This window comes from Pteropus medius, unplaced genomic scaffold (assembly GCF_902729225.1).
Source record: "Pteropus medius unplaced genomic scaffold, Ma_sr-lr_union100, whole genome shotgun sequence".
In the NCBI taxonomy this organism is placed as follows: Eukaryota; Metazoa; Chordata; class Mammalia; order Chiroptera; family Pteropodidae; genus Pteropus; species Pteropus medius.
In genome coordinates this window covers 3,704,817-3,825,200 of record NW_024349796.1, presented here as the reverse complement: position 1 = coordinate 3,825,200, position 120,384 = coordinate 3,704,817, and the positions used below count along the sequence as shown (strand labels likewise).

Genomic DNA, 120,384 nt, shown 5'->3' with positions numbered 1-120,384 from the left:
CGGCGGCGGCGCGGTCCTCGCCCAGGCCGGCCCGGGGACCACGACCCGGGGGCTGCGGCCTGAGGGCCGGGGCGAGGGGCCGGAGGCCGGGCCCCCGCGACCGGGAACGAGGGCGCCATTACGGCCCCGGCCTGCCCTGGTCAGGCCGCAACCACCGGCCCGGCGCATCTGTGAATTATGTAGCCGACCTGAAGACAGAGGGAGAATTGCCGGACGGCGGCCGTGGGGAGGCCGCGGAGCGAGGCGGTCTCGCTAAACTCTGTGGCGAGCGCGCCTGGGTGACGCGCCTCGCCTGGAGCGCCAGCCTGTCGGCGGACCCTCCATCTGCGGGAGCCTGTCGCCTCCGTCGCTTCGGGAGATGCCTCTGTTTCAGCACTCCAGGGTGGCGTCTGGCAAGTCTCCAGCCTTGCGGCGGAGCCGTCTTGAGGCTCCTGCGGCTCTGAATCCTGAGGGAGGCGGCTCTGGGTGCGCGCGCCTTTTCCCTCCTCTCTTGCGACTTTTTGCGACTTGCGCTGCTCCTGGCTCCCTTGGCGCCTTGTTCTGAGTACTTTGATTCCAAACGATGTTGCCACATTTCACTCCTGTTTCTTCCCTGCCTCAATACCAATGATTTCTAATTTTTTCCTGTTGTTGGAGATCACTCCCAGATGCCTGCTCCTGATAGAACTCCACTGCAGTCCTTGCACCTTGCCTGTGTCAGTGGATTGGTTCCCCTAACTCCCCTAAGTTCCTCTGCTCTCCGGCCTCGCCGCCGCCGCCAGCGGATGAGAGCCGCCCACGCGGGCCGGGGCCAGACAATAGCCCACAGGCGAGCAAACACAAACGCAGCGCATCGCGTCGGGCCGCAACGTCCGATTGCCAGGCCAGGCGTTCTCCGGCAGCGTAAACGTGCCGCCCCTGCGTTTATTATAAAGACACGTTAATATTAAAACCTTATTTTTAGAAACTGACGACCTGCCACGCATTTCCGGAGTTACTATGGATAAGTTCTACATCCCGTTTTTCTGAAACTGCAGCTGGACCATGATGTTAAATTTAGGTCTCATTTTAAGGATAAATTTACAAGGATATTTTCAAAATGATTTTTGAATAATTATGTAATGGTGAGGGTCAAACGAATATGTATTTTTAAAAACTAATCTTGGATGATTTTTAAGTGCATGTGTTCTAACTTAAATGGCATGTAAAACAGTTTATAAACAACTAAATTTTAAGAAGCCTTCAAAATACAAAGTATCAGTATTTAATGATTTTATTAAGTGTTTATGCTCCTTTTATTAATTCAGGTTCTATAACCTCTCAATAGACCCTAAAGCAAACTATTCTTAAAATAAGTATTTTCTATTGAAGATATTCATGTGGTGCTGTCATCTCTTTGAAACTAAATATAAACTATGGCATCATCACAAAATGGCTCATATTAGAAGGTACTTATGTAAAATGATTACTATTGTGTACAATAAATTCTTAACACTCAAAAATGTGGAAAGTAATCATTAGCATTTATTTGTTTAAATTTCATAGTCATTACAGTCTAGTTATTTGTTTTTAAAGACTCCCTCTTGCTAAATAGTATGAAGGGCTTTGAAATAAACGTGGAAAACCTCAACTTTGGTCAACTTAGGTTTATTACCTACTCACTGTGCCATTTCATATGCCGTTTGCATTTCCCTTCTGGAATGTCTTTCCCGTCTCTCTTCCTGCCCCAACGTCTATCCTCCCACAGACATATTTGTTCCCTCCAGGTTGTGACCTCCTTTGAAGCTTTCCCTGTCATCCTCTTCCTCTGTGGTCTTGTATTCATAACTATAGAGCCTCTCACGTTCATTTGCAATGACTTTATTTTGTTAAAAAAAAAAATCAACCAATTTAAAGATCTAATTTGCTTTATGAAGCGTTTCTTGAACGAGGCAGCACCCCATCTAGCAACTAGAAGGGAGCTCCGAGTAGCACAAAATGGAAGGTTTTATAATAAGGCAGAAAGAAGGTGGGACTAAGAAGAGTGGATTATTTCAGATAACACCATCCCTAGGGGAAGGCAGGGAGTCTTATCATGCATGTCATCTGACTACTGTTCGTCAGAAAAATTCCAGACTGATGGGTTTAAATTTTCACTACTGGGAAAGGCTGAAACTTCAGTTAAGTTAGTTGTTAAGTCTTGGTTTGGTTACATAGCTTAACAAAAGTGATTCCATTTAGGTCTGTTGTGCTTGTTCGTTTGCTTAATAGATTATTAATTTGTTTCCTTCTACCAAACTAAGATCTTGAGGACAGGAAGTGCTTTATTTGTCCATATATCCTCAGTGCCTAGAATAACTTCTCAATTTTTATGTGTGAAATAATACATACTTTAAAAATTAAAACAGGAGTTAGTCTTGCCAATGATTTGAGATTATTATTATTTAGATGATCCCAAACCACATTAATCTCTACTTCTTTGAACTCCAACAGCATATTTAAGACAATACTGTGTCAAAGTTTGAATGAGTGAAAAAAATACTTAACTTATGTTCATTAACTCCTCACCCCCGATTAGGTTTAAAGACAAGAGCCTAACCTTATGCACTTTTTATATACCCACAGTACCTAGCCTAATTTAGGGCACATATTAGGAGCTTAATTTATACTTTTCAATTGATTAATTAACTAATTTGACATAAAAGTAATTATTCTGGAAAACTTTCCACAAAGTGAAAAAAAAAACGGTCATCCGAATGACAAAATGAAGGCCCACGATGCCAAAGAGTAATTGTCTGCATTATGATATTTGACTCGACTTTCCACTTTTCATTGGTTGTAGAAACCTGACCTCAGTTATATTACACTTTCACCTCTTTTTAAATTTTATTAGCTTGCCTAGGACAATGGCGAACTAACTCCAACCATTTTCTTAAAATATATTTTGTTTCTGAACTATAGATTGACTTTATAATATCATATACTGCTAAAGGATTCTTTCACTTAAGAATCTCAGTGATTTTGTCAAAAACTCACAATTGGAAAAGTATTTTTGATCTCATTCGTAGATACTATATCACCTTAGGGCTAAATCAGAAAAGCAAGGGCATAGTTTTAGACAATGACGCTTATTTGATTGATTATTCAGAGGGGCCAGATGGATGTGAGCAAGTTATGTTCTTTTGTATGTTTGACTATATTGTGAGTTAAATCTCTTCACATAGGTGTCAGATCCATGCCCATGAGAGACACAGAACTTGTTTCTTCCGAATACAACTGATCGAGTTACCTGAGATATGGGTGAAGTAGAAAGGGTAAGTGGTGTGAATAATAATGCAAAATGATAGTCAAAAAAGTCTTGTTTACTTTCCTAGTATGGAAATCATTGAAATCTCCTTGGACCAGAAATAAATGAAAAACTGGATTTTCCTCATTCATTGTCATGTACTGACCTCGTGACCCTAGGCAAGTCATTTCATCTCTTTAAAACTTAGTTAACTCAAAAAAAAAAAAAAGTAGACATAGCAATGTCCAAACCACCAAACTTAGAGTTTGTCCAATGTCCAAACTTAGAATTTTCATGAGACTCAACAGATTGGAAAGTTTAAAGAACCCACAAGGAAATCCACTCTCCTTAAGTGAAATAAACCCCCACTTCCACATAGGAAGGAGTACACCCCAATTTCTTTCCTGAGAAACAGATTCCACGTGGAGAGTTTGCTTTTCCAATGCTTCAGCTACACAGTGGTCTGAGTCCAGGCTTCCCACTTCACTGCTAGAATCTGCTGCCTGCATGATGCAATCCAGTTTACACACAGAGCTCACCATCTTCAGTTTGTGTCCCCTTCCTGGTTTCTACCTCGCCATTTTTAAACCTAACCAAGCAGGAGACCTTAAGCAAATCTAGATTTCTTCAGCTCAAGACCCAGTAAAATAATAAGGAGGAAATTATATTTTTGGTCTAGCTCCAGTTTCCTAACTAAAGGTACATCCGGGGTACATCCACGATAATTAACATCAAGACTGTCCAGCCCTTGAAGGAAGACACTATGCCTACCCTGTGATCTCTAAAGGAAAACCTTATCAGAACACAACAGAAAACAACGGTTCGATTTCATTACAGTTATAGTAATAAAAGTAACCCTTCTTAGTTCTTTGTATACGTTACCTCTTTGAATTCTTAGAAGGCCGATACTAGTAACCGCTTTTAATGCTGTCTCTTCTTTGTAAATGTAAGATAACATTGTTCTATCCTATTGAGTGAACTGAATATTGCTAGAAGAATGTTAAGGACAAAAAATTCTGGGCAGAATTAGTCACCTTCCCCAGCTAATTTGTTTACCTCTTCAAAACAACTGGCAGAGAGACTCTCAGGGACTTTAAGGGAACAAGATAATGGCAAACACGTTGTCCTTGTCTGACCAGAGTTAGAAGCCTGGCTTTTGGAGGGCACGAGAGGAGGCAAAACTCGCTCGTCTACCAGGCCCAGTGGTCTGCTCACCTTCTTCTTTTTCCTTCCCACCTTCCTGCACTTTGAGGCTCAGGCCTCTCGTAATAGGGGGCAGTCGTGTTAAGTTCTTGGCCCGGACGAGAGCATTGTCAGGGCCAGAGCTTCTCTGGGCTTTTCCGGGAGACCCAGAGCAGGAAGCTAGAACTGCAGCATTGTGGGCAGCTTGCAAGTAAATCTTACGTGAAACCACAAGTCTTAAAAGCATTTGGAAAAATCACACTCCTGGCCCTATTTCTCTCGAAAACACGTTTCTGTTTCCCTTAAAAACACATATCGCCGCGGCAAAGTCACTGTTTAGTTCATTACTTAAACATGTCTTGTTCTAAGGAGCACTTTTCAGGGACACTCATTGCTAAGCAGCTTTTGGTGAGTCTGTTCTTTATTCACTGAAAAGGTGAAAGGTGGAGGCTGACCCAGACAGTCAAAGAATGTTTATGATTCCTTGTGTAACCTCTTCCTCCTTAAGTAAGGAAAAAGAGGAAAAAGTGTAGAATTATGCCGGCAATTGGCTTTGGAATGATTTTTTAGTTCCAGCTCTGAAAAGAAAGTTAAGTGTCATTTATGTTAACATTTACATAAGGAGATAATGCCGTATAGACGAATCCAACAAATAGTCTTAGGCGATAAAGGGACCCAGGATTGAACCTTGGTCCACTGCTCATTAGCAATATGACTTTGGACATGTTATTGCTTCCCTGTAACCTCAGTTTCCCCATCCGAAGTTCCATGGAGTTAAAGAGATGATTGGCCAGTTGGGACATGGAAGCAACCTGTACTTGTCCCTTCCGGCCTGATTTAATTTCTTTGGACTATGGCTGTGTGACTCTCTAACAGCTCTAGCACCAACAGTGATACTATTCGGAGCATTTCCCATGTTCTAGGAACGATGCCCAGCGTTTCACATGGACTAGCTTACTTCATCATCTAGAATCCTAGAAAAAGGATACGGTATGATGCCCATATTGAAGATGAAGAAACCAAGAGTTAGCATCCTCAAAATTCTTCTCTGAGAGGAAAGATGGCTTTTCTCTTTTTAGCCCTAAAGCCTCTCCTGAAGTTCTGCCTCAGAATCTTATTCTGGATTTTCCATTTCCTCTCTGTATCAAGCCCCAGGGGCTTGGCAGGCCCTCCTCACTCTGGAGGGAGGCCTTGTGCATCCGGTGGGCAGAGGAAGGAGACCGTGAAGGGGGCTGGAACATCACAGACTCTGGCTCCACCTTCCTTTCTACCCTTGAATGCAACCATGTGGGCATTTAATAAACTTTAAGGGTTTCACCGCCGACTTAAAGGAGAAGAAAATTAACAAATGGAGATGTTATAAACACCTCGGAATCTTAGAAAATTTTTACAGATGTTGTTCCTGATTCATAAAGTTCTTGACTCTCTCTAAGATGGTAAGAGAACGTGCCTGGCACATGTGGCTCTTCCTTCACCCTACTGTTCCAATACTGCTAGTACTACCAATAATTTTCCTTCCCAGAGTTTACACAGATTAATGATGGTCCATGTGGCTCTTACGGGGCAAAAGAAAAATCACCTCGGGGTTAAATAAATAGTTACGGGTATGTTATATATGGATTTTTAAATTGCTATCTATAATCACCAGATACTGAAAAGTAAATTTGTGTTATAGACAATTCCAACACCATTTGCAGCTTTGGAATTGAGCGGAAAATGACTCGGTGTTCTCCTCACCTTGACATTGTTGGCCTGACTCGTGATCATGTCCATTTACACTTAATAAAATGCCTGTGAATAACAGTAAGCTGAGACTAAATATTCATGTGACTTGGAAGCTAGCTCCTTGATATTAAGAAACTTCCACATTACCCAGTAACTGCCCAGTAACAGGGATCTGTAACTCCTCCCCCAACAGAGACCGTCACCAAGCAAACAACACAAACATACAGAGATAAAAATCTTCGCAGGTTTTGCTGGGGGTTTTGTTATATATATATTTTTTCAGGTCAGCTATATTTTCAAGGGAAGGGAAGGTGTGAGACTGGGAGTGAATAGCGGTGACAGGGAAGAGAGGTTAGAAAGGAAGTTATTTTTAGGAAGGCTTGGATGGGAAGGGAGAGTCAGTCATGCACGGGGAATGGGGGTGCGGTGCGGGAGGCGAGGCCAAGCTGGCTAACTGGGGAAGAGTTTCACTAATTCTCTAGTCTCTCTCATTTCTTCTTACGTATTCAGAATTGTTCCTCACCAATGCAAAAAAACGAAGGTAGCTGCAGACCCCTGGGGGGCTCTGGGGGAGGGGTCTCGTTCCTTGTAGCCTCCTTCTCCATCCTTGGAGGAAGAACATTCACTCAGTATTCAGAAAATATTGATGAAGTATGTATGAAGTATGTATGAAGGACAGCCTGTTAGGCACAACAGGGAGTCCGCACACATGATAGCTGATAACTGTTCTCTATTTGCTAAGATATTTTTAGAGCTGGTAGTTTAAAGCCAGCACGTTTTTTTTGTTTTTGTTTTGTTGTTGTCGTTGTTCCAAAGTTTACTAAATTATTGACCCACAAAAATGAAAAAAACTCACCCATCAAAGCTACTTTCTCCTTCAAATGGTGTCTGCGTACTATACCCTCACCAGAGCCACAGCACGCCCAACAATGCTTTGTGTCTACAATATATGATGGATTATCAGTTATCCAGAACACCAGAGAAGTATGTCATTAGAGCAGAGAGTATCCTTCTCCAGCAGGTAAGTGGGGGGTTCTACTTGTCTGTAAGGAACAAGGGATTGCATATTTCAATATTTTACCTAAATCTATTCACTAAGTGTTTTTTTATTTTTTTGATGCCTCGAGTAGGCCTCAAAGCCTTTTAAGACCTTCAAGCAGACTATGAACTAGAAATTTAGTGCTCATTATAGCTAATCTCTTAGGGGAGAGGGCCATGTTGTATTTGTCCTAACAATACAACAGTGTTTCTCATGGGGAGGGAAAAAAAAAAGGTATATCCAAGAATTGAATGATTACTTTTTAAATTAATGCCCACAGACACCATACCCCTCAATGATCTTCAATAACTATGCCTAGACAGAATGAAAGCTTATGTGTATCTTCTTTTGAATTCCCTTCTCTTAAAAATGTGAGTGCTCCAAAGATTGTGACCCTGTGTTTCTTTATATTATTTTTAAAAGAATGATCTATTTAACAATGAACAGCATGATAGGAGAGCCAGGGCCCTGGAATCCTGAATTTTATTTCTATTTTTGCTTGGATGTTATCTAGAAATATCTATTGCCAGAATTTATTAGATCGATATGTCTCCATTTCTTTAAAATGGGTGAAACATTTTTACTACTTGATAATGTTTACACTTTGAAATCTTAGAATGATAATTATGATCTTTTCCATTAAGTATGATCTTTTCCACTTACCTAGTAATAATAGAAATTGAATTTGAGGATCGAACATGTTAAATAGGATCATTATCTTTGTAATGTTAAAGGCAAGTTTCATATCCAATCCATGGTCTGTACATCTACACACCACCCAAGTTTATTGTACTCTCGTCTCCATCCAGCTTTGTGCTATCCTGACAAGTGACGCTTCTTCATAATCCATAGCCAAACGCTGCTATTAAAACAAGATATCTGCCAGATGGAATCCAAGTTTTAAACAGGACTATGTCTCAATAGCATTTTTATTTTTATTAATAGACTATTTTTAGAGCAGTTCGATATTTACAGAAAAATTAAGCAAAAATTATTCCCATAAACCTCTTTCCAGCTCCCCCCAACGCACAGCTTCCCCTGTTATTGACATCTTACATTAGTGTAATCCTATTCTTTTTATTTTATTATATTTAAATAATTGGAGACAGCTTTTGCTTTCGCAAGTAAGAAAATAAATATTCTAGTGATCTTAAGCAGTTGGCTCTATTAGCTACTGACAGAAAGACTTAGGCACCATTGACAACCAGACAAAAATTCTTTTATTTGGTAGGAATTCTCATATTTAAATAGCTCTTCCACTGTCAGGGGCATATTTTGCAACCAAACATGGTAAAGAAAACACTCAACTATAGACCAAGGTTGTACCCCTAACTCTTACCCGCTGTGGAATTCTGGGTTGGATTAGAAAAAAGAAGCCTTTCAAATCCAAAATTTCACTGATTTATTAACCCCTTGTTCCCAAAGTGAGCAAGAAACTATTTTAGGGGGGGTCATGATTTTTCTTTTTTATTTAGAGAGTTCTGTTTTTAATTTTATTTTAATATGTATTTTTTAAAAATTAGTAACTCAAATCTATGACTTCACAAATATCATTGCTTAAGATGAGATTAATTTCTAAAAATAAGTTGATTTATGTCAAATTAGGGAAAATATTAAGTATCTAATTGTGCAAGTCACACGGATATGACAAAAACCAGAAGTAAAGGGTAACTGGATAAAGTTTGGAAAACACTGCATTAATTAATGTACTAATCCATTCAAGAAATTGCGCCAAACAACTGTCTCCCAGAGCTCTTCTTTTTAATCTATATTTTCTAAGTAACTTGGCTCAATTAATGAACAGGTATACCCTAGAATTTACAGGGAGAAGACAGTACAATAAGACAAATATTATATTTGAGGCATGCCCAGAGGTTAGGGTGCACAGAACAAGAACAATTAAATATAATTCCCAAATACCTTCAATTTATGAGTAAAGAGAAAGGATGATTAAACTCACCTTAAAGTCTTCCAGGCTATAACAATTTCCTCATATTACACGGCATGGAACTTGACATCTTATCCTAGTGTTTGAGTTAATTCAAAACTCTTTCTCAAGTAAAATGCTGTCATGATTGTGCTGGCAAGCAACCCCATTCCCCATGGGACCAAGTGACCTGGCCTTCCATTTGGGAGGAGAGGTGACATTTGACTCTCATTTTTACATAAGATTTCCTTCCCTCACGTCAAGTATCTAACACATGTGCCTCTTTCTTTAATCCACATGTGTAACATACAAGGTCAAAAAGAATAATGCATCTTATTCGTTTTTGTTTCCATATACCTTTGCCCAACGCCTGAAACAGTGTTGAACCAAAAACTGAGGTAAGTTAGTTATGAATAAACCATGATCCAGTTCTGCTACAAATGAGGTTTCTTCCAAAGGCACCTCACTTGAACAATTATTTCTGCAGCGTGCAAAGCTGCCATTGAAGATACCTGCTATTCCACACAATGTCCTGTGTTCATAGGTTCATTTAATAAACTCCTATTTAAGTTTGGATAGTCTTTATTGATGGTTTATTGTTTCTTTGCCAGAAAGTAAAACCATTTTTTTCTTTGTTCTCGGGAAAACATCAGTTCTCGATGATAGTAATCTGCTTATCCCAGGTACTTAGTGATATCTATTGCCTCTGTTACTTTTATAAAATGATAATAGCTAATATTTAGAATCTTGCAGTGCTAGGCCCATAGCTAGCATCTGTGACTTTAACACAATGATTCTATGAGATTTGCTGTGATTATTCCCACTTGACGTTTTAGGAAACTGTGACCTGGAGAAGTAGAATCCCTTGTCCACAGTTAAAATCGACCAGACTGAATTATGAACTTGGGTAGCCTCTCCTATGTCTTTTTGTCCCTAATTCTTCTATTTTGCTCATGTTTTACAATTAAACCTCTTTCAAACTTTATTTTAAGGTGAAAGGTTGTTGCTCCTCAATTTATAAATCGATTTTATGGTGAGTCCTTCTGTAAGTTTTTTAAAAATCTTTTATATGTTACCCCCAAAAGTTATTCTTCAAATGTATTTGTTTTTACGTTTGTATTTTTACAGAAAATTTCACTTGATGTGATGAGCCATTACTTCAAGTTATAATACGACCCATCTGTCATTCTCTTCTTCGTGTTCATGGAATAAGATTATGTGATTTAAGGACACAGATTTCATGGCCACCTCCCTAAGTAATTATGCCCACAGCTGGAGCATCTTAGCAACTGAGAGAAAACTAAGTCTGTGCTGTAGACAACATTTTTAAAGTAGGGAACTAAAGAAGCAGCCAATCTCCATCCCTTCCCCCTGAACGCCACCGTAGTTCTGGGGACTGAGTTCTTGGCACAGTGATGGAAGTTTTTATCTGGCGTACCAGCTCCCAGGGTTTCAAATGACAGAAGGACAGAGTGTTAACCCAACTTTCTAAGTCTGCCACTGTAAATTTAGCACACGCATTGGGAATAGTTATGAATGTAGCTTCTGTTCCCTACCCTTTCTAGTTATCTACCATCTAGCCATGTGTGTATCAGCACCCCAAACATTTTAAACATCATTCTCTCTCCTCCGCCTAAAGATTTGAAGGAAATGCATATTGTTGTAGTATATCTAGTATGTGTTAATAAGTACTGAAGCCTCAAAATCAATACGTTTCTAAATGGTGCATTGCAGACAAATAAATAAAACAATGTCATTCTACATTATTTATTTGCATGTGTATATATGCATGTATATATGTGTTTTCTGCTGCAGGGAAGGGATAGGCAGAATCTGAAATGGAGGTGAAGGATTTTATACAAATGCCTAAACAGTTTATGCATGCTCTTCTTTTTCTGTTGCAAGCCCTGTCATTGCTTTCCATGACTTGGTATCTTAGATTGAATTTCTGCCCTTGCTATGTTTAGAATCTATTTTTGATTTGGCCAACTGACTTACTATGAAACCATGTAGAGTGTTGCTATTTTTAAAAATATAATAGTTGTCCCCATTTAGTCCTATAGAAGGTCTTTGTGTGCCTATCCCGTGCCCCTGCATGTGTTCCAGGATGTTAGGTAATAATTTTTAAAAAATAAATAAATACACATGTACTGAGTTCCTACCGTATGTCAGGCATCAGGCCGTATGCTTTTGCATGCTTCCTCATTCAATACTCAAAAAAAATTCTGTGTCACTAGAGACTTCTTGCCTTACCGAGCACATTGTAACTCCATATATAATTAGCGAGCTGAGTGCGGAGTGGAATGAGCGCAGGTATTATGCTCTATGAACTTGGGCAAATTACCAAACCTCCCTGAGCCTCAGCTTTTCCATCTACAAAATAGGAACAATACTTCCTTGCAAGGCTTTGTGAAGGAATACTGTCTGGGTGCAGTATATTAGTCACTTCTACAACATCTGGCACAAAGCAGCAGCACAGGACAATGTAGTTATTGTTATTTTTCTGTGTTCTGAGTTTCTTCATGTCCTGGAAAAGAAAAGACCAAAGAGCTTGGAAGAAACATATTAGTTAAAGGATCTCTGCTCTGCTCCTAGAACTCTTTGACCTGGGTGATTTCAATTTGAGTAGCTGGACAGTGCTACAATACCTCATGTGGCATTTGAACAACCCTTTTCCGTTGGGGCCTTTTGCCCCAGAAACTCTCAGATGTCAGCCGGAACCTCATGGGTGAGTCCTAGTAATTGTTTAACAGAGTATTAGCTTTGGGAGGGTGTGCCTTGGCCTGCTTGGTCTCTGCAAAGCTTATGAAGAAGTAGCAATGGAGGCACACACCTACAGGGGAACTCTGGGCTCTCAGGCCTGCATCCAACGAGTCTGGGTTAAAACCACCTGGTAAAGATTTCAGAATCCCGGTCATGTTCTCTCAGAAACCAACTAGACGTTTTCTGGATCAAGGGACAGTGGAGCTTTTCTGAGTGGTCTGAGGTTACACCTTGTGACTGACTTTTCCCTGAAAGCCAACAGAGATAAGAGGTTCGATCCCCTTACTTGTGCTCTAGCGGCTCCTTAAGTAAGGTCTTCACAACTATCTGCTATTGGACTGTCCTGTTAGGAGATGTTAATACACAGTCGTTTCTTTTGTTTGGGGCCGGAGTTAAGAGACCTGGGCTGCAGAGGTTGGAGAGGAGGGAGGTAAGAGGTCTTATGATTACCGAGTACTGATTATTGTGCCGGGAATTTCACAAGGGAGATAATACACTCATTGCACAGGGGAAATTAGAAGGAAGATTCCACGCCCCCCACTATGTGTGTTTACCATTAAATTTCATATACAGTTTTTTTAAAACTGTTTTATACAATTATCACAAGAATCAAATCATTTCCTTCTGGTTATCTGAGCAAATTGAAAAAAAAATTATGAGTCACCTTGTAGTGGATGCAGAAGACTGGATTATCAGTGGATTATCAGTGGATATTCCATAATATTCCACGTCTTCCGCTATACAATATACTTATAAGAAATATTTGCAGAATGTAATTTTGATCATCTGATTCTGGTGTTTTGTAGATTCTTATGGAGTTTCTCAAGCAGTTGTTGTATCCTCGAGGATTTATTCAATCTTCAAGCACAAGGATTTTGGCTTTCATTTTCCTGGTATTTCCCAAATTACCTAATACAGATTTCTGCTTCATAGCAGTTGCTGGGGCAATGAAAATTTCAATGATGCTATCTAATAATACCTCAAGACTTAAACATTTTCTCAACAACTGTTTTTGCATGAAATTTTATAGACTGAAAGATCCTCATCTTGTATCGTAAAAGTGAATGATCTAAGTGGTCCATGGAGATGGTTGATATTTATATTTTTAATATATCTCTCTTGTGTACAATCTTATTTGGAAAACTGTTGCTTTATTTGTCTTAAACAGGCAGTCAGGACTTATGCAAATTGTTGATTGTTCACATGATACAATTTCGGCAGCAAAAATCAAATACATAACCACAAAAAATGTTTTATATGTGGAAGTTATACAGTTGCCCAACATATTTTGAAAAAAAAAAGCGGTTTGATGTTTTAACATCTAAATCGAGCTTACTATCCTACATATTGTATTTTTAAAATGTCCCTGTTTAAAAATTCGGTGTTCTCAGTAAAGTTTTTGCGATGGATCACACACATCTTTGTAGAAACAATTTAGTGTTCATTTGGATGCCCAGCAGGGAGAGTTTAGAAGTTGTTATAAAGTAAATCTATTTTAACGTGGTCCATCGAAGTGGTTTAACTCATATACGTTATCAAACCTGAATGGGACTTTTCAAGGAATTTATTTGGCTTCTTTGTTATCAAAGCTTTGAAATTTTATAAAAAGAAGCTCTCAGTGAAAAGGATAATGTTATTTAAAATTCTTTTTACACTACTTAAAAAGGATTAACTGTTTTTTGAATCAGTAATATATGCGTATGGTACAAAATTCAAAAGGTACAAAGGCTGTCTAGTGAAAAGGCAGAATTTCTCCTTCCTTCTCTGCTCTCCACCCACTTACATTTCTCTCTTGATACAATTATCAGCTCTTTTTTTTTGTTTTTCTCTACTTAAAAAAAAAAGCAGATGCAAATATGTATATCCTTTGATTAATATCTCGTTACCTTCCTCTTAGACAAACCAGATAAATGTCATAGCCCATAAGCCTTTCAGAATCTTATACGAATTCCTTATTTTACATATGAAGTCCTGATGAAATAAAATTTGCTTATTTTCTCAGAGCCTTGGGAAAATCTTCAGTTGCGTATTACTACAATAAGGACCGTAAAGTAAATTCTGCTACAGGTTATGAAGGACGTAACCAAAATGACCACATTGTGGATTTTAACTAAGTAGAAAGTTAGTTTCATTGAAGTTAAAGATGATAATTAAATATTTTAAATTATTTGATAACCATTTTTGTATATACTGCTTAGCAGATCCCTGAATCAAATCTTTTCATAAATTTCCATAGGACTTGAAAAAAATCTAATTTCCTGTCATTGGAAATCTTTCTCTTCCTATTTTTTTCATATGCCACATTCGAAAAATAATATGTTCTGGACATTTTAAGTATATCGTGTCTAATTCTCACAACGACCTTCCAAGATTGGGTTTGTTGCCCTCTTTGGAGATGAGGAAAATGAAGCTCTAGGACCTGAAGTGACTTGCCACAGGCTCACAGTAGTAAGTGCGAAGCAGGGATGTGCACCTCACTCTAATTATTCGAGTCATGGCCCACAATGTTGGTTGAAACACAGAATTTCCTAGTCTAGAAAAGGGTGGAATACTTGACAGTGTGGATCTCATTTCATCAAGGCATATGCCAGAAGTCTGAAGACACATTTGTGAACAAAATATAATTAGAGAAACTAGGTGAAAATAGATTTAGGTGGAGTGATAATGGATAAAATAACCATATCCATCAAAGTGTTGATTAGCAGCCAATGTATTCTTGGGAGTAGATGTAATAGGGATCTGTCCTTGGCCCTGTTCTGATCAACATTTTATTTATACTTAGGACCAGAGCAATGACTATAATATAGTAAGACATGTAAATAGCTATTGAAGAAATGAATGAATGAATAAGAATATTTGTATCGTGCTGATTATATCTTTACCCGTTACGAAGTTTCAAGTCAGTATCAAACAAGAAATTTAAGATGAAAATATCGTTAACAGGCAAATGTGATAGATCAAGGCTAAATCGATGAAATTGAACAAGGATAAATGTTAAATCCTAAACTCAGGCTTCCAAAGTCAATTTTACAATAAGAACATACAGACATTAAAGATTGAAGTATGAAAGAAAAGAAGAAAGAGAAGAAAAAGACAAAAGGGTGGAAAGCAAGGAGGAAGGAATAAAAGGTTTATACTTTCATGGATAAGAACCTCAAAATGAGGCTACGAATATGACAATAGAAAATATTGAACGAAACTTGATGGTGACAACAAGCGAACAAAAATTGGCGAAGTTGGCTCAGGTGTGTGTGTGCGTGTGTGTGTGTGTGTGTGTGTGTGTGTGTTTGCCCTACAATGGTCAGACTCTATCTAGAATAGGTTTCAAACTCTGAGTCCCTCATGTAAATAAGAACAATAGTAATCTGTTAATAGAAGTGATAACAATCGAAAGCAATGTGAAGAGTAGGGTGATGAGCATTAAGTCTGTGACACGTGAAGGATGGTGATGGTGCTAGGGATTTTAGTCTAGAGAAACATAATTTAAGGAAGCATTATAGCTATTTTTGAGTACTTGAATGGTATATGGAAAAGAAATTATATTTACAGGAAATTACTGGATTATAGATTCACAGCATTTGAAGACTCCTTATTTCAGCCATCTATTCATCTGCAACTCGAATCACATGTAATAAATTTTACACATATCTCAACAAGAACATAACCTAGAGCTGTTGATCTAGAACCTAAATTAGTGGTTCCTAGAGTATAAACCCAAGACCATCAACACCAGAAATATCTGCGCTCTTGTCAGAAATATAAAATTCTTGGACCATGAGAACCATTAAAGGTCATCAGATGTAGACGGTTAGCCTACAATCTTCATTACAAGTATGTTTGAAAATCTACCTTCTCCTCAGTAATTCCTATTCACCTATTCTTCTAAGAGGTCCACCCATTACTCTAATTCATCCTATGCAATAGATATTTGTCAGCTTTTTGATTACACAGCTTCCAAACCCGCTTCCTATTAGGAATGATCTCCCATTTTGTGAGTCCTTTTTTTTTTTTTTAGTATAAACTTGATTGACCTCACGGATCGCAAGGACCTTGTCAGCTTACAATCCCTTATTTTTTATTTTTTACACTTACAGCACCTGCTCTTCCTAGGTGGTCTCTCATCCAAGTACTAACCAGGTCCAACCCTGCTTAGCTTCCGAGATCAGACGGGATCAGGCTTGCCATTTTGTGAGTCTTAAACAGAGACCAAGTGTCTCACTATGTATACCAAAGTGTCCAGATATTCTCTTTTCTGGCCCTCTGGGAGCAGGGAGTGGACAACACAAGCCAGGCTGGTAAATTAGTTGCTCCTGCCTGGACATCTGAACCTCCAGCAAGTGACACAAAGAGACGGTTTAGAATTCATTCACTGAGCAGGGTTTGGGGCAGCAGCCTGCAGGAGTGTCCGATGCTGGTGATGGAAGCAGAGAAGCAGCTTCCCACCCAGTAAGTTCCTGTGGGGTGGCCTTGGTTTGGGGTGTTTCTGCCTAGCTTCCTGAGATTTCTGTTCCTTTTCTGAACCTGGTTTTCCAGCCTACCTACAGATTCTATAATCCATCCTATATCTTTTTAGTACAGTGCTTTCATTTAGTTAGGCAGAGTTTGTTTCTCTTGCTTGCAACCAAGAACCTGAAGGATAGATATCTACTCGTACTTTACTGCACATTCCGTATTCAGTTAGGCCTTGGATTATTATCTCTGCTTTACCAAATGGCAAAAAATAGATGGTAAATGCTGGACAACATTAACAAAAAGCAGAAAAAATGGTTGAGGCTAGTGGCTGGACTTTGGGCCTATTTTTATGCCCTGTTACCTCGAATCTTTAAGAGATCTTGAATGCTTCCTGAAATAATCCAACGTTGCTCGATTTTGTAGGAATTTATATTCAGTTACCAATAGCTATACCACCATTAAAATAATTTCACTAAAGAAATTAAATTTGAATCTAATCATGCTTCTAGAGCTACGTTTCACTTACAGGTGGAGTGTGAGGGAGATAATGCAAGAATGAGTGAAAAACTCCAGGAGGAAGCAAACAGGCAAATCCAAAATATGAAACATCATATAAGACACCTAACCAGTATCTTCCTTAAGTCAATGGCATTAAAAAATCAGTAGGAAGTAAATTTACAAGTCACGATATAAAAAAATTTCTCCAAAATCTAATATTTGCAGAGCGTCATAAAGCACACCTTTGATTTTCCATCAATGTTAAGTAAAAAGATGATAATTTGCACGTAATAGTAATAAAAAGATACTCTGTGGGATAAAACACCTAATAGTTTAAGACTTACGAGATCTAATTATGATTATTCCTCTGTGACCCCGAACAAATTACATAATACACTCAGCTATAAAATGGGAAGAACTTAATGAAATGGTTATTTAGAGTACCTAATAAAAGCTATGGTGAAGAATATGGTAAATATCGCGCTGTGGAGCTATAACTTTAAGGTAACAGTCCAATAGTGTGTCACACAGCCTCTAAAATGGCCCTCCGTGATCTCTTCCTCCTGTTTTCACGCCCCGTGGAATCCCTTCCCTTGGAGTGTGATGTCGCTTCAGAGATTAAGTTACAAAGAAGACACCAGTTGTATAATAAATAATAAAAAGAAGGCATCAACCTGTCTTCTTACCTATAAATAGATTTTTCCTTAAGAATTTCGGATCATGATTATGAATCGATGCTTCTGTGTAGCTCCACTGCTTGAATAGAAGATAATGTTGCTCATGGCAAATGTATGTCTTAATGAACCACAGGTGCATGAAGAAAGGAAAAGAGCCAGACTGCATCCCTTAAAAAAAAAAAAAGAAAATAACCATTTTTAAGTATGCAGTTCAATAGTATTAAGAATATTCGCATCGTTGTGAAACAGATCTCCAGAACTTCATCTTGCAGAACCGAAGCTCTCTGCCCATCACACAACAGCTTCTCTTTTCGTCCCTCCCCCAGCCCCTGGCAATCATCATTCTACTTGTTGTCTCTATAAATTTAACTACTTTAGATACCTCATATAAGTGGAGTCATATAATATTTGTCTTTCTATGACTGGCTCATTTCACTTAGCATAATGTCCTCAAGCTCTATCCCTGTTATACTATGTGACCGGATTTCCTACCTTTTTAAAGCTGAATAATATTCCATTGTATGTACATACTATGTTTTGTTTATCCGTCCATCTGTCAATAGACATTGGGGCTGCTTCCACTTTTTGGCTATTGTGAATAATGCTGCTATGAATATGAGTGTGCAATTGTTTGGGGTATATACTCGGAAGTGGGATTACTGGATCATGTGGTACTTCTCTTTGTAATTTTTCCATAGTGATTGTAACCAGTTTAGACACTGCACAGGGATCCAACTTCTCCACGTCCCCGCCAACCTTACAATTTTCTGGGATTTTGTTGCCGTAGCCATCATAGTGGGTGTGAGGTGTCATCTCATTCTGGTTTTGATTTCCTTTTCTCCGTTGATTAGGGCTGTTGACAATCTTTTCATATGCCTGTTGGCCATTTGTGTATCATCTTCGGAGAAAATGCCTGTTCAAGCCCTTTGCTTATTTTTTAATTGAGTTATTTAATTTTTTGTCGTTGATTTGTAGGAGTTATTTATATATTTTGGATATTAGCTCCTTATCTGGTATATTATTTGCAAATGTTTTCTCCCATTGTGTAGGTTGCCTTTTTACTTTGTTGATTGTATCCTTTAATGCACAAAAGTTTTTAAGTTTGATGTCATCCAAATTGTCTAATTTTGCTTTTGTTGCCTACGCTTTTGCCATATTCAAGAAATCATTGTTAAATCCAATGTCATGAAGTTTTCCTTTATGTTTTCTTTGAAGAGCTTTGTTTTGGATCTTTAACCCACTTTGAGCTAGTTTTTTTAATGTGATATAAGGCAAGGTTCCAAGTTCATTCTTTTGCAGTTGGATATCCAGTTTTCCCAACACTATTTGTTCAAGAGACCATCGTTGGTATTGGCACCCTTACTGAATATTTGACCTTATACATGAGGGTTTATTTCTGGGCTTTCGGTGCTATTCCATTTGTCTATATGTTTGTCTTTGTGACAGTACCACACTGTTTTGATTTGTAATATGTAGATGTGTAATACATTTTTTTAAATCAGAAAGTGTGAGCCTTTTAATTTTGTTCTTTTTTCAAAATTATTTTGGCTACCCAGAATCCCTTGAGATTCTATATGAATTTTAGGATTTTTCTTCTTTTTTTGGGAAAAATGCCATTGGGATTTTCATAGGGATTGCAGTGAATCTGTAGATTACTTGGGTAGTATTGACATCTTAGCAATATTAAGTCTTCCAATCCATGAACACAAGATCTCTTTCCATTTATTTGTGTCTTCTTTAATTTCTTTCAGAAGTGTTTTGTAGTTTTTAGTATATAAGTCCTTAGGTTTATTCCTAAGTATTTTAATCTTTTTGACACCATTATAAATGGAATCATCTTAATTTCCTTTTCTGATTATTTACCATTAGCATATAGAAACATCCCATTTTAAAAACACCAACAACAGGAATATACTATTTCTATTCAAGTATTTTCATATTCCTGCAATTTTGCTCTTTACCGATACTATAGAGGAATTGTTTTAAGGGCTTGACACACATTTGGAATGAGTAAAGAATACTGTGGAAATCAGAATGTTTGTAATGTACACATTTGTTTAAAAGACCATTTGCGAGTACCTACTTACCGACAATTAGAGAAATTCATAGGATAATTGACAGTCGGATAGTAACTTGTTAGCACAGCACCAGGAGCAGAGGGGTTTTGATGGGGACCTTTGTGGTTATGCAGCCCCAGATCCCCAAAAGGAAACATCAGGCCCTTCTATCAGTTAGGACTCTTTTAGTTGTGCTTGACAGAGAACCCTTCATGAGCTGATTCAAGTAGAAAAGACACACATAACTGAACTGTTCACAGATAGAAGTGGGTTTTGGCTTTGCCTGGTCTAGGAGTTGAAATCATATTGCTGAGCTCCAGGACCACTGTTGGACCAGAGCAAGAGGGTCCCATCCCGAACCCTGTGCTGAAGGGCCTGGATGTCACAGATTGGGAAATGCAAGGACATTTTCCCACCTTTTAGTCATTTAAGAAAGTTTTCAGAATTTGGTAAATACCGAGCAGAGGGGAATTATGGGAGAGGGATGCAGTGCTGTGCTCAGGACAAAGGATGTGCGTGTGTTGCTCCCCCGTCCCCGCTACCCTTAATCTCAACCCCCACCCCCGCCACCACGCAGAATGAGGTGTAGGGTAGGGAAGAGAAACTCCAGCCTCTGCCCTGGGAAGCCAGAAGGAGAGATTTCTGGTTGTTTCACTCGGCTGCCCCAAGTGCAGGTGTCTCACCTGTGCACGTCCACTCATGGCTACTGAACACTTAAGACATAGCTATTCCAAATGTTGGTGTTTGTATAAAATACACACTGGAATATGAAGACTAGTATAAAAGCACTAAGTAAAATCCCTTATTAATAAAGGTTTATATTAGTTACATAATATGTTAAAAGAATGCTATTTTCAACTTTTTCTTTTAACTTCTTGTTACATGGCTGCTAAATTTGTTTAATGACATGCAGCTGTCCTACATTTCTATTGGACAGCTCGGGCTAGGCAGACCGAGTTCCCCGGAAAACGCCATGCCCTCTGCCCCCTCTGCTCTGGTAGCTTCCGGAATCCCTTAGAGCTACTTGGAAAACTGAGTTGTGGGGGAAGAGAAACTGCCTGCCCCCACTCCCTCAGGTGCTGACAGGTCAGTCCCCTGCCTGGGAGTCTGCCAGGCACTACCCAGAGTCCCGGTCCCACCAGCTCCCACCCAGCCCAGCTAGTACCCTTCTCCTGTTGATGCATGGCCCATTTCTGATGGGGCATCCCTACGACCTTGGCTAAGATCTTGGGGGCAATCCCAGGGTGAGAACATGGTCAGGGTGACACAGACTGACACTATCTCACCGCCCCGTGGGGTCAGATGGTGGAGGAAGGACTCTCTAGTTCAATGAAGGACCAGCTGTGGCTCCTGGCGGGGTGGAATAGAGTTTAATGAGTAGAATCACAGGGCTGTGAAGATTACACTCCCTAATTCACAGAGTCTTGGTGAGATTTTCTTTTCCTTTCCTTTGGCCACAGACCTTGAGGTAGTTGTGGGAATCTGTGTCAGCTCCAGTCCACTGCTGCAGCCGCCCACCTGGTATGTCCAGTGCTTGCAAGCCGCTCAGGCTCGTCCGGCTTAGGTGGATAGAGTGTACACTGCAGCCACACACGGCAGATACAGCTGCTTTCCACACTCAGTTTGCACGGCCTTGTTCATTTTTTCATCTGATTATTCGAAATGCTATTTAAAGTACTTTTCCAAGTGTTCCTTTTCTGACCTCCTGGCTGACCAAGGAGCTCACCTTCTTCTTTAGTTCTTTAATATCTTTCTAGTGTTCTGGGCGCTCAATTACTCTATCAGTGAGATTTCGTCTTCCCAGACTCTTCTGGAAATTGAGGTCCTTGCCACCAGTGTAGGCCACTCCGCTCCACAACTTTCACATCACCTAATAACCACAAGCTCACCATGATGACCACTACAGCTAGCTTGTGAAAGACAGAAGGCAGTATATAATCATGATTAAAGCATCGCTTGATACATCAGATTAAGAACAAAACAAAACAAGCAAACGAACAAAAGACAATGTCTATGGGACGTCATGGTGAACAAGCCCAATTTGCCTGGGGTGCACGGATCCTGAAGCCTGCACTGGCTGCTTGGCTGGCCCTCTGATATCATGCAGACATTCCTCCGATGAGCTCTTAAGTCAGGCATCCTTGTCTTCATGTGAGTTGGCTTGGATCTCCATCCAAAATGCCCATCAATCTGACCATCAACTCTTTATCCTCTGCCGCATCCCAGGTTCGGGCCTCTGTTGTCTGGCCCACACTAAAAAGTCAGCCCCCTAATTGCCTTCCTCGCTTTTAGTCACACTCCACTTGAATCCATCTTCCCCACTGCTGCCTGTCATCATCTCTCTAAATGACAGATATGAGTGAGTCACTTCCCAGCTCAAAAATACTTAGCTGTTCTCTGTAGCTTATACAGAAAAAGTCCACAATCTAAAATGGTCTACAATGCACTCTATAATTGCACATCAATATGACTTTCTAGCTTCCTGCCTGGTGATGCTTTAGCCTCCATCCTGCCCTGTCTCAACCCTTTCTCTCCCCAAAATCCTTAGCCCAAAGGAATTCCTGAATGTTTTAAAATCTTGTGACTTTTGCTCATACTGTCCCCTTATCCTGAAAATCCCTCTTCCTTGCATTAAACAATAACCAACATTTGTGCCATATGTTGTGGTCCACAAAGAGAGAATTTCTGCTAAATACTCATCTGAGAGCTTCATGTCATTGTTTGAAGGCTGTACCAAGCAGCTTTTTTTGAGTCATAATTATTTACTATGTCATCGTGGGCAATTTATTTAACCTCTTACAGGTTCCTCATCTTTAAAAAGGAGGTAATAATAGTATCTTAGGCTTGTTTTGAACATTAAGTGAGTGTATACATGTAAAACCTTTAGAACATTGCTGGACACACCGCTTACTAAATGAGGCTTAGCTGCTAATTTTTGTGCTCACAGCACTCCCACTGCTAAGCAACAAACAGCCTAAAGTCTCTAAAGTTAAGACTTAGCTCTTCTGACTCTGAAGTTTATAGTCAGTGGATTTTGCCATAGCACATTGCTTTTCCACCTAGCAAAAATCCTGCTTCTTCCTTAGAGACCCAGCTCAAGAATCTCTTCTCTCGTCTCTATGTAACCCTAAGATACAACCAATGTACTTCATTGATGATGCCATTGATTTTAAGATGCACCATTATTTTCTATGTCGTTAAAAACAAAGCCTGCCAATAGAATTGTGAGACACCAACAATTATAAGCCATATCTTGATTTCGGAGGTGTTAATGTGCGCCTTAGAGTCAGTGAAATAAGATAAACTTTCCTTTAACTGGGTTTAAGTGGCGGCCTGTGTGTATCTCTAGCAAAATCGCATCGCCGTGCATCACAGTTGATTGTTAGCAGGGCTGCTTTCCCTACCAGACGTGAGTAACTTCCGAGTAGGAAATACATCTTACTTACTTTGGCATCCTAGTGCCTAACACTGGGCTTGGCACAAGGTAGATGTTCAATACCCATGTGCCTAATATAAATTGAAATCCTCGTACTGTGAGGAGTACACCAAAAATGAAACTTATGTGACAGACGTAACAAACTTCATCGACCCAACGGTTCAACCAGATATACTTTGACACATTTGTCTTCCTGCTTTGAAGCATAGAAAAATTAATGGTGTTATAGGTTGCCTTTCTTATTGTCACTACCTTTCACAGGAAATAGGAGCCTCGACTTGTTTGAAAGTTTTGTAGTTACACGTACATCTTGTATAGGTTTCAAAGACAGATGACCCTTCCTGGTGGCCTGAAGATGTCTACTTTTAAATTAAATATGATAAAGGAAGTGTTCGTCCCTACGGTCTTTGGGGACATGCCCATTTTTTGCTTTCTTTCCTTTATGCTGAAGGGTTTGAATGAATGACCTTCCTTTTAAGGTTTAAATATAAGTGCCCAGACTGGGCTTTGAAATATTTTAAGAATACAGCATTCCAGGGATCTCAATTTCTATAAAAATTTTACCTGCATCTTCATCTCTACAAACACTGATTTTTGTCCTGCTTTCGAAAACAATGACACTGATTTTTTTCTTATCTTTTATCAATCAATTGATCTTTGCACGAAAAGATAACTTTGAGTAGTACAAAAAGGTTGCTTCTGGAATCTACTCTGTTGATCTTGAGCATGTACAGTGAAATCTGGAGGTTGAGGGAATACAGACAGACCCACCTGGAAAACACAATGAAGAGAACTTCTTCTTCAGTGACAAGGACATCTTTAAAAAGGATTCTTGGCTGGCTTTCTTAATGAATAACAACAACTGTTAGTTGACTATTGACTGTGCTCAACCTCTCTCTCTTTAGTTGTATAAAACCAAAGAGAGAGTATAGAGGGAGGTCCATGAAATGCTACATGTATGTCTTGCCTATATTCTTCTTCTAAGATGTGGGCGTTCCTTGTGCACGTTACCTTGCTTCATGTCATATAACCCTGTAACCTTGGCCACAAGCGAGTACACTGTAAAACAGCTCTAGCCAAAGCCAGTGAACAATAAAGGGAGAATATAGGCCCATGAGGTGGCCTGACATAAGGACCCTACACAATAGGAGTAATCCAGATTGAATAGTGATTCACCAGCTTAACCAGATCCTTCATCTTGGTGAATTTTGAATATGAACAAGAGAAGACATTAGAAATTGAATCTGAGAAAATGAGTTAGTAGTACGAACAGGTCACTAAAGCAAGGTGCAGAGGCTTCTGCTTCAGAGAAGAAAATAAGACCCGGGCATTAGACTTGCCATTATTTCCTACGAGGCATGGCTTGGAATTGCTGTTTTCTAAGAAGCCTGAATTTTCTGCTACTGAGACATTTTCTTGTTTCTTTACTTTCTCGGTATTCTTATATATTTAAAAATCCCTTTTAAAATTATAAATATGAAATATATTGAACGAACTTCAAACAACAAAAAACTTATGTTGATATAAATGAAAGCCCATGCGCCCCCCTGTTTTAATATCCCAAAGATAACCGCTGTAAAAGTCTTGGCATGATATATTTGTTTTAATAGAGTAGCCTTAGATGACCTCACCTGATAGAGAGGCAGTTTGGCAAATCTATTAACACTTTAAGTGCATGTTCCCTTTGACCCTCCAAATTCTACTTTCAGGAACCTATTTTATAGGAATATTGACATAAATACATAAACATGTGTGACCTTTGTATTTGTATTGTTAGTTGTTATTTTGAAAATCTAAAATAGCCTCAATAGCCATTGGTATCAGATTGGTTAAGTAACAGATGGTATATCCATACAAAGGAATACAATGCAGCTGTTGGAAAGAATAAGAGTAGATAGATGATGATGATGATGATGATGATGATGATGATGATGATGATAGATAGGTAGATAGACAGATAGATAGACAGATAGATGATAGATTGATTGATATATGATAGATGATAGACAAATAGGTGATAGATGATAGATGGACAAATGGATAGATATAAATAGATAGATAGATAGATAGATAGATAGATAGATATAGATAGATATAAATTTTTTAATTGGAAACATACCCATAATTTATTACCAAATGAAGAAAACAAGTTATAGTACACCCTATATTTTATAGTTGTGTGAAACAAGTATTTAAGCCTAAAAAAAGATGAATATTTTATACCAAACTGCACCAAGCAGATTTTATGTATGGAGGCATAAAATTAGAAGCCATGCTTGAACTGTGCTATTTAGAAGGGACATGTCCATTGATATTCAAATAGATAAAGCGAAAATTGAATTAAGAAGGCTGAACATATCCTTCTAAAATGTTGCCAACTAAAGTGGCAACAGAGAAGAAAGATGTGGGCTAAACTTAAAGTCTTCTTCATTCAATAACTTTTACTGAGATCCTATAAGGCCCTTCCACGTGCTAGGGCTCAGAAACAGTTGAGGGCATGGTTCTCTACCTCAAGAATATTGCAGATCCATGGAAGTGTGAAAGAGGATGGGGCAACTAACCAGGCTTGAAGAACATGGGATGGATTTTACAGACTTGAAAGGAGTGAATGGAGACTTGAGAGATAAGCAGGCATTTTTCAGACGAAAAAGAAGGGGAAAAGCACTTCAGGCAAAAGAATAGCAGATGTAAAAGACCTGGCAAGTCTAGAAAACGTAGGAAATGGTGATAAATTTAGTACTTTGCAAGACACTGACAATGCGGGTCTTGTCAGAAGTGTTCCATCTGATGAGCATCTTTTATGAACCATGTGTCTCAAATCAGATCCTTTCTTTCTGCCCAACATGGAGGCCATTGGCCACATGTGGCTATAGAGCACTCGAAATAACCACTGTAAAAGTGAGTGTGATCAAGGAACTAAATTTTTAGTTTCATTTAATTTTAACTAGCTTAAATTTAAAAACAGATACTCAATTCAGCTGTTGGAAAAATTGTTAAGTATATCTGGGATAACTTGGATATGTGAATGCACTTTTTCAGCTATAAATTTTGTGGAATCCAAATATAGACCAAATATTTCTCATGAAAATTTAGTGTCTAAATTGAGACATGCTGTAAGTGCAAAATATACACTAGATTTCAAAGGCTTAGTATTAAAAACAAAAAAAAAAAGTAAAATATCTTACTGATCATTTTTATATCGATTACATATTCAAGTGACAATATTTTAGGCAGACTGGATAGTGAAATTGACTATGAAATTCAGTTTCATCTGTTTCTTTTTCAACGTAGCTACTATGAAATATACAATTACACGTATAGCTTGCATCATATTTTTATCGATATTGCTGGTCCGGATTCTCATCACTTCATACCTGGATCTCTGCATTGGCTCCCTACTTCTTCGTTCTACCTTTCCAATGTTTAACCTATTCTCCACATTATTACTAGATTAACCCTCTCAAAACACACATTTCATCAGCTCAAAATGCCAAATCCTAATCACTCCTCACGTCCCCTGACATGAGTTCTCTCTTTTCTCGTCAGTCCAGGCTTCGTGGGCCTCCTCCGTTTCCTCTGGCTCTCCCTTCCAATCCGCCTGAAACTTCTCTTCTCCTTGGCCCCAAACTCAGCTCCATCTTCTGATTTTTATAAGAGAAATCCAAAACGCTATGTAAATTTTTCTATTTTTAAATTGTTGATGGAAACCGCCTACCCACTATCCACTTCGTCCTTTTTCTCTATAACAGAGCTCTGCTTTTAACCTGGACAGCAAGATTCCCAGATAAAAGAATACATTTTCCAACTTCCCTTGCACCTTGGATAGATAAAGAGATGAAAGAGGAAGTCATGTGAAATGTAATTTCCTTAATGTTCAGGTAATCTTCTGCCAACTCAGCTGTGAAATGTCCTTTTTGCCCTCCTCACCTTCCTCCTTCCTGACAGAATGCCAATGGCCGGAGCCCAGGCAGCCACTTTGCATCACAAGACAATATAGGTGATAGAAGCCATGTATTAAGAATGGTGGGACAGGAAGATAGGTGCCTAGGTTCCTGGAGTCACCACCTTGAATTATCTACCTTTAGTTTTTCTTTTACATGAGAGAGAAATAAACCCCTACCCTATATGATCAACTAATTTGGGTTTTCTATTCGTACATGGCCAAACCTAATTTGGCAAGTACTTCAATTTTTTAAAAATCACTATGCAGACACAAAGAAACAAAACAAAACAAATACAAAACATACCCATGACTCACTTAAAAGTATCTGGGCCTTAATTTTCCTATTTGAAAAATCAGTTCATTTAATTAAATGACCTTGGAGACCATTTCCAGGCCTAAAACTTTATGTTTACGTTAATTTATTCACCACATATGTGAGTGCCTATTATTTAGCAGATACTGTTTTAGGTGCTGGGACGCAGCAGTGGACAAAAGTGTAAATCAGGCCCTTCCCTGACAGATGCGATTCCATCAGGGCCGATTTTTAAATCCAGGTCTGCCACTGACACACTGCGCAAACAATACAAATCATTTAACTACTGCGTTCTGGTTTTGCTAATTATCCAATAGGTTAATAACGCTTTCCCTCAATTACAGTAGCTAATATATGTGTTTGGTGCTTTACATAGATTATCTCATTTAATCCTCATAACTACCCTCATGAGGCAATCCCCACTTTCTTTGACAAAAATGGAAAAAAAAAAAATTAGGTAACTTGCACACAGCGAGTCAGTGCTACAGCCAGTCTTCAAAATCAGTCTAATTCTTTGGACACTTTGGGGATCAAACAGAAGTAATGAATGTGAAATTTTTGGAGAAACTAGCAATTGTATACAAATTCTTTCCATAACAAAAGTCACTAGAATTAAAACAAAGTTTCAAAATAGATGACACGTGTCACGGGTATACAGAGGTAATATTTACCAGTTGCTTTGTGCCAGGGACTTTTTTTCGCCAAGGGTTTTATATCCATTATTAGGAATTATTTGGTGGCCTATATATTGGGGACACGGACATGAATCAGAATAGGTATGCTGAAGAAAAGAATCTGCTATATTTGAGGAACATAATTTAATGTTAACCCTAACTGGGGAACTACTTCAGCAGCCAACAACATCCTGCCTTCTTCCTATAAGCTCCTGCACTCACCACCTTAGCTGCTTCACCAGCTTCATTAGGTGGGCATTTGCTCCAGTCAATATTCTTCAGTGATAGTCCATTAAATCATTTCACTTTTTGGTATTGGAATTTGGCATTTCAGTATTGGAAGATGATAACCTTGCCAAAATGAAAACAATTATAAAATATTAACTTTTGTTATGAGTTACATATGGCAGATTGAAAAAAAAACAATAGATGATTTAATATATTTGATCACTTTATATCTTTACTAGAGCATTTGGGATTGATTTAGTGGTAAGTATGCAGAAACCTAAATAAATGAAACAGTAAGCCAATAATTAACCATAGGAAGAGCAAGAAAACTGTACAGGAAAGAAAATGTAATTACCTGTGAACTATTTTTACACAGTCACAATAATTTAAACGATTGTTGACCAAACATAAATGAATTAAGAGACAAAGTTTTATTCGAGGGTTTTAGGTTTACAAATTGAAAACACAACTAAGTGATACCCAGAGTGACCCCAAGGAGAAAGAAAAGTTGAGAGTTTTTATAATTAAAGCCACATTCTTGAAAAGAATCTGTCCTGCATTCTTAGCCTATGGTAGCCTAAGATGGTGATCTTCCAGATGCCCAGCATCTGGATACTGGATGTCAGGTGGTCTGGACATGTGAACATTCTTTCCTAAGTTCTTCAGAGAGTTATCTATTATATATATATAATATATCTTATATATATATAAAATATATATATATATATATATATATATACATATAGAGAGAGAGAGAGAGAGAGAGAGAGAGAGATGTCTATATATCTCCATATATATATTATCTCCAGGCATTGATGCACAACTGAAAAGTTTGAAAGTCTTCATAATTTATTCACTTAAATAATATTTAGTTAAAGCAAAATAAAATTGTTCTCTCATGTTTCAGCCCACTCTAGTCTGAACCAGTTTTACCAGCTTGACTATACGGACTCCATTTTAAGTCAGCTTAGCTATACTGACTCCACCTTGTTTTCTTCACTCACTCTCCATGGTAAATATGGGTTTAATAAAAAATTATAATATGACTATATTAGGAAGATGGAAGAAAAGTGATGGAGCAAGAGTTGAGAACCATCCTCCATAAAAGAAAATAAGTAGATTTAAATAACCAGAAGAAATGGTTAAGGAATTGAACACGATTGCCTCTGGGGAATGGAAATAGGACTTTCCCGTTGTCTACGTATCAAGTCAAATTCCTCAAGTTGACAATAAAGTCTTTCCACAATCTGTCTCCACCCTCCATAGCTTATCTTATCTCTGAATTTTTTTTTTCCACTTGTATTCTTGGTTTCAGTCAAGTACTATTCATTTTGTTTTCCTCGACGCCCTCAAAAACATCATCCACCCCGCCTGAGATGTTCTCTCTCCTACGTGATCTAAAATCAAACTGGCAAGTAGAAAGAAGGGGCGCTAGAGTAGAGATTGTCTTGAGAATGACATTAAGAAGCACCAAAATGTAATAGATGAGATCAGTCATCAGCAGATCGAGGGCTTGAGAAGCTGAGAAAGAATATGTTAACATAAGGGGGATGGTCTATAAGCATCTATAAAAGATAAGTCACTGAGTCATTCAGAATGAACTCATTAAGTGCCTACCATGTACCAAGTATCCTACGCGTCTATAACAGCAAGTAGTATAGTTAAATATCAAGAATTCAGAGAGACAGAGGTATTATAGTTAGTCTAGAGGCCTAGAACTTTCTAGAAAAAAGGAGCCAATGAACAACCAGTAATGTCTCATCTATTAAGCACACATAGTCTCTGTAGTGAGGGACACTACAGGCTTGATGATATTAAGAGACTGGTTTATCTAAGATCCATTTTGTGCCAAGTTCTTGGCTACGTGCTTTATACTGATCATTTCTGAACCATACAACAGCCCAGTGGGATACCTATCAGTAATTCCATTTTTCAAATGAACAAACTGAGGCTCATGAAAGTAAAGGTCAAATCAGAGGTGAGATTTGAACTCTGGCCCAGGCTTAGTGCCCATTCTTGTTCCATTACAGCTCACAGCCTTCCCCAGCCAATTAAATCGTGCATATCAAGCAAACTTCTGATGAATTTGATTTCACACAAAGGAAAAAAGTGCTTTAGTCAGTCAATAAAACCTTACTTGGCTAGGCAGTTAGTAATAATAATAAAAATACTAGCTGCTAACATATCTAATGTTTGTTCTGTGCCAGGCACAGTGCTAAGCATCTTACGTTCATGAAGTACAAACGATTATCTCAATTTTATAGATAAGAAAACCAAGGCATAAAAGATGTGAATAATTAGCCTTGGGGCGTGCAACTAATTAGAGAGAGAATTTGTGCTCTTAATCATTCTACATGTTACCATCTTACACTGTACCATTGTAAACACAATTTATTCACTTAAATAATATTCAGTGAGCACTCATTCCATGGTTTGGGCTTGTTGGGGGAATATCGGTGATGTATAAGACCTAACCTCTGTCTTCCAAATATTTACAATTTAAGTGAAGAGGCAAGATGTACGCAGTAAAATCGTTAGGTAACGGTTGAGGTTTGTACGTAATTAAGTACTAAATTGATGAGTGCAACCAATAAGGACATTGAGATTTCAGAGAAGGGAAGCTCACTGAGATGATGTGAGGGATGAACAGCCGGAGAGAGAGAGGATTCTAAAAAAGGAAGGATCATGGTGTCCTGGGGGACTGGGACCAATCGGCCCCAGCAGTGGAGGTTTGTCGTATGATGCAATGCGATCCACAGGCACCTTCCTTCAGAGCCTTAAAGTTTTAGGGTTTAGCAGAGCCCTTCTCGGGGCTGCTGGTTCAGTCCTCTCTCCAACTCGACTTCTAATAAGAAAGCGCCAACAGGTAGCTTGAGCTTCTGAGTTTCAGCCCCGTCATCTCCTAAATAGCTCCTTAGAGATTCATGATGCCATAGGAAACTAAGCTATGCAAGGCAAAAAAAAAAAAAAGTGTTTTGTTCATTCCCATACCCCAGCACCTCTGACAAAGACGGCCTCTTGCATGTGCTCGATAGATTCTTAATCTAAGAAAGAAAAACCTGCTTTGACAGCTGTCAGAGGGCCGAGTGGCTAATAGCGTGAGAGCAGCAAAGGGCTGGGGCCAGAGTGCTCCCGCTTAACATCAGGCTCTGCCACCTGCTAGCCATGTGACCTTGCACAGTGACTTCATCTGTCTGTATCCAACTTTCTCATCTAAGAAAAGGGTCTACCGAAAGCATCTTCCTTAGAGGATTATCATTGAGAGTATAAAATAAATTAACAGCGTAGAGCACTTAGAACAGGGCTGGCATCTGTTAAGAGCTGTGGATGTGGCTCTTATTAATAGCATGCGCTCCAGAGCCAGACCATGCCTATCTCTGCTGCTTAGCAAGCGAGCGGTCTCCCTGAACCTCAGTTTTTCTGTTGTAAAATGGGTATTATAATAATAGTACAGATCTCATAACATTATCATGAGGATTAAATGAGTCCAATGCATGCAATGTACCTAGCACAGGCCCAGTGGCACACCTCGAAAGGTGGTATTCTCCCTCGTTAGTCACTGGGTCTTTCCTCATACTCTGCTACCGCAGCTGGCAGGTGGCTAGCACATTTCTGAATCAGGCAAGACTTTATTTATGGAGATAGTGTAGTTCTACCATAATCACTTCCTCTTCAGCTTCCTTCGAGGGTGATTTCTATATTTAAATATATTTTATACTTTTTACTATGTAATTTTCAAACATATATAAAACCAGAGAGATTAACATGGGCAACCCCCATGTATTCACCACCCAGCTTTCACAATTATCAACAGATGGCCAATCTTACTCCATCTACATCAGAGGTCCCCAACCTTTTTGGCACCAGGGACCGGTGCTCCTGTGAGAATCTAATGCCCTACGATCTGAGGTGGAGCTGAGGCGGTGATGCTAGCGCTGGGGAGCAACAAATACAGATGAAGCTTTGCTCGCTCACCCATCACTCACCTCCTGCTGTATGGCCGGGTTCCTAATAGATGGGTACCGCAGCCCAGGGATTCAGGGACCCTTGATCTGTATCCCACCTACTTTCTCTCTCCACCCCAACTAAATTTTGAAGCAAATTTCAGACATATAACTTCATCCCTAAATACTTCAGTAATGTATCTCCAAAATATAAAGAGTATTTTTAACATACCCCAATCATCTCCCCACATCTGAAAATTTAATGATCATCAAAAAGCCACTCAGCATTAAAATTTCTTTGATTTCCTCATACATTATTTTCTACAGATTTTTTTTTAATTGGGATCCAAACAAGGATTTTTTTTTTTTTGCATTTATCTGAAGTCTTTCTAGTCTCTTCCAATCCATAGGCTTCACAGCCTCATCATTACCCCACCCCTGATTTGTTGAAAATGAATAGTTCCTCCTGTAGAGTTTCTCACGTTCTAAATTTTGCTGATTGCTTCTTCATGATGTCATTTAATACGTTCCTCTGACCCTGGAACATTCTGTTGTACCAGAAGCCAAGAAGCTGTCAAAGACGTCTGGGGTCATGTCAGAAGGACACAGGAGCACTGGCTGAAAGGGGGATATTTTGGACATTGAATAAGTAAATAAATAAACTGCAGCTCTTTGAGATACATCAAGTGTGATCATATCCACGGGTTCCCAGTAATGCTCCAAAAATAGATTCGTTGGTCACCTTTGAAGGATGGGAAGAAAACAACTCTTTATTCCAAAAATGGGTAAATAAAAATAGTCGTGGATTTATTCTGCCTTTCCTGTAGCTGTTTCTCAGGGTAATCAAATAATTAATAAGAAGAGATCTTGCTAATAAATGAAGAAGGAATGATACAATTAAAATATTGCCATTTTGCAACCTCGAATGAATAAAATATCTAGGAAATTATTATCAAGGGCTGCTAAATCACAGGTGAAGAGCTGGAGGGAAATTTACTATGGATATATCAGGTCGATAGTTTCTGTCAACAGATACTGTCATCGTAAAAAGAAAAGCCACTGGGCATTAAGTGCCCTTGATGTGACACAGTAGGAAATATGCAGCCTATGAAGTATTCATGCCAAAAAAATCAAATCTGAATCTGATCAAGCCTCTATTTGTAACTACCAGCTTAAAGGTAGTATGTGCTCTTAATATTTATTCTTTTTTTCCCCCCTAAAATGAGCAAATACTCAATGAAAAGCCAGAAAAATCATTAGGCATATGTCAAACTGAGCACCCCCTCAGGATGAGTGTGGTAAAACAGTTCTAGTAGATAAATGTACCACCCCCACACACCGTTGCATTCCTGAGGTGAAGATGCTTCTGCATCTTCAAGTGAAAATGACAGAGCAGACAGGGCTTCCGACTTTTGGATGTGCATAGTCTTTTTTTTTTTTTGCCCTAATATATAAGATGCATTTGTGCTCACACATGCCATGCCATGCCTTTAAAATACATTGTATTTTAAAATACATCATGTGTTCAAGAAACTGACGTTCCACAGGCAAGCTGGCTCTGACAGCAGAATCACTCGTCAGGATCCTCTGTCGCTGTGAAAGGAGACGTGGAACTGTGGCTCTGACGAGCCCGCAGCGCCGGGGCCAGCTCAGCAGCCCCCACACGCACGTGACCCGGGTGTGGGTGTGAGCCCGGAGCTGCAGAAACAGCCTGTGCACGCGCGGTTGTCAAGTGGGTTTGCGCCTGTCCCCTGGGTCCTGCTGTGCGGTTCCCGCGGAGGGCACGGCCCGTTGCGCATTCTGCTTGCTTCATTATTTCCTTAAGCTTGTTTGTATTTATAATCCTAGCTCCGAAAATCTAAATGCCATAGGCTTTCCCCTATTTCTTCTCTAGTATCAAATTCTCAATTCATGAATAAAGGCATGCTGATTCGGATATCACTTTAAAAGATAGCTTAATTACATATATTTTGAAAACCACAACGCTCAAACATTACCAGCTGGCAGGCAGGGCTAACATATTGCACATTTAATTGGAGTTGTTTAGTACTCTACTTTCCACTTAAGAACACTGATACCTTTTTTTTTTTTTTTAATTTCTGAGATCACATGAAAAGCACATGAATTACAAGTTAGTAAATTACAATACCAAAACGATCCCCAAATTCTTGCCTTAGACTACAACATTTTTTAAGTATGGGAAGATTTCAGTCTACTGGATTCTTTCATTTTGTTTTTCAAACAGGCAAAAAAAAAAAAATTACCAAGTAATACTTTAAAAATAATTTTGAAAAAAAAAATGTATTTGATCCCAAAGAGTAGAAGTGACATCTTTTCCTGCTCTTCTAAGTTCTGCCACAACCTGAAAAATCAGTAAGAAAAGATCCAAGATGTATCCTCTCATTTATCCTGGTTCTCGTTGCCATTATCATGGAAATGTGGTGAATGCAATTTTCTTTCATGGTACTATTTAGCTTCAGTTCTGTGAATTCAATTTTTTTTTTTTTCCTGGAGGTAGAGTGGGCTACACATTGGAGCTGAATCTGAGAGTTTTTGGATTCATACGTACTGAATCCAAAGGGAAGTTTTCTCGAGCGGGATGAAAAGTACAGGGTCAGTCTTCTAGTTTACCACCAGCCCAGGGCAGAATAATTATTCGAGGCTTGACATTTAAACACCAGTGATCGCAGATATTGCCACTGAAAGCTTTTCCAACAATGCAAGAAACAAAGAACCTTACAGCAGTGTCTAACTTTAATTCACAAAAGTGAGGGACCTGGGAGGTGAGGATGAACACTGCCCTATCAGTTATCTCTTTACCCCATGGGGAAAAAAACAGCAAAGCAAAGAGAACCATATATGTAAGTAGGGGCTTAGTAGTGCAGGATACATCCAAATGCAAGGTGAGAGAGAGTCTGCGAAGAATTGTTTCAGGTGTGTTATTTTACTTAACCCCGTTGGGACCCGAGCTCATGGGAATAGTGTCTGCGCAAGCTCTAGACAAAGAACAAACTGGGATGAAGGATAGGTAAGACAAAATCCTTTCCACAGGTTCTATCTGTTAAGTTTTTTTCTCCCACTAGGATGCCTTACCCCAATAGCTCTCTTTCATAAAATAGTATAATAGGATTTGGGGAGCAGGGAAAGAAAATATGATTATTATGGATAGCAGCTGTCATTTTCACGCTTTTGTCTTTACTGCTTTGTTAGTGGTGCATATACCAAAATATTATTAATTCTTCAACCCACTCATTATCTTGGCTTTGAATTCGTTTTGACAACCACAAAGAGATATTACTAGAGCTCTGTTTCAGACCAGTATCATACTGTTCAAATTTCAAATGTATATTTCATAAGCAACTGTTGCTAAGAAATTTTGTTTAAAGGGTAAAAATGATCATTCATTAAGGATCATCCTTATCATGACATCAGTACGCATAGTATGGTTTCTTGTTTCTCCAACACGTCAGGAAGGCTGTGAGCTTCTTCAGGTCACGGTCGTCTTGCCTTCTTTCCTTCTAATGTCCTAGTACATTGCTAGGACTACAGGATGTACTCAGAGGGTATTTGCTAAATAGATAAAAAGTTCACGATTCAATTTAATTCATTTTTGTTATAAGCAGTCAGCACTAGTGAGAAATTATGGAGCGCAGCTAAAAGGAAACCATTTGAAATTTCAGCTTGGCAGAGACTGTGAGAAGAGAGAAAATCCTACCTGGGAAAATAAAACTCATCTTGAAAAATAAATCGAAAGCGAACTAAAGCCTAAAATAAAGAAATGATTGACTACGCTTGATTTAATGAGACATCTTTGTCCACGATAAACTGGTTATCTTAATGAAACATAAGGAGTTAATGTATCATGTTATATTTAAAAAAATAACAATTAGCTTTAATCATTACCAAAAACCTTAAAATAATTTGCCTTTAATTATACATAAGTGAATACTTATTGAGCTGAATTAATTTTAGAATAAATTAGTCATAATGTGTAACAGAACAAGACGTTACTCTATGCCCAATAATTAACCAGAAAAATTTTCTCGTTCACGACGGTGAACATAGACTCATCGAAGTCTATGTTGAATTCTTTGACGTACAAGAAGTCATCCACTTTTAGAGCTGGAATGAATCTTGGAAATCTCATGCTTCAGCATCTTCAATTTATTGAAGAAGGAATTGAGACCCCAAGGGGTGTGAGGACATTGACCAAGCAAACAGAAGGTGATCAGAGAGCTCCAGCCAGGAACTCTAGCTCCTGTCCTAGGCCTGGGCCCAATTCACTGAGGTAGAGCCTACATTAAAGAATACAAATTTTAGAGAATTTCTGACTAATAAGAATTATAATAAACAGCTATCAAATGTCCTCAGATTTGTAGAAGCGTTTTACACGTTCTATGCAAAACCGTGGTCCCTGATAGAGAAGAGATTTTATTTTTTTAGACAAATATATAAAGTAAGAAAAACATAAAAGAGACTTTGTCAAACTTTCTCAAATCAAGCCTTTTTCTTTTAATCATGTGCACCAACAGCAATGACCAAACTCTGTAAGAAAATTGAGACGTCGCTAAAGACCGTAAATCAGACATTTTTAAACTTTTATTTTAAAAATATTGCTCAGAACCCTAAAACCTGTAACAGATAAAAGTGGAGCGGTTCTGCTTGACGTTGAGAACGAGAGGTCTCGTAGCTCAGCCTCTGCTTTATTCCCACACTGGAGTCTCTGTGGCACTGCTGTCAAATCAGTGACTTAAAGAACTTTCTAGAAATGGTCAGAATGAAGCCTAGACAAACAACGGCAGGAGCGAGTTGTGGCTGAGCCGTTTCACTGTGCTGACAGCCAGGTTATTCACTCCAGCCTGACGAATGTAGCTGTGCCGCCCTGTGATGGTAAATCCAAATTCACTCACCTTCTCTCTCTCTCTTTTTTTTAAAGCTCTGTATGTTTCACTTGTTCTTTGTTTCTCTGTGGTCGGGTTTTAAACTGACAGTGCCGATGGAGAAGGGAAGGTTTCGGTGGCGAGAAGCCCAGTTGGAAGAATGCACAAGGAGCCGACTTGAGAATGAAACGGGCAGCTACCAACTTCACTGCGGGGAATGCACTCTCCTGTGCTAGGGGACGCTCCACATATGTCAGAGAACAATAGTGGCATTCTGCCACACATGTGTGATACAGTGAGCTGGACCATGCTTACGTGAACCAGGTGCAGATGCCCTACTACTTAATGTAACATTTCTTTTTTTTTTTAATGCCTACAGCACCTAGTCTTCCTAGGTGGTCTCCCATCCAAGTACTAACCAGGCCTGACCCTGCTTAGCTTCTGAGATCAGATGGGATGGGGCGCATTCAGGGTGGCATGGCCGTAACATTCTAAATTTGGGGTCCTATTCCTAGCCAGGAGCCTGGATCACAGCCTGACCTGGGACCAGCCCGGCCTGGGACCCACAAACTATAAGGTGCATTAGACTCACTTGGGAGCTCACTGAAAATGCGGCTTCCCAGCTTCCAATCCCATGACTTCTCCTTCAGTGAGTCTGGGATACAGGTCGTCAATCTGTACTTCTAACAGGTACATCAAACGAATTGTGGAACCCTCTTTGAGAAACAGTTCTCTGGAGCATCTAATAAAATGCCTTACATGTAGCGCATATATATAATACTTATTTTTCTGAATGTAATTTAATTTTTATCATATTAATTAAAAAGGGGCTTCACATTTCAGGTTCTAATGATGTGAATTATGACCACTAACCTATAAATTCAATGATGTATTTTGAATTGGGATGAATCTAAAGGCTTTTGACCGAGATGAGATGTGGGACCTTATAGAAAGTACTTTGAGTAAGAAGAACTCTAATAAGTAACAAGTCAGAAAACCAGTAGTAAAGAAAAAATAAAGAGACTCTTTCACGTGATACAATTTTTCTATTTGAAATCAACAACTAGCATACTTAGCGGTAAACACTGCAGACGTTGATTTAAAAATCTGAAGCAAATATGAAAGGTGAGTAGTGTCATTCTGGTCTTTTTAGCCAATCTAAGAGATGATGAAAAAAATGAGTTTAATTATCAGAAAAGAAAAATGATTATCCTTTTTGTTTTTTGGTCTCTTTTTGCAGTCACTATGTCCGTGTGGTTGGAAACCCCGAGAAAACCAACTGAAGCACTATTGGAAAGAATAAGAGAATTCAGAGAAGTGACTGGTGATAAAAATCGATATTAAAAAATAGCCTTCCTATAAGCCAGTTACAAAAATAATGGGCAAATGTCCAATTTAAAATAACAACCAAAGGATGTAAAATGTCTACGTGTAAACAAAATAAGAAATGTAGTGAGTCTTTAGGAAGAAAACTAGAACCCTCCCCGGGAACATACAAAAGAAGACTTGACTGAACAGAGAGGAATATGCTGTTCCCAGTGGGAAAGATCTACTATTAAAACGCCGTCAATTCTCCTCATATTAACCTATACATTTAACTCAGTTTTAACAAAAAGCCCAAAAGAATTTCATTAGAAATCAGCAAAGTGATTCCGAAATTAATCTGAAGAGTAAATACATGACAATATCAAGTATATGACAACATCCGTATGTGAAAATTAAATTTAGCAAATATCTCTTATAAAAAACTTTAACACTTAACTCCTTTTCTTTTTCCAACATTGTAATGTAGAGTAAAATCGCCTCCACTTAGTATTTCATCTTACAGTTGGTAAACTGAGGCAGAGAAAGGCTAACTGTCAAAAGGCCATCTTCCCTGAGACCTGCTCCTGTGAGTACCCTGCTCTCTCTACCAGCGCAGTCCTCGCTCCAAAGATATTAGATTTCTTTGGCCCATCATCTTCATTTTTTTCTCTCTGTTTTACTAAGTTTTTGATTCAGCACCTGAATATCTCATGGAAATTATAAAGTCCCACCCAAACATCGCTGCTTGTATCTGTCACGATGATGCTCATTCATCTGTTTCTTTGATAGTAGTTATATATCTCAGTCACAGTTATTTCTATGTGGTTCAACTTGCGATCTATTTTCATACTTCTCTGAAAGTCCACCGCTATTTTGAACTTCTTTCATGTTGTCCTTGATCTGGAGGAAAATACAGCTTTCCCATCAGAAGTTATTTTTACAAAGATCCTGTGTGCTTTACCTATATTTAATAACCTCGACTCTCTCATCTGTTTCAGTTTCCACCATAAAAATCTAACTCATGGAAATATTCAAATTTCTCTTTCTCCCCAAAGAATTTGGTACGCACCAAGAAAAGTGATATATCCTCACGTGATAATTTTAAAAATAACATTGTGTTACCAAAAGCACTAAATATTCTTGGCAGATACGAACTAAGCATCGGTTTGCACGTATTTTAATAAAAATAGTAGTAAGCATTTGCTAAGCATTCACCACGTACCAGCCATTGGTCTCTAAGGACTTCACATGAACGTAAACTCATGTTATCGTAACCCTCATCACTCAGCACCACTGATCATCCCCATATTACAGATGAAGAAATTGAAGACCGGAGAGGTAAAAACGACTTGCTTATAGTGAAAAGCAAACAAATATACAAGAACCACTATAGCGAAATGATTGCTAAATGGCTAGCATGTGTTTTCCTCCTTCTTTGCAGGTCGTAACTGGAGCAGTTAATACTAACTACAGTGCACATTTAAGGCAGAAAATTGCAGATTGCATAGTTTCTTCAGACCTGTTATTCACTCAAAGTACTGGACTAATTTTGCATTTTAAAAACGCATAATTGGAAATTAAGACCCTATTCAACTTGAGAAGTATATCTATGTATTATGTGGGACAGAGGTTAACCACCCAGAAGTATGCAAATTCCCCCAAATTACCCTTCAAGTATTAGAAGAGCTTGACACAAATATAAAAAGCTTGTCAGGTTTCTTTTTCTCTCCTAGAGAATGATCTTTGCGAATAATTCACAGTGGAGGCCCCTGTGTCAACCTCATACAAGTGTCGCTTTTGACGACTTTCTGCCTGGCGGTCGGATTGAATTTCTACACAGATGCTGCTGCTGCGACTTGTCACCCTAGCCATCAGCCTAGCTATTTTTCTGTTTATTAAATGGTATGTGCCTCGTACATAGTTGTCGCTTTCCTGCCTAGATCATTTGAAGGATGGCTAGAAGGATGAATAAACAACCTCATCTTCCATTGTGTTTCTCCTGATTTGAGCAAAGGGTCGATCATCAGCATATACCACAGAGATGGTCTCTGAGTACAAAGAAGCTGACTTAAGAGACCATGATGGAAAACATGGTATTGGAATGTGGAGCTTATTAAGAAAACGTACAAAGCAGTATCAGTCTCGAAACACGTGCACCTGTGAATTCTGTGATAGGCTCCCCCATTCCTTCCGTTTGCTTCAGTCTCCTGCACTGCCCAGGCTCAGCTCAGCTATGGCGACGAAGTTCTCGTCCCTCTGGACTTCCTGTGCTGTTTCTGATCGATGGTAACTCTGCCTGCACTTTTGGTATCTAAAAGATCATTTCACTCTTGGTATCTAAAAGTCATTCCAAATGGACTGATCTTGCAACTTCATGATTTTTATCTCAAAATGAAGATTAAGCACAACGAAGAGCCTTTCAGCAATCTTTCATAATACCTTTCTTTGGAAAGTTCTTTTAAAAAGTGAGTAAAATGGCAACAGGAAGACTGGCATCCTTTCCGCTTATTACACTTGAGTGTCTTCTTCCTTTATATTCCTTGTGAATGCACCAAATGTCACTGGATAGTACACTTTAAAATAGTTAATTTCATGTTATATGAATTTCACTGCGATAAAAACAGTTCACAGAACATAAAATTCATCATTTTAACCATCTTAAAGTGTACAATTCAGTGTTTCTAAGCGTATTAACAATGTTGTAAAACTATCACCACTAATTCCAGAACGATTCCATCACCCCCCAAAAAAACCTCATGCCCATTAAAAGGTCACTTCCAATTTGCTTCTCCACCAGCCTACGACAAACCGCTAATCTACCTTCTGTCTTTATGGATTTGCCTCTTCTGACCGTTTCAATATAAATGGAATCACAATATGAAGAAGTCTGGCTTCTTCCACTTAGCATGGTGTTGTCAAGGTTCACGCGTGTTGCAGCATGAATCAGCGCTTCAGTCCTTTTTATGACTGAATACTATTCCATCGTATGGATATACCACCTTTTGTTTACCCGATCATCAGTTGATGAACATTTGAGTTGTTTTTACTTTTCGATGATTATGGTTAATGCTGCTGTGAACATTCATATAAAATATCGTGTAAATATGTGTTTTCAGTTCTTTTTGGTATATTCCTGAGAATCAAATTACTGGGTCATATGGTAACTCTAGATTTAACTTGGTGAGGAAATGAGAGTTTTCCATGCAGCTGTATCATTTTGCATCCCCACAGTGTACGAGGTTTCCAATTTCTCTAAATCCTTGCCAATACTCGTTATCCACTCCCCTTCCCACGTTTATTTCATTATCGCTGTCTTAGTGGTTGTGAAGTGGTTTCCTATCGTGGTTTTGATTTGCATTACCCTAATGACCGACAGTGTGGAGCAGCTTTTCACGTGCTTATTGGCCAGTTGGTTCCTTCCCATCCTTCAGGTTTCATCTTCTCAGAAAGGACTTTCCTAGCAACCTATCTAAGAAGAGAAGGTTTACTCTTCTCCCTGTTATTATATTCTAGCATTTTGTTAACATCCTTTAGAGCACTCATCACATTTTGTTATTATTTGGTTAGTTGTTCACTTTGCCAAGCGCAGTTTCCAGCACCTACTAGTGGCTTCGTAAATATTTACTCAGTGGACAAATCAATCAAGAGAGTAATGAGACATGGAGATTAAGTGATGAGTGCTTGGAAAGTGGTAAGAAATATAGGAAATCGGGCAAATGAAAGAGCTGACGGAGAAATAAGTAAAGGCAGATACGGAGAAAAACTCACATGAATGTTAAGTGTGGGAGGCGAGCCTGACACGGTGGAACGAAACTGGACAAAATATGCCCTTAGTTTTAAAAAATGTTCAAACCTTTTAACTTAGTAGTTCTCTTTCTGGAAATTTATCCTGAGAAAATAATTGGTAATGTAAGAAAATTTATGAATAAAGAAGAGCGACATGGTAAGAGTCTTCTTGTTCCTGAAAGCACCTTTTGGGAAGTTTATCCAGTTTTTAGTATGTGGTCTCACACCCTTGACCACAGTTTATTATCTCACTCTAAATTTTGAATAGATTTTTTAAAAATTGGAATTTTATCAGATTGATTTTACAGTATAAGCTGCTTATGCCAAGAATTGGCTTTTAATTCTTATAGAGGGCGAAAATTTCACCTCTGTGGACATTTAAAGGAACATTTGAACAGAACTCAGCTGTTTTCACATTAAGAGAAGACATGCAAACAACCTAAAAAGGAGGGTTTGAGTATTTTCCTTTAACAGCTCCAGGAAGAAACAACCTCTGTATTTTTCTTTGATCTTATAATTCAACTTGCTAGTGTACTGTCCTGGCCAAAGTCAGTTTGTTATGTGAGGTGGCCACGCTGTAGGCTCCTGAAGCGACTCTTTGGTCTTCATTATTTTATTTTATTTTATTTTATTTTATTTTATTTTATTTTATTTTATTTTATTTTATTTTACTTTATTTTACTTTTTATTGAGGTAGAATTGACATATAACATTATATTAGTTTCAGGTGTACAATACCATGATTTAATATTTGCATATATTGCAAAACGATCAATCACTATGATACGTTTAAGTAACAATCCATCACCACATACAGAAATTTTTTTTTCTTGTGATGAGGACTTTTAAGAGCTACTCTCTTAGCAACTTTCAAACACGCGATGGAGTATCGTTGACCATCTCACTGTGCTGTATATCACATTCCCAGGACTTACGTGCTTTATAACTTTTGACCACCTTCATCCATTTCACCCACCTCCTACCCCCCACCTTTGTCAACCACCGATTTTATTCTGTATCAATGAGCAGGGGGAGGAATAGGGGTTGTTTTGTTGTTGTTTCAGATTTTACGTGTGAGATCATACAGTATTTGTTTTCTCTGTTTGATTTATTTCACTTAGTATAATGCCCTCGAGGTCCATCTATGTTGTAAATGGCAAGATTTCATTCTTTTTATGGCTGAACAATATTCCATTTTATTATCCAGTCATCTTCTTTACCTCCTTTATTCACTCATCCATCATTGGACACTTTGGTTGTTTCCATGTCTTGGCTGTTATAAATAATGCTGCAGTGGATGTGGGGGTGCAGATGTCTTTTCAAGTTAGTGTTTTCATATTCTTAGGTTAAATACCTCCAAGTGGGGTTGCTAGATCATATGGTAGTTCTCTTTTTGATTTTTTGAGGAACCTTCATAACTCTTTGGATTTTATACCTAGTCTTGAGTCTCCTTACCAAACATTTTACATGACCCAATGCTTACCAGAGGTAAATAATCAGATATAAAATACTTTTAAAATTTTCCAAAGTGTAGTTGTCCCCTTTAGACCAGGGTTTCTACTCAGGGTGATTTTGCCCACCAGGGGACATTAGGCAATGTCTGAGACATTTTGGTCATCACAACCCAGGGAGGGCGATTTTACTGGAATTTAGTGGGTAGAGGTCAGGGATGCTGCTAAATGTTCTACAACACATAGGACAGCCTCCCACAACAAAGAATTATCTGTCCAAAATGTCAATTGTGCCAACCAACCCTGTTATCTGGTAAAGAATAAGCCAATGATCTGCCAGCGATGGGAAAGGTGCCGTTTCTTCCCCCCGCCCCTTTTCAATGTCCTTTTATATAGACACACGATAAAATTTAACGACAATAAAGCATTATAAGTATTCCAACGATATGACATTCTGGTATAAAGCAAAACCATGGAGACAGTACAAAAAAATCAGTGATTGTCAAGGTCGGCGGGGAGAGAGGGAAGAATAGTCAGAACATAAGGATTTTTAGGTCAGTGAAACTACTCTGTATGGTACCATAATAGTGGATACGTGTCATTATAAATTTAAAAAAAAACCCATAGACTATACAATACCAAGAGTGAATCCCAATGTAAACTATGAACTTGGGTGATAACGATGTGTCAACGTTTGTCAATTGTAACAAACAGTCCCGCTCTGGTGGGGGATGTGAATGAGGCAGGCCGTGCCTGTGACAGGACAGGACGGATATGGGAACTCTCTGTACTTTCTGCTCAGTTTTGTTGTGAACCCAAAACTGCTCTTAAAAAAAAAAAATTAAGTTTTTATAAAGCTAATTGGAAAAACAAAACAAAATTTAAGAAACTTGGTGAATTTCTCACTCTGACATGTTATTTGAGAAAAGGAAATTGAAAACTTCACAACTAATGTTTATGAGTAAACCTATCTTTCATTATAAAATTCTGAAAGGCGTGTTATTACCGAAGGCGAGATTCAGGTGTCCGGGCCTGGGTAGACCAGCAGTCCCCGTTCTGTTGTTGACGGAATGCCAGATAGTAATAGGCTTTATTTGAAGGGAAGTATTTGAGAAAACCTGGGTTAAATCAGATAAAGTAGTTTTTGGTTTTTCTTATTTTTCCTTTCGTGAAGAACCTCTCAGGGCCTTCCAACTGCTAATGTTCATTGTGAATCAATGTTCATCGTTTGCCGTACACTGCATTCCCCAAACTTTTGTGACCACAGAACCCTTTTCTTAAGGAACTTCTGAAGGGACTATTTTGGACACTAATGTAGAAGATACAGGAGAGTCATTGAGGTTGGTTAATGACTTCATGGCTCAGGTTTTGCCTCTAACCTCCTGTTGCCTTATTTGTGGGCTTCTTTGCTTGCTTCTTTTGATTATAGCTCTCATTTCCACTAATACTATCCTCTGTAAACTTCGTCCCATTCCCGTAGAACTCAGAGTGCAGTGCTCACTGTGAGCTGTCCCCAGCAGAGAGGGGGCATATTTCTCAGCAGTTTCATCACCATCTGGCTAAAAGAGCCTGCCTCGGTGGCTTCTGGCCCCGTGCATCACATGTGGCTAGTCCTACCTGAGTAACTTGCATCCTTATCCACTTCCTGCAAGCTGGCCATACCTATCTCGTGCGTGCTGACCAGGCCTAGCTGCCTCTGAGATAGGGAGGTGTTGAATTTCATTCTCTTCCCATCGTAGGGGAAATTCAAGTCTGTTTAACCGTGTTCTGTAAATTTTTCAAGTCAGCTTCAGCAGGCCTCCCTCCTACGTTCCAGTCTTGCCTACAGTACCGGGGAGTTCCTGTGTTTTTGTGAGTGGGTGTGCCTGTGCTATTCTGGGTCTTTCTTTCCGGACTGCCAGGAGAGCAGGTGTTTTTCATGGAACACCAGAGCTGCCAGGATCCACGCTGCCTCTCGCTTTGTGTCTGAGCTGTCTGCTGCTGCCAGTCCTGGAGTTTTATTTCTCTATTTTTCTTTTTTCATTGCAGGAAAAGATGGAGCAGTCTCTGTCAGACAGATCCACAATTTTCTCTTTGTCTCTCCAAGGGTGGAAGAATTTCTGATCTTCATTTTCCTAATATCCAGCCACCCTCTTTGGAAGTATCTCCCCCAAAGACTAAATAATATTTGAATGTAGGCAACTGTCTGCAGTGTTTCACTTCATCAAACAGGAACCACTGTATACCAGGCACTGTGTAGGTGCTGGAGGGAAAGAGATGAATGAGGCACAATCTACACCCGGGGGGCTGAAACAAACAAGGAAACAAGCAATTTCAGTAGAATGAGAAGAGCTGTGAGAGGTCTGTGCACAGGAGCCAGGGATAGACGAAGAGAAGCAGCCCACCCACCTGTGCACCTAGTGTGGGCTCAGGACATCTGGGAGCAGATGCCTTCAGCTGAGTCTAAAAGACTTTTGCCAGAACACCGAGAATGATGCGGTTCCTTCAGGTAACGAACTAGTATTTTCTTGCAACTCATTTTGTATAACATATATAATGGGGAATGCTTTATTTTCACTTTAAGATTTTAAGGATTATTGCTAGATGGATGACTGCCATTGCTAAAGTGCTCATTTTGTCAAAAGGAGAGAGAAGAAAGTCACGACAGAAAAATCGATCAAGGTGTCTTAGGAACCAAGTGCTAATAAGTCACATTTGTATGACATTTTAGAGTTGCAAAGCACTTCTGCATAGATCGTCCTGTTTGGTACTCTACAAAGTAAGTAGAGAGATTGCTGATGAAACATGGCACAGTGAATGCAAGTATCCATCCCCAATGCTCCTAAAGCTCTACTAAATGATAGAAAATAAATGAAAATTGCATAAAGTTATAGGGTCAAAGAGAACAGAAGAGACTATAACTCTGACTGAGAGGTAGCAATGCATTTTGTGAATATGGAAATCGGATGAGGCGTAGTGGGTCACACAGAACGGGGGCAGCAGCACCGGATCAGGGGAGGGCTCTGACGTGCTCAGCTGAACCCGGAAAGGCTCAGGACCGTGAGAGGCCAGCATCGCGGAGTGGGGCTGGGAACAGAAAAACTGGTCTAAAGTCTGCATAAGATTTGCCATTATGTCCCCTCCACTCTTCCACGTTGCCAGGTGAAAACTCCTACTCCTTACCCTATCCCATCCCGGTCCCAGCAGTCCAGAGGTTGATTTCTGGAGAAACTGAAGTATAGAGGTCCAGACTCAGGAATAGTTGACATACAGGGAGGCAGGAGTGAGGCACCAGGCTGAGGGCGAGAGCGGGTTATGCGAAAGTGCACCCCCACTCCATGCCCACCTCCCATCCTCAGGCAGAAGAATGACTCTTCCATGCAGAAGCCATTCAGCTAAAACACTGAATTGCTGGCCAGAAAAGGTTGTCCCTGTCACCCTACAGCAAAGTTTAACATTACCAAGCTTTAGTCATGTTTTCTTGCAGCTTTTTAGTGCATCACTATTTAATATGGATGGCTACGCGATGATTACTGGGCATTTGTGTGAAGATTCCCACGTGAAAGACAGGAACTGAAATAAACAAATAGAAAAAAAAATGCGGAAAACAAAGGCAATGGGAAACGGCCTTCGGAAACTGATTGGTATTCTGAAACTGATCAGAGAGGTAAGAGAAAATGATAGGGAATTTTTTTAAATGCGGAAATGTCCCATAATGTAGAAAGACGGAGCCATAAGAGAAGAATAAAGATTTTTAACTAAAGGATTAATCCAGGAAGTCCAATGGCCAACTAATAAGAATTTAAGAAATAGAATATAGAGAGGAGAAAATTATCAAAGAAGTAATGGATTTCCCAAAACAGGAGAACAGGCCTCTAGAGTCAAAGGGCCTGTCCAGAAAAAGGAATGAAAAAAAAGGTCTACGCTAAGTCATATTTTCGTAACATTTCAGAACACCAAAGATAAACAGAAAATACTGAACATTTCTATAGGACAATAACGAAAAGAAAAGTCTCACAACAAAGATTCTGGAATCGGAATGGCAGTAGAATTCTCAGGAACAGCATTGGATACTGAAAGACACTGGGACAATGCCTTCAATATTTTGAGAAAAGGTGTTTTTTTCAATGTAGAATTCTCTACCTCCCCCAACAATTAGTCAAGTGAGAATGTAAATAAAGACATTTTCAGCCATGCAAGAGCTCGACACTTTCACTTCCTGCATATCCTTCCTTAGGAAGCCACTAGAGGATGTGCTCCACCAAAATGAGGGATGACCCAAAAAAACATAGGACACCAGAGTCAGGAAAAAAGGAATCTGTCACTGGAGAGGCAGCAGGAAGCCTCAGCACAGAAGCTGTCCTTGAAGCCCCAGTCCCTGCAGGAACAGGGGCCAGAAGTTCAGAGGAAAAAGACACAGATAGGTAGCCTACTTGACGTGCAGAAAATCTTATGCAGTTGGAGAATGTGAAAAGAAGTAGTGATAATGACATGTGAAATTGAACAAGTGAGAAATTAAGTAGTATAGGAAAATGAATGTAATGATTATGCTTAAATCGGCTCAACAGTAAATAAGACTTACATAGTAGTAATAATAAGGCAATAAATAAAAATTGGCTTAACCAACATTTTGAGATAATTATGTTGGAGCGACTGAGGACGTAGCAGCAGGAAGGCAGGATAACAAGCGTATGATACCTTCGTCTTCCAAAATAGGAAGTCCAATTGTAATACATCTGAGATGGAGAGCAGTATAAGCATATTAATTCTTAAGGAGTGATAAACAGTGCGAAGAAACAGCTAAATGAATGGAAAGAGGTCATTCTCAGAAGAGCGATGCTGACCGATGAGAAGGGTTAGGAAGTGTTCTGGGTACTATAGCTGTGTAACAACCCGCTCCCAAACTTGATGGCTTTAAACAATAGGAATCATCGTATGTGCTATCCCTCACGATTTCCGTGGGTTCGGATTTCAGGAAGGGCTCTGCTGAGCAGTTTTGGATAAAGGTGTTTCAAGCTGATGCTCTCGGAAGCAGGAAGGGGAACTGGAGCATCCGGGGCTTGGCCAGCCATGTCCCCTCTCTCTCTTCATATAGTCTCAGGGCTTCTCTGTAAGGTTTCTCCAGGTCGGTTAATTTGAGCTTTTTCGTAGCATGTGACATTAAGGCACTTGGACTAATGTGGCAGCTCAAGGTTCCAGAGGCCAGTGTCCCAAGAGAACAAGATGTCAAATAGCGTTATTGATTGTTAATTTTCTGTGTCAATTTGACTAGATCACAGAATGTCCAGATATCTGGTCGAACATTATTTCTGCATGTGTCTGTGAGGGGGTTTCTAGAAGAGATTAAGCGTTTGATTCAGTAAGCTGAGTAAAGTAGATTGCCCTTCTCAATGTGGGCGGGCATCATCCAGTTCACGGAGGGACGGACTAGAACCAAAAGGCAGAGGAAGGATGCATTTGCTCTCTGTCTGACTGCCTGAGCCGAGAAATCAATCTTCTGCCCTCAGTGTTTCTGGTTCTCAGGCTTTCAAACTGCACTCACACCATCAGCCTTCCTGGAACTCTAGTTTGTGGAGGGCTGAAGTGAGACTTCTCAGACTCCATAGCTGGATGAGCCAATACCTTATAATAAATCTCTACACATACACACACACACACACACACACACACACACACGCATCACGCATTTATCACACACACACACACACACACACACACGTATGTTTCTCTGGAGAACCCTGACTAACATACCATCACTTCTGCCATGCTACTCATCAATCTAAGCAGTCACACAGGCCACCCAGGTTAGAGGAGAGGAAGCATAGACTCCTCCATTCCATAGGAGGAGTGTCACGGTCTCATTGGAAGAAGAGCATTGTGGGAGGGGAGATATCGTTGTGGCCATCTTTGGAAAATATAATCCATCATAAGCAGGGAATTGCTGTTTTTTTTTGTGATAAGCCTTATAGTATTATTTGACTATTAAAATAATACATCTGTGTTATTTTTATAAAAACGCAAATTGAGTATTGTGAACACTCTGATTATCCTTTAGTGAATGGGGGAAATGTTCTCGGCGAGGTGAAGAAGATGCTTGAGATAGGGCTAGAACGTGAACCAGATCCTTTGCTCTTAGGTCAGAGCTCTTTTCTGCTAACCAGGTAACCAAGGAGAGTCATTGTCATTTATATTAATGACCGCAGCCTATGTCAATTAAAACAGTTACCAAATGGGCTGGCTCTCCAACCTTAGCATTTACACCTTCCCTGTTAGCCTGAATATGAGTATGAACTTTGAAGGCAAATGATCACATCTCAACTAAGCAAGATCAAACAAAGACACCGATGCTGATTAAGATGATGCTTCGGGCACCCAAGAACTGCCTTTGGTTTTCCAGGTGGTAGATCCTGGAACTGGAGTTTCACTTAGTGTCCTTCAGGGTGATTCTGCCCTGTGCTTTGACTTTTCAATGCCCACTTAAAACACATGCGCAATTACCAGACCGAAACACGAAACAAAAACAAAAGTCTTTTAAATAAGGTTCTGTCTAGATTTGTAATGTTACCCTAGTCTATTCTCTAAACCTCTACCTGCACAAACCACCAAATTTCCCAAGACAAAACGTTGAATTTGGGCCTGCGATTGCTCAAGACATGAATTATTAGTCCCTAAATCTGCTCCCATTGCTGGGACATTGCATCACCCGGCCACTGACTCACTCCTTCTAAGGAGTTACTGCTGCTCACAGACCACAGCTAAGCACAAAGACATTGCTCCTCGGTGACAAAGTATATTGGTCAACTTTGAACTTGGTCTGTAAAGCAAGACTGCCATATGCAAGAACAACAACAACAACAACAACATAAGCTATAAATTGAAGCAAGAGGAAGAAGAGGAGGGGCCCCCAAGTTATACACTTGAAATGTTTAATGGAAGTTGGTGCTGCTTGCTTCATTGAAAATGATCTTCATGAATTTCTAATTGGAAAGACAATGTTTCTGGGACTCTGGAGTCAAGCCGTGTGGAGGTGAGTGGGATTTAAGTGACTGCATACAGCAGAGTAGATTCTAAAACTCTAAAACCTGCTTTTAAAACAAGGGTGCAGAGAAAAATGGCAGGCAAACATGGAAGACAATATCTTAGAAATCATATTCCATTGCTAATATAAAGGTTTAGGCTAGTTTTCCAAAGAATCCAAGTCAAAATCCAAGTCAAAGAAGGGAAAGAAAACAGGGTTTGTGAGGGGGTGCTGGACAAGCTGACTCGGTGACATGTGAACAGTTATAACCAAAAAACGTGGGGTAGGTCTTTGCACACACACAAAAAACGTGATTTCTCTAGAGACCAAATATGGATTGCAGTTCAGAGCCCAGGTGGAGATGAGATGAAAAGGTAGTCCCCAGCATCCCGAGCTGAAGGACCGCGGCAGGGGTCTGAGGAACACCTGGAAGGGATCTGTTAGAACAATGAGTCAGAGCAAAGCAGAGTGTTAGGCACTCGTATTCTCACTGTTCATTGTGGGCTGTGTTGTGTGCGCCCCCGACCCCACCCCCGCCAAACTTGTATGTTGAGATCCTACCACCCAGTACCAGAATGTGACTGTATTTAGAGACAGGGACTTTAAAGATATAATTAAGTTAAAATAACTCCTTAGAGTGGTGTCCTTATAAGAAGAGGAAGTTCAAATACCCAGAGAGACCACAGGGATATGTGTGCACAGATAAAGACCCTGTGAGGACACAGAGAGAAGGTGGCCGCCTACGAGCCAAGGAGAGGGGTCTCAGAAGAAACCAGGCCATCTGGATCCTCCAAAACTGTAAGAAAATATATTTCTGTTGTTTAAGCCAGGGGTCCCCAACCTCCAGGACATGGACCAGGACTGGCCTGTGACCTGTTAGGAACCGGGCCACACAGCACATGGTGAGCGGTAGGCTAGCAAGCAAAGCTTCATGTGTATCTGCAGCTGCTCCCCAGCACTAGCATCACCACAGCAGCTCCACCTCAGATCCTCAGCCATTAGATTCTCATAGGAGCACTGGTCCCTGATGCCCAAAATGTTGGGGACCACTGGTTTAAACCACCTGGTCTGTGATATTTTGTTATGGCAACTCGAACAGACTAATATACTGTTTTATAACAGTATGGAATTTGTAATCTGAAATTTCCTCTGGCTGTGGTGAAATTTAATTGTGTGTAAGATCAGACTTTGTTGGCTAAACATAGAGGAGTTGTAGGAATAGGCACAGTACCAGCGAAGCCCTGGGGGCAGAGTCAAGACTGAGGACTTTGGTTTTCATTGAAGAAATGACCTTCCTGCTCACCTGTGGGACTGCAAAGACATACCTGAGACTCCTGGCTGCAGAGGTAGGAAGGAAACACCACACATTTCTCTGTCACTCACATTTTGATGTTAGGTCCAACAGGACCCTTCAAATGCATAGGTTGATACAAATTTTTATGAGGCTTGTTAAAATAAAAGATGCAAATAAAGAATATACTGCCTGGAGAATTTGTTTATTTTTCCCAAGCATGGAAAAGAGTGTTTTCTGTGCTACTAATGCCCTAATTAAAAAATAAAACACGTTGTAATTGGAGAGCCATAATATAAATGACAAACCCGAGGTCCTAGTTGGGATGCAGGAGGAGCTGGCTGACTGGCAGGCAAGGCTGCTGCTTTGTGCCTTCTTTGGCTCCCAAGAAGCAATTTTTTAAGGCAAAAATTAAAAAAAAAAAAAAGCAATGAACTATAATAAAATGAAATGGTAAAATAACTTTAAAAGCATGATATTCTGAGGGGCCAGAATAGAGAACATTGCAACACAGAAATGTGTCCTTATAGATTTGAACTGGGTCATCGGAAGAGCTTTGAATATCCCTCTCAAGACCTCAAATTTCATTCTGTAAGTATGACGAGGCACCAAAAGTGCCAGGGGATAACCATATTGGTAGTTTAAGAAGTTAACTCTGAAAGCCAGAAGGAAAGGCATGTGGGACAGGTTGGGCCCAAAAGTAGGGAAAACAATTAGGAGGTTTTATATCTAAGAGCGATCAATGGGCCCTGAGTGAGAGCAATGGCCGTGAAAATTAGGAAAGCATATGAATTATTCCAGAGATCCTCAAAGTTGTAAGCAGATGGAACAGGTAAGTGTGTGGGGCCAGGAGGAGAGATTTGTCAAAAATGAAGTCCAGGTTTCTGGCTTAGGTCATGCATTTGATTCCTATTGCTGCCGTTAACGAATTGTCACAAATCTAGTGTCTTAACATGACTTTATTATCTTGCAGTGCTGGAGGTCAGAAGGCTGACATGGGTCTCAGTTGGCTTAAATCAAGGTGTTGCAGGGCTGCATTTGCTTCTAAGGAAGAATCTATTTCCTTGCCTTTTCCAGCTTCTAGAGGGCACCAGCCTTCTCTGGCTTGTGGTTATCTTCCTCCATGTTCAAAGCCAGCAGTGGCAGACTGAGTCCTTCTCACTTTGTATCTCTGACTCTTTCATTGTCACGTCTCTTTCTCTGACCACAGCCAGAGAAGGTTCTCCACTTTTTAAGGACTCGTGTGATTAGACTGGATCCACCTGGATAATTTGATCTAATTTTCTTAACTCAAAGTCTGTAACCTTAATCATGGCTGGAAAGTTCCTTTTGCCACCTAAGGTAACATATTCACAGGTTCCAAGAATTAGGGTGCAAACATGGTAGGGAGACATGAGTGAATGGTGAAATCAATTTTTCTTTAGAGGGAAATAGAAATTAATAGGGTCTAATGCATTTACTAAGTATTAATGTTTTATAAAACTTCAATTTAGTTTTTTATGTATTAGTGTACTGGACTGGGATATGAAATGTATTTCTTACTGAAGGTCATGGGCAAAGTGTTTGAAAGCCATTGACTTAGACAAGAGATGATGAGAGTGTTGAGCAAAATAGAACACAATGCTAACAGCTAACATTTACTGGATGTTTGCCATGAGCTGTGCTTAACATTCATTAACTCATGTAATCTTTCTACCGATATGATGGATGCTGCCATTATCTCTGTGCTGTGAATAAGGAAAGAAAGAGAAACCGAAAGTCTTGCCTACAGCCACACAGCTAAATCAATAGCAGGCAGTCCGAGTCCTAGCTCCCAAGACTGTCTATTTAACACTACTCTGCAGTATAGTCTGGGAGCTCCCAGGGTCTGAGGAGAAAAGTAATCTTTCTATCCTGCTACCCTGAGAACCTTTGCCCATGCACGGTATCCTATTTCAAATAGGAAATGCCAATAACTGCAGAGCAGAAAACAAACTTCTTATGTAACCCCAGATACGGGGTGTGTATCGGCAGAAGAAGGGGAAGAGTCATTCAACCCAGAGTTGTCGGTGAGCTTCCCGCTACAGGCTGATGGCCTGAATTTCAGCCAAGGAGTTAGAGCATAAATGTAATATACACCATCAAGACTAACATGTATGAAATTAATATTGTTCCCTTAACAACGAAGGACTTACCAATAGAGAAATGTTCCTAGAAGGCTCTATGCCACATATCGTAAATACGCACATGCGAAAAATGATATTCTACTTATTATCATAGTAATCATAACAAATCAGTGATGAACCACCAGTTTGTTTGCTGTGGAAATAAGAAAATTCTTTCTGTTGAAAAAGGATAAGAAATAAAAGATATGAAAGGCTCATTTTTCTTTTTGATCAATTTGATCTCTAGGCCATTAACTTAACAAAACACTTAGGGAACCTTAAATCCCCATCCATAAAATGCAGGTAATAACAACTATCCCAGAGTTGTGAGAATTTGATGAGGTGAGGTACATGAAAATTGTTTTGTAAACTATAGAGTGTTAAGATGTGAATTAACTATATCTGTAATTTTATTTCTTTATCGAACATGGTATAATACACAATACAAGCCTGGCATTGTTTTAAGTACTTTGCAAGTATTAGTTTATCTAGTGCTCATTAAAACTCTATGAATAGCTCTTATTATTCTCATTTTATAGGTGAGGAAACTGAAGCATAGAAAAGTTAGAAAACTTGCCTCAGTTCATATAGCTAGTAAGTAAAGGGAAAAGGATTTACCTCTAGCAGCCTGGCACATCCATGCTTTTACCCACTCTGCTATGTTGCATCTGCTGGGAATATTAGAATGAAAACTCTGCCTACACATCAAAGGCCTCAGATATATATGGAAGTCAAATGAGATCACTAGCTTCTAATTCAACTAATGTCGCCTCTCTACTTCTTTCCATTGTGTCTACCATTAAAAGCCAGGGTTTACAGAAGCCTTTGCTCCTGCTGGTAACACTGTTTGACGCTAGACCTTGAAAATGGAACATTCTTTATCCTCTGATTAGCCTCATACTTTTGATGTTTGCTTCTCTTTATAATGCCTCCAATTACTTCATTGTACAGTAACTTCTTATCTACTCCCTCACATAATAAAAAGGCTGACGTTTCTTCAGTGGAAAATAAAAGAAGAAACAAGAAAACATAACCAACACTCAAACTACAGATAGTGGACAAATGGTGTGCGACTCCTTTCTGAAGCGAGATGTATAATACTTACTGTCAAGGATGCCAGATGGTTTTGTGACAGGTAACGGGTTCTCGGGATTCTAGGGCATGGAGTCCCATCCATCGTTTGCTAAGCTGTCCCCAGTAATCTTCCACCTCAGAGTCAAGTGTAACTCTTATGTGGGATGTTGTCAAAGTATAAAAGGTATAAAATAGCAAAATGTGCTTAGACATGTGGGAATAAGAGCTAGAAACAAACAGTTGAAAATAGTCGGTAAAACAAAGATAAAGAAATTAAGGAAGTTGATTCTGACAACAGGAAGTCGGGAAGAGATGGCTTTTATGAAGGAAAGAGAAAGGAGAAGAAAGGTTAAAAGTGAGGGAGACTCTATGATGATATGAGATGAGTTTTGTGGAAGAATTTTGTAATGAGAAAAGCCCTAAGCAAACACTATATTATCGTCAATGTCTTATTTCAATTTAGCAAACATTAATTGAGCACATAAGTGCTAGTGGCTTAGGATATAAAGATAAATAAGACCTATTTATCTAGTTAAAACACATTTTATGTGCAAAAGGTGATTGGGATTGAATATTGAGTGTATTTTATATTTTATAGACTATTAAATAAGTCCAAGAGTTCATCTGTGTCTTACCCAGAGTATGACTACTATTCACTCTGTGAATATCTATTGAATTGAAATATTAGAGTTGGATAGAACCTGGTTCAAAATACTAAACTATTTATGCATTTGTTCAGCATTTTTTTTATTATGGTAAAATATACATAACATAAAATTTCCATTTAACCATTTTTATGTGTGCGGTTCAGTGGCACTAAATACGTTCACATCATTGTACAAGCATCACGCCCGCCCATCTCCAGAAGTTCTTCATCATCCCAGATAGAAACTCTGAACCCATTCAACGGTAACACCCCATTCCCCTATTCAGCAAATTGTTATAGATTCTTTTATTCAACAAAGATTTAATGAGCTCCTCTGATTGATTCACCCCAATTCTCCTTATTGTGGTAAGTCTGGGTTACAGAATGAATGAACAAGACAGATGCACTCTGCCCTCCTGAGGCTGCACCCTCGGGAGGGAGCACAGCAGACCAGTAACAGCAGGTGAAGAGCTAACGTTTGCTGTGTGCTCCTGGAGCAGCAGGCACTTGGCATTGACAGCACTCGTTGGTTAAGGAGACTTCCAGCACAGGGGAGGAGGCTGAGGCAGGCTCTGGGAACGGATGGGCCCCCCAAGGGCTCACGAACCACAGAGAAACCTGAGAGGAGAATGGAAAGGCAGCAGCAGCCACATCCTGGGCCCAGGGAGGAACTCGTTCTGGGTGGTGGGTAGCGACTAAAGAGCTTTAAGCAGGGCATTAGAAAGATTGATAACTCTGGTGAAATGTTAGCCACTGATCCACTTCTCTACAGCATTTTATTGTCATGCTGATGGCAAGTACAGCTAACTTCGAACCACCCATGATGGAAAGATCACTAGTATTTACAGTGTAAAGTCTTTCTGTAGTTAGGTTTGAAGTTCCTGTTCTAGGAATTCCCTTTTAAAATGGTATGACCTGACTCAAGGTCTGATGAAAGAAAAAACTGGAAATTAGTGCCATTTTGCAGTCCATCAAACCTCTCCTATATTGGGAAGCAGTCATATCAGAAAGATATAAAGTGTGACCCTCCCTTTTTCAACTTGTTGATTTATGTCTTCCCCGAGGGCAGGGAAGCAAACTCCCTCAGTTCCTTCTGGACAAATGTAAATTAAGATTCTGTTTACAAAGTCTTTAATTAGCTTGCTTGGGCGATATTATCAATTGTAATTTGAGAGTGAATTTGCTTCAAACTCATGTGTCTAGGACTGCTGGGCTGCTTGAATAGTTGTACAACAAAGGCCAGGTTCAGAAGTTCAGTGTCTGGAGGAGAAGACAGGGACACAGTAAGCGCCACCAAGGGGAAATTCCATTCTGCAGTCTGGCTGTGCTGCTGTCAGCCGACAGCGCCTTAATGTCAACTCATGGGTCACTGAGCAATCCTGATGACAGTGGACAGCAGAGCCAAATCATGGCCATTACTGAAAAGAAACCTGTCCCACCTGACTTTCTCTTCACATTTTTAAACACTATAATCTTATTTAGTGCCTTCCCAGTTGTGATTTAACTTTTTTTTTTTTTTCACAAAAATAACAATGCTTCTGCAGAAGTAACCTGAATAGGGCACTGGGTTATCTTTGTCTCTTGGCAATAGTGGTGGTTGTGAACCTTGTGTACAGATAAGCTTCCAAGAGTTAAAAAAACCTCTCTAAACCATTTGTTTAAATATGATTTTACTACATCAGGAAAAAGACAAGCTGCACACGGTCTCAACTCCCAATCAAAAGATGTGTAGCTTACTAACCCAGCCAATCCTACTAGTCTATTTGGAACCTATCAAACTTAAATTGTAAGGTCTTTCAATAAACACTATGTTACCTTTCAATTTCAGTCTGAGATAGGTAGATTAAAAACTTTCCTCTTCCTTTTTACCCCAAAATTTATGTTCGATAAGTAAAAATTATATGAATACCACACATTTGTATAGCACTTTATCTTTTCCTATTTTCACTTATGTGATTCTTACCTTGATATCTTAGTTTTGCCACTTATTAAGCCTGGTCAAGTGCTTCGACCCCTGATTCTCAGTTTTCATATCAATAAATTGAGACTGCTAACTCCTGTCTTATGAGATTGCTATGAGGATTAGAGATATTTGGCATAAAATGCCTAGCACAATGGTTGATACAAAACAGGCACTCAATAACTGACAGTTAATATCACAAATAAATGAATCAGGACGAAATACGGCAGACTCGAAAGACAGCCCATGGATAGTGTGCTTGGATGGAACAAAGTGAAAGCAGGGAATAGAAAGAAAGATTATGTAGATACAAAGTATACACAATGTCTAGGCAATTAAGATAGTGCAGGAGGTGCTTTTAGTTTGATTTTTTTCCCCCTAACCTCCTGACAACTTTTTAAAAATTGAAATACAATTGACATATGATATATTAGTTTCAGGTATACAATAGAATGATTCAAGATTTGTATATTTTGTGAAATGATCACCACGATAATTTTTTTCTTGCGATGAGAACCTTTAAGATCTACTCTCTTAGCAACTTTCAACTATACAGTACAGTATTATTTATTATAGTTACCATGCCATATGTTACACCTCCAAGATTTATATTCCTGACAGCTTTTAATGAAGGACTTGTCAACTGGCAGAAGTCTGCAAGTGATAAGCAGATCCGTAGGTAGAATAATGAATGTGATATAAGATAATCTTAGTTAATAACTGTTTACTTGCAAAGGTAGTACACTGGCTTCTTATGTGTATATATGAGATTTTGTTTCGTTTTTCCATGTGTGAATGTGAGTGAGCGAGCATGTATACAAACCTGCACCATGGGATCCCTACAGATATGGCTCAGCAGATGGTCAAAATAGCTGGTTCTTAGTGTAGCTGTACTGGTGTCTCAACAGCATCCTGGTTAGAGATTACATTTCTCTTCAAACTGCAAGCTCCTGGAGGTCTGGGACTGTGTCATTCATATCTGCTTTCCCTGAACATAGTATAGTACTTAGTATATAGAGGGTATGTTAATAAATATTTGTTAAGCAGATAAGTAGACAAATTGGGAGTTGACTATGCGTGTATGTGTCTATAAATGTGTCATGTAACACATACACACACTTACTCTTATGCTGGGACCAGCTTTCCTTTAAGTCTAACCTTTGAGCCATGTATAGACAAGAGTTCCTTTCTTGGTTTAAGTTATTCTTTCAAAACAGTCGGTAACAGCACTGTCCCAAAAGAATTTTCTGTGATGAAGGAAACATTCTATTCTGCATCGTTCAGTATGAAACCGATGACTATGGAGCATTTGAAATGTAGTTAGCGAGACCGAGGAATTTAAATTTGAATTTTATTTAATTTTAATTAATTTTAATTTAAATAGCTACATGTGGGTAGTGGCTACTGTATTGGGCAGCACTGGTCAATAAAGTCGTATCTATGTCATTGCTATGTGCTTGTCCAGATCATAGTCAACTGTTTGATCTTGGATGACACTTTTTGATGGTGCTTGTATCTGGAGCTGGAAGGCTTTTCAAAAAAAAAATAAGTAAAAAAAAATTTCAATTACAGTTGGTGGGATACTTTCTTCATAGTCTAATATCACCTTCTAAATAGAGCCAAACATATTTATTGAGCATCTGGTACTTGGCAATATTGCTAGGAGTTATGGAGAATCTGAGATCCCTACCTTTGTGTTCTATCAAACAAGGAAACAGATTAGGAAACATGGAACACTAAAATAGAGAAATAGACTACACAGCCTTGGGCATAGCTACTCTAAATATGATTACGAAACCATTTTTTGACACAATCTTGCTTCAATAGAAGGAAGCAATTGCACACTACACTGTTGGTGTAGAGGGGGAGAGTACCTGGACATATAATTAAATCTACGGCCATAAAAATTTTGTTTAGTAGTTCTAAGAGTTTAGTTTAGGATCAGCGATGAGCTTTGATGGTGCTCACGAATGGTGCCAACAATAATAATAGCCAAGTGAGACATCAAGCTTACAAAGTTATTTGTTTGTTTGTTTGTTTGTTTGTTTAGCAGATGTTATGTCAAGAAGGCTCTGGTGAATAAAATTTATTATCACAGCCTCTACTTAATTTTTGGTGCTCTCTCTCTGAAAATGAAAAATTATTCAGTGCGCGTCAGCGTTATAGCACAGTGCGCACGTTTTTAGAGGATATTTTTCATTACTGAGCCTCCATCTTGTTCCCCATGCATTGCTGGGCTCTGGGTGAATGTTGATACAAAACACTGAACGGGCGCTGGAAAAGTCAAATCCATCTTGCTCCCCACCCTCAAGGAACAAACCAGCCCCCAGGGCGCACGTAGAAGGTGAGAGCTTATGAGGTATAAACACTTTAGTCATTCACTTCGTTCTTGGCCACGTAATTCAGGATGGTCTAAATATTCTCCTCATCCTTTTTTCTCTGGCACCGTGATTCTGGCCGGGCACCTGTAATGCGTGTGATAGTGTAGACTTAATAAACTCATCACTCGACTTACCTTTGCGTAAGATAAGTTTTGGTAAATGTTATGTCTTCACCTGGTAAATACCTTAGTTATCAGAAAAGCCCTGATATATTACTATTAACCACGATTCTAGTTTTTCTGAAACTTTCCAACAGGTTCGTCTTATTCCATAGAAGTTACATAATTTATGTGAAGACCGAGATGAATGACATCAAAGACAAGATGATTCAAATAGAAATCATTCACTTTGAAACTTTTAGCCTGTTGTGGTACTCAAATCTCATGTAAATGGCAGTATTTTGTACCATTTAAAATTCAAAAACTCCACTACACTGGTTTAACTTTCATGTCTATTAATTAATTATAAAATGCTTTGAGATTCTACTGGAAAGTTTTAAGTATAACAAGAATCTAAATAGGAACAAGGATGGTTTCAAAGTTTTACAGTGCTCCCCCCTTTACAGTCTGGAGTGAGCAAAGAAGAACACATAGAAGACTCTCACTGGGGGGCTCTACAAATCTAGTCTACTCTGCTTCATTCATAGATGAAGCAACCAAAACCCAGAGAGATCGCGCCATTTCCCAAAGGTCACACAGCTGGTTAGAGTGACAGTGTTGGGCCAAGAAGTAAAGTCTGCACTCTCCTGCATAGACTCCCCATGTCACTTTTTTCCAGACCGACATCTTACCGTGAACAATTCATTGATAATTTACAAAATATATACAGTTTTGCAATTTCCTAAATAAGATATTAACAATCCAATCATAGATTTTCTTAATATCATTAAATTGCTTGGGTTATTGAGCTCTTACTGTGTGCCCGGCACTGTATTCTGGGTTTATATTCATTACCTGGATGAATTTTCCCCACAACCTCATGAGGCAGGTAGTATTTTATATATGACTAAACTCGGCCTTAGAGAGATGCGCAGCTTGTGCAGGATCACACAGCTACTATGCGGTCTAGCTGGGACTGCAACCCAGGTCTGTCTGATTTTTAAGCTTGCCCTTTTAACCAGAACTGGATACAGTGTCCCTTCCAGTTGGACTTTCCCATTTGTCTTATTTGAAAATGCACTTTTAACACAGGGAGGTGCCTGGAACTTCTTACATCTTCATAAGAAGATTGGAAAAGGGATTTCAGCATATTTCTTGCTTCTTTCGTTAACTGAAATTGGGCTTGTCTTACAAAGAAAAAATAGAGTTAAATGGAATAGCGTGTTGAATCTAGCTTTCCTATGGGTTCATGTCACTTCACTGCAAATAAGCCTTTGATGTCTCCCCTCTCACGGAGGCAAAGCTAAAGTCCTCACAAAACCACTTGCAAGGTTGCTGGCAATCTGTACCTCCCCTCCTCTCTCTAACTCTCTGATCTCACTTCCTGCCTTGCCCCTCAGGCCTCTATATTTACTGTTCCCTCCATTTCTTATGCTAGATATTTGCTCAAATGTTACCTTATTTTTTAGGCTTCCTTGATTATCTAACTTATAGCTGAAAAACTCACCCCTACTTCAGCACACCCTGCCTCCGTCTTGTTTCCTATTTCCCTGCAGTACTTGTTACCATCTCTGTTTTATTTGTTGACTAATTTTCCCTGAGAGAGTGAAGGCATAATTATGTAGTTTACTGCTGTAGTCTTAGTAGACCAGCGCCTGTCTTAGAGAAGGTGCTCAAAAACATATTTGCTGAGGGAATTGTGTGACAAACTATAGCACTTAGGTATGTGCCGTGGCTTCAACCTCACAGTGTAAGGTATGTATTCTGAGCACCCTAACTTTGTAATGACCTCTCAGATCTATTACCTACGGGTAACTGGCTAATCCCCTTTTGCCGTTGAGAGTTAATCAGTGCCCTCTTTCATTCCGTTCTTGGTAGTCTCTAGGATTTCAAAAAGGGGGGAATTTCGAGTTCCTTATAGGTCCCTCAGTGATTTAGAGGAAGCGATCCATACTTTTACTGGTCTCTGTAGAACAGGACCATCATGATAGCATTAGAAGTGTAAGAAGCAGAAACCATTAGTAAAATTGCCATTATATGCACTTTCAAATGGTAAAACATCAAATGGTAGATTTCACCTGTTTGTAAAAAGGGCAAAGTAAGGTGGTGGCTCTTTGAGCATTTACAAAAACTGTTTTCCTTTTCAAAGTTGTCTAAGAAGGCCCAGTGTAATGGAAGAGCATTGGGGTGGTGGGGGAGGGCCTCCGCAACCTGGGCTGTAAAATGAGCAGACTGAAGATGATCTTCCAGCTCCATGGAGCTCAAAAAGTCTGAAACACTCTTGGAGATAAAGCCACGGAGCTACCTCCTGCCCATCTACAGTTATATTTCATGTTTATCATTATAATCTATTTAACATACCAAGAATGATTGTTATAAATCCATATTTAGATACATGAACTTTATTGTCATTTTTTAAAAATATAAACATTTAAGACATTTATAAACTTAAAGGACAATTATAATAACTATACGTAACTCTAATTCATTGAGACTTATCATCCAGTTTGTAAACATGTAAGCCTTCTGTGGCTCTCTTCCCATTTTTGCACAAGGGTAAAGAATTTGAAAAGTTAAAATTCCAGCTTATGACTTGTTTCTAAGCTCCAAGGACATTATAACCAAAGGCCCTATTTCAAAGTTCCTATTTTGGGTGCTGTCCCTTCTACCTCCATGAACTTGAATTGAGAATTACCGATACTGTTACGTAGTCCATTATTTCAACTCAAATCATCTTACAAATGTTAACATGTCATCTTTATACATGACCGCCCGGTAAAATACATGCTACTTAAAAGAATAAAATTTATTAATCAGTTAAATCATACTAGCCTGTGGAAGAGAGTTTACCTGTGTGTTCTTCCAAATATCAAAACAATATTGGGGCAGCATTATTGTTCCAGCTAAAGCACCAAACGGTGAGTATAATTGCCCTTCTTAGTCAGGGACAGTGGAACGCTGGCTAGTCACTGTGCAGATTCTTTGAGGTTTATGATGTTTACCTCTATCACAAATCTAAACTCTGGCACTACCTCAAGAACATAACACATCTTTTATTTGGTAAAGAAAAATTTTTCTAAAATAACCAGGTAACACCAAAATAACAAGTTTCAATAGTGATAGCCTATTTTTCTTTTTACAAAATCACGGCTCTTTATTTTTCACAAGCTTTTATTAATTTCAGCATGATTTGGTCTAGATTATTCCTATACTAGGAATAGAATCAAAATGTATGATCTAGCTGGGTCTTATTCTCATTGTTAGCTACTGGGACTTTATACCTGGATGACCAGGTCTTAAGTTGGACTGAATACGTCTTACAGGAGGTCCGTCTCCTTGGTAGGTCGCAGGAAACCCAGAAACGCAATTCCGAGGCTCAATTTCTTTGGCTAGTAGTCTCACGAGAACAGCTGCCATGACCAGGCCCGCAAATGACGCTTTGCAGTATGGAGAAGGGATCACGCTCCTAAGGCCAGCCTCTACCTCCCAAGCTCTGCAGCAGGCAGGGGTTGTGGAAGACACAAAAGAAAGGATCTGCCCTCACCCTTCTCGAATTTAAAATCCAATTCGCAGGCGGGACTTTAAAAATATTCAACCAAACATTAAACGGAAGAAAATCCCGTGCGTGTAACCATCGCCCATTTGTGTTGTACAAATCAAAACTGGAAATTTTAAGGAATTTAAAACAAATTAGCTGGGTAAGGCAAATCTAAGATGGAAGAGAAGGTGGGGGATTCGAGCTGAAATCGCCAAGTCGAGGACCGAAAGCATCTGGATCAAAGCAGCCTCCGGGCTGCAAAAGCAAAGAGCAAAACGAGTATCGCCCCTGAAGAACTAGAAAGGCCAATAATGGGTCGGTTTAACTGAAAGGCGGTTTCTCTTTCCTCCATTTGCTCAGCCCCAACTGGAAGCGCACTGCGCGGCCTGCGCCGCGCTCTCGGCCGGGGGTTCGGCGGGGGGCGGGGAGGGAAGTACGGTAATGGGCAGGGCAGAGCGCGGGCGCGCTCCGGCTTCCCCCGGCGCGGCGTTCCCGTCGGCGCAGGGGGCGGGGCGGCTATATTACGTGCGCGGCGCCGCCCCTGCGAGAGGACGTTGCGTGCTCGCTCGCGCCAGGCGAGTCTCCGCGTCTCCCTCGCGAACTCGGTGAAAGGAATTGGCGCCGTTCGACACCAGGCGGGTCCGCTCTGCAGCACGAACCCACCTCCAGCCGCAGCCGCAGCCGCCGCCCGGGCCGAGGAGCAGCCGCAGCAGCCGCCGCCAGTGGCCGAGTGAGCGGAGCCGAGTTTGAGCCAGCGCCTAGCGGTGATTCGGGGCCCTCACCATGAGTTCGTCGCCTGTTAATGTAAAAAAGCTGAAGGTGTCGGAGCTGAAAGAGGAGCTCAAGAAGCGGCGCCTGTCCGACAAGGGCCTCAAGGCCGAGCTCATGGAGCGGCTCCAGGCCGCGCTGGACGACGAGGAGGCCGGGGGCCGCCCCGCCATGGAGCCCGGGAACGGCAGCCTAGACCTGGGCGGGGATTCCGCCGGGCGCTCGGGAGCAGGCCTGGAGCAGGAGGCCGCGGCCGGCGGCGACGACGAGGAGGAGGAAGAGGAGGAGGAAGAGGAGGGGGTCGCCGCGCTGGACGGCGACCAGATGGAGCTGGGGGAGGAGAACGGCGCCGCGGGGGCGGCCGACTCGGGCCCGATGGAGGAGGAAGAGGCCGCCTCGGAGGACGAGAACGGCGACGACCAGGGTTTCCAGGAAGGGGAGGATGAGCTCGGAGACGAGGAGGAAGGCGCGGGCGACGAGAACGGGCACGGGGAGCAGCAGGCTCAACCGCCGGCGACGCCGCAGCAACAGCCCCAACAGCAGCGCGGGGCCGCCAAGGAGGCCGCGGGGAAGAGCAGCGGCCCCACCTCGCTGTTCGCGGTGACGGTGGCGCCGCCCGGGGCCAGGCAGGGCCAGCAGCAGGCGGGAGGTAAGAAGAAGGCGGAAGGCGGCGGAGGCGGCGGTCGCCCCGGGGCTCCGGCGGCGGGTGAGTGCTGCGTTGTAACGTTGCGCGCGGCGGGAGGCCCGCGCGGGTGGGGACCGTGCCGGAGCCCCGTCGGGGGGAGGGAGCCCCGGGCGGGAGGCGGCTGCGAGGGTGGCGGTGGAGGAGGGGCGCGGGGAATCCCGGATTAGCCGTGAGGCCTCGGGCTCGGTGTGTGTGACGGTGGTGGCAGCGCCTCCATTATGTGGCTCGAGAGCCAGGGGAGCCTGGCTGCTGGAGGAGGAGCCGCAGGCGGCAGAACGGGTCGGCCGCGGTGGCGCCGCGGCGCTGCGATGCGCGCGGTGCGGAAAGGCACATGTCTCCGGGGAGGGAGGCCTGAGGGGCCCGGGGGACACGGGCGCGCTTTGGCGGCTCTGGGCCGCGGTATTGTGCAAGGAGCTCAGGGGCTCGGCGTGACGTCACTTCCGACGGGAGGGGCCGGGGAGAGCGGGGCGGAAGATCAGTACAATGCGGCCGCGGGGAGCGCGGGCCCGGGGTGGGGGAGGGGAGGGCAGGGAGCGCGGGCCGGGCTCGGCCCCTCCCCTCTTCCTGAACTCTCTTTAGGATGCACGTGGGCTCGGCCTGGCGGCGCTATTTTTCATTAGCTTTCTCGAATCTTCCGCATAGATTGGCAAAATTTGTAATGTCTTTAGACTGCGTCACCTAACTCTGTTGCCATTCCAAGCCGATTGTTTGAAATTCTCGTTTGATTAGTCGATTGAAAACGCTTTGCAGAAAGGAACAGGGAAAGGTCGAGCTCTTTTGCGCCTGGAAACAAAAGGGTTTTTTCCTGTTGTGTCGCGGCCTGGCTTCCTAAATAGGGGTGTTGTGTGTTATAGGAGACGGCAAAACAGAGCAGAAAGGCGGAGATAAAAAGAGGGGTGTTAAACGACCTCGCGAAGATCATGGCCGTGGATATTTTGAGTACATTGAGGAGAACAAGTACAGCAGGTAGAGGATGCTCATCTAGTTTTTCTTGTCACCCATTCTTTATTCTTTGGTGGGAAGCGCTGTATCAGGAGACAATATTGTCTTTCAGAGCCAAATCTCCCCAGCCACCTGTTGAAGAAGAAGATGAACACTTCGATGACACAGTGGTTTGTCTTGATACTTGTAAGTGACGCTGCTTCTCCTCTTCTTCCCCCAATTATCGAATGTGGTGATTTTTGGTTCCAAAATGTTAGAAGACAATGTAGTACGTTGAATTTAAGTGCAGAAAGTTGAGCAGAAATGGGTTTTTAAAGGCAGGAAGATGACGTAGATTCTGATAGCCTAATGTTTAGTACAGCATCAGTTGTTTTGATAATTTTACAGGCTGTAGCAATTTGGTAATGTTTTTATATGACTTGAAAGATCTTCGTAGGAATGTAAAGTTAATGCCAATTTTGGACTAGCTAGCTAACGGAAACTTGTAATACTACCTATACCTTGTCCTTATGGGCTGCTTCTATAAAGTAACTTTGTGTGTGTGTGAAATTATATTAAGTGAGCTATTTGGGTTAGTTAAATAATTATTAATGACTTTTCCCATTAGCACACAAGTATATTCCCTATTCTAAAAGACTGTAATATTACTTTCTCAATAACTGCTCTTTTGTTCTCAATTCCAGTTCAGTAGCTGCTGCTTTAACATAAGTTGATTTCTTCCAAAGACCTGGGGCAGCAGCAGTGGGCTATCACTGGGCCACTAGCTTTCTTCAGCAGCGAATGGTATCAATGGCAGCGCTGTAAATACTGCTACTTTACCCAGTTGGGTTGCAATTGAATATGAGGAAGTATTGCAAACCTCTAAATGGGCCGTGGCTGTCAGATTTGTAATTATTTTATTACAAAGAAGTTTTGTCGGTGTAGTATTTGATCAGAATGGGCAGTTCTTTTGGTGATAAACAGAACGAAGGGTAGAAGTAATTGCTTGGAAAGTAAGAGGGTATAGTAAGGTGTCAACCTGCCCTGTGTAGATCCTAGGCAGTTGAAGCTTAGATTTTCGTGTTTTTGAATACCAATTTTTATTCAGATATGTAAGTGTAAAACTCTTGATTTCTTATTGGGTATCCTTTACAGGTAGTTGAGATAGTGGAGTCGTAAAAGAAAAGTTGTACGTGAAAAAGTAGTTGATTTGGAAGTTTTATTAAATTTGGTTGCTTAAAAATAAAGACTTAGGTATTGGCAAGATACTGAAGCAACGATTCAAGAAAAGTAATAGGCGCTATACTGTTGTAGACAGGCTTTTAGCTGATGACCTAGGAATATCAATTTAAGCACAATGTTGGGTTTAAACACAATTTATGAGATTGAAAATTTTGTTAATGATAGGAATTTTAAGAGCAAAGCCGAAGGGAATTCCAAACTAGATTTAATTTTCTCTCATCAATCAAAACTTAAAACAGCTTTCTAACTTTAGCTCATAAGTGAGAACTCTGAGAAAGTACATGCTAATGAGCCAGTGACCCAAAGGTTAAAGACGTTTGGATTTGGATAATCCCGGAAAAGGGTAATCCCCCAATTGTTTTTGAGTGACAGGCAAGCCTGGGGAAAGAGGTCCTAAAGTGCTGTATTAGTTTCAGTGTTAGACAACCATGTTGGTGCTTTGTAGTTTGAGGTTGCTTTCTTCACAAGTTTTAGAAAAGAATTTAGGATCTAGAGCCCCTAGTGTTTTAAAATTACAAAGTTAGGATCAACAGCTCATACTCCTACTTAAAAATATTTGGTCATGGCCTCCCTTCAGTTTTATTGTGGCACTGGTAAAATCTACCTGGTTCTGGCATGCTTCACTTTGATTTCCTGCTATCCTCTACTGCTTGCCTCTAAATCAAGGTAAAGAGCAGAGCAGGTATGTATTAAATGTCACATTGTCTTGATTATTTTATATTCTTAAAATACACGTTAAGCTTTGGTGTGTCTTGGTTCTCTAGGTAGTTTACCCTTTAGTTCATAATTTGGCAAGAGTGACTTGGTGGGAGTGGGGCTTAGACTGAAAATTTAGAACAGCATGATCTAAAAATAAAAATGTTCTGTGCTGCATTTAGAAATATGCAAAAAGTTAATAACCAAGATTTGTCTATATAGCAGACACATTTACATTGGATGTCAAAAGAAATAATGTGGTGTTTGATATACTTACAGATAATTGTGATCTACATTTTAAAATATCAAGAGATCGCCTCAGTGCTTCTTCCCTTACTATGGAGAGTTTTGCTTTTCTTTGGGCTGGAGGAAGGGCATCTTATGGTGTATCAAAAGGCAAAGTCTGTTTTGAAATGAAGGTAAATAGAATTTTGTGATTTATGTATATTTTTTGTGAGTGTAATGTTGGTGGAACTTTCTGTTTTTGAAGTTTCTGTGGATTAGAAGAGGGGCTTGGAAACCTTTTGTAATAGTTGAACTCGTTATATCAGAATTTGTGTAATAGAGTCAGACTCCCCCCCCTTTTTTTTTTAATTAGGGGTGGTGTGTGTGTATGTGTGTGTGTGTGTGTGTGTGTGTGTGTGAGAGAGAGAGAGAGATGTGAGAAAACCCACTAAGGGTTTAAAAATTTAAACTTCTGGTTTTGTTCCAGAGAAAAAATGCTAAATGTTTATTACTTTAATTGGTTTAGGTTGGGTATAGAGGATATGTAAATTTTAAACATTAGCTGCTCTTTTAAATGTGAATCAACCAAGTACTTAAACCTTTTTAATTTCAATTCAGTAAGCCCCTACATCAGTTTTTTTTGGGTTCTTGTGTGTCTTTATATTAGTAGCCCAAGGCCCAAATGAAATAAGCCAGAGTTCTCGGATTTATCTATTGGATTAAAATTTTTAATCATTTATGATTTGACTTTCAGGTTACAGAGAAGATCCCAGTGAGGCATTTATATACAAAAGATATTGACATACATGAAGTTCGGATTGGGTGGTCTCTAACGACAAGTGGAATGTTGCTTGGTAAAGTTTCCATTTGAGTACTGTGTGCTCGTGAGTTTTCAGGGCTGATTTCAGTAGGTAGAGTAGAAGGCATTCCAAACCTTTTGCTTGTTTTTGTCCATTCTGTTAATATTTTAAACGTGATAATAGCAGGCACAGGCTCAATTTTAGGTTTTATTCCTTTGTGGTTAACTTATTTTATGACCAGTGGTTAAGGTAGAATGTAACCCATGTTACACAGTTCGTCAACTAAGTTACATAATTCATCTGGGTCTCGTTAATTGAATATCTAGTATAGAGTCGATGTCAGTGGAAAAACATTAGGTTAGTCATCTTTTGAAGCTTATATCTTGAATATTAAAATATGTGGGCCATTGGACTGTTTGAAAAAGTGACTTCATGGTAGTTAATTATTTTCTTAGGTGAAGAAGAATTTTCTTATGGGTATTCTCTAAAAGGAATAAAAACATGCAACTGTGAGACTGAAGATTATGGAGAGAAGTTTGATGAAAATGATGTGATAACATGTTTTGCTGTAAGTCATAGCTAAATTTTTATAAATGGCAAGTTATAAGCTTAGAGACTCTTTAAAGATATATCGGTGTTGGAATTCATTATTAACTCCTTTTGATTGAAAATTGTTTAACACTGCATTGACCTGGAAATCTAGTCTGCTAAGACAGTATTGTTTCTGCTGCTGGTTATAGGTGTTTCATCGTTTATAACCAATAGAAAGCTGTTAAAACTTAACAAACACATGCCTTCTACAGGATAAGCTTCACTCCTAATTTAAATTTTAAAGTTTTTTAGAAGGCCTAATTTTTTAAATTTAACACCCCCCCGCCCTTCCCGCCCCTTAACAGAACTTTGAAAGTGATGAAGTAGAACTCTCCTATGCAAAGAATGGACAAGATCTTGGCGTTGCCTTCAAAATCAGTAAGGAGGTTCTTGCTGGACGGCCACTCTTTCCGCATGTTCTCTGCCACAACTGCGCTGTTGAATTTAATTTTGGTCAGAAGGAAAAGCCATATTTTCCAATACCTGAAGACTATACTTTTATCCAGAATGTCCCCTTAGAGGACCGAGTTAGAGGTCCAAAGGGGCCTGAAGAGAAGAAAGATTGTGAAGTAAGTGATTTTTTAAAAAAGCATAAAGCATTGGTTTAGCTTGGCAAAAATTACATTTAGAAGAGCTAAATGATTCATCTGTTTCCTTTTTGAGCCATTCCTGTTGCTTGGTGATTTTTCTCTCAGTACCTATCTTCTCCCTTTCCACAAATTACCTCGTTATAGGGCTGTGAAAATTTTGATACTTAAAGTGGGTTATTGAGTATGAAGATATTTTTAAAATTTTTATGTGACGACTAATGATCAGTGAAATAACATTTCTTTCCATTGTAGGTTGTTATGATGATTGGCTTGCCAGGAGCTGGAAAAACTACCTGGGTTACTAAACATGCCGCGGAAAATCCTGGTAAATACAACATTCTTGGAACAAATACCATAATGGATAAAATGATGGTAAGTAAAATGTTCAGGGCATGATGTCAGCATTTTAAAAAGACCAGAAATTATTCTAAGTAACCCTTTTTTCTTGTTCTTATATCCATTTTGATAGTATCTTAGGGGTAGGAATTTGGACAAATTAAATTGATCACTTGGGCGTGGGCTCTTTATCTGTAAGATAAACTGGCTTCCCACGGCTAGGCTTCTTTGTCTTTGCCAAAGAATTTTTTGAACTCTTGCAACATCCAGCAGCTTAAAAAAATTGAATAGCACATCTTACACGATAGTGACTTTTTTTGGTAGCAGTAGTAGGAAAAAGCAATATTTAAGTGTGCCAGCTTTCTATATAGATACAAGCTGTGATATAAAGTTTAGCTTGAGAATCAAAAGTTTAAAGGAAATTTTTAATTTTTAAAAAATAGGTGGCAGGTTTCAAGAAGCAAATGGCTGATACTGGAAAACTGAATACACTGTTGCAGCGAGCCCCACAGTGTCTTGGGAAGTTTATTGAGATTGCTGCCCGTAAGAAGCGAAATTTTATTCTGGATCAGGTAAGCTGTATCTTCGAAGATGAAAAAGTAACCTAATTGGATTTGGCGTAGAATTCATAATAAACTTTTTTTTTTTTTTTAAGACAAATGTATCTGCTGCTGCCCAGAGAAGAAAAATGTGCCTGTTTGCAGGCTTTCAACGAAAAGCTGTTGTAGTTTGCCCAAAGGATGAAGATTATAAGCAAAGGACACAGAAGAAAGCAGAAGTAGAGGGAAAAGACCTGCCAGAACACGCTGTCCTCAAAATGAAAGGCATGGAACTGAATTCTGTTATGTTAAATCTCTTTGTATGACTTTTATATGTAAATTTAACATTTTTTGGTAGTAATATTGTTTCAGGAGTTACATTAACTCTTTGTAAAAAAGTGTTTCTGGCTTTCTACTTTTCAGGAAAATGTGTTCCTAAACCAGCAGTAGATATTGTAGTGTGTGTTGAAACACTTCAAGCCATTCAAGAATTATAGGCTTAAGGACTATGAATTTGGTGGTTTATGTTAATCTGACTTTATTCCTTGTAGGAAACTTTACACTGCCAGAGGTAGCTGAGTGCTTTGATGAAATAACCTATGTTGAGCTTCAGAAGGAGGAAGCCCAAAAACTTTTGGAGCAGTATAAGGAAGAAAGCAAAAAGGCGCTTCCACCAGAAAAGAAACAAAACACTGGCTCAAAGAAGAGCAATAAAAATAAGAGTGGCAAGAACCAGTTTAACAGAGGCGGTGGCCATAGAGGACGTGGTGGATTCAACATGCGAGGTGGAAATTTCAGAGGTGGAGGCAAGTTAATTTTGAGTTCTGTGTAGTTCCAACATTGAAATAAGTAGCAGTCTTCTAATTTGGATCTGTATGTCATGAGGAAATTTAATCCTTATTGATCTTAGCTGCCCTAGTAACTAGTTTAAAATCTTAATGTGATTTGGTAGTATACACACCTACGTTATGTGAGCAGTTAAACATTTTTGTCTTTAAATGTTCTTTTTCCTCCTAAAATGAAGGAACAGTCCAGAAGAACCCTCTAAGTAGCATCTGTAAAAGTGGCACAAAACACTGAATTAAATGTCTCATTTTCAGCTCCTGGGAATCGTGGTGGATATAATAGGAGGGGCAACATGCCACAGAGAGGTGGTGGCGGAGGCGGAAGTGGTGGAATTGGCTATCCATACCCTCGGGGCCCTGTCTTTCCCAGCCGAGGTGGCTACTCAAACAGAGGGAACTACAGCAGAGGTGGCATGCCCAACAGAGGGAACTACAACCAGGTAATGATTCATGATCCCTGCAGGAAGGATGCAGGCAGTAGTTATCTGTATAAACAAATCTGAAAGATGTTGCATAACCCCAGAACCATATGAACTGTGTCTGCATTGATGTAAGAAAAAATGAATGATAGTAAAACGAGTCCACCTAATTTTGATTTTTCAGGTGCAGTAAGTACCAGCTATCCATTTCTGTGCTGTTCTTCATCCCTCCCATGTCCAAACGTAAGAAGTTGCACTCCAAGTTCTTAAAGATTTTTTTTAATCATCTTTTTCCCCCCTTTTTTTTTTTTTAGAACTTCAGAGGACGAGGAAACAATCGTGGCTACAAAAATCAATCTCAGGGCTACAACCAGTGGCAGCAGGGTGTAAGTAATGTCTTATGTGCTTATATACATTGTTTTTTGAGTTCAAGAGAATCAGTTTTCAAAAAGATTTTTATCCAGGGATTGAAGTGTTTGTAAATGCTAACAGGGCACTGTGAATTGTGTTGCAGTTGTAGCCATAATCTTATTTTTTGAAGGCATAATAGGTTGGAGTTCGCTGTAACTTACTATATTTTTTTTTAATGAAGTAACGTTATTTAATACATGTTTCTTTTTACGACTAGTTTTAATTGTGTAAACTAACCAAGTCCTGGTGTGTTTCCTTTTGTTGTAATGTGTTTATTGATGATAATGGGTTATTAATACTAACTGAATCTGGTTTGATAGAAATCAGAGGTATGACAGGTATAAATTTGTTTCCAGCAATTACTCTGAATTAGATTCATTGTCATTTCCTAAAAGCAGTTTGAGTGGCTTATTGATGTTTTTTCTTTAAAAAAAAAATTTTCTCTTACAGCAATTCTGGGGTCAGAAGCCATGGAGTCAGCATTATCACCAAGGATATTATTGAATACCCAAATAAAACGAACTGATACATATTTCTCCAAAACCTTCACAAGAAGTCGACTGTTTTCTTTAGTAGGCTAACTTTTTAAACATTCCACAAGAGGAAGTGCCTGCGGGTTCCTTTTTTAGAAGCTTTGTGGGTTGATTTTTTTTCTTTTCTTTTTTGTACATTTTTAATTGCAGTTTTAAAGTGAATCGTAAGAGAACCTCAGCATTGTGCACGATAAGAGAATGTGTCAGTATTTCAGGGTTCTACATTTTATCTGTAAAATGTGACTTTTTTTTTATCACAACAAAAGTAAAATGTTGCTTTGTACCTGGTGTCTTTTATTAAGAATTTACTCCCCCCATTTCTCACAGAGATAACAGTCGGGAGTCATTGTCACAATATAATAGAAATGTTAGCAACCAGATTCATGTAAGGACTGAGCGGTCCTCATGAATTGCATAAGACTCTGTACTGCTCGTATTGCACTCCATCCTCTCTGTAGTTTGCTGAGTAGTGGAGGGGGTAAGCTAAATAGTAGTTTCTGGCAATAACTGGGAAGGCTTTTTCTTTTTAAATAACAATGGAATTGGCATAAGTGAATGAAGATACAACTTGGAACTAAGATAGAGAAGATGGAGTGTATGTAGAAGGGCTGTTAAAAATGTAAAACTTGGTTGCATTATTTGTGGAGGCTCAAACTTGTGAAGGTTAAATACCATAATTTTTCCATTTGTTCTGCATTTTGATTCTGAAAAGAAAGCTGGCTTTGCCCATTTCTTATTAAAAAAAAACTTGTTGTAAATCCAGTTGTCTAATGGGATCTATATGAAGTTAGCTCTGTCTGTATGCCCTTCTCCCACAAGATACTGTATAACTAGTGTGCTTGTAGTAGTTTCCTCCACCATCTTTGTAAGCTAATGCAATTGTGAGTCACCCATTTATATCTTAATTTTTAATCATGTCAGTTTTTGAATGGGTATCTCCTTAGCCTGCTGATTTCTTTTTCTTTCTAAAGAAAGTGGGTGGAGAAATTAATTTAGACGTTTGTTTGCAATAAAAAGAATTCATTTTACTCTCGTTTTGGGATTCTCGCCATCAAGGTTTAAAATCCCTTTATAAAACTCCCAAGAGGAGAAATTTTAAGTGTGTGCTTTCTGGACAGCTTATTCTTTACTCTGTATTTGGAACATTTAGGTTTTAAAAACTTAAATGTTAAATGTATATTGACAATTGACTTTATGAAGTAAAGCTGAATTCTTCCCTTCCCCTCCCCCGCAGATGACTTAACATTTAATGAGGGGAAAAGGTAATGGCTGGGAGAAGTTTAACACTGTTTATCATCTTTATGAAATGCTAATGGCTGTCCTCAACTGATTATTTTATATACATATATAATACATGAAACTCTGGGAACAGATGCTTTTAGAAGCCATCATGCAAGCCAGTCATTGAATCACTACTACACAACACTGCTAACTTAACTGTAGCTATGTGATAACATTAGATCCCCTAATTGTAATTTTATTGGGTTTGCACAGAACACTTAATCTTCTAAAGGAACCTCACTAATGTGAAGTGAGGAATCAGGAGTCAAACTGTAGAACTAAAACTTCAGTCTAGTGTTTCGTTGGTGTTTTAGGTTGCTTCTGGTAAGTTTAGGATGTCTATATTTGATTGCTTAGATTTTTGTTTCAGTCATTTGAAATCAGATTTTTAACTTATTTATACTCCTAGGAATTTTCTTGCTACAAGCTGAGTTGCAGCTGAGTTTTAGATGATGGTGTAGGTTCAGTTGAGAAATTTATGGAACAGGGGCTAATCTTAAAGTCAGTGTAAGAATACTTAATACAAAGTAATGTTTCAAGGGCTTTTGTCTTTTTAGCAGTTAGCTTACTGCTTGCAATCACTGGCATGAGTTACTTTTCAGTCAGTATATATTATTAGGACTGCTAGACTTAAACCCATGGGCCAAAATTCAAACAATTGCTAATCAGTGCTTAGATATCCTTGAATGTTTGGATGTCTTTAAAAAAATTTTGCACATACCTTCTGGTTTAAAATTGCTTATTAAGGAATTCTTATCTAATATTTTGCAGTGGGAGAGTAATGGTCAAATAACACTATTTGGTGTAGACTATTATAACCGTGTAGCCCAGAAAATTTGGGGAAGAAAGATAAAATGTCTAAGAAAATGTTAAAATTTTAAGGAGTTAGACGCAAGATCAGAACTAACAGTAATGTCTATGTTTGTACAAAAAAATAATCAGTATTCTAGAAATTGAAAAGAGAGGGAGTACACCAAATAGCAAACAAAAGGAAGAAAAATAAGTTAAATGCCAAGTTTGGCACAGTGAGACCTGTGAATGAGAAACCTGATTCATTTTTCCCTCCCCTTGCCTATCTCCCCGCTGGCAAGGCAAACACCACATAAAAACAGCCAGGTATAGTGCTGAACAAATGTCCCAGCTATACCTAGAGAAAAACTCACCAGTGAGATTGCTGTGCCTTTGCACTAGAAAGTTTTGCAGGTACTTAACACCTATCACCCCAAGTCTGGAATTGGATCCGATTGGGCAGCTACAGTAGTGTGAAAAGCAGCATAAGGATAATCGGGGATGCTGCAAGATGGAAAGGATGAAGTAACTGAACTGCCAGGGTACCGGAGATTCTGTGCTGCTAGGTTACACCTTGTTAACACATACCTAGCTTTTGATGGGGGTGGAGTGGGGATCTGGCTCTGACCTAGAAGGTGGGACCAGCTTCTGGCCCTAATGACAGCAAGAAGTCTTAAAGTGAGTCAAATCAATCTGACATTGAAATGACAAAAAGCCTTAAATATCCACAAAATAAGCTCTCATTTACCTAGGGTAGAGCTGGTCTGAAAATAAGGAATACGACATTAGATAATCCTAAGCACTAGCAACAAGGTATTAAAACTTAAAGACATTTTTCTTTGAAAAATTAAAACTTTAGGAAAGGTAACAGTATGTTTTTCACTTACCTGGGGAGTTCATATCATGGACAGATTGTGTTCTGTATTTAATATTTGCTTTGGATGTGGGAATTGACTTTTTTTTTATAAACATTTGCTTTTTATCCTAGCATCATTTTTACAGCAGGTTCCACTATACAAATAAAAATGCTGAAATAACTTAGTGCTATAGACATTTGACAAAGGTCTGGTCTGAGCGTCAGTCTGTAAGCATATCTGGTGTTTTTGAAACGCCAAAACCAGATGAAGGTTATTATACTAAGGGAGGCATAAACTACTTTCATAGACCGAATCTTAGTATTTGGTATTAGTTTAGACATAAATATATCTCTGGAAAACATTTCCCATAATTCTCTTCTTAGATGTACTATAAAATGTCTTTTTTAAGAAAATGGATGATGGAACCTGCAAGACAACAGTCTTCTCTCCAACCTACCAGAATAGCAATTGAAATGTTCTGGAAAGATGAACATAATTCTTTTTATTTTTTTAGGCAAAGCAGTCCTTAGTCGATCTCACACATTGCAAGGACCTTGTCATGTTCTTACAATTCCGTATTTTTTATTTTTACGCCAACAGCACCTGGTCTTCCTAGATGGTCTCCTATTCAAGTACTAACCAGGCCCGACCCTGCTTAGCTTCCAAGATCAGATGGAATTGCGCTTGTTCAGGGAGGCACGGTCATAGACTAACATGATTCTTTCTAAAGCCATTTTTTCCCTAACGTTCTTGAAATGATTCGAGTCTAAACTTTGTTCATATTTCCAAGGCTCAGGAAACCTGGGCTTAAGATATAACATTTTAGTCATAGTTAAAAACAAAGTGTATTATGATCTGGCAATACATTGTTTTAAGGGACAGCAATTTGTGTTTATTAGTTATATAAACTATAGTATCTTCCAATCATTAATTGCCTAAACTTACCTAAAAACAAATTGAATGTCCTGCTATGGAGAGAGCCTTTCCTTGGATTATTTTTAGATTTTAATTTTCTTCTTTCACCTTTTATACTAAAATATTCAGGTGTGGATCTAGCCAGTTTAGTGTTTGTTTAGGCTGCTCTGATCCCTAATTTTTTGACCTAGTACTATTACTACAGGTACATATTTATAAGACAAATAATAAAAATATTTTAGCTAACTCATATTGAGGTGACTTGTCTTAAGCCTTTTTAACCAGACTTTGTTTAAAATAAACCCTTGAGGATTTTATAAGGGAGCCACAGTGCTCAAATGTGTTGGAGTAGGAAAATTTCAAAACCAGGATCCCCAAGTATCTTAACATTACAAAGCTTTAAGTTATGTGTATGTTTGAAATTGAACTCCCACCTTCATATGGAATGATTTATATTTTGCTAAATATGTTTAGTTGGTGGTCACATTCAGTTTGCACTATGCATATAGCCGGAGCCCAGAAAATAAGAGTTTTGGGTAGGTGAGAATGGCTAACAGATTGTGCCACTTACATTTAGTAAGGATGTACTTTCACTTCCTGGCCAGTTGTCTAAAAATACAGGTGGTTATGAATGTTTAATTTGTTCAAGGGACTTAATCTATAAAGGATAGTAGATGTAGATAGGAAATAGGTGGAAAAATCATATAATGTTAATCTGGAATTACTCAATGTAACATCTTGTGCAGTTGGGAATGTGATGTTCATGTGTATAGCTGAACCAGTATAATTTTTTTCTTTTACAGTTAATTGGCAATTTTAGTTATGACTGTAGATGCAGTTTTAGTAGGTGAGCAAATGCTATAGGTAACATAGTTGAGAATATCAGTAATCCCTGGTAGGTAGGTTATTGGGACAAGAAACTTAACCATGTGTTTAATTTGTAATTAATTAATGCTTAGAAATATAATTTCTCCTTTTTCATGCCAGGATTGAACATTAACTTACATCTTGACAAGGAACAGGGGTTTTGCTTTTAAACAAAGCTGAGTCTGTGGGTATGAGAAACTTGTTATAAGTGACAAGGTAATAACGGTCTAGACAAATAGAGAAGTGTGCAGAAAGGTTCAGTTCAGACCCGTATTTCTTATTGCCCCGTTAAGTCACAATGCTGTCCCAGTGGCACAGCAGCTACTCGTGGGCATGTCCAGCAGGTCGGCGGCCTGGAGAGCTCACTAACAGAGCATCTGACTGATGAACGCTGTTTGTGGCATGTTCTTTCCTGCCATTCCTTTGACAGTCTGATCTTGAAGTAAAACTAGTTTTGTCCAGTAAAATATTTTATGCTCGTCAAGCAATTGAGAAACATTGCCCAAGTTACTACCCCGAATTTTTGAGTAAAAACTGCTAAGAACAGTGAGTTGGCCAGTATAGACATCTAACTCACGTGGCATAAAAGTTTTAAAGTGTTAAGGCATACAGAGGGATGTAAAATCAATAATTCAGAACAATGGGGCTTATTTGAATGGCAACAGGCTAGTTCTTGAAGGTATTTTGTGTCTCAGTTAAGGGAGATGGGAACATGGGAGTCACGGTCAAGTACAGTAGAAGGTTCCAACTTTACTATTTATTTTGAAAAGTAATAAAGCAAAAAAAAAAAGTGCTGATTTAAATTTCATCTCCTTTTCCTTAGTCTGTCCATGTGAATGTGCTGTGTGGAAGAGTAAAAGGGCCCAACTAAGTGTGTTCCAGTGACTCGAATAGGTATTCCGCGTTAACTGCTGCTTGTACATTTAACGTTTGTTACGTTGGGCTTCTAGGATCATGTTAAATAAAACCCCCCTTATTTTAAAAAGATGGGAATGGGAGAAATTTGGTATCCAGATGGATAGATTATACAACTGGGGGAAAAAAAGGTTTTCTAATTTGCATACCTTTAGTGTTTAGTGTATCTAAGCTGATAGGCGGTCTTCTTGAATAGGAGCTGAGTCCTTTCAAGCTTAGATCTTTATTCTAATGGTTTAAATTCTTGTTTAACTTTTTGCAAGACATTGGTTTTAATGTCTTCCCTACTGGCAGAGTTTAAATGCAGATTCTAATATGAGAAAAAAATTAGAATACCTGTGTTCTTAGTTTCCCCAAATCTTTCTGCATGAACCTTTTTTGTCAGATTGTAAGGTTTTGGGAAAAAAAGAGAGATCCTTTTGGTTAGTGAAGTGATAAAAATTCACATCAGTACATAAAATCAACTAGGAAGTACATTTAAATTGTAAATAGAAGGTATAAGAAAGCTCAGCGTGAGCTTGGCTCAGTGCCAGTCCAGAGCATAGTTTCCTGTTGCCCTGAAGTCTAAAACTCGATAAGTTTAGACGAAATTAATTTTTCCCACCATGTACTCCAGAACTATGTATTTTAGTGAAATGAGAGGACCTGGGTGCTATACTGGTTTGAAACGAAGCTATCAGGGTTTGCTCAATGAAATGAGTCCTACTCTGTCAACTAAAAACAGTCTAATGGCTTCTGGAGAGCAGACAACTCGGTTTCAAAGTAAAAGGTAAAAAATCATAACTTCATTTGAGGAAAAAAATAACCCATAAAATTAGAAAAAGTTTCCAAAATAAACTTTGGATTTAGATGGTAAAACACGTTTCATTTCACATGACTTGTCCTCACAGTCCAAGGGGAGGAAACGTTTCAGTGGAAGCATCCTTTAAGAAACCAGTACTTGCAGACTGTTTATACTTTTATCCCCTAAGGGTGGGACATAATGGAAGTTATTCCTAGAAAAAAGGTGAAACGGATAAGATAATCGCCTGTTAAGTTGATCTAAACTTGTGAACAGCAGAAGCCTCTTAAAATTAGTGCTTGCTCAGTGTCACTGATAGCTTTCTGAAGATAGTACTTGGGGGAAAGGAGTCATCCTGTCCTTACTCTAGGAAGTAAACAGGAAGGCAGATGCAGTGGTTGAAAAGACTCAGTTATTGGCCAACACGTTAAGAGAAAAATTAAAGGTGGAACTTAATGCACAAAATAAGTGTAAGATACCAGTATTTGGGTAATAGAGGATATTGGTATATTATACTAACCTGATTTGATGACCACTGGATCGTATTTTAAAATGCTTCCAAAAATATTCTAGAGGACCATTAAAAACCAATTATAGCAATCGTTTTAATTTTTCTACTTTCCTCATTAAGGTTTGCTGCTTACCCAAAGCGTAATATAGTTTACATATTAACATGACTTTTAAAGGGGTACCTTGACCCCCATCCGCCAACATTTTTATCTAGGAATAGAAGGATTCAAACCCTATTTGATTCCTAGCTCTTTGCTGCAAAGTGCAAAAACAGGAATCCTGAATTTATTATATAGACCTCCTCGCATTATATAATCGAAGCAAAGGGAAACCAGCGATGGAGTAGAGGTACGTAGACTTAAAAGAGATGCTTGCAAATCAAATAATGGTACTAGGGATAGCCAAAATTTCTTGTTGCCCAACTTGGTCAGTATAAATCACAAGTCCAGAGAAAGGCTTGTAGTTAATTTTAATTCCCTGAGGTCCTTTAACTGAAATGTAAAAGCAAGTATTCAAGGAAGAACAGAGGGGAGGGGTGAGGGAAGGGGGAGATAGAGCTCTGGAGGGATTCAACAAAGTAGATATGATAGATGAGCCACAAAGTTTTTAAAACTACTAATGACCACAATTCTATTTTAATCAGCTACTTAGCTGGTACCTACTGCTATATCACCTAGTGTGAATTTCGGAATTAATGGGACAATGAAGGAAGCAGTTCATCCAGCTGGAGGTTCCAAGTGGGCATGGACGGTAGGTTACTCCTTAAGTTTAAAATCTGAAAAGTGTTTGGATGAGAAGGAATCTGGACTTTGTCTGCTTGCTAATGAACATTTAGTAATTCAGTTTAACACGTGTTTTGAGTTTGGTGCCGGACATTTGGTCGCCACTGTAAAAACCGGCAGGGTTCTTGACAAGAAACTTAGGCTCTACTTGTAGCACAAGTCGGTGACCAATGAGAGTGCCAACTACTGTAACAGATGGAACAGTAGTGTGGGAACCTAAACGAGCCAGGGAATAAAAATGTTACAGGATGTAGGAGAAAGGCGTTCACAGCCGAATGAAAAAGCCTGAGCAGAGGCAGGAATTTGCGTCATGATGGGCGGGCGAGCACTGGAAACAGCTGGTTGGTAAGTGGAGTTGGCCGGTGGAGTGGAAATGGATTGGACTGGAGAGACCAGGAGTGCAAGTGTCAAGACGTGGAAGCCTACGGAAGGGTCCAGTAGCAGTGCCATAAGGGCCTTGCAGTAGGTGACACAGCCCAGTAATTAATTAGTACATTTTGTAGCATCTTACTAGTTGAGGAAATACAAAGTGTTAATGATCATGTAAATTTAGGAAATGACATTTAAAAAGTAATCCAACTAAATATGTCATACTTTGTTTTCATCCAGGTCCCCAATTTAGGAAGTCATTCTGCTGTGAAAATGAAACCTTGTTGCTGGTGAAGGCCTTGGAAATTTTTATCAGCCGAGAGAGGTTTCTCACTCAGGGTAAGAAGTAATCATAGTATGTTAGAGCTAGAAGGGACTTCGTCAGTTGAATCCAGTTGCCTGGTTTTACATGTTACATTTGTAAACCAAAGCTGAGAAAACATAAGTGGCCTGCACAAATAGCTGGTTAAATATCAGATTTGATTAGTACTCGTGCCGTGCTGCCTCTTAACATGAGCGACTGTCACATCACAGAATGTTTAACATAATTATTTTGGTCATGATCAGTCTGAATAACAGACTGTACTTAACTTCGCTGTGTGTCGGTAAGAGTGAGCAGATGTTCTTGTAAACTGCATTTTCCTAATAACCTTTCCTTCCCTAATCAGCGTCCAAGTCTTCTGGTGGCTGCCAGGTGATTATGATCAAGAAAAATCTCTTAGAACACATGCTCGACAAAGTCATTCACTAGTAGTTACGGCATTTGGTAAACGGCATAGCTTACGCACCCTAGCCCTCAAGACAGCCACAGGAAGGTGGGCATGGGAGGGAAAATGCTATTTCTCTGGTGAGCTGAACTGGAGCAAGTTTTAGGACATCTCTTTCTTGCCCTAACTGCTTTAGCTCACCATGATAATCACGTAACAGGACCCGTAGTGATGCCACAATCTTGTCCCCTGGTGTCTTTTTTCATATTTACAATTTCTTAGCCAGGAAGACTTCTAGTTCATATTTTGTAATGTTGATACTAAAACAAACTAAACAATTTCATTGCTTTGGAAAGGGAGAATTTTTTTCCTGAATAAATAAGTTGCCGTGGACTTAGTTGGATTTTTTAAATTATGGTAGCTGATTGAGTTATAAATGTCTGTTTGCATCAGGGTAATACTATATGTATGTAGTTAATCCTGCAGTTCGTTTTCTTTTGTGCTAAACAAGTTTTAAAAAGATTTTGTATGCATGTACATAAATTCTATTAAAAACTAAAACTATGCTTTCAAAAAATTAAGAGCAGTTAAAAACAACCTTTACCTTAACTGCAAAATGATACAGTCCATTAGTTTTAAGTCTTATATTAGCATTGGCTTAAACCAAGAAGTTTTCCCTCATTTTTTTAACAGGGTACAGTAACATAGTTAAGTTGAGTTTTTAAAAGCAACGGGGAGAGATTTTATTTCTTGTAGTGCTGTCTTCTATACTCACTACTTATAATTACAAGGAGACTTTTCTAAGCATGCTGAACTAGGTTATTTTAAGCGTGACAAGTCCACTATACGCTCCAGTGGCAGGAGATGCCGCAGGGCAGAATAAGTTTGTAAGTGTTCACACAAGTGTTGAAAAAAAAGACTACAACTTACACATACTTTATTTGCTTGATTGAAAGCCTTCTTACGGCACATACAACGTTTGACAGTTGATCTCAGCTTTGCTCGCACTGACTTCAGTTACGTCAGGGAGGTGTTCTGGGGTTTTCTATACACAAGACTCTGCTCAGTTGCTGCTGTCACCGTTGGTTTGTTTTCTTTCAGGATCTAGGTGGGTACTTTCATATAAAATCTTATTTTTAATTCCTTCTCTGGCAATTCTTTCCTGTATTCTTAGCTTTGCATAATTATACCTACAATGGAACCTTATAAGAAAAGAACATGAGTAAGTCATTAATGTAAAATTCCTATAGAAACATTTGAAATTTTATAATAAAATTAAAAAATGCTTACAATTGAGTACCCCAAGACTTAAATTATAATCATTCTAATTTAGAGTTGTATCTTATGGTGGTTTGATGTCAAAGATACCTATGAACACATTTGTTTATTAAAATATGTTTTATATGAAATGAGGATTTCTATCACCTTAGTTTTACTTGTAGAGCTTCATAAATGGAACCATATAGTATGTACTTGGGTCTGGCTTTTTTTTGGCTCAAAAAAATACATTCGCGATTCATCCATGCTATAGTAGTAGCAGCTGTGAACACATAAGTAACATTTTCAGATGTGATGCCATAAGCAGGGCTGAAATGAGCATTAGGGTGAAGTAAAAGGTTGAGCCTTCCTAAACAAAGTATGAACCACACCTTGGTATTAATGGCATGTGTAGTGTCATGCAGTCATCTGCTCATTTGACGTGGTATAAAACACAGGTAAGAGCATTCCAGTAAAATCATTTTGTAAGAAATTTCTATTAAAAAAAGTCGTTTTTAAAAAAGCTGGTCTTTTTTTAAAAAAATAACTTAAGGTAGGAATTTCCCAATGGTAGACTGCTCTGAAAAGAGCATGTGCTTTGGAATTAGATAAACCTATTACAATCATGGATCTTGAATACATGATACACATACCAGCATCCTAAAGTCACCAAGATGAATCCGCCTACTCCAACATCACATGATCTTCTAATTCTACCTGTCAAAAAGCACAACCACTGTAATTATAATTATGTATATTACTCCATCTAGAAAATAATTGTTCAGCACAGACAGATGTGTTTTTATACATAGAGAAAAAGATACTCACTAGTTAACAAGAAATGTCCAAGGCCAGCCACAACGGATCCTATTGAACCATATAATATTGAGTCCCGTGCACAAGGAATGTTTTCGACATCTAAAATTCCTAGGAGCTTAAAGGGCTAGGATAAAATAAAAAAGAACCTAGGTTGAACAAGAAAAAAATATTGTCGATTTTTTTGGTAAAGGATTGGTAAAGGTGGTTTGATAAAGGATTAAACTAGAATATTGTGCTATGTGACAACCACGAATCCATTTACATTGTCTTTTATCGTACTGATGTGGTATACAGTCTGAATCTTAAAATGGGAAACCTTGAGAATTGGACCAGAAAGCCCCAAGCAGTAGCAGTATAACATACCTAACTTAATTAAATTATGGCGTTAAACCATAATTTGCTGATCGACTGGTTTGGAAATAAGAGCAAATTTTATGAGCTCTTTAAACACCTGTGAAACTTGGGAATTTGGCTGTCACTGATTTAAAACAGCGTAATTTTGTTTCTAATAATTTGGAAAGCCTAAATGGGAGAAGTAAAATCATTCTAACCACGTTTGCTTTTATTAGTATAGTGCTGTTTGTTGTAAATTTCTTTGACAATGACTTTAAATTTTATTGGTGTTAACAAGGTGAACATCAGTTATGTTTCATGTAAAGGTAAATGAATGCATTCTCTCTTCTGGCCTGTTTTCTTGCCTGTGATAACAAATTGCACTTGATTGTTTTATCTTGTGGCCCTCGATCTGTAATGAAAGGTGTTGGCCTGGGTGATAAGTTCCTTCAAGTGCTAAGATGGTTTTTAAATTTTTTCTACAGTCTTCTTTGGACTTATTCTCCCAATTTAAAAACAAAAAACAAAAACCTACTGCCACCCTAACATGTTTAGAATGTCTGTCATTCTAACTGGGTACTCTAGGGGCTGGGGGGACAGGACAGACATTTAAGAAGAAAGTCAAAACATGTTTCAGTATGGCTTTTCTATTAAAGACTTAGAAAACTTATGATCCTGTTTTCTAAAACTTGATTAAATGCAAGTTTTTGGTAATGTAGCTTTTAAAAGAACGCCACTTGTCTACTTAAAGGTTTCAGTCATACTTTTTAGTTGGTAGTATAATGTAAAGGGGGAGGGATCTATAGCATGGGGTAAAAGGATAAAAAAGATTGGAAGAAATGGAGAAAGGACAAAATAGACAAGTCAGATTAAAGGTTAAACATGAAGATACTGATTGTATTTTCTCTGCTGCTTTGGTTCAAGCTTCTGCCAGAAAAGATAAATGACTTTGTTTCTAATAAAGTGAAAATCACATACTCGCTTCATTCTCATTTTTGTTTTCTCTTCTTGCTACCCCCTGCCCCCACCACCACACCCCTAAGATCATACAGCAGGTATAGTAATGCAAATGTTCCTATACATAGAGGCTGGGAGATTTTCATTCTTCCAGATTTTTTCATTTAGCAAAAAACTCGTTTCCTCACCAAAGCAGCTCAAAAGCCCAGTGGAATATATGGTCCTGGGGGAGGTTGTGAGCCTCTCTGCAGATGGGGAATGTCGGACTCCGAATTCCAGTCCAGGACTAATGGCTTCACCTCCAAGCCTTACCAGGTCTCAGAAGCGAGTGAGACCAGCAGCTTCTACCACAGGCTGTAACGTTGATGGTTTCACATTTGGGCAGAGAACAAAAGGACAGGTTGGCCACAGTGCTCCAAGTACCGCGCCCTCCACCAGACGTCAGTTTCTTTGAGGCCTCCACTCTATTTGGATGCCCCTACGTGATGGAGCCATGGTGTGACCCCTCCCCCAACACACCAGAATCTGCAGACAAACATTTCTTGGGGCACTTGGACAAAATGCTGTCAACCCCAGTCCTCTTTGGCATAAAATGTACTTGCCAAATATCAGTGCTGTTTAAGCCAGCTAGGTAACTATCTTAGAGATTTTCAAGCCTCGCCCTCAGATTCTGATCCAAAGCTGGGATGGGCCATTGGAATCCCTATGTAGAAAGCTTAAGGTCTTCTGATGACTAGCAGATTAGGGAAACACTGCTTAGGAAAGTAAAAATTTAATAGCAAATCATGGAATCTCAGCCTATTTTAAAGGACAAACATCTTACAGAAGTTACATATATTAAATGGTACATTCTTAGAACCACCACAGCACGTTTATCAGCCTCACTTCCAGCTTAATTGGTCTAATGTCAGTGTTGTCAAGGCTGAGGAACCAACGCGGGTCTGAACAGTCTCGTAATTTGGAACTGGCAACCTCTCTGAGATGATCTCGGAAGTGGCTCGGGGTCTCTACTGGAAGGCCAGGAAGTGCTGGCCGGGCGGAAGGGTGGTAAGCAGGACCACAAGCCTGTCATTTCCACTGCATCATTTAATCCTCTGGAGTTCTTTATAGATGAAAAAACCAAGGCTCAGGGAGGAGTCATTTTCCAGAGGTCACACACACATCTAGGAAGTAACAACTAAATTTAAAAGCACAATTTTCCCTTTACTAGTAGAGCATTCTCACTCTCTAAAGTTGGATTTTAGACTTGATTACTGAATTCTCGGGAGCCCGTAGGGAATGCTATGATGGAAAACCAGCCTTCAGCATATGAATGCAAGATTCTCAGGGAAGTTAACATTTCCCTTTATTTCCAGGTTTGCAGACTTAAGGTTTACCTTAAATTTAAGCCCTTAAACTAAAGCACTTTTCACTGATGCTCGCTCGCTCTGATGGAGCCAAGGGAAGCTCAAAAGATGCCTACGCCAGAATGCCAGTTTATAGGAAACAGAACAGATCAGATTAGAGCTAGCTCATTTCCCACTGCCCAAAGTAATTGCCTATGTTCTCTTGTTGCAAAGGATGGAATGGCCCTATTCCTATTTAAAACTAGTCCTAACGGAGTGGGGAGGTTGATAAGAGTAAAGGGGATCAAATATGTGATGGAAGAAAATTTAGGTGGTGAACCCAATACAGTATACACATGATGTATTACTGAATAGTAGTACACTTGAAACATGACTCATTAACCAATGTCACCCCAATAATTTTAATTAAAAATAGTCCTAACTGCAGTTGGTTCCTCTCAACTATTCAGGGGTTTTGTTTCTAGTTATCTAATTATTCCTTCTTTCGTTTGCATTATTTTTCCCTCTCTACAATCGCCAGCCGATAAACAAAACCAAACAAATCCCTCTTCACATCCCTTCCCCTCAAGCCTCCTAAATTACCATCCCAGTTTTTCCTCCCTTTCACTGCAAAACGAGTTAACCTACGTGTGCTGCTCCACTTAGAAACCTCCCGATTCTCTAACTTCGCAACGAGGCACTCATCCCCTGCACACCACTGAATTGGCATTGTTCTAAAACATCCATTTTGCAAAACCCATAGTACCCTACACATCAGCACATGTGGCACAGGTAATCACTTGTTTCTGGAACAATTTCTCGGCTTCAAATATGACGTTTCCCGGTTTCCCTTCTCACTGGCCCTTTCTGGCAGCTTTGTGCACCTCCTCCCACCCCCATCGAGTCTCTTCCTAGGTGTCTCCAGTCTTTAAATGCAGTTTACATGACGACTCCCAAATTTAGAAATCAAAACAAACCCTGATCTCTCCCAAGCTTTAGTTTTCACATTCATCTGCTTGTTGACACCTCTATGTCTGAAAAGCACCTTGAACTTAATATTTCCAAACTGGAATTACTTTTCACGCATCACTACTCAACCAATTGTCAGACCAAAAACCTAGGAGTCATCCTTGATTCTTCAACAAACTCATGTCCAATGTATCAGCAATTCTGGAAGGACACAGCTGAACCAAATCCATCCTGAACCAACCACTTCTGTCACTGCTGCTTACTATAAGTACCAACTTCTGTCCTAGGAGCTTAAAAGACCTTGATTTCACCAAGATTACGCTATCATTCTTTTTAAAGCCTCCATGGCCTTTGGAAATGCTCAGAATAATATATGTACTCCTTGCTACTGTGAAGGCCCTACAAGATGTGGCGCCCACCCTCCTTTTGTACCCCTTTCTTCACCGTGTCCTCTGGTGTAGGCACGCTGCCACTCCGACATCTTTGCCTGGCTGGTTCAGTAAATGAAATTATTCCTTTTTGTTGGATGCCTCCAGCAGAATATGAATTTCATAAAGACAGGGATTTTACCTGTTTTGATCAAAGCTATTTATCTTTAGCATGTAGTTTAGTGCCTAATGCTCAGTAGGTACTCTATTTTTTTGAATGGTTGAATTCATAAATTTATAATTTACCTGGATCACTTTCCTGGTAGGCATGTTAACAAATTTCATGCTTTAGTTTCTCAGGGAGTAAAGAATGAGAGCAGAGGAAAGGCAGTTTTTAAGGGCTAGTTCTATCAGACATGCTAGCTTGGTAACTTGCCCATGTTTTCCTTAGGTTTGCTGATGCTAACAATGAAACACCCTGGATTGCTATGGAATAATCAGTGAAAAAATTTTAAAAACTGTAGGCTTCTTTTTCTGACATTATCCTGAGCTACTAAGTCAGACATAGCTTATGTTATATTAATTTTATTATCTTTCATGAGATTTGATAGGCATTAGTGTTTCATAAACATATTTACTGGACTTTTTACAGTATTTTGTTTGCTAATGATGGACCAATGAAATAGGTCAATATAAATCCGTTTTTTCTTTCACTGAAATCTTTCTCAGTGGATTAAATCACCCTTATGACCATTACATGACAGCAGCTACCTCCTGTCAAAGGTGAACAATCATACAAAAAGGTTAAAAGCCTCATTCAAGATCCCAGTGTTCTCACAAAACAATCTATAGAATTTCATGTTTGAAATATGCAAGTTTCCTACAAGGGTTTCATACTTTGCTATATTAAGCATATTCCAAATAGTACATGAGACATTAAAAACAGAAAAGGCACCAATGTTGTATAAGCCGACAGTTATTAAACATGGAAACAATCTAACATTTGTTCATATCAGCCATTTGATGATCTGCTGTCTTGAGGAAACATAGATGTTAAAGTCCGCAGAGAAGCAAGAACTTTGAGGAAGTGAGCAAAATTTCCAAGCTGATCAGAGAATATCCTAAAACTATAGACGAAGACCAATTTGGCACACAGTGGGTCATTACTGATCCAATATTTACATAAGCTCACTATTAAAATTTTTATCTTCTGAACATGTTTTTTGCTCAGCACTGAGGATATAAATTGCTCTCATGGAGCCCACAAGGAAGAAGAGACGAATGATTTTCTGGTAAAATAAACAGTGTAGTGATATAGCTATGAACAAGGTGCCAGGGGGAGGTGGGGACAGAAGCACCTCAGTCTGCTTCGGGGAGTCAGGAGGCCTTTAGTGGAAGACTAGAGCCTGGTTTAGCTTCAGTACATCTTGAGGAATGAGAAGTCAGTTGGAGGGAGGGCCTTGTATTACAGGCCAGGTGAAAGCAACGTGCTGCTTTTACGATTTTAGGCACTTTACAGGTTAGCGCACAATGACAGTCGTGCAAGGTGGACTCCGGAGGGCAAAGCACGACGACACGAATACCGGCCACGGACGCTACAGGTTACGACACGCACCGCTAAATCGAGAGAAAGCAAGGTTCACGGAAAAAAAAACCCTCTCTTTTCATCGGACCCTCCTGCTTTGGACGTAAATTCACCGGAATGTAACCAAGTGTCCATGTTAAGTGTCGTGGAAAATGCATCAAAGACGAAGCACTTGTCCCCAGAGCGCTCTTAAGTCACTCTATCTTTACTAGCAAGCTACCGGGGCAAGGCCATGGTCGGCAGACTTTTTCTTGCCAAAGGCTTGTTAGCTGCTTGTCTAGGGCCCCGCAGTAAGTCATTAGTAGTACTGGTCCCCTCCGCCTCCTAATTTTGGTCACTTGTCATGGCAACGAGGTCAAAAACATGGGCGCGGGAGGATACACGGTAGCAGTTTCCACCCCCGGACGGCAGCGAGGCCGACGACACGCGCTCGGGGCCCGGGGTGTCCCGGCTCCGGAGGCCGCGTCCTTGCGAAGCGCCGCGCGCGCCCCCCGCCCGCGCCCCCCGCGCGCCCCGCCGCCCCGGGTTACCTTCCCCTTGCCGGGCTCGCCGGGCTCCGGCGCGGCGGCCATGGGGACGAGTCGGCGGCCGCAGCGCCACCCGGCCCCGCCGCGAGCGGAAGCCCCGCCCCCGGCCCGGCCCCGCCCCGCCCCGCGCGCCGGCCGCCATCTTAGGGAGCGATTCCGCGTCTCCGCAGCGGCCGCGCCGGCCCGGGCCGTGTCCTTTGTTCCCCGTACGCGCCACCCCTTCCCCCGCTCGGGCTCCCCACGCCCGGAGAGCCGGCGCCGTGCGCGGAGGAGGGCTCGGGGGGCGACACCGCCCTCGGGCTCTCGGCGGGGCACAGGCGGCGCGGCACCGCGGCACGGCGCCTCGCCCCACGCCGGCCCCCGCCTTCCGCCCCAACCGCCATTTCTAACCGCCGCCCGCGCGCTCGTGCCCGCGTGCCCGGCCGCCGGGGGCGCGCGCGGCCCGGGAGCGGGCGCGCCGCCGCCGCTTTGTCCTGCGCGCGGGCCCTGCGGCGGACGAGCCCGCCCGGAAGTCGGCCTGCACCCGCTCGCGGTCCGCGTCCCCTACGTGTCCTTTGTCCTTCCGGCCCGGGGACGGACCCCGGGTGCCCCCGGCGACTCCACCCGGCGCCGCAGCCGCCCAGCCCCGGGCGCCGGCCTCGCGCGAGTTCTGCTCCCACGGCCATGCCACCCCCTCCCTCCTTCGGTCCCACTCCTTAGGGGTTTTAAAACAGCGCCGTTCGGTTCCCTAAAGGAGACTGGGGACAAGATGGAGGGAGCGGCTCGTTATTGAACATGCGCCAGGACGTTGTGTCCGCCCTTACAGGGCGGTGAAGGACTTTGGGGCTTAAGTAGGCAAAGACATTTTTGACGTTCGGTGGTGGCCGCGGTGTACCCCTCCCTAGCACTGCGCGTTACCGTGAAACCCAAGCTGCGTGTTGGCGCGATCAGTCGGGAGCGCGCGCATCCGACCCCGAGTAAGATAGAGTCTGGCCCGCTTCCCAGCCCCGAGGAGATAAAACGCAGTTCCTTTTTCAGTGCCTTTCTGTCCACCCTTAGGTGAATGTCCCTGTGACTACCTTATGCCTCCGCGGTATTGAACGTGTAGTCTATATATTTCAAAGCGTACTCCTGGGGAAGTGTCGAACGCTCTAGAGCCTGTCATTGAGCAAAGTCATGTTGCTAATTTTACTGCTTCCTGGCACGTTGAGGGCTGGATCCAGACTAGCGGTGATGGTTTAATATTAGGTATTATTAATTGAACGTGTTTTTAGTCCTTGTAAGGCCTTTACTTTAATGATCATTTAATACCTTTCTACGATCCCAATAAAATAATACGATTTATGACTTACATGTGACAGTTTTTTTAAATGAGTAACTTTGGGGGAAATCAGACATCCACAGACAAATTACATACTGCTGTAATATTTATTAGGAAATAGAAAAAAGTCACCCCACTCGTGATATCCTGCCATTTTGGGGTTCTCAACTGAAATTCTTGAGCTAACTATGCTTTGAACCCTTGGTCTGGAAGGCTATATTTAAGCCAGTAATATTCCATAAAGGAATGAGGAATTCTTTTGAAGTAACTCCTAATTATGTTGTAAAGAAAGGAGAACTGGAAAAGTGCCAGGTAAAACATCATAAAATCATCCTATTTTTTATTGTGACTTGGAAAACTGCTAGCGTAAACTTAGTTGAGGTCCATTTAATTTGTCTTTGAAAGTATTTTCATATGTTATTTATAGTAAACGATTTCACAAAAATTGCGTAATAATTGCATGTTTGATTTTTCCATTTTCACAGTTTATAGGGTGAAAAGTAAAAATCTTTCACTCTCACCCTTTTTCTCCCCTCTCTGTGATAAACACAACAGCTTGATATGTCTCTTTCTAAACTGCTTGCTTTATCTTAATTAAAACAACACTATAATATAAGTTACAAAGTGAAACTCATGCTATGCCATACCTGCCATCATACATGTCTATACATGTATCAGTATATGATACACACATAGCAAAACGAATGCACTATGTAATTTGCCTTCAATAATTTACTCACCATTTAACATTCTATCTTAGAAATTGTTTCATGTACCTATAGATTTACTCAGTTATTTTAAAGCCTGCTCAGCAATCCTTTAATCATTTTCCTTTGGACTGACATATATAAAATTTTAATGTTTTCACTAATCAAAAAAAAAAAAGCTTCAGTGAGCATCTTTATATCTTTGTGAACATGTTCAAGTATTTCTGTAAGACAGATTTCTGGAAGTGGCCTGGTTCAAATGAGTATGCACATTAAACAATTTAGTACCTACTGCTAAACTGTCCTTCAAAAAGACTACCAGTTTATATTCCCCATTAACAATGGATGAGAATGCCTGTTTTTCATGTTTTAAACACTGCGTATTATCGTGTTTTAAATTCTGTGCTTATCTGATGGATGAAAAGTGGTGTCTTACTGTTTTAAACTTTCCTAATTACTAATATGTTTGAGCATCCTTTCAAATGTTTATTAGGCATTCTTTTCTAAGAAATGGCTTTCTATAGCTTTCTGCATTAAAAAATTTGTGTACATGCTTTTCTTATTAGTTTATAGCAGCTCTTTGCAATTATGGCTTTTAACTCATATTTGTAACAGATCTTTTCTTCTGGTTCATTACTTGTTACTTTTGTTTATGGAGTTGTTGACTTTAAACGAATAGATAGCTATTTCTCCAGCAAAAGTTTTTTTTTTCCGGGAACAACAAAGAATTGCAGTTTAGAACATGTAATCTAATGGCACAGGAACCACACACTAGTCCAGAGAAACAAGGAAGAAAAAAAACTCTTTTATGGACCTGAGAGGCACTGTTGTAAAGGAAGAGTCCATTGGAGGAAACTGAAACTTCCAAGTAGAATAACTTTTCATTAGCTGAGCTACTATGTGGCAGGGAAGAATCTTTTCTTCTTCCTGATGAGGTAGTAATGTGTCACTTCCTGTCAGAGATGCAAGGCACATCTCTTCCAGTTGGGGTCAGTAGTGTGCGTTGAATGATGTGTTCAAAGAGTTCTCTTTTCTGGCCTCCTGACACCATTGTTTTTTTTTTTTAACGTATGCAGTTTATTATACAGGTTGGGTATTTAAAATTAAAACATATTTGGTAACGATTAGTTGAACCAACTCTATTTTAAATAAGGTTTCTATTAATTTTCACAATCTTTCATTTCTCAAACATTTTAACTTCTTTTGTGGAGTCCAATCTGTCAGTGTTTTATGGTTTTTGATCTTGTGTCTTGCTTAAGTAGGCCTTCTCAACTCCAGTAATAATAAAAAAAAAAAATCCTGTAATTTTGCAATAATCTTCACATGCTTCTTTTCTCGTTAATAATTTTGATTATCTCTTTTTTTCTGAAAAGCCCAACTTTTGGTATTATTGACTAATTCTATTTTTTTCTAGTTCATTTTATACTTTACATTTTTTTTCTATTTTATTGTATTTTTTTTAAAGCTTTTTGAATCAAGTAGTTAGTTCAGTTAGTCTCTTATCTTTCTTGATTTCTAATAAATGTATTTAAGGCTATAAAATTTCCTCTGAGAATCTTTTTATCATATGTTACATCATAGATTTTGACAGATAGTTTTGCTATTATCTTTATTTCATAGATTTTTATAATTTCACATGTTACTTCTAAGCGAATACATTGAGACATTGGTATTAATTTTTAGGGATTTTGTTTTGTTTTGTTTTACACCGTGGCCTGTGTATTTCTACTTTTTGGAATTTACTGATTTTTACTTGTAGGTGTGTTGCATAAGAGAGATCATTTTGTACATGTCCCATAGGCATTTGAAAAGAATGTTCATTCTCTATGTTAGCATCAAGTTAAGCTTATTATAAGAGTACAAAGTATTTATTACATATAAAATATAAGGCATATATAATAGCATTAAGCTTATTGTCATCATTTTGTCTGGTAAGGGTTTTTTCATTGCGAGCAACGGACACTGACTCTAGTTAACTTAAACAAGAAAGACATTTATTGGGAAGATGTGGAGAAACTCACCGAATTGATAAAAAGTTGAAAAGCCAGGTCTTGAAAAGGACAGTTCTGGAGGTCTCGATAGCAAAAACTAAAGGAGTGGTTTTTCGGGATGACAGCGATGGCAAGGAATCAATACACCTGTTCAGGCTATTCCTACGCTCTGTGCCCTTCAACCATGCTGCCTGCTGCAAGGCTCCCCGCTGGTCTGGCAGTGATGCGGCCGCCCTGAGTGAGGTGGTGGTTTAGCAAAGTGGGTGGAGAGGGCCAGAAAAGCTCTTCTCTCGGGTTCCCTCCCTCGTGGTGGTGGTAGAGCCCCTGGCACGCTGCCCGGAGTCTCTGCTTTCGTTCTCTTGTCTGGGAGAGAGTGTCTCGTATCACAGCCCCACCCAGCGAACCGCAATTACCTGCTGACAACAAGATGGCGGGAAGGGTGTGTGTGGGGGCTGTGCTGGCAAAATTTCCTTTTTGAGATTCTCTCTTAGGGTTATGTGGGGTTGTTTTTCAATCGAGTATATTGGGTTTAATAATGAATCTGATCCCAGCTCCTCTGCATCATCCCCAAATTCCTAACTGTCCAGGTAGCTGCTGGTACATTCTCCCGTCCTCCCAGCAGGGGTATCGATTTATGTTTATTTTTATATTCCTTTTGTCATTTCAGTGTTTTGGAGGAGGAGTGATTAAAAACTCGTGTGCAGTCAGCCCTCTGTAACCAGAAGTCTGGATTTTTCTCCTCTTCTTTTTCCGTTTGCGTGTGCGTATGTGTGCGTGCGTGTGTGTGCACACCTGTGTGCGTTTAAGTCTAATGGTTCTACAGGACTTAAAAAGAAAGCCAACTATTTTCCGCCACGTTCTTTCCTCCCTGAAGTTCTGCATCGCACACGCAAAATGATTTTTATCTTTTTTGGCCCTTTCTTCTGGTAGTTGACCTGCATATTTCTAAATAAAATGCTCCCTCTTATATTTCTTGATTTCTCAATTTGTGGATGAAAAAGGGGCCACATGCTAAACCTGACAAGCTCAGGAGAGGCCAGCACGGCGGACCCTACAAACTCAGAGATCGAAAGTAACCACCTTGGATGATTTGAACATAAAAATTCCTATCAGAAAGCGGGTCGTGGCGGGTACTCACATCCTGGGCCTGTAGCTTCCTCGACCAAGATCAGTCTTTATCATAAGTGAGCCCGTCTATTGTCTGTTGGCCTCTGAGATAACATACCTTTGAAATGTCAATCATCTTTTCCAGACTCCTCAGGGCACACCCACCACCAGAGCAGGAGACCACAGACCCCCTCATGGTTTCCTTGTCCCCCCACACCATCTCTGTGCTGTAAATGTTAAGTATCAACTATCCTATACCCACCAACGTGAAAGGAATGTGTGTCTCCCCGTTTTCCTGCGTGTCCAGTCTCAGAGATTGCCCCGCTTTGCTTTCTCCCTCTCCGCTTAATCTACCACGGGATTTCATGCAACCCTCCTAGGTCTCCTCCCTTGATTCTAATGTATAAAATAAGCTGCAAAACTGCCATTCTCCAGAGCATTTTTCCAATCCATTGAGATTTTGCTTCCCAGCAATTGTCATCAGTTTGGCTCAAATAAACTCAAAAATTCTCTACAGGTTTGGACGTTTCTTACATTGACAAATTTTAGGCCCTATCTAGTGACAATGACAATTCAGCTCTCTTTTTTATCTCCCTTCATCCTCTCAATATGGTTACATCGCATTTTAAAAGGTTAAACCCGCCTTTGGGGTGTACCTTGTTCTGACAAGGTAAATGTTCATAGCTGAGCCGCGTGGAATACTGAGTCCATTTTTTTCTTGGAAGACTTTTTACTTTTCAGGAGTTAATACTTGCTTTATTTGTTTATATGATTAATTTTGTTGGAGCTAGCTCTGCAATGGTCTCTCTCTCTCTCTTTTTTTCTTTTTTTGGTAACATAAGAGAGGATCTGAATTTTAGCATATAATTCTCATTTGGCTCATGGGACAAATGAGTAGTATTATATACTCGTCTTTTTCTTTTTTTTTTTAATGGCTCTTGAGAATCGATTGTGGGATCCCTTACCAATTGTGTGCTCAGTGACTTCATGTTGGTATAGCTTGCTATAGTTGGAATAATATGCCATGGAAATCAATAAATGCTGAAGCATGCTTGTCTGCCTGCCTTTCGCCTTCCTTCCTTCCTTCCTTCCTTCCTTCCTTCCTTCCTTCCTTCCTTCCTTCCTTCCCTTCTTTCTCTTCAGAGAATGGTTTACCAATATGCCAGTGAGTGCACCTATTATTAATTTTTCTCTCAAAATTCTCCTACAGAGTTATAAAACTTTCCATGATATTGTCAATTTTTTTCTTCAAAGACCTCTCTCCTAGAGCTTTTCTTGGTCCAATCTCTAACCGTTGCTTTTCTCGGACTGGTTCCCAACCATCATCCTGGGGATCCTCATCACTTCTTGCCTGTGCTGGTTCACCTGCTTCCTCCATTCTTCATCTTCTTTTCTTGGTTTGCTCCCTCATTTTGAGGAGTGTCTCCTCCAAGGGCTTCCTGGAAAAAGGTTGCATAGAAGGTAAATATTCTGAGATCATCATGTCCCAAATATTGTTTCTTCTCTCAACTCTGATTGACATTTGGTTAAAATTTCATTTCTAGAATTATTCTCCCACTAGAATTATTATTCCTTCTAAAAATAAAGCAATTTTCTGCATAATGATAATGCCATTATGACCCCTAAGAAAACTAGCAATAATTTCAAACTTCATCTAGAATGTTCCCCAGTTGTGCGAAGAAATTTCCCCAATTGTCCATCCTTTAGTTTTTGTTTTCAAACAAGGATCCGACACTGCATTTGGTTGTTATGTCTCTGTAGCCATTCTTAGCCTAGGACGATCTCCAGTCTTATCTTTTTTAATGACATTAACTATTTGAAACTCTAAGACAGTGTTTTGCAGAATGTTTCAACTTCTGGTTTGTCTCTCGGTGTCATTCAACTTGTCTATCTACTATCCTCTTTATATTCTATAAACAGAAAGTTAAGTCTAGGGTTGCACTATCTAACATGGTAGCCACTACTTCATGTAGCTACTGAGAACTCAAAATATAGCTAATGCAAAAGAGGCACTGAATTTTTAATTTAGTTTCATTTGAATTAATCTGAATTTAGATTTTAATGCTCACACTCAATTCCATTATTGGAAAGATTTTAAGTATGTTTTGAACAATTTAGGTATGCAAATCTACTTTCAACTGTAAATTTTATGAAATCTAGGAACAGATAAAGTATTTCCAGCGAAAATTTAGCATCTGAATTGAAATGTACTTTAATGAAAAAGTACACATTGAAGACTCAGTACAAAAAAAGAAAGTAAAATATTAATTTTTTATATTGCTTACATGTTGAAATATTTTGGATATCGTGGATTAGATAAAGTATATTATTAAATTAGTTTCACCTGTGAGATTTTTGGTTTTGTCTATACTTTTCTTATGTGGCTACCAGAAAATTTAATATTACATATATGGCTCACATTATATTTCTATTGTTATGTGCTAGTCTAGCAGTCAGATTAAATTCAGGTCAAACATTTTGGCAAGAATGCGTCTCGACGATGTGCATTTCAAATTGCATCACATCAGGAGGCACAAATGTCATCCCACTATTAGTGATGCTCACTTTGGTCCTCCAATTATATAGAGACTTCCAGAACTCTTACAATAGACACTTTCTTCTTTGCAGTTAAAAATCTGTGCAAACATCCTGTTACCAAAAAGTCATCCACGTGATGGTTTTGGCATTCTTCAATGATCCTCACCTTGACTCGGGGAGTTTACACTGGAGTTTGCCAAATGGTGATTTTCTCTATTTTGTCGCTCCATCTATGTTTATTAGCTGGCATCGGCCTATAAAGAAGTGCTCTTCACTCTTCCACTTTATCCTTTTAGTATATCTATATAACATACTTTTTAAGATTAATTGATTGTGTTGCGATCATTCTTTTTTATTTATATTGAGTTACAAACAATATTAATCATTCTTTTGGATGCGCGTACGTGGACTTTGCTGCACTGTCTACTCTCAAATGATCTGAACCGCTTTCGTCAGTTACAGATTTTCTGAAAACTGCTTCTGCACTAGGTGATGGACAAATGTGACCTGCTCGGCCGTCTTCTCAGGGGCAGACTCTCAGCTCCAGTTGCACCTCTCAGTCCTGTCCTGTCTCAGGGGCCAGCTCAACCACCACCCGTCCACAAAGCCTCCCAGGCCACCTGAACTTGAAGCGACGACCCCCTCTCCCCTTGAGCAGTGGTGAAGAATGGGCTCCCTGGTAATCATGAGCTTTTTGAACTTCTTTAACCTCTCAATGCTTTAGCTGGAAAATGAGAATAATGATAGTTCCTTTCTATAATTATCGTGAGCATCAAATGACGTAAAGTGGTCAGCAGAATGCCCAGCGTTAGGTAATGTTCAATAAATTATAGTCTCAACTTCCATTATACGTATCGTCCACACACGGGGGATTATTCGCTAGAGTGAATTGTTGGTCACCTCACCATCGACACGTCATCTCCCAGTTGTTTTGAGGACAGGAACCATATCTTCGCCATTTTTCTTCAACACACGTATAACACAATGCTGTTTTGTTCAGGTGACCGAATCTACCTAGAAACTCAGTGAGTGGTATGCTGCCGAAACGACAACATACCAAAAACAACAACAACAACAACAAAAAGAAAGAAAGAAAAGAAAGAAAGAAAAGAAAAGAAAGAAAAAAGAAGCAGTCTACGGCCATGCCACCCTGAACACACCTGATCTCATCTGATCTCGGAAGCTAAGCAGAGTCAGGCCTGGTTAGTGCTTGGATGGGAGACCACCTAGGAAGACCAGGTGCTGTAGGCTTTAAAAAAAGAAAAAAAGAAAACAGAAACAAAACGACAGCGTTCACTGAGTGCCAGCTCTGAGGCCGGCAGTGTCTAAAGCGTGAGCCATACAAATAAGGTCCTCACATTCATGGGGCTTTTCTTCTGGTTTGGGGGGGTGGACAATAAGCAAGTTAATATAACGAAGATATTAGGGCTTGCATAGAATTAAAATGTGGTTGTAAATTATAGTGCCTCATGGTGACTTCTGGTTGTGTGGTGAGTGAAGGCCACTCCGGGGAGGTGGCTTTGAAGGTACAGATAACAAGGACTCGGCCTTGGAAAATTGGTTGGGGATAAAAATAAAATAAAATAAGGGAAATCGCAGAGAGAGGGAAAGCTGATGCAGCGGTCCCACGTGGGAATAAGCCGGCTGCGTGGAAGACCTGGCCAGGGTAGGTGAGAGGGGAAGGGGCGACAGAGTTGCACAGAGGGGAGGGGCCCGGACCAGGAGGCTGGACTGCAGCAGGGCGTCTGGGTGGCTTCCAGACCGTGAGAGAAAGCCCTGGAAAGGTCCTAGGAGCTAGGTGACACAGTGAGCTTAATAACTAAAAACAATTATTCTGGCCACATTCTGTAGGAGCGGGGGCAAAGAATAAAGGATGCCACAAACTGGAGAGGAGGTAACCTAGATTTCAGCTTCTTAAGAAATGCTTCCTATGACAGAACCTCATTAGAATGGCTTTCTGGGCGGGCATGCCCACTGCTTTCAAGCAAGTCTTTCTAAAATATCCCATGATGAGTTTTAAGATGTTGCAGGATTTCACCAGTTTGGGAGTCTTTTTTCATTCTTTTATCAAAAAATTAATGTGTAATTATTTTTTAACTATTTAGTTAATCTTATACCATAGTCTCTCTCCAGTAAGTAGTATAAGAAAATTCCAGTTTATTACTTTAATAATATATTTGCTTAGTGGTTTTTTTTTTTTCTCTCATTGAATTTTCTGTTAACTGGTCTCAAAATTCTGTGACAGATTTTTGGTGAAATCATTTCCATTAAAAGTACCGATTTTAAAGCTAATAACTTAAAAACTACCACACACACAAAAAAACAAATGATCCGCAAAATATTCTCTTTTCCTTCTGCAGGTTTTACACCCATCTTTTACCATTAAATTTAAGTGGCCATCGAGACAAACAGTTCTGACGCTGTTCTTCCACCACCGATTACGACTGGGGTGGCAGGTGTTGGGGAGAATATTCATGCAGCCTTCTGAGCTTTCTAGACAAACTTGGCAACTTCTGCAGCTCCAGCTGCCTTCTCGTCCACTGCTTTGATGACACCCATAGCAACTGTCTGTCTCGTGTCACGAACAGCAGAACAGCCCAGAGCAGGACAGTCAGAGAAGCTCTCAACACACGCGGGCTTGCCAGGAACCATATCAATGATGGCAGCATCACCAGATTTCAAGACTTTGGCCATCTTCCAGCTTTTTCTTAGAACGACGATCAATCTTCTCCGTCAGTGCAGCACATCTGCAAGCGATGTGAGCCGTGGGACAATCCAGCACAGGCGCATGTTCAGCATTGATTTGGCCTGGGTGATTTCAGGATAATCACCTGAGCTGTGAATCCAGCCACTTCCATTGGTGGGTCATTTTTGCTGTCACCTGCCACATTGCCGCGATGAACATCTTTGACAGACACGTTCTTGACATTGAAGCCCACACTGCGCCCAGCAAGAGCTTCACTCGAAGCTTCATGGTGCATTTCAACAGACTTGAGTTCCGTTGTAACGTTGACTAGAGCAAAGGTGGCCACTGTACCAGGTTTGAGAACACGGGCCACCGCTTGGCCCACAGAGACAGTGCCAATACCGCCAATTTCTGTAGACATCCTGGAGGGGCAAACACAAGGGCTCGTCAGTTGTGCGAGTAGGTGGCGGGATACAATCCAGAGCTTCAAGCAGTGTGGTTCCACCTGCACTGCCATCCTTACGGGTGGCTTTCCATCCCTTGAACTAAGGCATGTTAGCACTTGGCTCCAGCATGCTGTCACCATTCCAGCCAGAAACTGGCACAAATGTTACTGTGTCCGGGTTGTGGCCAGTGTTCTTAATGTAGGTGCCGACTTCCTTAACGGTTTCCTCGTATCTCTTCTGGTTGTAAGGACGCTCACAACCAGAATCCATCTTGTTTACACCATCGATTAGTTGTTTCACACCCGCCGTGTAAGCCAGAAAGGCATGCTCATGGGTCTGCCTGTTCTTGGAGACACCTGCTTCACATTCACCAGCGCCAGCAGCAACAATCAGGACAGCACAGGCAACCTGAGATGTGCTTGTAATCATGTTTTGAATAAAGCCTCCGTGTCCTGGGGCATCGATGACGGTCACATGATACTTGCTGATCTCGAATTTCCACAGGGAGGTTTCAATCGTGACACCACGTTCATGGGCAGCTTTCATTTCATATATCCGAGACCCAGGCGTACTGGAAGGAGCCCTTCCCCGTCTCAGCAGCCTCCTCCTCGAATCGTTCAATGGTTCTTTTGTTGATTCCGCTACATTTGTAGATCAGTCGGCCAGCTGTGGTAGACTTGCCCGAATCTACATGTTCGATGACGACGATGTTGATATGAGTCTTTTCTTTTCCGATTTTGGCTTAGATTTAGCCTTGGTTCTCGTGACACCTGTGCTCTGGCAGCAAACTCGTTGTGAAAAAGCACTTCATTTTATTAATTTCAACCTTATTGTAAAATAAGACTAGAATCTCATTTTTTAAAAAAGCTTATACTTTATTTAGATCATAACTCTTATTTGCTATACGACCTTAAAGACTAAATATTGTACATATTTGAAAATACAGGTAAATTGAGCATATTTGAAAAAGCAGTGAAATAGAATGGGATAGCTGTTTTAAGCAACAGAAGGGACATATATTTTTGGCAAATATTCATATTCTAATGGTTAAACCTTATTGTTGGGAGGGGGGTAGTCCCAACAATAATATAATTATAAATCAGAAATAATTATAAATCCGAGCAAAGATAAACCTACGAGAAGCTCATGCATTAGAAAAACATATTATTTGAAACTACAAATAGTCTTCCAAGGTGAAGGCCACAGGGAAATGTCAATTAAGATGTCAGTGAGAGGCTGTTTCATACCCATCATTCTCATAGGCTGTTGGTGGGCACGGATATTGATACAATCACTTTGGGAAACAATTTGGCATTCTTCTGTGTAGTCGACAAGACTCCAGATGACTGAGCGATTTCACTCCTAAGTTCTTACAGTGGCAGTTTGCAGCCAGTCCACAGAACGATTGTTACTGGTCTATATGGAGGTAAGTACAGAAATTGAGAATAAGTGCTGAGAAACCTTTACAGCAATTTAATGTTGTGGAAACATCTAAGCATGCGATTTTACAAAAATATCAGTCTGTAACAGATTGAAAATGGAAGAACCAAAACAGAACTGGTTCATCATAGTTTGAGAAGTACTGTGTCCTCTAGACCAATATTTCTTAAACTTGTTCCGTGCATACAGACCTCCTGAAAGTATTGTTAAAAATGCAGCTTCCGATTCAGTCGTTTGTGTGTGGGCCCTAGATTCTGTATTTCTTGCAAGCTCCCAGGTCATGCAGGTCTTGGGGGCACATTTCAAATAGCAGGGCTCTAGAGTCAACTTTGTTCATGTGTAAGTGTGAAAGACTCATGGCGGCTTGTCTCCAATGGCAAAAATACTGGAAACTTAAATGTTCCTGACTGACTAGGAGAATGGATGAGTTAATTGTGATAAAGTCATCAATTAAATATATATATTAGTGAAAATGAACTAGAGTAAGACATCAATATGGATTCTAAAAAACATAATGTTAAATAAAAATATAAGTAACACACAAATATATAAAGTTTGATACCATTCACATAAACCTTAAAATCATGCAAAATAACACTATATACATAGGTGTATATAGTGTTATATACACCTATATATATATATATATATATATATATTATACCTAATATATACACCATTAGGTTTCTTCTTATGGGGAGGGAGGAATATGTGACTACTTTATACTTTATTACTTAAGCTGGTGATAAATAGGTAATTGAATTTTATGCTTTTTAAAGGTTTTAATATTTTTATAAATTCATCCAATATAGTTTACCTAAATGTAAAGAATTCATAAAGTAAGTCTCAAATATATTGTATACTTTTAAGACGTGGCTTAGTGGAGAAGGGGGAGACCTCCCTTAAGTTGGGAAAAGAGATCTGAGAGGACAAGGAGGTGGTTTTGAGACCTTTAGCTTTTTTTTCTTTCTCAAATTTGTTTAGGGCCAGTTACAGTTAAACTTGGGTACAGAGGTCCTAATTACCACACCAGGTGCGAGCAAATGCTTCATGCACGTCGCCTTTAATGGGCGTGCTGGATCCAGCACCAGATCTATGACACCCGAGCTGACCGCCCTGAACGGGCCGGCACCGCCTGCAGCTTGGTCTACCAGGCAGCCACCCGTTTGGCCTTTCTACGTCCACTCTTGGCCCTCACGTGTGGTCTTTTTTCCCCCCATAACAGTCAGAGTTGTTGCTTCAAAACAAATCAGAAAAGTCATTCACCTACTCCCTACCACACGGCTGGCTCGCCATGGTACTTAGAGTGAAGCCAAATCCTTAGTGGCTCCTTGGCCTCCGTGAGCGGGCCTCTCCGGGGTCTGATCTCGTCGGCTGCTCTCCCCTCTTGATCCTGCATCAGAGCAACACTGGCCTTCGCACTGTTTATCCAACACACGAGCTCACTCTTACTCCAAGGCCCGGAATGCCCTCCCCCTGCCTGGATCGTCTCTTGGTTCTCTCCTTCCCACCATTCAGGCCTCTGCTCACACGCGCCTCCTTAAAGAGGCCTTCTCCGGCCACCGTACCTGAGGAAGCGCTCTTCCTTCCACGAATCTATCCCTTTAGTTCGCTTTCTTTTTCTTCTGAGCCCATATCGTCTCTGTACGTTGCATCAGATATTGGTTTGTTGTTTGCTCCCACATATGCCCGACCATAAGCTCTTAGAGACCAAGGACTTACCTATTTCATTCTCTAGGGTCTAGACCAGTACCTGGCATATAGCGGGTAGTCCATAAATATTTGTAGACTAAATGGATAAGTGAAACAGTGAGTGAGCAGGCCAGGGAATTTTTGACTGCTGTGCTGGGCTGGCCACATTTAACCTACTAATTGGCAATAACTCAGGAACAATTTGACATCTTTTATTATCAGTTTAAAAACCAATAGGTACTTGATAAAAGCATATTGATCATTGATCATTTTTGGACAGTATTATAGTTATTAAATAACCCTTTTCCCACCATACAGTTGGACACGTTTGTATTAATAAGCAGGATTTATACATTAGGAAAGAAGGATTCACATTTTAATGTGCTCTACATTCTAGGTACTTTGCATATATTATGGTTTCATTTATTATTCCATTTTATGTTTTTCCAGCAACTTCATGAGATATAGAAGTTTTCATTTGATAAAGAAGAATCCGAGGTTCAGAGAGATTATTTGCCTAGAGTCACAAAGTTGGATCTATAATCTATCCAGACTTATAGTCTACATAAAGTCCCGTGTCCCACGCCTATCTGAGAGTCATTAAAGGTATCATCGAATGTTCGTGCTGGGAGGAAATTTAGACCTCATTTAATCTGGTCTTCTTACCTATGCAGGCAGGAGAACTTGGGTTGACCTGTCCGCTCACCTACTTAATAGGAGAGCCAGCCTCCAAGCTCGGGGCGCGCTCGCACACTGCCTGTCTGCTCCAGCCGTGCACGGGCTTTCTGCAGTTATTTGCAGATCTCATACTTGCGAATTCACCTCCTTGCTAAAATTTACTTGTAACCCCCAAAGCAACACTGGTGGTGCGTTTACAGTCATTTGCAGTCATACACTGTGTGGCGACATTTGAGTTGCCCATCATTCATGTGCCCAGCTGAAGTTGAACAGGTGACACTCTGCCTTTTTGTATTATTAGCTCTAATATAAGTGGCCCTTTCGTGATTCTTTAATGCCATGTTTTTTTTGTTTTGCATTTTTGAATTTTCATTGGTGATCTTGCTATTTAAAATGTCCCTCAAGTGTAGTGCTGCGGTGCTGCCGAGTGTTCCCACGCATAGAGGCTGTGACGTGCCTTATGGAGGAAATAGGCGTGTTCGATAAGCTTTGCTCGGGCGTGAGTCACGGCGCCGTTGGGCGTGAGTTCTGTGTTAATGCATTGACAATATGTACTAAGTAAGATGTCTTTAAACACTCATAGATAAAGTTATGTATTGATTGGTTGACTAAAACGTTGTGACCAGAGACTTAAAGGAACCCTAACCCCGTATTTCTCCTAGGAATTCACTAACTCAGTGTTCGTAGCGACTTCATTGAACGTAACTGTGGCGAATAATGAGAATCGACTATTTTTATAACCCATTGTAGAGTTGCATCTGGTTACAGAGGACAGTAAGGGGTGGTGATGTTAAAAAAAAAAAAAAAGACGTGGTTGACACTGTCTGCTTTACAGGCAGAAGGTCCTGGGTTCATGTCCCACTGGAGCCACAGTCCATGGTCTACGGCCATGCCACCCTGAACAAGCCGCATGTCTAATCTTGGAAGCTAAGCAGGGTCAGGCCTGGTTAGTACTTGGATGGGAGACCACCTACGAAGACCAAGTGCTGTGGGCATAAATAATAAAGCAAACAAATAAACAAGCCCCAATCCCTAAGAGAACCATATAGTTGTAATTTAAACGTATTAAGAATTTTTGTTGCTGGTAATACCTTGGTTAAACCTCTAGAGCTTTGGCGACTGCTGGCTCTAGTGTGGAACACTGTGAGAAGGTGAAAACAGTTACTCTTACTGTTTCTGATTGTGGGCTATAATTTTAGTGTTCTCGTTTTTGACCTTTTCTAAACACAGCCATACACTGTCATTGTTAAAATGGTAGATAATTGTAATACGGTAAAAAGAGCATTCGATTTGGAGTCGCAAATTCTGGGAATGAGTCAAAACTCTGATGCGTACTGGTTGTGTACCCTTAAGCAAATCTCAGAACTTTTCTGACCCTCAGTCTCTAATCTGTAAAAATAGGGACACTAACCAATATTAGCCTGACTCACACATCTCATGTGTTCTAAAGACTTTTCATTTAACTGTCACAACCCTGTGAGGGAGACATTAAGACCTCATTTTATAGAGGAGTAAGTTGAGGTCCAGAGAGGTCAAGTGACTGGCTTAGGGTCACATAGCTAGAAAGAACAGAACTGGGACTGGGACCCCAAGATGCTCTCTCAACCAGAGTCCTCCAGCCCTTCCCTGGCCCTTGCCAAAGCTGGCATAAGTACATAAGTCCCGGTCCTGATAAAATGTAAGCTATTACTATTTTTTTCACTAGGGTTAGCATTTTGAATGTTACAATTTAAAAAAGACTTCTCCCTTAAGATGTGTGGTTTTCAGAAAGTTTGTTGGCATCATTACATATACATCTTTATATTATTACATATACTTCTTTATTCATCCAGGGACCAACATTATTTTGTCAAGACTCATCTCTCATTTTAAATTGAAAAGGAGAATTTTAAGTGGACATTTTCTTTACAGCAACTCTTTGTGGAACTTATCATTTACATGTAGAATGGGATATTTATATTTGTATTTGAGGGCGATTTTCCAAAGGCACAAAGTGTTAAGTTATAACTCTGAAAATTGTTTCACTAGAAGCAACATAAACTAATTAAATTTGTAAAAGAAAGACAAAGGAGACGAAGGTCCAATCAGGGAGCCTCTGCTCCTGGAAAACTTCATCCCTCTCCACCCCATAAAGTTTGTCACGAAGTTGGGAATAACATTTTCTCCTGTGGGTTTCACTCACGCACACGCGCTCGCACGTACTCATTTATTTAAAGAACTTTTTGATCATCTTCCATACGCCTGGCCCAGAGGATACAGCAATGAGCAAGAAAAAAAGTCAGCTTCTCTCAGGCAGCTGACTTCTAGTGAGGGGAGCCGGCAAAAGCAAGCAAGATAATTTGAGATGGTGGTGAGTGCTTTGAAATGCCACTGTCTTAGGCTGGCTGGTTGATCAGAAACCGCATGAGTAAGCTTGGGAGGTGAGTGCTCCAGCCCATCAGCTTGACCATGGCCTTCTGAGAGACCTTGCTCCAGGCCACTGCTTAACAGCTCCTGATTCCCGGCCCCCAGAAACTGCGTGAGATAATAAATGCTTGCTGTTTTAAGCTGCTAAGTGTTGGGATGAGTTATTCTGGAACAATAGATAACTCTTACAGTTCCAAACTCTCGTGTTTAATTTTCTGCTATTTGCATCCTTGGCCAACATCCAACACTAGATGAACCTGAATGTTCTTCTGTCGTGAGCTCAGAACCAGGCTGCTGAGTGACGCAGGAAAAACCCCCCAGAACAGGCCATGCAGTTGCCACGTTCACCAGTGTCGCCTGGACACTCAGCACCACACGACAGTGTTTTCCTGGTGAATTCTCTTCTCTTCAAACATTCTCCACTGTTTTTAAACCTCAGACTCCTTCATCCCCACTCCCTCCCAGTAGATGCCTCACCCTGTAGCCATATGCCTCCTGTCACTCTCTCTGGCCTCTGCATTCTCACCCGCTTCCTCTTTTCTTCGTGCCAGAGGAAGAGCTGTTCCCTTAAATCTAAGGTTAAGTTTTTCATGTGGAATCTTCCGTCTCCTCCTTCCTTCTCAGGCTCCTTCCTTCTTCAACAACTTTTCAATGTCTGCTGGCTCAGCCTTATCAGGATATAACGAAGCTCCAGCCTCTCCAGACTGAAAGACAAAAAATCCTCTTTCCACCCACATCCTTCTCTGCCTACACGGCTAGATTTCCTCAAGTTGCCTGTTGTCTCCACTACACTCACTGCCTTCACGAAAACTACTTATGCAGAGGTTACTTGTTATCTCCACGATGATAAAGCCAAAGACACTTTTCATTGTGGGAAAATCATTAAAATTTCCTGTTATAGGAAATTTCACACACAGGCGTAAGTGGAGCGATAGTGCCATGGACCTCCCTGTGCTCAGTCCCCAGCTTCCATGACAGCTCATTATGTTGAAGAAATGCCAGCTGTCATATCATTTATCCCCAAATAGCTTAGTATCTACTTCAAAAATGTAAGAACTCTCGAAGGCCACTCTGCAGTCTTTATTTTGACCCGGTAGTCCCCTCATCTAACATTGCGATTTATTCTTCCCGAGATGATGATACTCTTCTTTTTGATTCGTCTTCAGCCTCTACTTTTGAAATTTTCGCTGTTAGGTTTTTCTCCACTATTATCTCATTTCCTTGGGGCTTTTTCCTTTGCCCCAATGCCACTTCGTACACCCGCTGGGCAGGCCCAGCTTTCCCAAGGCGACGACTCACTTCCGGCGGCTGCCAGTTTGACCAGTGGCCTCATCCTTTTTCTCTGAATTCCAGGCTCTGCTACCAACTCTCTACCTGACAGCTCTCCCCGGCTCCCTCCCAGGTACCTCACTGGGGCAGATTCAGAACTAAGCTCATCATCCCCCCTACCCGCTACCCCCGTTCTGTTCTTCTCTATTAACAGGTAGGACACCCACCCCGGTACTAAATCCAGAGACGCAGGAATCATGTCTTCTTTCCCCGCTCCCCATTGCTAATTATCAGCAGCCCTACAGATTCGATCATCTAAATTAATCTAATATCTACTCACTTCTTTCCATCTTCCCTATCTCGATCACAGTCCCCATCATCATGCAGCTGGACTACAACAGTTTCCTAACTGGTTTTCCTGCTGCCTCTCCAGCCGCCTCCCACGCACCCTGTCCTGAACCCTTTGCTCTGTCGCAGCCACAACATACAAAATCTTATCTTGTAATCCACCACCTAAACCCTTTCAGTGGCTCTTTATTATTTTTAAAATAAAGACCCAAATCTTATTTTCTTTAAATCTCCCCACACCTTTTTTGCTAGAATATTTTAAAGCAAATTGCAAGCATTGTATTATTTTACTCTAAATACTTAAGCAGCTATGTCTGACAGATAAGGGGATTAAAAATATATATATAACCTCAATGAAATTATTGCATCTAATAAAATTACTGATAATTCAACTGGAACCCAGTCTATACTCAAATTTCCTTGAATGTCTCAGAAATACTTTTTACGGTTGATTTGTTCAAATCAGAACCCAAATGAAGTTCACAAACTGCCTTTGGTTGTTCTTTTATGTCTGTGTAATCACCCCTTTTTATGTGCTTTTTTTTTTTCATGACGTTTATTTGTTGAAGAAAGCAGGTCATTTGCCTGTAGAATTTCCCTCCGTGTTGGATTTGGCTGATTGATTTCTGTCGTGTCATTGAACTTGTTCCTCTACCCTTCCATTTCCTCTAGACCGGTAGGTAGCGCTAGAGGCTTGGTTAGATTCAAGTTCACGGGCAAGAATAAATCATAGTGATGCCATGTACTTCCTATTTCTCACTTCCAAAGAGTGGTCAAGCCGTTGATATAACGTCAGCCCTCCGTTTCAAAGTTCCTCATCAGCCTGTCAGCTGATGGTTTCAGTAATTATTGATGATTGTGGCCTAGATCCATTATTTAACTAGTGGCTACCATGCCTCCTGGTTTTATTAACTGAACTTCTATAAAGAAGAACTTTCCTTCATCAATTATTTAATTATCTTGAAATATAGGCTGAATAGGAAGGTAGAATAAACGGTTGACTCTTTTCCTTCCTTTATCGATTTTCAGAACAATGTGGTGGTGCCTCCAAAGAGAAACAATGAGGATTTTTTTTTTTTTTTGGAGGGGGGATAATTAGTGTCATTACGAACACTTGGATTTGTATAATTTTGTTGTTTTTCGACCCAGTGTAGCCGTGATTCTTTCTGACACTTGAATTATTCCATTTCTGGCTCATCAAGTTGGTTCCTGTGTCTTTGATAAGATCCCAGAGGTTTTTGAGTTTCCTTGCTTTCTGATACAAAAGATGTCCTGGAACAAACGTCTTGAACATTTTCTGCCATGGACCAGTACTCAACCATTTCTCCAAAGAGCCCTGTTTTCGTTTGTTTGTTTGTTTTTGTTTGCTTTTCATGGGTATAGTATCTGGAAACCAAGAACTGGTGGCTAGGTGAGCTCACTGTTACGGGGGTGTCCTTGCTCCTAGGCTCTGTCAGCGAGCAGAGGTAGAAAAGTTTTGTTAAATCATAATTTCACATGATATTTAAATTAGGATGTTTACAATCTGGGCACTGGGGCTGCTCGTTGCTATTAGGCATCACTGCTTTTGGCCTTTACGAGTAGACACTTACTGCCTACTAAATGATAGTACATCTTAATGGGTTACAGGATTTTTATTTAACTTTTTTGGATTTTATACTGTCTCTTTTCTTTTATGCTAAAAGTGTTGGTTCCTAAGATAGTAATATAATAATTTCATCTGTCTATCTATCATCTATCATCTATCCATCTATCTATCTATCTATCTATCTATCATCTATTTACTTTTTGTCCTTAGATTACACCCCACGAGGGGTGTGCGTGCAGTCAATGCTGCGTTTTAGTCTTTCTATTTGTGGCTATGCCACCAACTGGATATGCTGTCAGATTTATTTGCTTCAGTTGGTCAAACATTTTGAAATTTTAAAAATTTCTCTGCCTTCTGTTAATTTTATAATATAATTATTTTCAGGGAATATGTCTGAATAAATAACCTCGAGTAACTGCATCCCGGAGAGAAGGGCTCAGCCCTTTGCACGTGTGCGCTTCTTCTCCTGCGCCTAGAACATGGTTGGAGCATGCGCAGACTCGCCTTAATGTGCACGGGGCACCTGTCAGGGCCTTCGCAGACACCACCTCCGGTATCCACCTCCACCGCCAAATGAAGAAGGTAGTTTTATTACTCTTTTGAAGATGACCAAATCAATTTTCAACTGCCTAACTTACACGATTAGTGAGTAGAAAGTCCAGAATTCAGTTACAAGTGTGTCTAGTCTAAAACTCTATGTTCTTTCCCATTCCGCCATGTTACCTGTCAGTGATAACTCTATACTATGTATAATATTTAAGTCTAGAACTTTGCCCCACCCCAGTTCAGGAGAGATAGACATGTTTATTTTTACTGCTTACTGTTCCTAGCTGCTCTTTTGGTAATAGACCAAACTAGAAACGACCCAAGTGTTCCTTAGCCATAGAATTAGAACGGAAGAATTACTGCTAATGTGACAATTTGGGTGAATCTCAGAAATAGAATGTTAAACGGGGGGAAAAAAAAACATGTAAAAATGTATACATCTTATGTTACTACTTATATAAATTCGAAAACAGACAAAATACGTCTACGGTCTAGAAGTTGGGGTGGGGTCGGCGAATGGGAGGAGGCAGCAGAGCTGGGTGCAGGCTGTGCTATTTATTTGACGGGAGTGTTTGCAATGTAAAAAAATCAATATTAGGTTAATATTATTATTCTATCATCCTTATTTAATGGAAAAGGAAACTGAGGCTTAGAGAGGTTAAATCATTTGCCCAAGGTCAGGTAAAATTGGCCGAACTGGGATTCGAACTCAGTTCTCGCCGAGGCCAGAGCCCTTTGCTTAACCACTGCGTGTGCATCAGGAGAGGAGAGCGCCGTGAGGGGCGCGAGGCTGGCGGGGACAGGCGCGGTCCCTAACCCAGGGGCAAGCCCAGAACAGCGTGCGTTCCTGAGGCGCCTGGGAGCATGCTGGAATGAGAGAGTGGGCTTTGGCTCCGGGGGTGAGGCATGGGTCGCTGAAGGGCATCAGGGATAAGGGATAAGCCCTGGTGTCCACCTGGAGGGAAATTCTTTAGCTCTCACTGTCAGTGAGCATCCTACGTCTCCGCCGCCAAGATGCTGTCAGAGTGGAGAGGACAGCTGACCCCAAGGTGTCCTTAAAGGACCAACACGCAAAATCTCAAAAAGTAACCAGAATGAGTAATTCTAATCCATCCTAACAAATATATACACATATGTATCCATGGACACTGTTTCACACTTTGGGGATGGCTGGAGAGGTATGGCAAAATGACCTAGTCATTATTAGGGTTAAAGGTTAAGATTTACTGTTGTACTATCTACTGCAGCCTTGTAGAAAAATTCTAAAACTCATAGTATCTTTTTTTGTTGTTCAGCTTGTGAACAGTTCATAAGCTTTTTTCATACTTAGCAATGCAAAGCGTCTGAGGCCCATGATTATTAACAGAAAGAAGTGGTCCCACCTGTTCTCCCTTTGGAGAACAGATCAGCGGCCATGATGGGAGAACCACCCTTTCTCACTAAGAGGCAGGCCTGTCAGCTTAGCCCGAGCTCATGTCAATAAAATTCTACGAACAGTGACCCTTTCCACATGTGCACAAGGGAAGACGGGTTCGGGTCAGCAGTCATCACTGGCCTCGCCCCTGCTCTAAAGCCCTGGCCCTTCCAGGGTCATCTCTCGTTCTTCACTGGCCCGCAAAGGCTGGCCAGTCCTCCCGGAGCCTGGCGACGGCTTCGAGTTCAAGCAGAAGTTCTGAGCAGCCCCACCGGTGGGCTGCCGTCTCCTATCAGAAGACCACTAATACCTTGTGGCCCATCATTCTCCACATGGTAGGTCTTAATGGTTTCTTATGATGGCTTATGAAGTTTTATCTCAGTAACTTGTTAAATGAATTAAGACTTATTTTAACAGAGAAAGCGACAGTGTTTTCAGTATGTACACTGTATTTACATGTTGGATCTAACTTTCCAAATAAAAATTGCTAGCGCTGACAGTCACTTATGTGGGTCGTGCTCAAAGGACAAGGAATAATTGCTTGATTTATCCTAAAACTCACATGGCAATACATACACATTAGAAAACCCCCTTTTATCGATGTAAGCACAGGTCCTGTGGCAACAAAGAGCGCACCCTAGCGGCCAATCCCAATAATGGTCACTATATTACCAACCGTAAAGCTAAGTGTAAAAACAGTACGAAAGTCCACTGTGCATTTATGTTGCTGTGAGAAGATTCTACAAATTTCTGTCATCCGGTTTCTTTATGTGATTATAAAACTTTTTGCTGGAAAACAAAATGCAGATACAGAAATCTCCCTTTTAGAAATTTATTGTAAAGGGCCCGTTTTCATCCTATAAAGACCGGCCTACGATTGTCAGCTTTATATTACCTGGATATTAAAAGGAAACTTATTTTACTCTGCAAAAAGAAATACAGATACAGAAAAAATCACACAAAATGAATGTATAATTGAATACACTATTATAAGGCATATAATATTTATAAGGCATATAATATTATAAGGCATATAATATTATTATAAGGCATTTATATTTAATAATATTATAAGGCACATAATATTATAAGGCATTTATATTTAATATTTATGTTAAATTAATATTCAATACTAAGTTATTAAATTAACATTTAATTGAACATCGATATAATATTATATACTATTTAATTATAAGGCATATGTTAGTGAATCATTATACAGCCTTGTAACTACCACCAGGGCAAGAAATAAGATTTTGCCAGCCACCGAGAAGACCCTTCTCACCTTCCGTTCCAATCAGATCTTTCCCCCCAAGTAACTAGAAAGATCATTTCTTGTCCGTGTTTCTTTGTAGTTCTTTCGCCCAAATCAATACCCTGGGACCCTAGAGTTGTTTTTTTTAAAATGTTTCATATGATTTAAAGTCTCTAAATGTTCAAGTTTCCCCTTGACCCCTTTCTCAGCCTCACGATTTATCTGTTGGAAAACCTGGGCCCTTGGACTTGTGAAATTCCAATCGTCTGGATGTTGCTGACGACACACTTAGCGCAGTTCCGCGTGTCCCGGATTTCCCACTCCTCGGCAGCTGGATCAAGCTGAAGCTTCGTCAGACTTAGGCTCCACCCCTCTGGCAAGACCGTAAGTGGCGATGTGGTCTTGACTCAGGAGACGCCAATGTCTGGTTGACTCCCTTTTGTCACGTTAGTGACCGTTGATGTTTAATGCCTAAATCCATTAATTCACTGGGAGCTGCAAAGTGGCAACACTCTGATCCTGTCACTTCTTTTTCACTGATTTGTTGTGACACTTTCATAAAGAGATGCCTCCCTTCACCGACCGTTTGGTTTCCCAGAGGTAAATTGATGTAAGAAAAGCAAGAAAAATGCTTGATTCTTTCCCATTATGTACCAGTTTTTCAAGTTGGTTCCTTAATGTCCTCCAAATGTGATGATTTAAGTTTTTAAAAAATATATAATTTCAAACTTATGGATTTAAACAGTTTCAATCCCTTGAAATTATTGCAGCAGAAATCGCCTTATCTTTGGCAGTGGATGCCTCTTGCGGTTGACTCCTGCATCCGTTTAACAGGGCCTAGTGGTTTTCCATAGCTTCATTGCGATCTGACAGATACGATGAGGGTCAATGTGTACGTGTCCTGCCCCAAACCAGGAATCAGCCATGTCTTCAAGAAGCCTTGGTTTCTTTTGGTGGGAAATGATATTTCAAAATAATAATTGGTGCTAAAGATGCTCATTGCTACTGTAGTGGTCATTGTTTTGTCTCTGGGCCTTTTCTGTGAAGATTATAATATAACATAGTAAAATATAATAATATAAATATCGCATGAGTTCATACGGATACTTCAAATTCCAATCTGGGACTATAAGATTTTTACTTAACCTCTTCTATCTTACACCATGTACCTACTTTTCCAAATAGAAAACATTATTCTTAAAAAGAGAATGGATAATAGAATTGGAATATTTCATACTTACTCATTTGCTTTATCCTATATTACTCACGACAGTCTCAAAGCAACAATACTGATGGTACCACTGCCAATATGATTACTAAAAACAGTTTTAAAAAACCTTTTTTTGTATGTTCCCTCACTCTATTCTTGCCCCCGTTTAAAAAACAGCTATACTATATCTACATTGTCAGAGCACGTGGCCATTACGAATAATACTCACTCTTCTCTGTCATTTGGACTTAATTCCACAAGTAAACATACATGTAGTGCTTACCACCAGTCTATCTCAATGTCTCTGCAGCAAAAGCTTTTTCCCTATTGGGTTCACTTTCCCTGTAAAAAGAGGAGGATGCCTGCTTACCAAAATTCAACCTGCACACTCTGTGAACTCACTTGCCCATATGTGTTGGAGATTTTCTCACTTGTAAGCCACCCTCCAGCCTTTTGAGTCAATGGTGGTGGCGATGAGGACAGTAGGAAGGAAAGAGAGGCCTAACCGGGACCTCTCAACCTCAACACTGTCAACAATGTGGGCCGACAATTCTTTGTAGTGGGGGGCTGTCCTGCGCCTTGAAGGATGTTTGGCAGCACCCAAGGACTCTACCCACCAGAAGCCAGTAGCACCAGCTCCAGCCCCTCCAACCCTGGGGCTGTGCCAACCAAAATTGTCTCCAGACATTGTCAAAATTGTCACCCAGGGCAAAATCACCCCTGGGTGACAACCACAACCTGGAATTGCTGTTTTGACTCTCGGGAATAAGGCACATTGCAACCTGAAGCAGTTAATCCCTGAGTGAAATGGACTAATGCTGTCTCATCTTTAAGCAATATTAAAATTCCTTGAAAAGGAACTCTAGGGCTGAAAGTTAACTTTGTAGTAATTACCTCTATTATAATGATAGCTAACACATTTATAAGCATGATATTCTTACAATTTACAAAACAATTATACTGTTTAGTAAACTCAGTAGGAATTACAAAACACTTATACTGTTTAGTAAACTCAGTAGGAATTATTAAATATTTCTGTTTTCTAGATGAGAAAGCAAAGTGACTGAGTATCGCGAACTAGGTGAGAATCGGAAACAGCAGAATAAACATGTTCTCCACTGAACTCTCATCTCCTTTGGCTACATTGCAGATCATTTCTATCTTTGATGCACAAGGAGAAATACACACATGTGTGCATGGTCACACATTCACATCTTCTTGTCTGTAACTCTATGGAATGGTTCTTAAAATTTCCATTCTATTTAATTTTCTTCAGGAATAAGCCAGGAATCCGCCATCATAGGAGGCTCATGATGTTATTGCACATTTTACCACCAGGTGTCGCCATAGCACACTCACACTTCTTTTCTTCCATTGGTGAATTCCGAATTTCCTAAATTCTCCAAGGACTGATATCTCAGCTACTTGTAAATCAAGTGTATCATGCAACTCGAAAGAGGCCAAAAAGCATAATGAGGATTTAAAAGATGAGGAGGGTGATGTTGTATGAGAAGACCAATGAAGTGGGAGTAGGGTTTTTTCCTTTGCAGTTGACCCTACATGTAACTGGGAGACAGATGCTTGATCTTCATTGCTAGAATTCTTTTGAGAAAAAAATGTTGCTATGGACTGAACGTTTGTTCGGCCTCCCCCACCGCCCATTTGTTGAAGCCCTAATCCAGTGTCCTTGTAAAAAGAGGAACTCTTTCTCTCTCTCTCTCTCTCTCTCTCTCTCTCTCTCTACCTTCATTTTCTATTCTATATAATCTGTATAATCTTCCTGTAAGAGTCAGTGCTATGTGGGCTTTTTGATGGACATTCCAGTTGAGCCCTGCCTGAATTCTTGACCCACAAAATCATGAAATATAATAAAATGGCAGTTTTAAGCCATTAAATTTTCAGCCAATTAAGTTTTGAGGTGGTTTGTTACACAGTAATAAATAACTGAAAAATATTGTTGCATGAAATTGGTGTGGTCTACTCTTTTGTTGTGTGACTATTGCACAGGGGATTTATCCATTCTCCTCTCAGTGGTTTTTTGGGGTTCTTTCATAGTTTTGCTATTATGAGTATTTTTTGCATATCTCTTGGTGTACAAGTGCAAGAGTTTTCCTGGCTCCCACCAGCATGAATCACACAATCTATGGATCCACATCCTCCCTAACACTTAGTGTCAATCATAATTTTTGTCCTTTGAAGGCAGTTAAAATTTATCACATTATAGTCTTAATTTTGCATTTTTCTGATTATTAATGAGATTGAACATTTCCTCACATGTTCATTGGCCACATGTGTTTCCTCTTTTCTGAAATGCCTGCTCGTGTCTTTCCCCCTTTTTTTTCTTACAGGGTTATTTGTCTTTTTTATTGTTGTTCTTCATATTCTTAATACTCATCCTTAATACTAATTTTTTGGCAAATATCTTCTCCTAGTTTGTAATTGTCTTTTCACTTTCTTTAAGATGTCTTTCATGAAGATATTATTAACTTTAACACAGTCACGTTTATCGATTTTTTTTTTTGTACTCTGCACCTTAAGAAATCCTTCCCTATCCCAAGGCTCCAAATATATTCACTTATATTTTCCTTAAAAAAATGTTGACATTTAAGCCCTTGAAGACCCTAGAGTTTAATTTTGCATACAGAGAGAGATAGGGTTCTAATTTCTTTTATGTGTGTCTGTGTGTACATCTATGTCACCATTTTTTTTCCTAACTCCTTTTACTGAGTAAAGACTTCTTTCTCCACTGACCTGCCATATTGCCCCTGCCCCATATTGAAACGCTCTATGATTAGTTGCCATTCTGTTCCACTGATTAACTGGTCTACCACTGCACTGTACCACACTAACTATAGACTTATAATGAGTCTCGGTATGTGGCGAGGGAAGCTTCCAGCTCTAAGATGTCTTGAATATTCTTAGCCTTTACCTATCTATCTAAATTTCAAAGTCAGTTTACTAATTTCTATGAAAAACTGTTGGTATTTTAGTTGCAACCACGTTAACACTATAGACAAATTGGGGAGAACTGACAGCTTCATAATATTAAATCTTCTAATCCAGAAACATGGTATCTCTCATCATTCACTCAGGTAATTTTTAAGCCATTTACTTAGGTAATTTTTTAAGCCAAATTTTATAATCTTTGCCATATGGGCCTCTGATTTTTCATCTATGATATTTGAGTTATTTTCAAATATCAATGATGCTTGATTCTACGTATTCCAATATCTAAAGTGAATTTTAAATTATGCTATTACTACTGTTCGTATTCGATTGTCACCTTCTTCACTGGACCTATTTCAGAGTCATGCTGGGCACATTCTGTTGTTAGTGTCCTGTGTTTGTGTCCGTTTCAGGGAAGTTACAATACTACCAACATAATTTTAGTGTTGTTAAAATCTTGGGAAGTAGAGACAGCTAGGATGAGCTTAAAGGGGTCCTGAACTCTCACTAGCTTTTGGGAATTTGTAGTGGTTGCTCTGTATGATATGGTGGCCTTAAGTTGACAATCCATTTTTCAAGTTTATTTTATTATTTTTATTTGAAATTGTGGTAAAATACCTACAACATAAAATGTGCCATCTTAACCATGTTTAAGTGTAAAGTTCAATAGTGTTAGTGTATTTAAGTATATTTACATTCCTTTTTTCATCTTGCAAAACTGAAACTCTATACCCACTGAATAATAACTCCCCATTTCTTCCTTTCCCCAGCCCCTGGCAACCGCCATCATACTTTTTATATCTATGATTTGACTACTTTAGATACCTTATATAAAGGGAACCATACAGTATTTGTTTCTTTGTGACTGACTTATTTCACTTAGCGTAATGCCTTCCAGGTTCATCCATGTTGTAGCACGTGACAAGATTTCCCTCCTTTTTCAGATGGAATAATATTCTATTGCATTTGCTTACCACATTTTGTTTATCCATTCATTCGTTCATCAGTGGACACTTGGGTCACTTTTTAGCTTATTGTGAGTAATGCTGCTATGAATATGGGTGTAAAATGAGTTTCTTTTTAACTAATACCACAGAATTAATTTTGGAAACTCTAGTTTTCCCCCCCGGCACTCGCCTGCAGTGAACAGCGTTGCTCCTTAACAAGGATGAAGTGCCCCTCAGAGGCTTTCCCGAGACAGACAAATCTGAGAAAAACAAGAAAATGTAAGGACCAGCTAACGATCTCTTTTAAAATGTATATAGCTACAGTAGAAGCCTCTTCTCCAATGCGGCCCAATCAGTAGTTGGTGAGTTAATGAAAGATCTAGATCAAACATTTTAACCTAAGACACAAAATAAATATTTCTTTGCTGATCTCTTGATGTAAGGCAAGGCCTTCTCTCTGAGTGGATCGGTTGATTGGAGTTCTGTGTTCTTTCTTGAATAAACCGCACTCATAATTCACTGAGAACAATTTCCAGGTTGGGTTACTTAAGTGGAACAAGAATGTAGACAGATGCTAAGTAATCCAAGGGCCGCATCCTACTAGATTATCACAATTTCTTTCTCAATTCTTGACAGGAATCTTTCCCATAGGTAGCACTAGAAATAAAAAGTAACTCATCTATATCTAGTCTTTCCAAAGCGTTCCACTTAGTTTACATAGAAACTTTTTGTTCTAATGTGTCATTGGTTTGCATACATTTTTTAGGTCGCGTAGTTGTAATAAGTGAGATGAGTATAAATAAATTTGTGAGCAACAAAATGAAATGTTTGCAAGCCCACAATTTACAATGGCACAAGATGCTTCTCCTGGCGGATGGGGGCAGCCATGCAACGGTTCCCAAAAGAGCGATTTTGTTCATCTTTGCAGCAGGAATGGAGAGCAGGGGGCGCTGGGACGAATTGGTTAAGTGGAGGTCAGTGTTAAGTCCATTATGTTTGAATAAAAGTGTAAACGTTTAATTACGTCAAAGCACTGCTCTTTATTCACAAAATAATTAAAAAAGACAAAGTGATACCTAAAGGAATAGAAAAGCTAAGTATAAGGTAAGTACATCATCACAATTTTTATTACCGCTCACTTTAGATTTCCCGAGGCTGAAGACTTTTCGTGTGCACGTGAGTCACCGGGGATGTTTGACCACCCAGGTTTAATGGGTCTGGCTGGGGGCAGGAGGCTGAGAGGCTGCAGGTCCACCCTCCAGCCTTCGAAGAGGAAGACTCTAGGTCCTAGTAAGAGCTGACAGTCACCCAACACTCACAGGTGCGGCCTCGCCAGATTTCCCGGTTTTCGTCATTTTTTAACAGCTTTACTGAGACTTAAGTTGCAGACCATGTAATTCACCCATGAAAAGTGTTTGTGTTTTCACGGGCTTCTGCAGCCAGCGCCACTATCAATTTTAGAAGATTTTCATCAGCCCAAAGAACTTTCTGTATAACGCAGAAGTCACTTTCCTCTTCCCTCCCCCCGTACCTGCCTCTCGAGCCTTTGCACAGGACGGAGCTCCTTCCCCATGAACATTTAATACACGTTTGAACAGTTTTTAAATGTCGCAGCAGGGGAATGCGGGTGTGTGCTCACCGTTAGCCCCAGGAAAGACGGACGCTGATAGAACTAAGTCTCAATAATGCGTGTGAACACACAC

At 40.0% G+C, this 120,384-nt stretch overlaps 2 protein-coding genes, 1 non-coding gene and 3 pseudogenes across 4 annotated transcripts; 2 read left to right on the top strand and 4 right to left on the bottom strand.

Moving 5' to 3' along the window:
- Nucleotides 1-37,352: 37,352 nt before the first annotated feature.
- LOC120619337 (uncharacterized) lies at nucleotides 37,353-37,471 on the bottom strand (annotated as a pseudogene).
- A 26,734-nt stretch (nucleotides 37,472-64,205) lies between these two features.
- Nucleotides 64,206-74,282, top strand: HNRNPU (heterogeneous nuclear ribonucleoprotein U). 2 transcript variants are annotated; one of them, XM_039883249.1, is made up of 14 exons: nucleotides 64,206-65,127; nucleotides 65,961-66,072; nucleotides 66,161-66,234; nucleotides 68,245-68,384; nucleotides 68,945-69,044; nucleotides 69,446-69,558; nucleotides 69,887-70,150; nucleotides 70,424-70,543; nucleotides 70,951-71,079; nucleotides 71,163-71,331; nucleotides 71,598-71,852; nucleotides 72,147-72,331; nucleotides 72,625-72,696; nucleotides 73,172-74,282. In XM_039883249.1, exons 1-14 carry the CDS (start codon nucleotides 64,437-64,439, stop codon nucleotides 73,223-73,225), a joined length of 2,478 nt encoding a protein of 825 aa, XP_039739183.1. In that variant the 5' UTR covers nucleotides 64,206-64,436; the 3' UTR covers nucleotides 73,226-74,282. The 2 variants fall into 2 exon arrangements, with proteins under 2 accessions (XP_039739183.1, XP_039739184.1); XM_039883250.1 differs by having other exon boundaries at nucleotides 64,286-65,070.
- Nucleotides 74,283-76,772: 2,490 nt separating this feature from the next.
- LOC120619379 (uncharacterized) lies at nucleotides 76,773-76,891 on the bottom strand (annotated as a pseudogene).
- A 6,056-nt stretch (nucleotides 76,892-82,947) lies between these two features.
- On the bottom strand, nucleotides 82,948-90,284 carry COX20 (cytochrome c oxidase assembly factor COX20). The gene is made up of 4 exons (XM_039883251.1): nucleotides 90,171-90,284; nucleotides 84,113-84,227; nucleotides 83,938-84,001; nucleotides 82,948-83,229 (listed from the first exon to the last, which is right to left on the bottom strand). The coding sequence occupies exons 1-4, from the start codon at nucleotides 90,210-90,212 to the stop codon at nucleotides 83,091-83,093; spliced, it is 360 nt and encodes a 119-aa protein (XP_039739185.1). The 5' UTR covers nucleotides 90,213-90,284; the 3' UTR covers nucleotides 82,948-83,090.
- Nucleotides 90,285-98,942: 8,658 nt separating this feature from the next.
- Nucleotides 98,943-99,061, top strand: LOC120619385 (5S ribosomal RNA). The gene has a single exon (XR_005657491.1). It is a non-coding gene; the product is annotated as a 5S ribosomal RNA (ribosomal RNA).
- A 1,221-nt stretch (nucleotides 99,062-100,282) lies between these two features.
- Nucleotides 100,283-108,686, bottom strand: LOC120619305 (elongation factor 1-alpha 1-like; annotated as a pseudogene).
- Between the last annotated feature and the right edge of the window lie 11,698 nt (nucleotides 108,687-120,384).

Excerpts from the sequence above, each read along its gene's own strand:
- HNRNPU (XM_039883249.1), top strand. The coding sequence starts at position 64,437 with ATGAGTTCGTCGCCTGTTAATGTAAAAAAGCTGAAGGTGTCGGAGCTG. Across the intron at positions 71,080-71,162 it reads GAAATTTTATTCTGGATCAG|ACAAATGTATCTGCTGCTGC; the intron begins GTAAGCTGTATC and ends TTTTTTTTTAAG. Across the intron at positions 71,853-72,146 it reads TGGAAATTTCAGAGGTGGAG|CTCCTGGGAATCGTGGTGGA; the intron begins GCAAGTTAATTT and ends TCTCATTTTCAG.
- COX20 (XM_039883251.1), bottom strand. The coding sequence starts at position 90,212 with ATGGCCGCCGCGCCGGAGCCCGGCGAGCCCGGCAAGGGGAAG. Across the intron at positions 84,228-90,170 it reads GCGAGCCCGGCAAGGGGAAG|CCCTTTAAGCTCCTAGGAAT; the intron begins GTAACCCGGGGC and ends ATTTTATCCTAG. Across the intron at positions 83,230-83,937 it reads TTGGTGACTTTAGGATGCTG|GTTCCATTGTAGGTATAATT; the intron begins GTATGTGTATCA and ends TTTTCTTATAAG.